Below are 144144 nucleotides of genomic sequence, written 5' to 3' on the forward strand. Positions count from 1 at the left end.
AAAGTATCCTTCTCTTGGTCTTTTGTAATCTCCTTAAGGATGGTGGAAGGAATATCTTGATCTTGCTTAGTAGAGGTGCATGACATGGGAGATGGAGGACTATGTGGCTCTTGAGATGGAGACACGAGATCTTGGAAGACTTGAAAGGGGATGAAGGAATCTTGGTCTTGATCAACACTTGTTTCTTCATCATTTAAGTGGTCCTCTTGGCATGAAACCAATTCCAAGGACAAGGGAGTATCTGAATTTGTATTCGAATCTATTTCTGGAGTCTGCATAACAGGCTCTTGAAGGGACAATGGAGGAATAGCTGGAGTGGGGATAATAGGAGCAACACATGGAGGTTTTGGATCTTTGGTTTGAATAGTATGGGAGAGGTTTGCAGCTAAGTCAAGATTAGCTTGAGTTTCCTTTAGAGGCAACCTTTGAGGGTACACATAGTCAACTGAGGGAGTAGTGAGTTCTTTTGGTGAATATGTGTTGGAAAGATTGGACAATTTAGAAGGTGAATGTACATTGGAAGAAGTAGAAGTTGTGTTTGAACCATTACTAGACATGGTTTCATGAGATTGATCCTTCTTGGGAGTAGAATCTTTAGTAGCTGAGAGCTTAGATTTTTGAATTACGCCATTATCAAAGAGATCTTGGATCTTATTTTTCAGCTCCTTACAATGTGAAGTTTTATGTAAATTATGTCTATGATAAGCACAATAGTTACTCATAAAGGAAACTCCTGCCAAAGTGACCTTAAGTAACACAATGAGTTTCTTTTGAAGAAGTTCTTCCAAAGTTGATTCATAAGATCTTCCCAATGGGGTGAAATCACGCTTTGGTTTAGGTTCCTGAGGTTTTTCTTCAAGGATATTTCTAGATTTCTTGGGTGTTTGCAGATTGTTTTGAGATGGCTTGGACTCAACATTATAGGAAGGTAAATAATCTCGCAAGGAGAATTTTTTCGATGATGTGTCATCTTCCTCCTTCAGTCTTTGAAGTTGAGCGCTCATTGATTGGATTTGTTTCTTCATGTTTGCAATAATTATCTCTTCTTCATCACTAGACATATTGGATTTAAAGCATTTTTTGTTCGCCATTGTGATGTCCTTGGTTTATGTGAAGAAAAAAAAAACACTCTCTTCCACCCTTAGTTGCAATAATCACAGGTAGAAAAATGTTGACAGGTTTATGGAAAATTTTTGTTGAGTTTGAGGTGACCTGATAGGTGAGGGGGATCATGAAGATGCCTCACTAGCCGAACTAGATACCGATTGTGTAACGAAAGGTAAGCGACCTCTGTCATGATTACGACCCCTGGCACGACCACGTCTAATTCTAAGAGGATAAAACACGTTGTCACTTCTGGTTGCGACAGTCATAGACAAGGACAAGAAGCTAGAACCTGGACAAGGACTATACTAAGATTGAGTCTCAAAAAGGACAAGATAATAGCAAGAATGTTGTACACTAAGGCACAAATGGTTTGATTTAAAGGCTAGAATAGCCAGAGATTATGACCAATGCGACACAAAGTGTGACAAGCATTAAGAAACAAAGACAAAAGGTAACTTAAGAGATGAGACCAGTCAAAGTATAAGACACAAGTCTTCAGCTAAGCGAAGTGTCGTTGTTTTAGGACTGCTTTCAGACAGAGAAACAGACAGACACAGAAAAAGACAGTGTGCAAGCTGCAGATAGCTAAAACAGACCCAAATTGGTAATGCTGACACAAGATTTTGCGCAAAAAACCTTTACAGGCCGCGTGAAGAAGTGCAGGAAATGACCAATTTTAACAAGTTTTTGGCAGTGTTTCAGCAGAGTTTCGCGCGAGAATCTACAATGGTCGTGCAAGACAGGATCTCAGATTTGGCGAGAAGTTTTGACAAGTTTTGATCGTTTCAGTAACCAGGGAGATAAACAGACACGTAGAACAGCAAGTAGGTGATTTCAAGCACATCTAAAAACATGTAACGCTCCGCTCGGGAACCCAAGAGAATTAAACCTAAGATGTTACAATGTTTACTGAACTATTTTTTTAAAAAAATTTAAACAACATCAAATAACATTAATGCGGAAGCAATAAGAACATACATATCAAATACACATTTTCAATTACAGATACAGATTCAATTCCTCAAGGATTCCTTTACGTTGAGTCACATTTAATAATTTTAAATTAATTAGTTTAAGTTTCAAGTACAATGTCTCATGATCATAAAGAAATAATAGATACATAATCGCATAAGCAAAGCATAAGTATATCTAATACAATGAAAGTACATCCACTAAATAGCATCCACTGCACATGTTGCAGGGTATGTGAGAATAGATACAATAAATCAGAATACATGATAACATATATACATCATCTGAAAAGAAGTCTCTAAGATAAGAAATAAGAATGATAAAGTTACATCTTCTGCAACGAACATCCAACAACTGTCAATGTGAAGGGGGACCCAAATGGTAAGAAGGCACTACCTCCCGACCGCGTGGTTACCTAGTCAGGCTTCCACTCCCACCGTGTAGGGAAGATAATGAACGATCCACGTACGGTAAAACAAACATAAAACATTCCTAGGCAAGGTACCCCTAATAGCCAAAACTACCTCAAAGGTAACACATGCTACTCAAGAAGATAAAATAATCCAAAAGTAAGAACACTCAATCCAATACTGACACCACATAACCAAACATCATACACGAACCAAGTATAAACCAAATACCAAGATCATAAAATAAAGTCAACGAAAGATAATCATCTCAAGTCAAAAGCCACATGTCAAAAGTACAACATCCATGAATCACCAATCATCATTAATGAAAGTAAATAACCATAATGAACACATCCGACAATAGATACACCACCATACAATAAGTATACCACCAGAGATACACAAAGTCCACAAGATCTACAGAGGAGACTTAGGCTACATACTAGGGAGTGTCATCACATGGCTGCTTGAGTTACCCTGGACTGATCTCTTAATAGACCCCGGACCCTCAAGCGTTGAGTTACCCTGGACTGGTTACTCAGAACCCCAGACCTTCAACATCACACATATGGAAACTAGAAAGCCCTCTCAAGAAGACGAGGCACTCATCTCATTCCCATCCTTAGTCTATACAAGCACTAAAGGAATGGGTAGATCAAATATTTCTAACTTATTTTTTTAGTGTGTTTTCCTCCCATAAATTTTAATTACTAGATTATCACTTATTACATAACTTGCATTAGGTTACCCTGGTACTGACCACTTTGGGTCCCGGACCCCTATGCAAGCCACTCCCAAGTCACGTACCTAGACAACCTCTCCTAAGCACATAAAAACATAGTTGTGTCCCATACCACAACACCCATAAAGATCAAACTCGGTTCCTTAACAGACAACCTGATAACAAGACGGTTCTCCCATCCAAGTACACATAATTTCTCCACAAGATAAACCTCATAAATATAATCTCCAATATAAATCACAAAACACATCATGACATCCAGCCACATAAAGGGTATTAAAGAAATCTGACAAAGCCTCTGGTGTACATCCTAGACTGGTCAAACTAGGTCAACTCCAAAATCCACAAGATAAATCCCCTTTCTTTTAAAATAACAATTACCAGTTCAGAAATTAATTAAATAATTAATAATAAAATTAATTAATTAATTAATATTTAACAAAACTATTTAGTAAAAATTATTAATAATTAATTAAAATAAACTATTTAAATTTCATTAACTATTAATTAAATTAACAATTATTAAAAAAAAACATTATTAACAATTTAAATTTAATACATATAATTTAATATAAATATTATTTATTATAATAAAACAAAATTAATAATAAAATCTAATAATAAACATTAAAAGAAACAATCTAATTTTAATGCAAATTGTTTTTAAAACAATCGCATGCCTTTGAAAAGGCTGCTGCCGACGGCAGGCCTGCTGATGCAGGGCCTGCGGCAGCTCGCCTGCGTAGTACCTGTGTCAGCAGGGACTGCCGGCGGCCGTACGCCAGGGGGGAAGTTGAGGGAGGTCGTGGCCCCCACTTCCCAATTTCATTATATATATATATTTTTTATTTTTAATAATTTTTTTTTTAATTTATTAATTTTAACAAAAGACATTTTCTCAATAATTTTATTTTAATAAATTTTATAAACATATAAAATTTATAAAACAAACTTTCTTTAATATATATATATATATATATATATATATATATATATATATATAATTTATTTTTATTTTTATTTTTTTAAAAAATTATTTTCAATGTTAATCTGATAGAGAAAATTCGAGCAACTAATCGAATTTTCTTTTTTTTTTTTAAATATCATCAGCAAATATAGTCTGGTAGAGAAGACACAACAAATCATTCGAATTTCTAATTTTAAATATTCTTTTCCTTCAAACCCTACATGATTTAATTAATTTCCTCAATGATTCTTCTGTATAAACAATGAGAAACTAATTTAAACCAATTAGATCTTGAAAATAATCGAAATGATAAACAAAATTTTAGGAGACTAATTATCAATCAGTCAGATCGGGAACACAATCAAGATGACAAACGTAATTTCAATCACCCAACAATCATGAAGCAGACAGATATTTCCAATTAAAATTGCATTCACGGGATTTCAAAACCCTACCTCGTACTAATGCTAAAACTCTAACAGCTGGATGAAAATTTCTACTGCAAGCAATATCTTTTAAGCTACGAAAAATTCCTTCTTCTCCAAACCCTCTGAATTGCTCTCCAAAACTTGTGTGTGTTCTCAAACTTGTCTCCCAAAAATCTCCCTTGAAAAATGAACCCTCAAATTGATAAGGAGTTCTCTTCCTACAATCGGGGCACTAATTGTGCGTTTACCCGAGAGGTCTCTTGATCAATCTTGTTAACTCTAAAATCAACCTTTATTTTCTTATCTTTCATATTTTCATGCATGTTAAATGGATTATTAAATCTCTTTATTTAATTTCCACTCAACTTCTATTTTAAATCAATTTATAACTTATAAATCTCATGCGCACTTAATGCGATTAAATATCTTTATTAATTTCACATGTTTAATCTTTTTAATTAATTTCTTTTATTTTCAACTCATGCATAATTCATGCGAACTATAATCTTTATGATAATTAAATATCTTTTCACTTTTAATTTCATTTTTAGAAACTTAATTGATAAAAATATTTATTAACTTAAATAACAATAATATTTAACATTTATTTAAAAATGCACTCTTAATATATTATTATTAAATTAAATAAATATAATCACGTTCTAAATTTAAACTTTAACTTTTATCTCCAATATTTAATTCTCTCTCATTTAATTCATTCATTCATGCACAATTAATTTCCTTTTTAAATTAAAATATTCTTTTATTATTCCTTCATGCACTTTAAGTGAATTGTTAAATTACTTTATTTAACTTTCCACTTTACTTTACTTTAATAAATTTATAACTTTAATCTCGTGTGCACTTAATAAAATATCTTAATCAAGTTCACATATTTTATCTTTTAAATTAATCTCTTATATTTAAAACTCATTCATGTGAACTTAAATCTTTTCCATAAATTAATATATTTTTCCTTTTTAATATATTTTGAACGTTTAATTTGATAAATATTTATTAACTTAAATAACAATAATATTTAGCATTTATTTAAAAATGAACTCTAAATATATTATTATTAAATTAAATAAATATTATCATGTTCTAAATTTAATCTTAAAACTTTTATCTTCCAATTCAATTCTTTATATTTAATTAAATATAATTAAATATTCAAAAAGTCATAATAATTCTTCATTAAATTAAATTATTAATTTAATCTATTAATTAGACTTAATTAATAGAAAATACATCAAAGACTCACAAAACAATATACACATAAAATACTCACGGGTTTAAAAAGAGTAGACAGTCTCTTACGAGTCCTCCTTGTAGGACAAGTATTATAGGCTTATGGCTAGGATTGGACCTGATCATTATCTTCCCATTCTCACCATTTGAGTATTTGTAATAGGGCACGCTCATCCTGGCAATTCAGGGAAGTTGATGCCCGGTACCTGCATCCTGCATAAAAGACGAGCATGTACATGTATATAATATATCTAAACTAAACAGACAATGGCGGGGAGTGGTTCATCGTGTAGATCCCGACTAGCAGGTGACTACGACTCCCTCCCTTAACCACATCAAACACGTTAGACAGAAAGATAAAATAACACGTGCACCATACACATGCAAGTATGGGGTAAGTATCGTAGAAATCACAAGTCTAACATCAAATGCGTACATATAACAATGCATCTCTATCAATACAACATAATCGTCATTAAAGACATCATGTTAACATTTTTATGAAAGAAACCACATTTACTAACTAGGATCATTAAAATATAATTAACAACACATGAATGAAATCAACTAAGCAATAATAACTGATACATTTGTAATCAAAATCATGAAATAATATCATAGTATTGTAAATCCAATATCTCTAAACTAATCAAAGCATGAAATCAACCTAAAAGAATTTGACAATGATAACAGAAATGCGAACTAGGGGCAGGCACTACAAAACAATGAGCAAGGGCAAAAGCAACCTTGCGCATGAACAATCAAGTGACTTAGTTTGTGCTAATCCCTAGGAGAGCTATTTGTGTATGTTTTCAAAGAGTTTTGCAATCATTGCACACATTCCTAGAAAGTGAAAAGTTTGGCCTCTCTAAGGTTTTTAGTAATATTTTGACTCTGTAACTTTTATGACTCACAGGGGTGACCTCCAATTCCGGCGCACTGAGGTTTCAACACAATCCGAGAACTTTATCTTCAAGAGCTGCTGGGGAGATCTGACAACCCACAATGAACCACACTTGTGGAGATTTCTTCCACAAGGACATTTATATAGAGGTTGTCACTACCACGTCAAAAATGGCTATTACCGCTCGAGGTTCCGTCAACGCAGTTTTCCCTGTAGAGGGATTGTCTACTACGGTTAACCCTCTCTAAAGGTGACCGACTCACAATAGTGTACCACAAGGGGACTTAGCTTCCAGATTCAAGGTCTTGACACCTTTTCACTTTTAGCCCAATCAAAGCAGACAAATTAATCTGACATGCTAAACTAAGAGTATCTCTTAAAGATCTATGATATCAACTCCCACTGATCTATCAACCTCTCCAGAGAAAGGATGCCTCAATCAACAAGTTGAAGATTCATCTATCTATGAGATGCTAAAAGTATCCTCCCCACATACAAGGAATCCGTCTTAGAGAGGAGTTTCACTAGGAACCCACTCCCTCAAGATCCACAAATAGTGTTCATGGGGGTCTAATTACTATGTGTGTACAGATGTTAATTCTCGAAAGCAAATCTATCCAAAAGCAATCAAAAAGCACAAGGTGGTACACTTAACGCTTTAACTATTATGAGGCGAGTCCAAAGATGTGGAACATTTAACCCCTCACACAAGCCAAAACGAGTCCACAACTCAGAAACTAGTGAGTTCTAGAAAACACAAAAGGGTTGCCTTGTGGAGCATTTAACGCTTATTTCCTGTAGACCCCTCCCCTTTAACTTGGTGCTAATCTTACAACCATAGGGTGGAATAAGGGGCTGACGGATTAGCGAGTCCAATAACTCAAGATAGCTAATTAGATCTATCACTAGTAACTAAGCCTACTAGATGAAACTAATAGAGATCACAACCTAGTATCAAATTATGCATGTGTTGTAAAATGAGAACATGGAAGGAAATACACACAAGCTTGACACAAGAGATGTTTGTTTTAGCTCCAAATGAATTTTTATCAGCTGAGGAAGGTTAACTAGTGATCCTCGCAATGCGCTTGGTAGATTTTACCTGATTTTTAACAATTCTTGTGCTGTTTTCGAAGCTAGCAAAAGCGAGATGCATTTTTATTTTATTTTATTTGCTTTCTTTTGTCATATTTGGATGGCCTTTCTTTCTTCCTTGCTATTTTCCAAAAAAAATCCTGCAATAAAAATTATTGATTAAAATTCCAAGATTTGCATCATGAGTTAATATTTTTTTTTTATAAAAACACATAATTTTTTATATTAAAAATAGAATTATGATCCAAAAAATCTGAAATTTTTATTGTAGTCTATAGAAAGTGTCCCAAATTGGCAATAAAAATTTCAGATCAAAATGTTGAGATTTATCTGATAAATTAATTTTTTTATGGAAAACCATAAAAGAATTAATAAAAATATATTTTAAATTTGAAAACTCTATATTTTTTAAATGATATTTGGACATCATCCTAAACTTTTAGTAAAAATTTTAGATTTTAATTCGATTATTTGTTGTGTAAATTAATTTTTCAATGAAACAACCATTAACAAATTACTAAAAATCCAATTTTGATTCAAAAAATCTGCAATTTTTATTGTACACGCCAGACATTGTTGCAAATCTACAAAAAAAAAATCAGATCAAAACGTGTTATTTTACTAGCTCGAATAATTCACATATGAAAAAATCATTAAAAAATATATATATAATAAAGCTTTAATCAGAAAAATCTGAAATTTTGCATGTGATTTTTCCCTATTTTCTAGAACCTTCAGTAAAAATTTTAGACCAAAATTCATCAAGTTGATCTACTTTTTATTATTTTTATGAAAAATCATAAAAAGGATTAAAAAAAGAATTTTGATCAATTTTTTTAATTTAAAACTTTAGAACATGAGAAGGAAGAAAAAGAAGAAGAAGAAGAGAAATAGAAGAAGATTAAGAGGAGAAGAGGAAGAGGTTTCTCAAATGCTCATTTTTTCATCATTGTTGGATGCCTTCTCGAAATGTCTTCAAACCTGCAACAAGTCAAATCTACAAAACAAGATATAATCAAAAAACTAAAATGCAAAACAAAAAGAATGAGGCCAGAAAATTGATTTCTCAGCCCCACGGTGGGCGCAAGAAATGTATGCGTGAAAATGCGGCCTCTACTAACACACACACACTTCAACACGATCATTGTATGCGGATTCATCCCGAAATGAACATTGGATTGTTCATCCGAAAATCAGTTGGCAAGATGACCTGTTGCCTTCTATCTAAAGGGAATTGCTTGTTAGATATCCTCAGCTTTGAGGTGTTTAAGCAACTAGACCCTCTACGAACGAAGGATTTAAAAGAAAATGCGACTAATCTATATGACAATGCAAATTAATCTAGAATGGAGTATGCACGTTTAATCTAAGAACATGTAAAAGAAAGCTATGCTAAAATGTATACATATTAAATCTATATGAGAATTAAACTAACAATGAAAATCTTATGAAAAGGAGCTCAAATGAATGCACAATCTAGCAGCAATTCGATGCAAATTCTCATTCAACCTCTCTCAAAATGAAGAGATGAGGGTCTCTTAAATAGACTTTCCTGAAATCCATCAATGGTTGAGGTCGATTTCAATCAACAGTCAGGATTAAAGGTGAAGTTCAGTCATAAAGGAAGATTCCCAAATTAAAGGGAGTTAACTGATTTAATTTGAGTAGAAAAAGGAGTTAACTGATTTAATTTGAGTAGAATAAGGAGTTAACTAATTTAATTTGAGTAGAATAAGGAGTTAACTAATTCAATTTGAGTAGAATAAGGAGTTAACTGATTTAATTCCTTTTTGATCAACAGTGAACTAGGAATTTCCCTTTTTGAACTGAAGAAGGATTTTGGAGAGATAATTAATTTAATAAAATTAGATATGCTCTCACAAATATATTTCCTATTTAATTAAATAATTTCATTTAATTAATTAGAGATGCTTTCTTATTTAATTAAATAACTATATTTAATTAATTAAGAATTACTCCTATTTAATTAAATAACTTTGTTTAATTAATTAAAGAATAGCCTTCCATTTAATTAAATATATATTTTTAATTAATTAGAAATACCTTTCCCATTTAATTAAATAATTACATTTAATTAATCAAGATAGGCATATTTATTAAATTAAATAAATTTAATCCCATAATACATTAGCCTTAGGAGATAATTTAATTTAATAAAGTATAAATACTTTTAAATTAAATTATAATTAAATCAAGTAGGTTTAATGCGACTAATATGAATACGTACTATAGGAATTAAATAAGAAATGTGATGAATGCAGATTAGGGTCTTCTGCATCTGACAATTAAGTCAAGTAGCAAGTTAGATCAAGAATGTGTCTAATGAAATAGGACTTTAGCAATGATCAAAATAGACCAGAATTGGTATCATGGCAATGAGCCAATTTTGGGGTATTACACATATAAGTTTTCATTTGTCGCACTACGATTCAATTTAGCAACAGATAGTAGAAATGGTTGACGAAAAAGATTATTTATAGTATAAACATGCATGCACACCCAGGAAGTATTATCAATTGCTGTAACTTCATCTAGAGACAATGCAATGAAATTTGAGTTTTTTAATAGATTCCTTCATATCTTCTATTTCAACCTGTGCAAGACATTTAGCCCATTCCCACCCGCTGTTTACTAACCAGTGACTGTTAGGATAGTTTCGAGTTTTCAAAAAATGCAATAATGCAATCATTGAAGGGTAGTCCATCATAGGGCATCCTCTACTCAATATATAAAAGATCACACTTAATTGAACTACTTTTCCCATATTTTGCACTTCTGTTGCTTTTCCAATGAAATCTTCAATGGAACCTTTTATTGCAGAACGCTTCTCTCGTATTTGCTGGTGTAACTCGTATATTTCAACATTCCTGATATGTAGACAGTTCTCCTTTGTTTTCCAAGTTAGCATAGATTTTTCGACTCCATCTATAATTTCCTTCTTGTAAACTTTACCGACATGCTTTTCTATGGTATCAATTTTAAGCTGTAGCCTCTTCTCCTTCTTTGTTATCTTTGTGCAAATCTTACATCTGTATTCTGCAGGAGCCTCACCATGATTTGGATTGGGCACTGGTTCAATGCACCAGTACTTTTCCACCCATTCTAATTGAAAATTCCTTTTGGACAAATCCCAATGAGATTGATCAACCTGATTTATGGAATCAATTTTGGTTTTCTCAATTGATTGGTCTAGGACCGACTCCAACTCTATAATCTCAGTTTGTGACTCTGTACTTAGGGGAAGTTCATCCTCGACTGAGATATTAGATTCACCAACTTGAACTTCAATACTGTCTGAGGGTTCAACTTGTGATGAATCTCCTTTTTTAGTAACCACTAGAGATCTAACTTGTGAATCTTGTAGGTTGCCAACATTTTCACCACCAAAATATGCTGCTATGGTTTTGCATCTTGGCAATGGTGGCCTCTCTTGGATTTCAGGGATCCTACCCCTCTTGTTTGACATGGTAAACCGATAAAGGCTGCAAAAAAATATCAACTTAGTTGTTGAACAAAAGACTTAACTACTTAGACTATATATAATAACAATAATATGATTCATTCTAAAAAAAAGGGTACTACTGCTACAGTACTATAGTCTACGGTACTACCCAATATAATTCGCAAACCTAATACCTATAGGCTATCTTAACATGTGAGATGTCTAATCACCAGCGGACACTGGACAATGAAACTAAAAAAATAACTAGTACCACCTACAAAATAATTTAAAAATCACTTGCCTTTTACAAAAACTAGGGTCCATGAGTTAATGGCCAATGCACTCAGCACTCTAAAAGTTCGACAACAATAAGAAATGCCAGTCTCCAGACTAGAAAATAACAAATTGTGTAGAATAATAATTTCTTAGAGTTTAATCTAGGTTGGCGAATTAGGTAGGATTAACAAGCGGGAATGTCAAATGCAGGCGAAAAGCACCTTCCTATGCAAGCCCATAGTAGGAAACAGTTGGCTATATGGGGCGCGTGATCGACACACGTCGGTAAAATGGTTGGCGACACCCAACCCAAGGGAAAATTTATATGGTTGTAGTAATGGCAAAATAACGTCGGCCAATAAGAAACAACATGCAAAGGCTGGCGATATGTTTAAAATAAATGTATCCAAACTGTATATTGCATTGGCGATTGCACTGATATTTTTGACCAATCATGTGATAACTAATGGGAGACCACCTCGGGCATTGGACCCAAATATGATAAATATCTGACGATGTGGTTGCACCCAAATATGATAAATATTCACCAAATGACAATTGATTCGTCAGACAGGATCGCCAAAAGGCAAAGATTCGCTACTAAAGTAATCCCTGACGTCTAGATCCTTCTCCTTCTCATATTTATGAGAAAAATTTGGGGCTCATTTTCGTTCTAACTTAGCTAGAGCTTGGTAACAACTGAGCTTTAGGTAGTGACCTGGTCTAGGTTTTCATAGATTCCAATATCTGCCTTTTCCATGCATTCGAAAATCGAACAAAAGCTTTTTGCAGGCCGATAAAACAAGAAAGATGGAATCGGCTCCTTCGGCCAATTGATGACATGAGCTGAGTTGCAGTTAGTTGGGCATTAAGAGAGGGGATTTTTAGTTATGAATATTCTTGGAGGACCAATAGTGACATCATAGGGCTCTGGGTAGGTTGCTTAGCTAGGGCTGGAGTGGAAAAATGGGATATCATTAGGCTAACCCATAATATTTTTGATCCCTGCTGGTTGGTAGGGACAAAAATTGCGGTTGACAATATAGATGCTAGGCTCTGAATCCCTCTCATTGAGGCTTACATGGAGTATGAAGTGAATAGTCTGGAAATTGATAGAAGTTCGAGGCGCCCATGCTTGGTAATCAAAGATAACGTCCAGTTCTTTAGAGAATGGCCGAGAATGGAGTCTTGCATCAACTTTTTGTTAAGGTGGAGGGGAATCGTTGAAGACCCAGGCAAGGATTGGCTCACCAACTATTTGAGGGCTTATGATGCTTACATTCATCCGGATGCAGATCTTTCCAACTTGGAGGATGTGGAATTATGTTTACCTAACTATGACAAAATGAGCAAGGGAAGGTCAACATATGAGTTTCCCCCAGGCTCAAAGGCCACCACTTTGCATGAAGCCACTGAAATTATTATGGTTTTTAAGAGAACCTAACTCATATATGTAATTTGGCTCATTTTGTTTGATACTTCAACCCAATATTTTGGCTTTTAACGCTTTGTTATAGACATGGGCACTTATCTGTAGATAGCATTTCACCTTAGATAGTAGCATGCAGGACACATTTTAAATTGTGTCCCTTTCAATGTTAAACAATTTGGTTTTATAATACTGTATATATCAATCCCTATATAAATGATAATCATTTTATAGCCATAATTAAGCCTCAATATCTGGTATTGGTTATAGTTTTTGGATTTCATTTCATTATGATTTTATTTGTTAAGATATAGGAACTATGATATCTTGTGATTCGTGCATCAATTTTTGAGTATTCACTTAAAACAGTGATTTTGGAACACGTATCCTTTATGGCTAACCCTACGCTCTGGTTCATTTTTCCACTTTTGCAAATAGACTTTAGTTTTTTCCCCCATCAACATCAACTTCATGTTGGTTTGCTCCCCCCTAATTCCCTTTAGTTTTTTCATTCATTGTTATGATTTTCATATTATTGACATCTATAAACTAAAAAATTATTATCTATTTTAAATATTTAAAAAAGAAAAGACTCTTAAACATTATCATTAAACATTAATTGATTATAATCATTTCACATTCCATTAGAAAACAATGTATCTGATATCTCCTGACAACAACAATAATAATAATTAAATCCATCAATACATCAATCGTCTAATTCATTAAAATTTCTTTATTATTAGATATGATATGGAATGGGCTCCCTCTGGTCACATGTTAAGGTTTTGATGGATTTTCATTATCTACTAACCCTTAACATTTTGCTGGTTGTTTGTGGTGACATGTTTCTAGAGATTTGATAACCATTCTTTTATACATCTTCGAGCTTCTCCTGGAAGATTTAGATATTGTCTTTTGACTTCATTTTGATGTAATAAACTGGGGTATGCCCCTTTTATTGATGTATAATATAGGACTTCGATCTTGGGCAAGACTGGAGGTTGTTTTTCCTCGTTCTTTCCTATTAGTGCCCGTCAGAATGATGGACTGCTTGTACTTTCAATTTTAATTAATAAAAATTAATCATGGCTACGGTCGTTTACCGATTTAAAAAAAAAAAAAAAAGTCTCATGAATTAATTAAATAAAAGAATAAAATTTAAAGATAAAGTTATAGTTCTAATTTTGACATATTTATAATTATTCAATGTAATAATAATTTATTTAGGAGTTTTATTTTAATTAATAAACTCTAAATAATATTATTAGTTAAATTAATAAATATTATATTTAAAATGTCTCATGATTAATTAAAGCGAGAAAGAAAATTAATTTAATAAAGATATTTTAATTTAAATTGCATAAAATTGTTGCATGAAAATTGTATATACAAAATTCAATATTTAATTATATCTAATTAATTAAAAATAAAATAAAATAAAATAATTAAATTTAAAAGATTAAATTAAAGTTCTAATTTTAGCATATTTATATTTATTTTATTTAATAATTATTATTTAAGAGATTTATTTTAATAATAAACTATAAATAATATTATTAGTTGAGTAATAAATATTATTTGATTAAAAAGAAAATAATAAAATATGTGAATATTTGATTAATTTAAAACTAATTAAATTAATGCTTTAAATAAAAAGTCTATATTTAGAAGTCTAAATTAAAAAAATTGGTTAAAGAAAGATTAGAATATGATGCTATTTAATTAATTAGAAATTAATTAAATATGTACTTTAGTTTAAAATATTTATTTTAAAAGTCCAATTTAAGAAGTTGTATAAAAATAAAAATAAAATATTAAAAGATTAAAGATTTAATATTATTTTATTATGATTATTTAATTAATAATTATTAAATTAGAGTTGCATTTAAATAATGAGCTTTAATTATTCTTATTAATTTAAATAATAAACTATGCTTTAAATAATGCTTACACTAATTAATAAAGTGGAGGAAAAAAAATATAAAAGAATATTTTAATTAAAAAATTCTTCAAATGCGCATGAAAGAATTAAATTTAGAAGATTTGATTAAAGTTCTAATTTAGGCATATTTATATTTATTTCATTTAATAATAATTTATTTAGGATTTCTATTTATAATAAAATCTTAATAATATTATTAGTTAAATTAATAAATATTATATTAAAAATGTCACATGATTTAATAAGGGAGAGAAAGCTTTAATTTAATAAAGTTTATTTTAATTAAATTGCATAAAGCGTGTGCATGAAAATTAAAATATAGTAAATAAAGATAAAGGTTTTTCACATGATTGCATGATCAAAGTCTTGATTTGGGGAAAAAACTCTTTATTAAAAAAATTAGAGCTCATTTCTAGATACACAGGTTTGGAGGAGCCGATTTTCGAAAAAAGGGTTTTCAAAGGAAAAAAGAAGATTCTTGCGTGTTTGTGCGTTCATTGTTTTAGCATCAGATCCAAGTAGGATCTTGTCAGTTTGTGCAGTAGTTGCTTGTTCTTCGAATTCATGTCTTCTTCGTGTCTATTGTATTTCTATTTTCAAAAGTTCTTTGGGTTGAAACTCTTGTTTGAGAAAATTGATTTCCATTATAAAATTGTCTATGATTTAATTTAAAAACCTTTAGTAAATATTGAACTTTAGGATTTTCAAAATCTAATGAATTATGAAATTCACTTTTGTATGTGCTTTATGTGACATGTGATTTATTAGTGTTGAAATTTTTGGGTTTGTCTTAGCTTTGGCCAATCAGGATGTTTACCAGAGGCTTGGGGGTTTGTTCTATGACGTCATGATGATGTTTTGATCTCAATCTTTTATACTCAACCACGGTAATGTGTCTAGTATACTCTATGAGGTGTTTTGATCTATTGATTGTTATTGCTTTTCATTATTCTTGTGTGAAACTAAGGTGAATGGTGTGACCCATCTAATATAACCTTTGAGTCTTCGATCAGTTATTTTTGGATTGCTTTTCAGTCGCTTGTATAGGACTGAGGTGTTTGTATGATTTGTTCTTTGTGATGTCATATTATGACGTGGATTGGTTTATGTATACTTGATTTTGGGATCAATCCTGTTAGGATGATCATATTGGTGGAATCTATGATTATGTTTAGTGTTTTTCAATACTTGTCAGTTGCTTGTTTAAGAATTGATGTATGGTATGTGGTCTTTTGTGATCTTTTGATTTTACTGAGCTTAGGGTAGGTTGTCTATATGTCATGTTAAGAAGTGGCTTGCATTGGAGGCCGGGGCCCAAATTGGCTGCTAGGGTAACCCATTATAGGTTATTTAATAAGTGATAACATTTAATTAAATGGGTTTAAAATGAATTAACAAGATATTGGTACCATAGAAAGTGACTTAAGGGGCTGAAGGATTAATAGACTAGCCGGGTAACCTTAGAGTTGACTTGTTAGTATGCCTTGTCAGTACGAAAGGATACTAGTGTCACATAGAGTCAGTAGGGGGCCAAAGGATTAAAAGACTAGTCGGGGTAACCCTAGAGTTGGTTTGTGCGATAACACTTGCCCACTTGCATAGTAGATTTCCTACGTGTTTGTGTTGCCTCTAGGATTAGTTGATACTTGTGTCTTGGTACCTTCGAGTTAGATTGCTTTCAAATGATTTCTTGAACCTAGATGTTGGTTTTTGACTTTTGAGTTTGTTATCTTGTTTGAGACTTGAGACTGTCTCCTCAAGCGGTGGGAGTGGGCCATTTAGGTTCTACAAGGTCAAGTGGTAGTGCTTTTTCTTATACCATTGAGATCTGATTGTTGGATGCTATTACTGGAGGTGTTTGTGCAGATGTTCCTTTCTATCTGTTCTTGTATTTCTATGATAGATGGTTGTACTATTGAATTGTACTTGATTTCATAAGATCTTAAGAGATGATGTAATTTATTTTATGATGTATATTATTTCAACCTTTCATACTTTGTGACCTATACAGTGGATGATTGTGCATTTTGTTTATTGCCAAGTGGCATCATATATAATTGTATATTATTTAAATGGATTCATACTGATATATTATTATTTGATGTGGATTTATTAAATATTATATTTATTATTAATTAAACTTAAATGTGATTCAACGTCATGGGACTCTTAAGAATTGTAATATGTTTTATTGTATGTGTTTATGTGAATGCTAATTGTTTCCGCTATGTTATAATTGTTGTTGTTAAGTTATTATCTTTAATTTAAAAAAAAAAAATGTTTAACAAACTTAGTAAAACTTTAAGTTAACTTCTTTTGGGTCACACGACAGGGCATTACATATTTTATATTTCTTATTTTAAATGTATTGATTAGTTTTACATTGATGTTTATTTTTGTCATTTGTAAAATGTTATTTCTTTAAGTTTACACTATATTTTAGTAGTCTACTATTTTACAATCTTACTCTAATTTTTTTTTTTATATCATTTCACAAATTGTAAAACTAATACTACCTCTCAAACTAATTAGATATTTTGGTAGTTTGAATTAAATAATCAATAATTTATTTTTTTAAATCAAATATTTCAACTTATAACTGAATTGGTAGAAATGACTAGTTCATTTATATAATATAATTTCTATTATTATTTATATATTTCTTAAAATAAAATAATTATTTATATTTTTAAAATTCTCTTCAACTCATTCTATCATTCTATCATTCTACCTTATAATTATCCATACAATAACATATCGAGCTCTTTCTTCATATCCCCCCTTTCTACCTATAAATCTCCATTCTCCTTTTCCACCATATTTTCAGCAACTTTGACCATTGCCTCCCTTGTTAAACAAAAAAAACAAAAATATTATACCGCCAAATAAAATTGTTCTAAGGGATTTTGCCCTGCGAGCGGAGGGAATTGTTTTTGTTCTTGATGGGACCAAAGCTCATTATGTATGGATTCACACGCTACCAGGCCTGTGGAGCATAACATCCTGTCTTTTGGTGTTGAATTCAAATTAAGTTCCCGTGCCAAGTGTACTGAATTGTCAGAAAGATTGAAGAAGGATGTTCAATACATTAGCGGGCAAGGAGAAGCAGAGGGAGAAAGGTTCAATGCCCAAGCTCATACTAATCACCGGGGTAAGCAAAGGGTTGGGGAGAGTTCTTGCAGTGGAATTGGCGTCGAGAGGGCACACACTCGTTGGCTGCGCTAGAAGTGAACAGAAATTGAGCACTCTTCGCTCACAAATATCTGCTAAACACCCTTCTTCCACCCACCTTTTCCACCCAGTAGACGTGGTCTGTTTTTGTTTTCTGAAAGATAAAAAATATTAATCGACTTTCTGGTAGAATGTTATGTTGATGAATGCTTTATCCCTTCTTGCAGTCTTCAGACAGCAGTGTGAGAGAATTCGCAAAGCTCGTGTTAGAACTAAAGGGTGTTCCTGATATCATCGGTAAGGTCTTACACTATAATTTCTTTATCTCATAATTTTTTATTTGAAATTTGGGCGGGCAGTTTAGCCTGGGGAAGTCAGAAGTCTACAACAGGAAGAAAGGCAGAACCACAATGCTTTGCTTACAAATCTAGCTTATAAAATCAACCATCATTATTTCTCAGAATTTCGTTTTACTTTAACATTTGAGACTAAGGTTGGATTATTTGCCAGCTCCTATGTTTTCTGAAATCCTTTTTGGTTCTGACTTCTGGCATTTTTCCTCCTTCCTCTACATTTTTGGTTAATGACAGGAGAGGCAAAGGCGCCATTCTTATTTGCCACCAATTGATCATCTAACTATGTTCTAAGGATTCCAGTTTAGCAGCATATTTATTGGCGATTTTCTCTTCGTCTTGTGATGTTGCCTCTTAGGTTATTGTCATCGCTTCAAACTCTTTGATTAATGAAGCACCTATGTTTTTCATACAAATCACAATGGGGATAGAAATAAGTAGTTACATGAGGGGTCTTTAACACAAGTATTTAGATTTTCTTTGTGCATGTTACTTTTCTTACAAGATTTTGAAAAATCATCATTCCCACTTTTGGTAGATTTAAGTCTTTCGATGTAGGAGCATCCTGGACTACAAGCGATCTTGCACGCCAAAATAGTGTTCGTTTCAAGTTTGGGTTGCTTATTTGGTAGGACTTTTTTGTCAAACATGCATATTCTGAAGGTTACCATTGATTAGTACATACTATTGTAGATCGGATAGAGGTCATTGAAATCATTGATTAGTACATATTATTGTAGATCGGATAGAGGTCATTGAAATTATTTACTAGTTACCTGTAGGTGTTCCCTTAGGCCACACTCCTACTTCAACTATGCTACAGATTGTCTACATGTTAATTACAAGTTGCAATAGGGTATTTTTTTCTTGCACTTAATTGGTATAAGGCCCCTTGAGGGGTGTTTCTTTCAGCCCATACAGGTTGTTGGTGCAACATTCTCCTTTGATAATTGGTATTGGAGTGATTTTATTGCTTTTGGCAAGATTTCTTGGTGTTGATACTGTGTTGAGGTCCTGGAGGTCATAAAGGTGGTTGTTTATTCCTTTTAGGCAGCCGTTTGACTTTATAATAGGACCAAACTCATATCATTTAATGAGAAGCTGACATTAGAGCATCACAAGCTTTATGTTTTTGGCAGATGTTCTCTTATTTGTTTGGGTGCATTTTTCTTGCTGGTTGTTTATTGATAGCTGTCCAACTTTGTTGAGTAGTTCGCATTTTAGGTTTTTGGGCATCAAATACTTATTTTCTGGATGTGGGCAGGTTGTTCTTTTGGTTCTTTGGCTGTTTCATGCTTGCATGGGCTGTTTGTGGGCATTATCGGTTGGAAGTCAGCATCTTGGAAGTTAGACAGTCACTCTAGGCGACATTTTAGTTGCCCTAAAGGTGGGACACATCTTAAAGTAAGACCCATTGGTTTTCAAGGCAAAGCTGTTTCTTTTAACAGGGGGCAGTTGAGGAAAAGGGGAGATCCTTTGGGTAGAGGGTAGACAGACGAGAGCCAACACCTGCTTCTTGAAGCAAAGGAGACTATAGATAGGAAAGAGAGGGGAATCCTCTATGTAGAGAGGAATTGAGGAGAGGAGCTGGTCCCCTGGGCAAATAGGATGAGGGGCTGAAAGGAGAGTTTGGAGAGTTTGATTTTAATCATTCAAGGATGAGGAACAGTCTGGTAGTTCATTCGTGAACTCTATGCTCAGTGGGTTCTCATGAGCATGCTTGTAAGGTTCATGGCAAAATTTGCAATTTATTGTACAAAGTATTGCTGTCTTGCTCCCATTGGCTGCATGCATTTTTATTAAGTGTTAGGTTGCTAATTTTAGGTGGTCCTTCATTTGGCCCCATCGTCTAGGCTGCATCACCTTTTAAGGTAGGTTCTCTCTTTGAAAATGTCCATGCTTTTGACCAAAAATCAAATTTGAAAGGCATATGCTCAGAGCAATCCTTTGAGTGGACAAAACTTTGCAATCCCATGTTAATGGACTGAGGAATCCTGTAAAAAAGATTCACTTCAACACAAATATGGGGAACTGGTTTTTTAATTTTTACGTGGAGCCCAAGTCTGATATGTCCCAATAGCATTCCCTTTGCTCTTAGCACTTCCTAATTCCATTAAATCAAAGGAAGAAAGGGAACATTACCCAAATTGATACCCAGATTTGGCATTTCTTCAGTTGGATCAAAAGTAGGCGTTCAGCTGTTAAGATATAGGTTGTAGGTGCCCATGAATCAAGGACCATTTTGAAAACTGGAATCTTTGTCCTCTTGATAGATAAGGTAAAAATGAAAGAAGCCCTTCTACTGTAATGTCCCCTTTTGGGACATTAGAAATATTGAAGTCTTATTTTATATAATATTAAAATTGACTCTGAGACATAGACTCAAAATATTAGAAGGTCAATTTAATGTTAGAAAAGACAAAAGGTCAAGGAAGAATAAGATGAATTATCAAAGAGAAGTTGAAGAGTCACAAGGGAATAGGACGAAGACCAGAGGGGAGTCAAAGAGTCTTAGTTTGTGTATTAAAAGGGGAAAGAGGCTCATTGCTGGTTATGCTTGATTTATTATTCTGATTTTCAGTTCTCTCTTGTGAGAGTCATTTAGAAAGCTTCAGCTTGTCAGCCAGTGTGAGGATGTAGCCCCTCGTGTAGGCAGGCGGTGGACGCAAATCCATTGTCTGTGGAGATATCATTTCAGATGTCTCATTTGTGCTTACAGGTTCTTCTCTTGTTTTCCAATCTAACTGTAAAATTTGTGTACAAGGTTGGATTGTGGTTAGTTGGTTATTGTATTGCTGTTGTATAATACAATAACGTTTTAGAAGTTATCTGGAAGTTGCTGGTTATTATATTGCTACTGTATAATGCAATAATGTGCTTCCAGATTGTTGAAAAGTTGCTGGTTCAGTGCTTTTGATTTGTACTGTATTTTCATATGCTTGAGTCTTTAATATCATTTTGAAAAAAGGCAGATTAATTGGAGAGAGGTTCGGGTTTTATTTGCTGTGTGTATTTTCATTTACATGTGGATGTATTTTTGAATATATTATTTAAGAACGAGTTTGAGCAAATATCTGTTTGGGTTATCATCTGTTATTCATATTGCTGGTTATTTGTTAAGTGGGTTCGTACTCTGAGATTTACATGAAAGGGAAAATAGAAAAAAATCCAATTCAGGACATTACAATGTTAGTTGGGTTTATTGTAGTGCTGGTATGAGTCATTACAATGGTATCAAAGCTGGTCCTCCTGCCTGCCTGTGGGATTATATCAAAACCGAGTTTTCTGCTAGCCTATGTGGTTATTGGAAATCGATGGTAAATCATTATCAGAATTTATCAGCAGTTAATTTTTGTAAGAAGCAAAATTAAGTATCTACTAAGCAGTTAGTCTTTTGTTAAAGAAATTATATGCGAAAATTGTTCTCAAGACATTAAAAGTGGTACCTAGTTGCAGATATACATATATAGTATTGATGTACTTGGACAATCTGAGCTAAGGAGCTTATAAATAAGATAAAGGAAGTCTTAATACTGCTTGTATCATCATCTAAAGGAGTTTCTTTGTCTATAGCTTACAAAATGCATCTCTTGTTGCTCATCAGTTTTCAATATCCATGGTTCAACGCTGTGTAGAAAAGTTGGAGGTAGCTGTTCAACAATTTTTAACTTTAGTAATGCTTGAGGGGAAGGTTGCTGGAAGTGATCTACAAGAAAATTATCATATTATTATTTTCAAAATTTATTAGTGTGCTCCTCAAATGCTATTGGCTATCTAACCGAGGAACAACTGACAGATCAGGTAGATGTTTAGTTGAAGGCAGTGCATTTGTTGGAAAAATTATTTGCATCGCATGGACGACATGTTGCACAAGGGTACCATCAACTATTTGCTGAATTCTGAAAAAGATTCTCTAATAAGATTGTGGAAGTAAGGTTGGTTGTTGTGGATTGTGCTAAAGATTTTTTTTTTTTTGGCAAATCCGTTTGAGATTCTTTCTGGGCTTCAAGGTCGTCTTCTAGACTTTGATGATAGAGTTCGAATTCAAGTTGTAAATGTGATTTGTGACATAGCAAAAACAAATCCTAGATATGTATCCTCTGAGATTACTAAGAATGTGGCAAAGCATTTACGTGACAAGAAGGTTTCTGTAAGAAAGAACAATCTTTAGAAATTTGTAGAGGTTATAACCTTAAAATTTGGTGCTGTTACATATCGGGAAATTTCATTTGAAAAAGTCAGACACACAGCGAAATATTTGGTATGCCCTCTGCAATATTTTGGAAGGTGAAGGATTATAGAAAACACCTATCAGAAAAGCCACCACCGTGAACTACAAAATGTTCGAGGCAGTCACCATGAAGATGTAGAAAAGATTCAACCATTTCCAATGTTGCTGAGAGAGCCATCAATTACATTGACCTACCAGCCGTGCATGATTTGAACCACGAAAGATGACGGGAGAATGATATCCATACTCCATTAACAACTAATAACTTTCACGACAAACATCGGGAATGTTCTAAAGGGGTAAATCTCGTTTAATGACCGCGGAAGGAAGATTAAACAAAATCGTGAAACGTTCGTAGCATTTTGTTAGGCCATGGGTTTTGATATCGTGGTGAGGAGATAAGTTTAAGTTTGGTGTTAGCTATTTTTTTGGCATACGTTACTTGGTGACGGTAAAGTAAAATCGGAATTGATCATTGTTGTTACCATAAGGGAGTTTGTACAAGTGTCGTGAATTTTAGCAAGGAGTTTTGCATTTAAAGACACGATTACAAAGAGAGCAACTTGAGAAAACAGTGCTCTTGTGGTGCCACTATTACACACGTCAGAAAATTCTTTTTAGGACAACTATCTAGAGTGCGGAGGCTTATTCGACAGGCACATGATAAAACGAATAGCATACCATTAGGCAATTCACATAGAATCGATGGGTAGAAGTAATAATGTTTACAGAGTGGGAGTGATGATATATTATTTATAGAACTTACAATCTGGTATTCATGGAATATAACCAAAATGATGATGGAAGTTTAGAAAGGAGGAACATTGATACAAGTCTATAACGAAATATAATTTGCCTCGACAAAGTCATTGAACCTGACACTTCTGATGATCAATCTCAAGAATGAAGGCCAAAGACCAAATAGCCTAGAGTTGGACTGTAAATGGACATAGTCAAATCTTGAAGAGACTAGGGGAGCACACCTTGGAATGAATTGAACTTGAATTGGCCCTACCTAGACTGCTCAGTTATTATGTGATAGAGCAACCAAAGTTTGCAATTACATTAGTACCCTTTTCCCAAAAAAAAAAATTCTTACTCCACAAGTTTGGAAAAACTTGACAAGTACTTGTCAGAAGTTCTACAAGACTTGGCTCAGAAATATAGTTAATTGGTTGATTGCTGGGCATTTTTGGTGCACTTGTTTTGTCAGTACCAGGGAAGCTTTAGAGACCCAGATGTAAAGGCGAGTGCAAATCACATACTTGAGTTGCGAAGAGAAGAGCTAAGGTTTTTTCAAACATTGGAAAGAGGAGAAAAAATTGCTTGGCCAATTGCTATCTAAAGCTTTAAAAAAAATGCAGAGGACAAAGTTAATCACAGGTCATGTTTATCCAGAAAGGATGTGTTTGTCCTCTATGACACTTATGGTTTTCCCATAGAGATTACAAGTGAAGTTGCTGTAGAGAAAGGTGTTAGTGTAGTTTGTAGGGGTTTAAAGCTGAAATGGACATTCAAAGGAGGTAGTCTCAAGATGCACACAATGTTGTTAAGCTTTCTGTTGGAAGTGCTATTTCAAAACTTACAAATAGAGTCTTTGAAACTAAGTTCTTAGGATATGATGCCCTTCAATGTATTGCACCAATTGTGGGCTTGCTTGTTCGTGGAACTGCAGTAGCATAAGCTTTAAAGGGAGATGAAGGGGAAATTATTTTGGACAAGACACCATTTTATACTGAATCAGGTGGCCAAATTAGGGAACATGGATTTCTCGCTTTGCAAGGAAGCGGGGAAAATATTAGCCAAAGTATCATTGAGATTAATAATGTGCAAAAGTCAGGAGGGAACTATTTTGTCTATAGGGGCTTGGTTAAAAGGGGGAAAATAAGTATTGGTACTGAACATAGATGGTACAGTCTGAAACACGAAGACTCAAAAAGGGATATAGAAAGAGCTGAATATTTTGGACTGTGGATACCACACCCAACAGATATAAGATTAGAAACACTCAACATTTACAAGGAGTATCAAAAACTTCCTAACTGAATTCAGAACGATTTATCATTCAACAATTACTTGGATTTTCATCTAGAGCATCAAAATAAGATGGATTTGGCAAAAAGAAAGTACTTTGAAATTGTTCAGGATCTCCTTGAAAAGGACTAGTGCAAAGCTATGTATGATGAATGTCTAGTAGACCAAGGTCATCTAATAGGGGCCTTGGAAAAGATGAGAAAAGATGAGTAGTCAACCCCCATTGATTTGTAACTTTCTGATGATCACGCAAGAGAGGTGAGACAAGGTGCAAGTTTCTATGTTGGTGATTTGGAAATTAGCTTTGACAAGCAGGTTGATGATATCGGTTGCTTACGAGTTAATAACAGGTTGGGGTCTTTGTGTGATGAACCATATATTTCCTACAAAAATTCAAAAGAGCAATCTAAGATGACACTACGAGGTGATGCGCTGTATCAACATGATAATGAAATGCATGCATTTAGAAACCAGCTGAAGGTTAATGAAGAAATGATTGTGACATCTTTGGTACATTATGACAACACTCACAAGTTGGTTGAGGATCTCTATAGGAAGGTTCAAAAGGGAGTGGAAGAAGAATGGCTTGTTTTTATTTTGCAATTGGTCAAAACAGACCTCGAAACTATGAAATCAGAATATTTGTATTTGCTTTCCGACGAGGATAACATTCTTAAGGTTGCTGAAACACATGTTGGTCAGCTAAACAAAGAAAGGAATAAGATTCATGAGCTCAATAGAGAGCTTAAAGAAATATAGGAGACATTGAACGATGCTCGGATTTCCCTTCAAGAAGCAGAAAATCAGATTAGGATCATAAATCACTCTCACGAGCAAGAGGATAAAGAGAGGCAAGAATTCTTTCTAGTGGTAATTGATGAATTGGATAGCATTTAGCAGACGTATCCTTCGGATAATTGCCCCAAGCGATCACGTGCCAAAGTTTCATATCACTTTCAGTTTTTCGATAACCTAGTGTTTGAAGTTGATGTTGACTGGATTTTCGATAATCCCTTGTTTGAGGTAAACGAGGACTCTCCTTTTGATTATCATGAAGGAGATGATTTTGATCTCAAGAGATGGAATTCTGGTACAATTCCTTGCAAGGAATATGAGTCACAAGATGGAAGTGGTGTTTTGACTATGATTATACATCATAGGGCCAATCCACATTGGGTTCCTGATTTCACATCAAACATGAGTTGGTTGGATTATTTACATCAGCTTTTGGATAGCTTTTGGTGCAGTTTCACAGAGAGTTATATGTTGATCATATGGAATGCTCTTTTAGTTTCATTCGTATTCATAGAACCTATGTACTCGGAGGTTATCTAGATTTATGATGATAGTATGGTATTTGATGTGCCCAGGGTGTTACTTTCAGTTTTTGAGCGGCTTGTGTATTTCATCATCTATATTGGTTAGGTTGTCACCATCTGCTAGATTATGCATAGTTCATTGATACATTTCTATCTTATCATAGCGACTGGTTATGACAATAGGGTTTGGGATCTAGGTGTTGATCATATGTATTTTTGGCTTGTTGAGGACCTTGTTGTGATTCTATTTAGTTTGAGGTTGGATTTAGTGGTATTAGTGATGATCAGAGTTATTCAGTTTACAGGTGTTGAGTTTTTTCAAAGAGTTATATGGGATCCAGGGATCTGGTTGAGAGATAGATGGCAGAGAGACATCTAGCTTCGCAGTGTGGCCGAAATTGTTTTCAATTTGGATTACAGGGCTGCCTACAGACTCGTGTGGGATCCTGGTACTAAAATTGCTCGTGGACAAGCAATTTTAAGGAGGGGAGATTTGTAATGTCCCCTTTTGGGACATTAGAAATATTAAAGTCTTATTTTATATAATATTAAAATTGACTCTGAGACATAGACTCAAAATATTATAAGGTCAATTTAATGTTATAAAAAAGACAAAAGGTCAAGGAGGAATAAGATGAATTATCAGAGAGAAGTTGAAGAGTCACAAGGGAATAGGATGAAGGCTAGAGGGGAGTCAAAGAGTCATAGTTTGTGTATTAAAAGGGAAAAGAGGCTAATTGCTAGTTATGCTTGATTTATTATTCTGATTTTCAATTCTCTCTTGTGAGAGTCATTCAGAAAGCTTAAGCTTTCAGCCAGTGTGAGGACGTAGCCCCTCATGCAAGCAGGTAGTAGACGCAAACCCATTGTCCGTAGAGATATCATTTCAAGTGTTTTGTTTGTGCTTACAGGTTCTTCTCTTGTTTTCCAATTTGACTATGAAATCTGTATATAAGATTGGATTGTGGTTAGCTGGTTATTGTATTGCTGTTGTATAATACATTAACGTTTTAGAAGTTATCTAGAAGTTGCTGGTTATTATATTGTTGCTATGTAATGCAATAACGTGCTTCTGGATTGTTGAAAAGTTGCTGGTTTAGTGCTTTTGATTTGTACTGCGTTTTCATATGCTTGAGTCTTTAATATCATTTTGAAAAAAGGCGGATTAATTGGAGAGAGTTTCGGATTTTATTTGCTGTGCGTATTTTCATTTGTATGTGGAGTATTTCTGAATATATTATTTGAGAATGAGTTTGAGCAAATATCTATCTGGGTTATCATCTATTATTCATATTGCTGGTTATTTGTTAAGTGGGTTCGTATTCTAAGATTTATATAAAAGGGAAAACGGAAAAAAATCCGATTCAGGATAGTACAGTGCTGATACGGGTCTTTACATCTACATAGTGGAATGTTGATATCTCCTTGAATCTTTGGTTTTCATTCTCTACTCACATAATTTTCCAGTGACTTGTAAGAGGCCAAGCACCCTTAAACTTGTCCACCAGAGCTAGCTCATGTTACGAGGTAAATAGATCAGTTAAACTTCCCCAATGCTTAGCCATTTGATAAATTTTTTCATTCTCAAGCTAAGATTTTGGTACTCTGTAGAGCTTGGGATTCAATATTGGATTCTTTTTAGTGCTCACCCTAGCAGATGCATCTCGATAGTACTGAGGACCCATGGCAGTGAAGGAAATCAACCAGAGAGAAGCCTTAGAGTGTAGACAGTTTCAACAAGGATCCTAGATCTCAATAGGAATGAGTAGCCATGAGAGCGAATGAAATCAACCAGAGATAAGCCTCATAGAGTAGATAGTTTCAATAGGGGGTCCTTGATCTCAATAGGATTGAGGAGCAATGGTTTTAAGGGAAATCAAGCAGAGACAAGCCTCAGAGAGTAGAAAGTGGGATCCTAGAATCACAAACGAGGAAAATGAAATGAAATCAAAATCATATAAAATTGCCAGTGAAATTAGACAGAAAACAAGGGCTGAATAGAGATACAAGGATTTTGTGATGTCCCTAATATTAAACTACTTTCATTCTTCATGAACAAGTAAAGTTTATGACAATGGGTGACAAACCTTGTCTGATGCAGAGTACCTAGCGAAAGCAATGGTTTTCCAATTTCCCCACACAACACAATTCATCTTATAACATCATCTAGGCTCTCGAACCCCTTACCTCTTAACTGTTTAGGAAACCCTTCAACACCCCCTAGTATCCTCCATGAGTAACTCTAATGCCAACAAAAAGCCCTTTCATGTTGATACAAGTTCTCACCTCATTTGCCCTAAATTAACCCACTATGCCTACTAGGCCTCATTTTGGCTTTAATGAGATTTGACTCAATTTTATCATACACTTGGTCTGATCAAGTATCTAGGATAGACTTGTCCCAATTAGGTCCCTTCCTCAGTTTCTGCCCCAGAACTCTAGATTCCTCCAAACAACCCTATGATTAAATCATAGTTTTGAGTAAAATATCCCAAAGTGGGTTTCTGATCCTCCAAGAGGACACTTAGAATTTGTTTGATCACATAGACCAAATGGGCCAATTAGGTCACTTTTCTAAAGAAACCCCTCCAAAATGATTTTATCGTTGCAGTCCAATCGATTGAACTTTTGTGTCTTGATATCAAACTACCAAATGCACCATTAGACTTGATCCAACCTACACTCCAACCCTTCTACAATCACAATTGCTTAACTACCCTAACCAGCTATAGAAAGATGCCTAGTCAATTAGTCTCCATATCTCCTTGTAGTACTTGATTTTTGGTCAATGGCCTCCATATTCCTAGAATACATTTAATGACTTGACTTCCCACTAAAGGCTGTGAATTTCGAGGGTGGAAAGTCAAGTTAGAGACATTAGAACACAAAACCCTAGTTTGGTGAGGGTTTTATGATCTGTTAGAGAAAAATTGACGGATGTCACTACTTAGTACACCAAATTGATTAAAATCAAAAGGATTTCAAGGTCAACTAATCAAATTGTATCAATACACAGGGAAATTGCATGGAAATGACAAGAAACCAAAGTAGCTTTATTGCCACCAGTCCTCCAAAACATCAACAATCCCTTGCCTTAAAGGTATATTTAATGTTTATAGATTCAAGCCAACTACCCCTAATCGCCTTTTGAGTCTAATCAACTCTTGGGGTTGAAAATGTGCAAAATTGTATTGTTTGTTGACAATTTGTCATGACAACATTGGTAACTTTTTGCATATTTGAACAACTTTGCTCTTCTCATGACATGAGCACATCCCGATGACCCAAAATCAATATGACATAGTAACCTTATCCTACCCTGCCCTGGGCTTTTGGTACCCATTGACTAGATTTGGTCAAGAAGGATGATAAGTGCCTTTTAGGGTCAATGATCTTACAAATGGGTCTACATGACTCGCAAAGATCCCAAAATGGTCCTTAGGACCTTGTTACAATTTATTATGATATAAAAATCCCCATGACACCCCATGAGGTTACTTGACCTCCCACCCCATGAGGTTACTTGACCTCCCATGGGTGCCCCCTACACCATACTCCCCGTGCAAAATGATCTCAAGCTCCTCTTGAGATGAGCTCTTGCAAGGTAGTACCTTGCCTTTTAATGTCCTGTTCATCCATCCATACTGCTTCCGATGCAGGCAAGCCTTTCCACCCGACCATGTATGCAACATACTAATTTCCCGAAGCTAATTTTAAGACTCATAATTTAAAGTAAAACTTGTTTCATGACAAAATGACATGGTAGTTACATCAGTTACTTCACATGAAAATGAAATCTATCAACTTATTACATTTTATGAAAATAAATAAAATAGAAAAATAGTAACGAACTATTCAAGTTCACATGAAAGGAAACTACTATATCTTCCATATCATATTTATTTCCATGTCCATTACAGTCATCAGAAATAGCATAATAATATATCATTTTAAAACATCATGATACTAAATTAAGACAATGAAATGTATAAAGAAACAAGTATCATATGTTTAGCAATAGACAATCACTGTGTTGAGCAAGCCTCGATATTTGGTGAAGAGGAGAAGCATTGGCATGGGCTTAACCTCCCAACCACGAACCTTAACTTATTCTCACATAATCTCTATGAGAAAGGGCATCCCTACCTTGGGGTTAGGCTTGGGGCACCATGGTCTTGCCACCCGAGCATTCTGCTAAGTAGCACACAAGGTTGTGGATATCCTCCATCAACCTCCCCTTTGTTAGTAGCACTTTGACCTCTAGTGATCGTTGTGACAAGCATGCCACTAACCTACCTTGGCCAAGGATTTCAATGGGCTACAATTGCTCGATCACCCACCACTTGACTTGACAACAAGAGTTACTTATTGGACAAACATGGGCTGACTCAGTTTTACTTATATAGTTTTATGATTTAATCACTTCCATTTCTGACTTTCCTTTGTTTTTATAGGGATGTTTTCTCCTCCCACCCATTTAACTTGACCCTTTCGGTTTTAGGGGTGCATCCTAGGAGATCCTGAGATTATATACAAATCAGATTTCAGATTGAGTATTCTGTATTTAATATTATAGTTATGGCATCATGAGCTGATCTCATCTCAGGTGCATATTATGAGTTAGGTTGATTAATTTGCACGAAATATTTCGGTGCCTGCTTGTACAACATTTCGTGCACGAAGATGCCAAAGGATACAACTACAAATTATTCATTTTGATCACAAAGACAACATATGATTTTTTCATGACAATACTACCAGCAAAATCTGTATGCATGGCATCGAGAATGATGTTCGGGATTGAATAATAATTCCATCAGCAAACAACCCATGGCATCGTAGTAAATCATTGTTTGCACAACAATATTAACAACGAGCAAAGTATACAAAGTGCAACATATTAAGACGATTGTTTTTAAAACTGTTTGAGTAGTGAGCAATATAGATAAATGACAATGAAACAAGAAAGCAATGATTTCATAACTTGCGATTGCGTGTTGTGCTGCCTAGAGCAGCCTTGAAAACCACGGGCTGAGACACAACAAATTGGAATGTTTGGAAATGTATCTGGTAGAGCCAAAGTATCTTCTAGGCGATGTAGAGCTATCCAAATGATTTCAATTATAAAAGCAGATCCGACTTGTTGCTGTGAGATGATATTTTGTAGAGTTAGATAAAGCTCAGACACTAAAGAAAAGAGAAAGAGATGCCCGCATGGTCTAGGTGAGATTATAAACAAGCAAATTGAAGGCACTCTCTCTCAGTTACAAGAAAGAGACCGAGGTGGCGGTAAAAGCGAGCTATTGGTTCAAGAATAATTAATTTCCAACTAAAATAAAAAGAGGAACTCTATTAATTGAATTTAAAAAGAATTTTGAGCCGATGAAGGATTACAATGCTTAAATAATAAGGGGCCAATATTCAAGATATTCATAAAGGTTATCCTTCCTCATGATTTCAAAATATATTGGCATCATGCTATTTGTGCCACCTCTATTTGTACATACATATATACATATATTTATGTGCATAAATTTAATCACGTAATTCTTTTGTACCATTATATTGGTTTATGCGTGCGCATGCTCACAGACACACATATATACATGTAGGTGAGTATAGATGTTAAGATAACATGTTGTCAATATATAGGAATATAATTTGGAGACTACACAATGATCTCAAATAGAAAAGGTAACAATTTTATGTTTTTTTAAATGCGTAATGTTTACTTGTGTTATGAATTGACTGTGTAGCTCATGGTTGTCCAAGATATACTCTTGCTTGCCTAGTCATTAAATCCTTATCCAAGATGGTTAGAATCCATACTCGATGACTTGTCGATGGACTTTCGGTGCCCCAATCCTTATCTCTCGTTTAACAATACTTCCCCCCTTTGTCCTCTCCTATATCCAAGAATAATTTTTCCACAATAATAACATATTCCTCAATTCAAATCAAGAGAACTATATTAAAAAGTTACTTCATAATCATCACAAGGCTAACCACCATTTCCACTAAACAACTATTTTTATAACTCCGTGTAAAATAATGAATATATGTTTTCAGTTTAAACTGTAACGAATAACTAACAAGTCATCTTCACATGAATCAAAACGATCAACCATAATTTCCATTTCACATGATTATAACAATCAACTATTTCAACTATCCAACATTCACATGAAATATATAACGGCTATATGATTATATTAAATGGGCAAAAATTTGGGATGTAACTGTTTGGGGGAAAAGGGAGACACTTTAATAGGAATGTAGGTCTCCGCAATTTTGGGCCCACTAAGCCATTCAAATATGTATGTGAAGAAAAGAGGGGAATTTCTAAATATGATTCCACTTATGATCCAAATTAGATTAGCTAGGACCTAAAGGAAAATGCGTGCTAACACTAAATTCAAATTATAAAGAGAAATGCAATACAAGGAAATGTACTATTTGGCGCTCGATAAGATAATGTGATTGTGAAATTGCACCAATTGTTTAATAATGTAAATCTAGATGCAATGTGTATACAATTAACCCAATTAAGATGTAAATCTAGGGTAGAGATATGAAAGAAAATAAAGTATGAAAGACTCACCTTGAAATGTGTAGAGGAAGATGTATTTTAGCTCCAAAACTCGCAAATGTGAACTGTTTTGGAACATCCGTCTGTGGATCCGGAATAAAATGACTAAAGGAGCAAAACCCAAAAATCTCCCCAAAAACGGAGACTGAAGGACTAGGTCGACTTGGAAGGACTTTTTACAACTAGGTTGACGTAGTTCGACGACTTGATATTGACTTCTCCAAAATGCTCTCGAAAAGTAGGTTCTAGATCTGTAAACCTTTCACTAATATCCTGCAAATCAACAAATAAAGGAAGGGTTTTGTGGTTGGGGTTTGATGAGGGGTTGCCTTGGTCAAGTCCTAGGTTAAGGAATAAATTGTAATTGAGAAATGTGAATGTAAATGACTGAAGACAAGATAAATGTTAGGATTCACCTTGCTTGAAACCCTTGTAAGGATTTTGTATGTAAATGTATTGTAGATCTTGAACTAGGAATGTAGGGTATCTTCACACTTTGCAACGAATCTACCATAATCCCATCACGATGCCATGTATATAAAAGGGTATCAATGAAGAAGATGATGAATGCTTCAATGTAGATCTCCTCCCTTGATGGCCAACAATAAGCTAGATCTTGAAGAGGAAATGCTCACAAAGGATCCTTCAATGCTAGATATGAATTTCCTTGCTTAAATGCTTGAAAATCTTGACTACTTGAACTCCTTGAATGAAAAAAGGTAGAAATCTTCACTTGAAAACAAGAGCTTGGATTACTTGAATGCACGAATGAATGAGATGAGATATGAAAATGACGCCTCCAAGTCTCCTTATATATGAGTTTTCGGGTGCGAAAACAATACAAGCCGATGGGAGAGCAAAAGAAAACTAATTAAACCCTTGAGGCGTTTCAAACCCCAAGCCCAGAAACCTCTGGGGACTAGGGTGACCTGGGCTAGAACAGGTCAACCTGGGTCGACCTGGTCTTGGAGATCAGGTCCGGAAAGGCACAAAAAGAAGTGGCAGATACCAGGAGGAATTGGGTGGAAAGATGAAGAAGATGAGAGAAAAGGAGATCGAGCTCATGCATATCCATGGTCCAAAGAAGACATTACGAAGAGGGAGCTAAAAGGTCTTAAAAGGCAAGTGCATCCATTTTAAGACAATACATTTAGCCCCCACTTTGGCTGGAGTATGACTTTCCTCAAACTCACAGTAAAGTAGATCAAGAGCAGAAGAGCAAATCATCAAGCCCCCAACAAACTTGAGTTTTGTCACATCCAAAATCATAATAGGAGAGGTGAGCACTACAAAAGGGGTGTAGTTGCTCAATAAGGTTTGTGTGCCTTATTATGAACCACACAAGAAAAAAAGGGGGGGAAAGGTCTCTGTAAAGAGAAGGGGATGGTGTTGAATGGTCTAGCAAGTGTGTGTGGCATGCTAGTTAGTCCATTGAGGGATTCAACTTCAAGGAAACTCCATGTCCCAAAAAGGAGAATCAAAAAGTGACCTAGGCATAAAGATGTGTGTGTCCTTAAGGGATCGAAACAAGACTGGGTTTCTCAGATTGTTAGTAGTCAAAAGAAGGATTGGGCCTTCCAAATTGTCAATAGTTTAGAGAGTGATCCAAAAAGAGACCAAGCCCCTACGAATTGACAATAGTTCCCAGAAACTAGAAAGAAAGAGTGAAGGGTAAACATGAAATAACAATGCATAGATTTGGGTATACCTTAGAAATCATACCAAGCACTAAAGGCTGAAGTACTCGAAGTGATACGCAGAATCTATATTTGTATTCCATGGTCAAAGGAATGAGCGGAGTGTATGCCCCCACATTAAAGCGATTACAAACACCTTAATGAGAGCAATGGCTTTAACAGAAGCGTACATGCATCCATGAAATAACGTTTCCACTGTGACATGTCCCCAATAAGAGAAACATATCAAGGGAAATGGGTACATAACAAAAAGAGAGAGCACAAAGGGATCTACTAACTTTGGGGTCAGTAAGATCATATGATAACATGTAATATTATATCAAGTATGAAAATATTATCATTCCCCAAAGGAGGTAGAACTACGACACAATGGAGGAAAAGACACAAGTGTTACAAAGAAGAGTCTTTTTGGGCCAATAATATGGAGACGAAAAAGAATCGGTGCTACCATATCATAAGCAACCAAGAAGACTATACAAGATCATTGTACGAACAATAGCACAAGTACAACATAACATCTAACAACATATAGAAGAAAATAGATACAAATAGAAGAATTTATACAAACCACTCTGACAAACCACACAATCTTCCACAAACCTTCTAATGTCTGTATGCATTTTGGGCCAGTAATAACACCTCCTTGTTCTAGGGTTTTATCAAGGCCAAAATGACCACCCAAACTCCCACAATGCTTTTCCTTGATGATATTTTCCCTCATTGAGCACCTTGGATTACATAACTAGCTATGCTTAAACAGTAGCCCTTCTTGGACCAAATACTTAGAACACTCAACATGTCATGAATCAAAGAACTTTGAACATACCTTACAAATGTTATGGAAGTTCTCACCCCCCTCATACATGGACTGAAGTGATTCCACCCCCACACTCTGTAATTGGATCTCTTGAGTTGTCATCACTCTTTGGTTTAGACCTTCTGCTACCTTGTTGCTTATCCCTTTCTTGTGTTTCATTGTAAAGGTATATGCCTAAATAGACTCCGCCCACTTCATGTGTCTATGGCTCTACGCTACCTAGCAATTCAAAAAACTCAAAGCCTGATTGTCAGTATACACAATGAATTCCTTATGAAGGAGATAATGTCTCCACTTCTCAAGGGCTTGAACCAAAGCATACAACTCCAAGCAAACTTACACATCTGGCCTCCTTTGATGGTATCCAACCTTGGTGCACATACTTGATTGAAATTTCTAATAAATTTCCTGTAAAAGGTAGACAATCCATGGAAATTTCTAACCTTCCCCTTGCTCCTAGGAGTTGGCCAATTCAAGATGGCATCTACCTTAGATGGATCCATCTTAAGACTTCCCTTAGAAATCACAAACCCCAAGCAGACCAACTCTTGCTTCATGAACTCACACTTTTATAAATTGATGAGTAGTTTTTCCTTGTGTAGCTTTTTCAACATCAATTCCAAATGTTTTAGGTGCTTCTCCTTGGTTTTACTGACAATAAGGATGTCATATAAGTACACCACAACAAACTTTCTTATAAATGGCTTTTGCACTTCATTTATTAGTCTCATGAAAGTGCTTGGGGGTAATGGCATTGCCATCCACCCATACAGTCCTTAATTTGTTTTGAAGGTTGTCTTCCATTAATCCCCCTCCCTAATCCTTATTTTACAGTACACACATATTAAATCTAGTTTTGAAAAGTAACAAGCGCCTCCCAAATAATCCATTAAATCCTCTATTCTAGGCATGGTAATCTGTACCCAATTATAATTTTGTTGATGGCTCTTGAATTTGTGTAAAGCCTCCATTTATCATCCTTTTTGGGTGCTAGGACTGTTGGCACTGCATATGGACTCGGACTTTTCCTAATGAGTCCCTAATCCAACAACTTCTGAATTTGCTTGGCAATCTCATTCTGAGATGGTGTCATCTTGTAGGCAGTTTTGTTTGGTAGGGTGGCTCCGGGAATGAACTCAATCTGGTGGCTTACATTCCTAATGGGTAGTAGGGAGTTAGGTATCTCCTCCTCTGCCACTCCCTCATGCTTGTTTAATAGTTCCTCCACCTTTGATGGTATATCCTTTCCCTTAGTCTTGGACTGTTCTGGTGCACCCTTGGGTTTTGCAATCAGAGCAAACCCAATGTTCTCCTCTTTTAGTACTTGCAACATCTCTTTCTGCCCTATCAACATGACATCAAAACTTTGTTGCTTTTCCTCTGCAATATCAGATAGTGGCCTCATGGTATAGTGTGCCACATTCTTAGTTATCTTATAGATGTTCCTTTTGCCATCATGTTGGTCATTTACATCATATTGCCATGGGCGACCAAGTTGCGAGTGACAAACATCCATAATTACAATATCGCATAATAGTCTATCCTTATACTCCCCTATTTGGAATTCTACCCAAGCTTGTCCATCCACAATATTCTGTTGTCCCTTTGTCAATCAAAAGGCCTTAGAAAGAAAAGGGTGAGTGATCCTTTTCAATTTCAACCTTTCAACCATCTCTATGGAAACTAGGTATTCAGTAGAACCTTAATCAACAAACACTTTACATATCCTTCCACCTGATTTGTAAGTGGTCCTGAATAGATTCTTCCTTTGTGGTGGTTCCTTTGGAGCTGTTCCCTTCAATTGTGTCATCATCTGGCTCTCCCCATGTTCTACATCTACATGTCTTGAAGATGAGTTCGCATTTTGGCAGTCCTTTCTCTTTCTCCCTCTTGGCTATGGATCTGGTTGGTCTCCGGGCACCTCTTGGCAGAATACCTCTCTTGGCCACAATTGAAACATCTTCCATAGAATATGACATTATCCCTTCCTAACTCCCCAAATCTCTCTCTGTCATTAGGTCTTCTCCCTCTAGAGTTTCCTCTGAAATTTGAGCCTCTTGATTGTCCCCCTTGACTGGATTCCCCTTGTGGTTTCTGTGGTTGGTTCCTACCACCAAAACCCCCTCTTCCTCTAGATTCTATTCTTCCTCTCCCTCTATTACCCCGATCTCCCTTTTTCCTCAACTTCTTTTCTGCTCGTAGAGCCAATTGGAAGCATTTGTCACAGTCTCGGGTGCTAAGATACTGATCTCATCTTGTATGCTCATCCTTAACCCATTTAGGTATCTGGGTACCTTCTCTGGTTCCTCCGCTTGTCTCTTGGATGTGAGACTCAGTCTATGGATTTCCTCCATGTAGGTGCTTACATCAAGTTCCTTATGTAGGTGCTTACTTCTTTTCTGCTCTTAGAGCCAATTGGAAGCATTTGTCACAGTCTCGGGTGCTAAGATACTGATCTCATCTTGTATGCTCATCCTTAACCCATTTAGGTATCTGGGTACCTTCTCTGGTTCCTCCTCGTCTCTTGGATGTGAGACTCAGTCTATGGATTTCCTCCATGTAGGTGCTTACATCAAGTTCCTCCTGTCTAAGATTTCGTAGTTTCCTATGTTAATAACTTAAATTTGAACCAGAATAAGATATATAAATAAAATGCAAGACAATTATTCTGGCAAAAACCCTCCTCAGCAAGGGAAACAACCCAGCCCACAGAAATTCAATCCTTTTATTATAACGACGAATTATACAAAGTCTCAGTTTCCTAAAACACAAAGTTTCATAATAACAAATCACTCTGATGAACTTATTACAAAAATGAATTACACTGAACACATAAGGAGAAATATGACATCAGTCACTAGAACTATCTTGATTCTGTGACAGCCGAATTTTATCATTAATAACCAGTTTTGATTTGACTCTACATTAATCGAAAACATATAGAAGATGATACCGATTAAAACTGCATAGAAGAATAACACAACTGATGTCTTCGATATCACCCGCATCACAAGAAGTAATCTGGACGAATATGATAGATACCAAAAAATAACAGCAGCAACAAATCTGCGAGAGGGTAGCTTTTATAACAATTAATTTAAGCCAAAAGGAAACACACGATAAAGATGTATATCTCCTTTGTGCCCAAAAATCAAGCTCTTTTGCTGATTTTAATCACTGCTAGTCTGACGTGGAAGAGAATATGAGAATGCCTCGACTAATGACCTGTCCTGATGTTACAAAGGTAGCAGCCATGACAATATCAATACATGCTGGAAACAATATCATAATTGCTGTTACATAGGCAGTACCCACAACAACATCAATACACACTGGAAATAATAGCAACATAAAGTGAAAACATACTACCATGATATTACTATGACAAGCTGGAAGAATTGACACCAATAGAATAAACTATAGGCATAGATGAACTGCCACGAAGCTCATACAAGGAACAAAGCTCAGCTGATAAGCACACTACTAGGAGAGACTCAGATACTCAAACTTAGAAGAACAGATGTAAAAGGAGCAGAACTGAAGTATGAGGCTGAATGAAGACAAGATCTGACTTGCAGCTACACTAGGATTCAGCACTCCCTCTTAGCAAGAGAGAGTTATTCAAATTACCATCTTATAACAAGAGCACTTAGCTGCAACCAACAATAATGTCACTACAAATTTCATCAAAGATTTAATATGATTGTTATCTCAGCATACCAATGAACAAATTGTTATCTCATCATAACAGTAATCAGATTTTATCTCATAATTCATATATTCATCATTGCTACTTCTAGAGGGTGAAAATAAAGTATAAGACAAGGATTCACAGACACGAATTCCATCATGCCTACGCACAGAGGGTCAAAAATGAGGGCTTGCACCTCAATCTTCTCTCATAGAAGACTGCTCTTCCACCATGCCTACTCGTAGAGGGTGGATGCACCATGCCTACTCACGGCAAGTGGAATGAGGACTTCAACCTCATCTTTCTCCTAGAGAAGAATGCACTTCCATCATGCCTACTCGCAGAGGACCACACAATGACTTTCTCACAGAGAAGAGCATATTATAAAATGAATCAGTGGAGTTGAGATTCTTTCTCAGCAAGAACATCATTCTCCACAATGCCAGGCTTATCTCGGATGTAGCAAAACTTCACCCTAGGAAGAGGCTTTGTGAGAATGTCAACAATCTGTTCTTCAATAGAGATGTACTTAAGCTCAATAGCCTTCCTCTGAACCATATCTCTTAGATAATGGTATTTAATTTCTACATGTTTAGATCTATCATGAAAAACAGGATTGACTGAATGCTTTACACAACTCTGATTATCACACATAATCATAGTAGGATCAACAAGTTGACCAAATAAACCAATAAGTAAATTGCAAAGCCACACAACTTTCTTTGCAGCCATACATGCTGCAACATGCTCAACTTCAGCTGTGCTTTGAGCCACACAAGTTTGCTTGCTGCTGCACCAAGATCATAGCTGAACCCAAGCTAAAGCAATAACTTGTAGTACTCTTTCTGTTAGGGACACACCCTGCCCAATCTGAATTAGAGAAGCCTTGTAAAGTTAGCTCAACACTAGATGAAAATTTCAATCCACAGCCCACTGTGCCACAAACATATCTTAGAATATTTTTGGCTGCAACAAGATGAATTTGTGTTGGCTCACACATAAATTGACTCAATGTATTTACTGCATAACAAATATCTGGCCTTGCATTGACTAGATACATTAAAGAACCAATTAGCTGTCTGTACATGGTAAGATCAACTGAACTTGAAACATTTGCATCCTCGTAATTTTTCAGATTTGCTTCCATAGGAGTGACCATGGATTTGCAATCTAGCATACCAAATCTTTTCAATATATCTAATGCATATTTACCTGGAGTTAGAGTAATAGCATTTGGATTTTGCCATAACTCAAGCCCAAGAAAATAATGCAATAATCCAAGATCGTTCATTTTAAATTCTATGGAAAGTTTGCTCTTACATTTAACTATCAGACCACCATCACCAGTTAGAAACAAATCATCAACAGAGTACAAGTATTAGCACTTTGTTACTATTTATTTGAAAGTACAAATTTGGATCAACATCATTATTTTCAAAACCCAACTTAAAAAGATAGTTATCAATTGTTTCATACCAAGCTCAAGGGGCTTGCTTGAGACCATACAAAGCCTTTCTCAGCTTGCATACGTGAGAGATTTTATCATGAACAACAAATCCTTCAGGCTGCTCAATATAATCTTTGTCTTCAATGATTCCATTTAAAAATGTTGTCTTAACATCCATCGAATGATGTTTCCAGCCCTTCAATGCTGCAATAACTATTATTGTCCAAATAGAAGAATAATGAGCTATAGGTGCAAAGGTTTCCTCATAATCTACGCCTTTTTTTGAGAAAAGCCTCTAGCAACAAATCTAGCTTTTTGTTTCTCTATACTACCATCAATAGTACATTTAATTTTAAATAACCATTTAGAAGAAACCACAAATTTACCTTTTGGTCTTGGAACAACATCCCAAACATCATTCTTAAGAATGGACTGATGCTCTTCCATCATTGCATCTTTCCATACTTGTTGATTAGGAGCTTCTTCAATACTAGAGGGTTCTGAAGCAATTATGTGACTCATTGTTGGTGAACAGATTGTCCTTTTTAACAATTATTGGATTTACTCTATGCCCAACTTACTAACAGGAACAATGACCATTCACAACAGTTGAGAAAGTGTGATTTTATTTACCTTTCTCTCTGAATTTTTATAAGGTACAGCTCCCTTGTCAGTTTTACAATGAATACAATGTTATTTTTACACTTTTTCTCGAAAGTGCCTAAGGATCTCTCAATTGCTCTTGGGCAATGAGGTAAGAAACAATACAAACTCCGAATAAATGATTGAAAATAAACTATCACACATACGAAATCCACTTCAAAGAATGAATCTTCATCACAAAATATAACATGAATTAAGAAACTAAACTAATGCACTTACAAGAAGAGAACAGTGACCAAGATTTCCGAATTGCCAAACCACATTCACAAAGTAATGATAATTTGACATTTTGAACACCAAGTTTCAAAGTTCAAACCCAAAATTCTTCATATATGTATATAACACTTCCATGCCCAAAGTCTTAGAAAGCAAAACTTCCATATACTATCTCAGATCACTGTCTTTAAAATTATCTAAGTCTATAACATCTACTGTTATCTATATCTGCTACTTCCTATTACTTGCTTAAAAAAAAAAAAAAACAGTCAAATGCCCCAGCATTTATAGTTTTTCAAACCGGAAAGAGCCTCCATCAAAACCCAACTCTTTCGGTTACAAAAGAAACTGTTATAAAATGAAAGAGCAGTTAAACAACAAAAAGAAAGAAACGCTAGAAGGTGAACCGTTCAGTTTCCAGCAACTTCGTCGGTTTTGTCTTCCTCTCCTATAGTTTGGCGCACGAGCTTCCAACTCCGAAACGTGGCCATGAATTCTTGCGTTGCAAGCGAATGAGGATTGTTCAAGCTCATCAATCGGGCCCTGCACGTATCTTTTTGCCACTTGTATTCTTTCATTTTGAGGCTTTGATGTGGCATCAAATTTTTGTTCAGGCGCAGCATGGACTCGATACTTGCTAATGTAGAGAAGTCTTCGGCGTTAGGCAGTTCACTATCTCTAATTTGTTCAACTACTTCACTGAATTTCTTTGTTAACATGTCAGCATCCATATTCCATTCATTGAACTGCAAAACGCCTGTTGGATTCACAATCTTCATATCTTTTATGAGCTCTTCATGCATTTCTGTGATCCGGTTTTCAATGCCTTGCATTTCTTTGATTGTTTCTCTATAGATGGCCTCTTTCCAGTGCATATTGTTTTTCAGGACAAATAGCATGCAAGGGTCTACATTTTTCATAGGATTTTCGTTCAGGAATTTGGGAACTCCAAAACGTTCTACTTCCGTTATTTGGAAAACTACTGCTTGGCAGCGCGCTAGCTCTGTCTCCCATCCTGGGACCAAGGTTTGAATTTCTCCTAGCAGTGGTTCACCCTCTGTGTAGACACTAGTAAATTTAGAGATAAATTTATTGCCTTCCTCAATTATACCATTTGCCCAGCTTCCCATGGCATTAGTTAGCAACTTGCCCTTTTGCACTTGCCTCATTAGCTATTGACTCTCAGCTGAACTGGGATCAAACGGTTGTGAAACCTGTATAATTGGCGAAGCTCCAAGATTGATTAGAGAGTCAATATACGTAGCCATGGTAGTTATCATCCCCTTCAATTCTTTCTTCTCCTTACTATCCTTTTCGGACTGTGTGAGCATGTGGTCAGCAGAAAACTTTTATTACCAATGCTCCTATTGAGGGTACCCAATTCAACTAAAGTGACCTTGAATCCTTCTTCATCGACATCTCCAGATTCTTTCTTTTGCTTATAAGTGGCCACTTCAGTGGTGATTTTCCCTGTCACTGGATCCTTGGTCAAATAAGCATCTGTCTTTGTTTTCTTTGCCTTTGAGCCTCTGGCTACATATTTTGTGACTATGTCCTTCATCGGCGTAGACATCGGTTTTAGACTCCTTTTCTTACTAATTGAACTTGACAACCATGGAGGAATGGTAGGACTCACAGGTATCATCTGAGCGTCCCTGATCGGAGTCAGAAACTTAGGTTGATCTGTCTTAGGAGCTTCGATAAATTGAACCTCACCATCTCCTCCATCGGGTGAATGCAGTCCATCACCCGGATCTTGTCCTTGGGATGCCATCTCTTGCTTCTGGGCTTTGAACCGTTTCAAGGCTTTTGACTTGGCTTGGAACCTTGTCCTAGGAGCCGTAGTTTGTAAATGGGGAGAAGATTTTCCCTTTGTATCCAGGATAGATGCGCTACTTGCAATAGGAGAAAATGAAATGTTAGAATGAAGTGGTTCAAGGGAAGAAGTCACCTCAATAGGAGGTTCATTGACGATTCTTTGAGCCCTTTTTTGTAGCCAATCATCTGTGTAGGTAAGTATGAACCTAGCCCTTCGATTAATGTCATCCTCTTCCTCTTTGTACCAATCAACTGCTAAGGACTCTGTTTCACATGACTCTTTCCAACCAAGTTCAACCATGTTTGAACCATCATCCTCTACTTCTCCTAAATTGAATTTCAGTTTGAAAGAATTAATCTGCTGCAAGGTCAGCCTTGAATGATCCCTTTTTAGAACCTCTTCCTCATTCTTGCAGTCTCTCTAAAGATCCTCTAAATATGGTGCGGCTGGAAGATGAACTTCAAGACCGAGAATTTGGGCTGCATACCCCTTACTGTCGAAATTTCTCCTGCTATGATAGAAACCAAGATTGAACCCAAGTAGATTGCTTCCAATGATGGAAGCGTTATCCATACTATGACAAATGAATGAACCCAATTTGACAGGGAAGGCCATTTCCCAATTCTTCTGTGGAAGGTTGTCTTTGATAACATGAAAAAGCTGTCTGCATAACTCAGCTAACACAAAGCAATCAAGGGCATATTGGGGTAACTTCATAGGTTCATCATCAAATCCATCGACCCTCAAATACATGAACCTAGAAAATTGGATAAAGAAGCTCCCATATTGTTGAACCAATTCCTGCGCCTCAGGGGAGAGTCTCGACATCTTCCCCTTTCCAAAGACAAACAAACGTTGTCCAGGAGTACATCATGCATTTTGCGAAAATCCTCTAAAACCTTATGCTTTTGCAAAGGAGGACAATATTGAAAAACAGTCATCTCTTCACTCCATATCTCATGAGGCAGGGGAGTGAGATCACATGTACAGGCAATGCAATAGGTTAAATACGAGGCCATATAGAAATCCTCGTGGGATTCTTTAGCGTGCTTAAGTTGGGATCTCAAAGAAGTTTCAATAATATCCGCCCAATCCATCCATTGATCACCTTTTAAAATGATCTCAATGTCTCTGAACATCCATTCCTCAAACAAGAACACATCTGCTGAACCTTTCACGCAGTGTAATAATACAACTAGATCATGTATGTGGGGTTTCATGTCATCTTTGGTAATGACCTTTGGGAGTCTGGACCCGCCTCCATAATTGATCTCAGTCCATTTTTTGGCCATGGTATTTCGGAACTTACTAGGGGCTGCCTTGTATTCGGCCAAAGCTTGAGTGGGCAATAATGAGGCAAAGGTATTTGCTGTTAACCGCAAAACAGAGGAAATGGTTTCTCTTGAAATGGAAAGGATAGTTGAGCCGTCTTTGCTCACAATACTCTTACTTTTGATGTCATAGTGATCTATACATAGTTGCAAGAGCTCGGGACTTACAAAGGCAGGAGGAAATGCAGCAGCTTCTATCAATCCACTAGTTAACACCTCCATGCATCCATTAGTCTCATTGGCATGTTCTAGGAATATGGCCTGTAAATTTTCTACTTTCACCCCTTGCAAATTTGTATCACAGATAATTGGTCTTTCACATTCAGGACTAGAAACATTACCAAGGAAGTGTAAAAATGACCGCATTGTTAATCAAACATGCAAAGTCTTGAGCAGATAAACTCTTGACAACAATATAGATTGCAGAACAAAACAAAGATTGTTAAGTTCTCACCTTTTTCTACTGAAAATCCAGTACTTTCCCTATTCTCCTTAATAGCTCCTTTACAAATCCAGTCCTTCGCATGATGATTTTAAAGGGAACCGGTTGGCTTTTTATAAAAATGAAGCATTTGCGTGCGAAAGTACAGGATAATAATTAGGCCTTAATGACATACCCCTTTGATCACCTTCGCACGTTCGAAAGTCATTCTGCACTAGCTTTTCATCTAATGATTTCTCTTTTGGCGGCCGCCTTGTTTATAATTTGCCCAATCATTTTTCTCAAATTGAAGATTTACCCCACTCGCCATAATGATGATTTTCACTCCTCGGAAAAAGAAATGGCCTCCAAATCATGATTTTCTGACAATATCACGTATAGATGACGAAACGCTGTACTTCCAGGCTGGAAATGCCGATTATGTTGTCTTGAACCGCTTCGAACTACTTCGAACCGAGGTTCGAAGTGGTTCGAAGTACTTCGGGAGAAAGCATTGCCGCATGAGGAACATCACCCGCCAAAGAAAGATATTAGAGCAAAACCTTATGTTGAACTACTTTGAACTACTTCGAACCAAGGTGCGAAGTGGTTCAAAGTGTTTCAATTGAAGGAGAGAACTACTGTGGATGTTCAGGACTTCGACTGATCACCTTGGTAACGATGAACTCTTGGACTGCAAGGGAAAAGACTTCAATCGACAAAAAGTAGAAGAGGAAGGGGAGTTTAAAACAAATGGCGACTCTATCTATGACTAACACTCATCAATGCAACATAACCAGTAAACTTTTGAAGTCTCTTACTTTCTCTAAAGTACCATGAGGAGCTGCATAGACTTCAACTTCTTCCATAATGTTTCTAGCCCATAAAGGCCTTTTCTTATTGGCTGGAGCAAAGCTAGGACCTGCTGACAAATCAATGGGATTAGGAGGGTAAGATGGGCCATCATGAAACTCCGAATCCGCAATCTCCCTCTGAATCTCTACAGGTGATCTTGGATCAGCCACAACAAAATCTTGATAATTTTCAACATTTTCTTCAAAATTTTCAGAATTATAGTCTTTGAATAATTTAAAAACCTTCAACTTCATCAAATATGATATCTCTGCTGATTTTTATTTTTTATTTTTTTTGTCCTGGAACATAAATATAATATGCCTTTGAAGAATCGCTATAGCCAACAAAAACTCCTTTCTTTCCCGAAGGTTCCAACTTTGACCTTTTTTCTTTAGGAATTCGAATGTAGATTGGGCAATCAAAAGTTGTGAAGTAACGAATGTCAAGTTTGATACCTGAGAAGGCTTCTTCAGGAGTTATGTAGTCAAGAATCTGATGTGAACAACAATTCTGAATGTGCACTGCTGTCTTGCAAGCTTCTGCCCATAGAAAAGTAGGAAGACCTTGATCATGAATCATAGCTTTTGCTGCATCAGCAATTGCCCTATTCCTTCTTTTAGCCACACCATTTTTTGAGGATTGTAGGGAACAGAAAACTCCCTCTTAATTCCAACTTTAACACAAAAAATATGAAAAATTCCGGACACATGCTCTCCACCATTATCTGATCTTAGAATCTTAATTCTTCTGTTCGACAAGTTTTCAACCAAAGCTTTGAATTCTTTGAAACAATACAACACTTCATCAGATTCCTTAGACTTAAGGAAATAAATCCAACACTTACGAGAAAGGCATCAATGAAAGAAATATAATACCAACAACCACTAAGAGATGCAACAGATGTTGGACCACATAAATCTGAATGTATAAGATGTAGAATTTCTTTAGCTCTAGATTTACTATTATGAAATCTCTTACCTAGAGTGCATCCCTTGCACAGTCCTTCCTGATCCTGATTTAGTTTAGGAAGACCAACAACAACTTTCTCTGTAGAGGATAAAGTTCTGAAATTTAAATGGCCAAATCTCTTGTGCCATAATTCACATGAATCAGATGAACTTAGAGCAAGTGCATGAAGAGGATGAGCTGAAAGCTGGTTGTCATGACAAACTCCAATTTCACTAGCAGATTTTAAATCAAAATTCTTTTTCCAAGCCAAAACTTTATCATCAGCAAAAGCCACGTGATAGCCTTTATCTTCTAAGGCTGATATTGAAATCAGATTGCTTTTATACCCGGAACAACACATCACTTAAATGAAGAGGAATACCGGAATCCAAAGAAAAAGAAGTAGAACCAGCACCTTTAACTAAATAACTAGCATCATCACCAATGATGACATGCAAGTGAGAGTCCTTTTCCTTCAACTTTAAGAGATGTTCTTTGAATCCAGTAATGTGACGAGACACACCACTATCAATTAACCACGTATCAGTGTTTGTAGCAATATTATTGGAAAGTGTAGAAATAAAAAGGAAACCTTCAGAATTAATGCAGGACTCCTTTTTAGGAGAAGGATATCCACATTTGCAACAACTCCATGAGAAGGTTTTGGTCTAACATTACAATCTCTTGCAAAGTGGCCAAATTTGTCACACCTAATTGAATATGAGAGAGATCTCATTTTTTTTTTTTGAATTCAGGAGCTGAATCAAAACTCTTTTCTCTGTATATTTCAAAGTTTTCTCTCTTCCACTTGCCTTTTGAAGTATGAGCTGCAAGAACATGATCAACTTTATGAAGATGTCTTTGACTGCTATGTCTTGCTTCCAACCTAAATTTTTCTTGAATGCAATCAGCTCTGAATCAATCAAACTTTGGAAGATCATCTCTCCTACTAATGCCTTGAATGGATGACTCCTAGGAGTGAGGGAGACCATTCATAGCCAACATAACAAGATCTTTGTCACCAAAAGTTTCACCAATAGTAGCAAGTTGATCTTTGAGTTCTGAATTATCATGAAATAAGAGACCATATATTCTCCTTTTGACATTTTAATATGCAACAATTGACGCCTTAGAGCAAGAACTCTATTGGCGTTATTAAATTCATATAGATCCTTTAGAGTGTTGAACATTTCTTTAGTAGATTCCAATTTTATAACTATTGGGGTCAAACGATCTTTGACAGAGTCAATCATAACCTTTTTTGGCCATTAATTTATTCTTCCACTGAGCTTTACCAGCATCATCAGATGGTTCGGCAACATCAAACTTTATATATTCTTAAAGTTCATTTTCTTCAAGAGCAATTAGAACTCTTGGCTTCCAAGAAGCAAAGTTTGAAGATCCATCTAACTTGTCCTCAACTTTCAAACCATTCACCATCTTCACACAGATAACAAAGAAAAGACAAGCAAGAAGAATGAATAAAATGAATGAGCTTCTGGTTCTAGATTGTAATGCTTCAAACCCAATTTGATAACATGTTAAATTTGAACCAGAATAATATATAGAAATAATATGCAAGACTAATGCACAATACAACCTAATTATTCTAGGAAGAACCCTCCCTAGCGAGGGAAACAACCAAACCCACAAAAATTCCATCCTTTTATTTTAAAAAGAATAATACAAAGTCTCAGTTTCTCAAGACTCGGAGTTTCATAACAAATCACTCTGATAAACTTATTACAAAAATAAATGGCACTGAACACACAAGTAGAAATATTAATTCAATCACTAGAACTATCTTGACTCTGTGACAGTCGAAATATGTCTTTAGCAATCAGTAATGACTTGACTCTACATTCATCGAAAACATATAGAATATTGTAACAAGCTATTTTTCCCATTCCTAATTAAATGATTAAATATAGATGAAATATACACATTACTTTCATATCCACATGAAAAATAGTTGTAACAACTACCTTACATATTCAAATGAAAGATATCAACGGTTATAATAGATTAATTGAATCCTAGTCCATTGAAAGAAGTAACTGATTTAACAATATTAACCATCTAAGCTTATCTTCAATAGAAAATGCATGTACGTAAAAAGTAAAGTACCCGCTAAAAAGAGATAACTTGAATGCAGATCATATCTCTACCTTGTGCAAGTCTTGGCATCTGGTGGAGAGTAGAGCATTGTCAAAAGCTTAACCTCCCAACCGTGGACCCTTAAGTATTCCCACGTAGTCTCAATTGAGAAAGGCCCTCCCTACCTAGGATTAGGCATGGGACACCCCTGTCCTACCTCTAAGCATCTTGGTGTTAGAGTGTCATTCCACAACGAGCTTGACAACAAGAATCATACCCTTAGACTACCATGAGCTGATTCGGTTTGGGTTATTTGTTTGACTCCATTTCTTGTTTGGTTTAGAACCGATTAACCATCTTTTTGTCTTGTAGGTTATATTCATAAAAACATTAGTTATCAACCCATGTCCTACATCTCGACCTTGCTGGTCATCGTTGATGAATCCTAGTGTAGTTGTCCAGGATTCTTAATTAAACATTGTTTTCTATAGTCAAGATTTCCTTACCCTACTCGAGTTCAGAACAAATTCATAAAAGAAAAGTTCACCGACAATACTTGCCCTTTTTACTTGTAGATTATTTCATAAAATTAGTTGTCATTAGTCCACACCGTTCATTTCGACCTTGCTGATCATCCTTGATGAATTATCCTAGGCCTTGGCTAACAATTATCATAACATTGACATAGCTACTTTCCATATTCATGATCATGAGAAGGTAGTTATAACAGTTATATTACATGTTTATATGAAAGAGTTCAACGGTTGAAATCAATTTAAGTAAAATATTTTGACTAACAATTGAAGGAGTATTTAATATGATGAATTAAATTGCTATTGTAATCAATTGTTACTTAATGGAAGAAGGACCTTTTCTCCTAATAAAGAACCATACCTTCCATAATCACTTGAAGACAGTTTTACATTTACTTTACATATTCAGATGAAAGAGAACCAACCGCAGTATAACCGAATAATTGTAAAAAAAGATAACCGATTAAACGATTTTAACCATCTAACATATCTTCAACTTGTAATTGCAAATTCATAAATTAAGAAGATATTTGAATGCGGATCATATCTCTGTCTTGTGCAAGTCTTGGCATCTGGTGGAGAGAAGCATTGTCACAGGCTTAACCTCCCAACCGTGGACCCTTAAATATCCTCACACAATCTTGTTGTGAGGTTTTCACACCATCGCCCCAAAATTTTTGGGGACCCCCCCCCCTTTTTTTTAAAGTTGCCTTGGCAATTTTTCGGACTGTCCAACAATTTTGATTTTTTGAGAATTTTTGAGCCTTGGCACCTTCAGGCCAATGGGAGAGACTTAGCTTATTTTCACTTGGTTTCGCTTGATTTTCCAGAGCATCCAATTTCATCCTTAAGCTGGACAAAATTTTAAAGAGCAACATTTGGCAGGATGAAATTGTAAATTTTGTACTTAGACGTTTTTTTTTGAAAATCCGGATATAATTGTGTAAATTTGAATAATTTTCAGAAGGGAAATTTTGTTAGACTTGAGTTTTGGAAAATCTTAAATTTTTTCTTTGGTGAAAATTTTAATTTTGTAGAAATGAGGCTAAATTGCAAAATCGATTTTAGACTTTAGAGGCAATTTTATTTTTGTCATAAAATTTTAAATGGCATAGCAAAATCGATTTGGAAGGAAATTGCAAAAATTGGCTTTAATAGATTAAAATTGCCTTGAAAACTTTTAGCCTTTAATGAAATTGGTAATTTAATATTGAAAAATGGTGTTTTGGTTAGCCAAAATCCAATTTTAATAACGTATTAATTACTAAATCCTCATTAAATGGAAATATTTAACATCTCCAAGGCACCATTTAATTTTTTTTTGCAATTTAGAACTAATTGGCAATTTTCTTTTTGGCAAAATTAAATTTTAGCTAAGTATTTAACTGTGGGCCATAACTTTGATTTAATTTTTGTTTTTTCTCCCCTCCAGGTCCAAGTCGGCCAACTGGGAAGACATGTGGAGTTGGGTATAAGAGGAAGTCCTTACCCCTTTCTCCCTCATTCCTCATTCATTCTTCTCCATGCTTGGACGAGTTTTTTAGTGAAGAGCAGATTTGGTGTTTGGCAAATTTGTTTCATGGCAGATTTCTCCATTGTTTGGCAAATTTTCTTCTTGGAGCAGCTTTTGGTGTTGGGCGATTTTCCTTGCAAGTGCAGAATTTTCTCCATTTTTGGCGATTTTGGTCTTGAGGACAGATTTCCCTTCCATTGGTGATTTTTCTTGAGGGCAGATTTGGCCCTTTTCTTGGGCGATTTTGGTGAGAAGGCAGATTTGTTCATGGTGTTGGCAAATTTTTTGCAAATTCTGATTTGTGCAAGGAGATGTTATTTTTGCCCTAGGTTGGGTGATTTTATTTGGAGGTGAATTACATGGTAAAATTCTGATTTGCAAGTGGATTTGAAGTTCTTGAGGTCTAGTCCTAATTCCAAAAAGTCGCTGTCCGGGTATTGGTTAAGGTGAATTTTAATCATTTAGAGTTAAAAGGGGTCCTTAAACTGACATCCTTCTTTCGTTCTAGTCCAAGGACTGCTTCCCTTGGTTCTACTTGCCTTCTAGTCTACCACTCTACGATCTTGTAATAGGGCGACGAGTATGGAGGATGTTAGTGCAAGTAAGAATCTCAAGCGAACAAACACTAAGAAAGACAAAGAGGATATGATGCCCAAAACACCCTTCTTCTCGAGAATGAAGCGAATAACCGACACCAGTATCGGTGCAATGGACATGATACAAACGAAGGACAGACTAAAGGAAGGACAATCCCCCTTGGCAAAGAGGATATACAAAAGTGGAATTGTACACACAACAACTTTTCCTCCTACATTGCTTTGTTCGGAATTGATTATGGAATGTGCATCCAGATTTGATCTAAACAGTAAATCCATCATTTTTGATGGGGGGAAGAGTGTGTTGGCCAACATCGGTAAACAAACAATCGAAGAAACATTCAACATTCCTTGGTACAAAAGCATGATGGTTGTGATGATGGATCAGGCAACCAAATCATTTCAAGATAACCAAGAGGCCTATTTCACGCATCTAAAGTAGAATTGGATTCACGAGGGAAAGAAAGGAGTTAATAGATCATCGAGGTTAACAATGGTAGATTTCAAACCAGAATATGGCGATCTCGTTGTTCTTCTCAGCCGGATCATGGGCCTAGCTCAGGGGATGCAATTTGAAAACTGGATGTACTTCTTCATTGATGTGATTGAAAAGGGGAAAAGAAGATTTGATTGGGCTAAGATCATAAGCGAGAACTTAGAATTGCAACTTAGAACCGTCCAAAACCAAAAGCAATTCTATACGGGTTCCTATCTATTCTACCTAATTGCTAGATTGTACAAGAGTTCGGGACTTAAGGCCTTAGGAGAAGTTGGTAGTGGGCCGGGGCAATATTTGGTGCATGAATGCTATCCGTAGCTCCATTTGCATAACAACAAGTATTACAAGATATTTTGTGATGCCTTCGCCATTAAGACAGTAAGGGTATTTCAAGGGACACCTGTTAAGAGACTTTCACCGGAAGCAGAAGTAAGAATTAGGAAGTATGGGAGTTGGTTCATCCAATTTCCACAGTTTACGTACGTTAGAGTGGCAGGAAGTACAATGTGTCCCAAGAGACTTCCAAGGGTTCCACTCGACAAGGTAGTTTTAATGGAATTAGCTAGGCAACTTGAGCACTATGATAGAATAATGAGAAACGAAGGAAAAACAGGAGTTACCTTCTCAATCATAATTGGCAATGATAGTTGCTCCAATCGGGCCTTCTTTGCAGCTGCGGAGAAGGAATTGGAATGGTATTATCTAGGATGGTACAGAGCAAGGCAAGGGTTTGATCCTAATGGTCTTATGAAGGCATCTCATGGAAACGAATTCAAGCATTTTCCCACCATAGAGGACTTTTGGGCCAATGCCAAAGATGACTTTCATGTGAGAAAGCTAGCTTTCTCAAGGCTATCGGTGAACATGATGAGAGCTATCAAATGGAGAGGCCTTGATATTCCGGATCAACTAGAGGATGATGTAAATGTGCTGAGAGAAGATTATGATACAGTAGAGGGAACAAAATTGAATCTAGTGGATTGGGATGACCATTAGGATCCTTCCTCGGACGCAGTCACAAGGGCAGTAGATTTACATACTAAATCGTGGTATAATGAAAGACTAAGGAAGCTACAAAGACAAAGGATTCCCCTTAACTATGAGATGATGAGGCCAAAAGAGAGACAAGTGGAATCAATCGGACGGAGGAATGAAGAAAGTAGCTGGCAACAGGAAATGGTTAGAAACGGAAAGAAGAAAGCTTTGGATGTTGAAAAAAGCAAAGAACATCAAGAACCTCCAACCAAGAGACAGCACACAACGCCATCAAGAGAAAGTATAATTGAGGCGAGAAGCCAAAAGGTCAATTCAAGTAATAAAGGGGCCGCGGTAGAGGTGAGCTCTGATTCAGAATCAAGTGGTTACAGTGAGAGTACCAAATACTCCCCTCTCTCAGAGAACCAACAAGGAGATGGTATGATAGTTACTAGTGGAGAAGAGGATGGACTGATTGATATTAAAGAAATAAGTTAGGCACTTGAGGCCGTTCGTGATGCTTTGTTAGTTGAACCGAATCTAGATTTGGGGAGGTGCACTGCACCACTATGGTTAAGGCAAATGCTTATGTCGAGAGACGAGGTAGTAAATGCCGAGAGGCGAGGTAGTAACTGCCCATTGTTGATGCGAGTTTTGTATCACTTACATAACATATTAGGATTTGAATATTCAATATGGGATATCAAACATGCAACTCCTCTCTTGAAAAGTTATTACTCATGAAGACATAAGCAATAGCTCCAATGTTCCTTACAACATTGGATACTCGCTCAATTTTATCGATGTGATTCGCTGATAATCACGTAGACGGCCTTACGTAAATTGTTGAGGATGACTTGGACTTTGATTGGATGAAGGTGATGGTGGCTCGGTTTGTGAAATGTGTGGAAGTAGAAAATGTTGATGGTCGCGATGATGGAGGGTGTGTCTGCCAATGATGATGTTGATGTGAAAGCGATGGTCGTGGAAGGTGAATGGATGCGTTCTGATACTTGATCTACTCTAACTTTCTCCTCTCTAAACTTCAACTACCCAGCTACTCACTATTCTACTCCTATTCCTACGAATGGAAGGTTAGCAAATGGACGGGGATCGAACCTAATGAGAGCTGACCAGCGGCCTCACTTCCACAGGTGCAATGATTCGAAGGAATAATAGACTAGTTTACCACACAAAGCTTCCCAACCAGCCGCTAGGATGCTAGTGGACTAGTATTGATCCCTATCAAACATTTACCAATGCTACCATACAACTATCCATCTACTTTAACTTCACTTAAACAACTTCAAATGCAACCAACTTTAACAACTTGAAAGAAAATCTAACTAAGTGGAAGTAGAAAACATGCAATAACACCCAATGTTCTTGATCAACATGCCAATTGCAACAATGAAAAAGAGAGCAATTTTGGTATTATTTTTGCAACAATTTCTCCGACACTTTACAAATGAGAGCAAATGGCCTTTTATAGGGGCCAAAAATACAACGGACGGTGGAGATCAAAACAAGATCAACGATCCAAATTGGATCCTCAAAACCCTAATTAGGGTTGCCACCCCATCGGCCAATGAGAAGACGCCACCTCATCAATGGACTAATGAAAAAAGTGCAAAAAGTGGCAACCAATGAGAAGGCACCAAAATGGTGGCCAATCAAAAATAGACACGTGTCCTATTCTAGAAGAAAGGGAAATTTGCCTCTTGGGTTTACATCAAATGATCTTCTAATATAACTCTTCCTTTTTCTTTCATCATCTTAGCTAAGGAAATGAACTTAGCTAGTCTGTCGTTAACTTCTTCCATAGGAGGACAAGGTGTGTGCTTCGCCTTGAGTTCTGCTGATTTCGCCATGTTGTTCGCTGCTTGTAGTATCTTTTCGTGATCCTTCTCATATTCCTTTGCAAATCCAATAAAAGCGTTGAGAGAGGAAAGGGTGCCCAAATGTTTTTTCTTAATACCAACCTTTCCTAACTCATCCAATCTCGATCCAAAATCTGTTTCATTGACATCCCCTTCTCTGATATCCTTAAAATCAAGTGCCACTCCAACGTCACTCATCATGGTTGAAATAGAAGTGTCGATGCTTGGACTGTGTCGTGCAATCTCATTATGTATCTCTTCAAGTGTTCTAAATCTGGTAGTCAATACAACAAACCAAGATTCAACTATACTCAATCCTCTCTCATCAACCAACCTGGCCATTTGCAAATGTGCCTCTAGTAGCCCAATGAACGCTTGTAGCCTAGGAATAGCCAAATCTCTGATGGGAAGGAAACCTTTCCACTCCTCTTCGAATAACCTGAACTTGTCTCTAATGGCCACTAATGACTGGAATGTCCAGATGAAGGCAAGAAATTTCACCCATCTTGGATTGTATCATGGATCCAATCCCTGACTTCGTGTAGTTGAGCCGATATTTCTCCTGAATTGCTCCCGCTGTCTTGAGGAAGGGCTGCCTGGTGTAGCTGTTGGATGGGCTGGCTATCTCTCCAATATTTGTTCTTGGCCTCCAACTTTACTATTCTTTCATTTGCCTTCCTTAACCTCTCTCTGATCAATGCTATACCTTCCTGGACCTCCTCACACTCCATATCATCTGTATTCCTTCCCAAGTTATGTTCTACTATCTCGTATTCTTGGGCCACAATCTCATTCACTGCCTTGTTGACTGTTGGAATAGCAATCTGAACCTTTCGGTGATCATCATTGTCGCTCCTGATTACCCTTGCCACCGTTCTTGCCATTTGTTTTTGGTTCTCGCTATCACCCTTTTCTATTAACCCTTGTATGTCCTCAGTTGTATGGGCCGTTATCACCTCGCCTCTTGGCATAACATTTATCTTAACCATAGTGGTGCAGTGCATCTCCCCAAATTTGGATTTGGTTCAACTAACAAAGCATCACCAACGGCCTCGGGTTCCTGACTTATTGCCTCGATGTCGATTGGTCCATCTTCTTCTCTACTAGTTTCTTCCATATCATTTCCTTGCTGGTTCTTCGAGAGAGGGGAGTATTTGATGCTTTCACTATAGCCACTTGATTCTGAATCAGAGCTCACCTCCACCGCGGCCCCTTTATCATTCGAATTGACCTCTTGGTTATCTTGAAATGATTTAGTTGCTTGGTCCATCATTACAATTGTCATGCCCTTGTACTGGGGAATGTTAAATGTTTCTTCAATTGCTTGTTCACCAATGCTAGCCAACACTCTCTTCCCTTCATCAAAAATGATGGAATTACTATTTAGATCAAATTTGGATGCACATTTCATAATCAATTCTGGACAAGGCAATGTGGGAGGATAAGCCGCTGCGTGTACAATTCCACTCTTGTAAATCTTTTTTGCCAAGGGGGATTGTCCTTCCTTCAGTCTGTCCCTCAACCGTATCATGTCCACTGTACAGATATTGGTGTCGGTTATTCTCTTCATTTTCGAGAAGAAGGAAGTATTGGGCATCATATCCTCTTTGTCTTTCTTAGCGTTCGCCCGCTTGGGATTCTTACTTGCACTATCATCCTCCATGCTCGTCGCCCTATTACGGGATGGTAGAGTGGTGGACCAAAAGGCAAGAAGAACCAAGCGGAGCAATCTTTAGACTAGAACGAAAGATGGATGTCAGCTTAAACACTCCTTGCAACTTTAGATGATGAAAATTCACCTTAACCGATAAACTTACAGCGACTTTTCGGAACCTAGGATATGACTTTCAAGTAGTTCAAATCGCTTTGCAAATAGAAATTTACACTCCTAAAACTATGCAACACTTGCCTTCTATGCAAAAATCAAACTTTCATATGTATCTCTTCTCCCAACAAAATTGCCAAAATCTGGTATAAATATGCAGTCCTAAGTAGGAAAAAATTAGACCTTCACCATGAATTGCTCAAAAATCAGAATCAGATCTGCCTCAATAAAATGCCAAGAATGGAAAATTTTGCCTTTGCCTCAAATTCGCCCAAGCATGAAGTCTGAAATCTGCTCAAAATGCTACCTAGGGCACAAATCGCAGCCCACAAATGGAGGAGAAAACCACCAAAATATGCAAGAATCTGCCCACAAGAAAAATTGCCAAGGTCTGAAAATGGAGAAATGCAAGCAAAAATTGCCCAAGCATGCAAAAAACTGCCTTCCACTAAATTCGCCCCCACAAAATTCGCCCACATGGAGAGGAAGAAAAGTGATTTGTGAAAATGAAATGGGGAGGAGACTCCCTTTATAGCCAATTTTCTTCTCCTCAAAGCTGGCCGACCTGGTCTAGGAGAAGACAAAAAAGAAAAATTAAATTCAAGTTAAGGCCCACAATTAAATACTTAGCTAAAAAAAAAAAAATTTTGCCAAAAGAAAATTTCACTTTTAAATTTACCAATTAGCTCCAATTGCAAAACGAAATTAAATGGCCTTGAGGGTGTTAAATATTTCCATTTAATGAGGGTTTAGTAATTAATACGTTATTAAATTTGGATTTTGGCTAACCAAAAACCATTTTTTCAATATTAAATTACTAAATTCATTAAAAACTTAAAAGTTTTCAAGGCAATTCATCCAATTAAAGCTAATTTTTTGCAATTTTCTACCAAATCGATTTTGCCAAGCTAATAATTGAAAAATTAAAATTGCATTTAGAACCAAAAATCGATTTTTTGCACTTTTCCTCAACAAAATTAAAAAATTTTCACCAAAGAAAAATTTGAGATTTTCCAAAACTTAAGTCTAATTAAAATTTTTCTTTTGAGAATTATCCAAATTTACAGAGTTAAAACCAAATTTTCAAAAGAAAACGTCTAAGTACAAAATTCACAACTTTATCTTGCCAAGTTGAAATTAACTTAGAAAATTATTCGGCCTAAGGATAAAATTGATAGCTCTGGAAAATCAAGTTGAAATTGGGTGAAAATAAGCTAAGCCTCCCAAATTTGTCCTAAAGGTGCCAAGGCGTGAAATTTTCAAAACTCACAAAAATTTTGGGCAATCCAAATTTTTTTCGAGGTGATTAAAAGAAAAAGGGGGTCTCCAAGATTTGGGGCGATGTGTGAAAACCTCAACACCCATACAGTTAAAGACATCCAAGGATTAATAGAAAAGGGTGATAGTGGGAACCAAAAACAAATGGCAAAGACGGTGGCAAAGGTAATTAGAAGCGACAATGATGGTCATCGAAAGGTTCAGATTGCTATATCAACAGTCAATAAGGCAGTGGGTGAAATTATGGCCTAGGAATATGAGATAGTAGAACACAATTTGGGAATAAATACGGATGATATGGAATGTGAGGAGGTTCAGGAAAGTATAGCATCAATTAGAGAAAGGTTGAGGAAGGCAAATGAAAGAATAGTAAAATTGGAGGCCGAGAACAAATATTGGAGAGATTGCCAGCCCATCCAACAATTGCACCAGGCAGCCCTTCCTCAAGACAATAGGAGCAATTCAGAAGAGATATCAGCTCAGCTACATGAAGTCAGGGATTGGATCCATGATACAATCCAAGATGGGCGAAATTTCTTTCCTTCCTTCGTCTCGACATTCTAGTCACTAGTGACTGTTAGAAACATGTTTAGATTATTCGAGGAGTGGAAAGGTTTCCTTCCTATCAAAGATTTGGCTATTCCTAGACTACAGGCATTCATTGGGCTACCAGAAGCATATTTGGAGAGGGTCAAGTTGGTAGATGAGAGAGGATTGAGTACAGTTGAATCTTGGTTTGTTGCATTGACTACCAGATTTAGAACACTTGAAGAAATATATAATGAGATTGCACGGCACAACCCAAGCGTCGACACTTCCATTTCAACCATGATGAGCAACATTGGGATGGCACTTGATTTTGAGGACATCAGAGAAGAGAATATCAATGAGACAGATCTTGGATCGAGATTGGATGAGCTAGGAAAGGTTGCTATCAAAAGGAAGCATCTAAGCACCCTTTCCTCTCTCAATGCTTTTATTGGATTTGCGAAAGAATATGAGAAGGACCATGAAAAGATTCTACAAGTAGCAAGCAGTGTGGTGAAGTTAGCGGAACTCAGGGCGAAGCACACACCTTGTCCTCCTATGGAAGAAGTTAACGAAAGGCTAGCTAAGTTCATTGCCTTCGCTAAGAAAATGAAAGAGAAGGGAAGATTTATATTAGAAGATCATTTTATGTAAGCCCAAGTGGCAATTTCTCTTTCTTTTAGAATATGACAAGTGTCTATTTCTAATTGGCCACTATTTTGGTGCCTTCTCATTGGTTGCCACTTTTTGCACTTTTTTCATTGGTCCATTGACGAGGTGGTAGCTTCTCATTGGCCAATGAGGTGGCAACCCTAATTAGGGTTTTGAGGATCCAATTTGGATCGTTGCTCTTGTTTTGATCTCCACTGTCTGTTGTATTTTTGGCTCCTATAAAAGGCCATTTGCTCTCATTTGTAAAGTGTTGGAGAAATTGTTGCTAAGATAATGCCAAAATTCGCTATTTCTTTCTCATTGTTGTGACTTGCATGGTGATTAAGAGCCTTTGGCGTTATTGCATGTTTTCTACTTCCAAAAAGTAGTAGATTTCTTTTCAAATTGATAAAGTTGGTTGTATTTCAAGTTGTTTAAGCAAGAGTAAAGTAGATGGATAGTTGTATGGTAGCATTAGTAGATGTTTGATAGGGATCAATACTAGAGCACTAGCATCCTAGCGGCTGGTTGGGAAGCCTTGTGTGGTAAACTAGTTCCTTTTCCCTTGAATCATTCATCTATGGAGGTGGGGCCGCTAGTTAGCCTTCATTAGATTCTATCCCCATCCATTTACTAACCTTCCATTCATAGAAGGAGTAGAATAGTGAGTAGCTGGGTAGTCGAAGTTTAGAGAAGTAAGTCAAGTATTAGAACACACCCACTCACCCTCCACCACCATCACTCTCCCATCAACATCATCATTGGCAGACACATCCCCCGTCATCAACACCATCAACATTATCTGCCATCCGCATATTTCACAAACCCACCACCATCCCCATCATTCCACCAAAGTCCAAGTCATCCTCAATAATTTGCATAAGGCCGCCTACGTGATTACCAGCAAATCACATCGATAAAATTGAGTGAATATCCACAAGAGTAAGGAACATTGGAGTTATTCTCATATCCCATGAGCAATAACTTTTCAAGAGAGGAATTGTATGTTTGATATTCCGTATCAGATATTCAACTACTAATATGTTATGTAAGTGATACAAAACTCGCATCAACAAATCTCTACTGAGAGAGGCCCTCCCTACCTTGGGATTAGGCTTGGGGCACCATTGTGCAATCATTGAGCATTGTGGTGTTAGAGTAGCAACCCATCGCTCGAATAGACAACAGGACCTAAACTCTGGACTATCATGAGATGACTTAGTTATTTAGATATGATTATTGTTATTGATTTATATTTACTTTTTCATGCAGTGGTATCTATTGTTCTATAATTCTCTTCCTCACACCCTTCATGTCGACCATGCTAGTCTTCCTGGATGATTCATCGGGTGTATGTATAAATGATTGTAATCACAACCAATAAATCTGCCTAATTGGGTTTGGCTTAATTAAGAAAATTCTGGTTTAAAAACATAATATGCATGGCCAGTTCTTCTGCCTTTCTAGCGTTGGCATTTCAAAGATATCTGAGAAATGTTTAAGCATTCATATAACGACCAATATATCTTCCATTTTGGAGCTGCCAACATAAAAATAGTTTCCTTTAATAATCTAAGTAATCTATGTTGGTTATATTCATTGAGAACTTTCCTTAAGAGAGTGACATTATAGTTTGACACAATCATGCTGTACATAAGGAACGAATATTGTTTCATTCATAATCAATAAAATAGCATTGGGGATCTTTAATTGGCTTCTACCACATCTTATGATCTATTGCAAAAATGTATTTATACATAAATAGAGGTGACAACATGACTTGGTTATTGGTCGACTTGCATAGTATGAGCAACACTTGCTAATGCACAGAATGCCCAACTCCAAGAGGCTTTAACTGCAAATGATCGACTATGCACTGAAGTATGAAAATGTTGAACACAAATGCCTATAGAGAGGTGTATCACGTTGTAGAAAAATATTGAGAGCAAAAGCAAAGATAAAAAATGACGTAGTGACTCGTTTTGCTGAGAAGAAAAGATATAATATTCGATCAAGAGCTATCAGATGCAAGGATGGCAAGAGTTACAAGATTCTTGGCCATCGGTTCAATGTGGCAATAAGAATATTAATAATACAGCCACCCACAATAAAATAATAAAAAGGCTGATGAGAACATTATAGAAATGTGGCCGCTTAAGGTGAAAGATAAACTATTGCCAAGAAATATTAACTTTAACCCATAGCTAAGGTGGGGAAATAAATTAATAATAAAAGATACAATAGTAATTAAACATAGGATAATATTAAAACATAAAATAATATTCACTTAAGGTAACTATCGATCTCAATTTGATTTAAGATTGAGTAATTATTTAATTATATAAGTTGTACCAGTTAGCTCATGGTTGTCCCTTAGTATGCCCTTGCTTGCTTAGCCATTTTTCCTTGGTCGTGGTGGTTTAGGACTCCTTCCTACCTATTTACTCAATGGTAGGTGGTGCCCTCGTGCTCAAGTCCTTTTTGACAATGCTTCCTCCCTTCGACGTGCTTCTGCAACGAAAGAAATTTTCCCCAATAATATCATTTTCCTCAATATAATCACAATTGCTATAACAACTTATTATTCATAAACCATCATAATGGCTAACCACCATTTCGCTTCCCATGAATTTATGATGAATAACCAACTTTCAAAGATTTCGAGATAACAATATAATAGCATCATAATGATTAACTAACATGTTCATGTTCATATGAAATTATAATGATTAACCACCTTACCCTTTTCACATGATCATAACTAATTTTACCTGTCAACTGACTTCACATGAAACTTCAATGGCTATATGAACACTTTTAAATTGAACCAAAAATTGGGATGTAACACCTAGTTTGGGCTTATAACAAACAATTATAAAAAGAGGTTCCGTTTCTTGACTCGTTGAGTGTACCTTCTCTTATCTCAAGGCATATAGATGATTCCTTTGTATAAGCATGCACAAACTTGGAATCCTTCCAATTTATTTCAAGTTCCAAGAGGGTAATCATAATAGTAAAAGAAACAGATAAATTCAGACCCTTCTTGCACGCATTTAATTAGTTAGGCTTCTGAAAACAAGACATTCACTTTGGATCTAGTCCATTTGGCTTTATCTTACATTAACAACATTCCTTCATATTATCGAGCTAGAATTCAGAGCTTTTAAATATAACAAAAGAGAAAAAAGAATGCAAAAAGGAGTGCACGACCTGGTTGGAAAAAACAAAGGTATTCGCACCCTCATAGTAGGTGGAAATCTGGAATGCTTGGTACAGCTCCTTGTCAATAAAATACCAGACCTCTTGCGATCATAGGCAAGCAATGAATAATCACCAATAAGTGGCAATCACAAGTGAGCAACGACCTCAGTCTAGATGCAACTTGCAGGTGAAATCAACGACACTTGAAATAAATCTCGGCATGGATCACGACATTATGAGTGCAAGTCGCAGGTAAGAATAATGATTGATAGAGGTGCAACCTCAGTTATAAACCACGACATTATGAACTGCAGCTCATGGATGGCAATGGCAGTTGCAGAAAAGGAGAGTGAGATCGCTGGTATTAAGCAATTGCAAGTGTGAAATATTCACCAATATGGAAATCAACTTGCAAATAGGAAAACAACTCGATATAGATGCAAACATATGTAGGAAGCAATTGCAGTGTGGATGCCAATCACAGATAGGAATGATCACAATAATGGATGCAATCGTATATGGGAAGCAATCCAAAATGAATGCAACAACACATGCATGAAAGTGTTTTCTGATATGTAAGCAAAAGCCAAAACAACAAAATATTGTTGTTAGAAAGTTCAAGTTATCATATGCGGATAGATCGTACATCATTGCTATTGTTTTGGGTCATGAAGAGTCAAGTAATATTACAATTCAGAATCTGTTTCACTAGCTGATAATCTTCAGGAAATTCAAGGATTTGACATTTATATGGTACCCAAGAAAAAAAACAGATATCAAGACGAAAGGTGGGAGTAAAAAATGGTGAAGTGCACGCGAAGCCAGTTCTAGACGGAAATAATGATACAGTCAGGGTACTGCAGATGCGCTCTTGGCTTTGTCATCCAACTTGCTAATAGAGCCAAGGGTTCACAGTGACCTTGATATGTTAAAAAATGGTATACAATATGAAAATGAAAATAAATGTCATCACACGGATTAGTGGAAACCACACAAATACCAATGGCAATGTTTGAATATTTTAAGAAATTTGCTGAAGTCAATTTATCATCACCACAAAAGTACCTACGATTAATCGCGATGGTCATATATATGTTGATATCTCCAAATGTTTGAACTAGTGCGCTTGAATGAAACCATCGGGACTCAGGTTACATACCGTTGGGAAATATGGTGAAGGCAAATTTACAAACAGGAGACCAAGAAATCAACAATTTTCTTAGAACCTGTCAGAGATAACAAAAATATGAAAAGTGCTAGGTGCAGAACGGAAATAAAGTCTCATCTCCAAACTCAGAATTAATGATGACTGACTTGCCTCTGTTCACGAGAGGACTCTCTGACGACTCCTTTACATTTGGAAAACTTAGATTTAAGATGACAAACAAGGGGCGACATCAGGCCTCATGCATGCTTGGTTACAAGTTATATTTCTCCATAAAGGAGTTACGAGCAAGATAAATGAAAGGTGGCGAAACATAAGTTACATTTTTGATTGCATAATCAAAAGCCACAAATAAGGGCCAGTAAAACCGAAAGGCCAATGGAAAATAATATTGAAAACATTGCCAAAAGTTGGAAATAATAATAAAACATTGACATAGGATTGAAATAATATTTTTACCCTTCTGCTTTATTATAATGATACTTTACTATATTTACATATATTATAATTGTTCTTCGTTCGTTTCATGCTCAAGTAATTACTTTTATATTTTATTAAATGTGTTGACCTAGTTAGCTCATGGTGATCACTTAGTATACCCTTGCTTGCCTAATCCGTTTTCCTTGGCCATGGTGGTTTAGAACCCATATTTATTAACTTAATGGCAGGTGGTGCCCCCATGCCTAAATTCTTTTCTGGCAATGCTTCCCCCCCTTCATCACATACTTGCAAGATAAATTTATCATGGCAATAACACATTTCTCATCATTTTATGAGATCAAAATTATCATAGCATATATTCATGCTAGCCAACCATCTCCAATTCATATATGAAAGATCCCTGATAAATGCCCTTGCTGATTTGCTGTAGTTTTTAAATTAATAAACTATATTTTCCTGTGATTTCTTTGATGGTCTTTGAGAATAGACAGAAGTTGCAGAAGGTTTTGTTTTTGTTTTGTGTTTTTTGATAGTTTTCACAATAGTAATGAATAATGAACAATAAACATGAAAGGAGACTGAAAATAAATAAGAACATAGAGCCAAATCAGAATTGCTATAAATCGTACCAGGCAGATTTCTGATTTATAAAGCCAAATAATAAATCCAATGCAGTTCCAAGGAGCTTACATCCAACAATGATACCAAACTGCTGCAAATGGCAGCCGTAAGACTGCAAGGAATCACGTCCTAGCTGAAAGAATCAATCTGTAACGCTGAAATCATAAATTTGCAACCTGAATCCACAATAAAGAATGGCGTACTCTATCCCTGATAGCAACACACATTGTTTGAAGAATCTAATGCCAATAACTGCTGAGGGCTACTTCCCAACCAATCCAGAACCTGGGGTTTGCGTCCCAGATGAAGAATTGCTCTCTCAGAGCCAATTCACAAAAACAAGTTTTTCAATATGCAAAAGATGATCTTAGAATGAAGCTTCCATCTCCTTATAACCCCCTCTCAATTGCAAATCGAACCCTAAGTGTCTCCAAGTGGTGTTGTGTAGTGAAAATGTTATAATTTCTTATTTTAAAGTAGTCATGTTAATAGAAAATGACCTTTTTCCTCATAAATAGAATTCCATTCACTGAAATGCCCTGAGACCAAAGAGAAAGATTTGGAGAATTTTGAGACCTTTCCAACGAGCTATCACACCATAGGATGCGCATCCAGATGAGGCCAAAAAACCCCTTATTAATCACCAACTTAAGAAATATTTAAATATATTAAAATATTTCCCAAATGGTCCGAAAAGGCCCAAAATGACTAATCAAACATGAATCTGACCTTGTCACTAGTCTATGACTGATGCCGGACAAGATGTGTCAACTGGTAGTCCATCTCTCAAATCTAGGGATGCTCCTAAAAAGTAGGAGACAACCCCAATCAACCAAAATTGAGTCCCAATGACTCCCCTGCTGTGTGCACCTCTGAGAGAACTGTCACTGAACTGGGAGTTCCTCCTAAAAAATAGGAATGCCTCCTAAAATATAGGAGATGCACTCTAAGTCTCCAAAACGTTCGCCGAGGTCTCCAAATGCCTCCTAGACAACTCCTAGTCAATCCCTACAAATTAGGAATCTCTCCTAAATTGTAGGAAACTGTTGTCTACTGCTCCAAACTACTTGGGAAGCTCATGCATGACTCTCAAAGTTCCTGGGTTGGTTCCCTCTACACTCTGCTGGCCTATGGGAACCAGATAATAGACCAACCCTGCTAGAAATGTTGTCACTAAGGAAGGGTAGAAATTGGGGACTGACAATATATCATCATAACGATTAACCAATTATTCCAGTTTACCATGAAATCCTAACAAGGAACCAATACTTCAGTTTCACATGAACCATAATGAATAACTAATTTAACCAATCACTCAACTTCGCATGAAAACTAAATGGCTATAAAGGAACATTTAATAATTAAGCGAAAATGGGATGCATCAAATATGATACCAATTAAAACTGCATAGAAGAAACCCAACTGATGTCTTTGATATCACCCACATCACAAGAAGTAATCTAGATGAATATGATAGATACCAAAAAATTCCAGTAGCAACAAATTTGCGAGAGGGTAGCTTATATAACAATTAATTGAAGCCAAAAAGAAACACACGATAAAGATGTATATCTTTGTTGCACCCAAAAATAAAGTTCTTTTGCTGATTTTAATCACCACTAGTCTGACGTGGAAGGGAATATGAGAATGGCTCGACTAATGACCTCACACTACATAGGTGGTAGCCACGGTAATATCAATACACACTGGAAACAATATTATAATTGCCGTTTCAAAGGTGCTAGCCACGTCGACATCAATACATGCTGGAAATAATAGCAACATAAAATGAAAGCATACTAACATGATATTACTATGACAAGTTGGAAGAATTGACATTGACAAAATAAACTATAGGCATAGATGAACTGCTATGAAGCTCATACAAGGAACAAAACTCAGCTGATAAGCATACAACTAGGAGAGACTTGGATATTCAGAACTTAGAAGAGATCTAAGAGGAGCATAACTGAAGTATGGAGCTGAATGAAGACAAGAGCTATCTCGCAGCTACACTAGGATTCAACATCCTTTACAGTTGGGCTTCATAATTTACTGGCATAAACTGTACCTTAATCCCGACATTCATCCTCTCCCATGATGTTATCATTTTCCTCCCATCTTTGACCCTTTCTCCTTGTATATAGTTCCACCAAGTAGGTGCAAAACTTTTCAACCTTGCTTTAGCCAACTTGACCCTCTTATCCTCAAGTACTTCCTTGTACTCAAAACAATTGTTTAAAGCCTCAACCCAAAATATCACCTCTTCAGCATCCATACTCCTACTGAACATTGGTAAGCCATCTGTGGCATCCTTACTTACACACTTCAAGTCATCTACAAATGCTTTCTAATCTGCAGGCAACTCCATTACCTGCCTAGGGGTTTCCTCTTCCCTTTGCTCCCCTTCCTCATCAGTTTCACACTTGCACTCCCTTTCCTTGCCTTTTGTCTTTTCAACTCTCCAAACTACTTGGCTTCAAACATCTCCTCGAACATCTTCTTGACTGCATCTTGTGACATACTTATAGGGGTCATTGTGTTATAGTCTCTTCCTCCACCCCTTCCACTGACATGCGCCAAGATCACACTACCCAAGTAATCTGCAACTTGGTTCTAATACCACTATGATGCAGAGTACCCAAAGAAAGCAATGGTTTTTCACGCACAACAAAATTCCTCTTATAACATCATCCACACTCCCCTAATCCCTTACCTTTAAATGTTTAGGAATCCTCAACAGCCTTTAGTATTCTCCATGAGCAACTTTGATACCAACAAAAAGTCCTTTCATGTTGATACAACTTCTCACAACATTTGCCCTAAATTAACCCACTATGTTGCCTCTTAGGCTTTTTTCTGGCTATAATAGGATTTGACAACTACTTCCCCAAGAAAATGGGTTAGGTCCTTCCTAATAACCTATCTTGTCAATTGAACAAGGTTTTGACTTAATTATATCATCCACTTAGTCTGATCAAGTATCTAGGATACACTTCTTCTAATTAGGCCTAATTCCAAATTAGGTCTCCTTCCTTGATTTCTGCCGCATAACTTTAGATTCCTCCAAACAACCCTATGATTAAGTCACAGTTTTGACTACTCTTTTGGACACTTGACAACATATTCCAAAGTGGGTTTCTAATCCCTCCAAGTGGACACTTAGATACTGACTGATCACAGAGACCAAATGGGCCATTTAGATCACTTTTCCAAAGCAACCACTCCCAAATGGTTTCACATTTGTAGTCAAATCGATTGGACATCTTTGTCTTGATTCCAAACTACCTAATCCACTATTAAACTTGATCCAACCCACTCTCATCCCTTCTACAATCAAATTGCTTAACTACCCTAACCAGTCACATAGAGATGATTGGTCAATTAATGTCCATATCTCCTTGTGGCACTTAATTTCCAGTCAGTGACCTCCATATTCCTATAATACATTGTATGAAATGACTTCCCACTGAAGCCCGTGAATTTCCAAGGATGGAAAGTCAACTCTGAGACATTAGAACACAAAACCCAAGGTAGTTACGAAAAAAGTGACGGATCTTGCCACTCAGTACACCAAATTGATTCAAATCAAAAGCAAATGAAAGTAAAGACTCTCTTCTTAACATCTACAATCATTTCAAGGATCAACTAATCAAACTGAATCAGTACATAGAGAAATTGCACAGAAATGACATGAAACCAAAGTATTCCTACCAGTCTTCCAAAACATCAACCATCCCTTGCCTTTGATTAGGGAAGGCATATATAGTGTTTATACATCCAAACCGGCCCTAACCGCCTTTTGAATCTAATTGTTCGTTGGGGCCAAAAATGCAAAAGTTGCATTATTTGTTGTCAATGTTGTCATGAGAGCATTGACAACTTTTTGCATATTTGAGCAATTGTGTTCTTCTCATGGCATGAGCACATCTTGGTTATCGAGAATGGTTCAATATGACACACCGACCTTATCCTGCCCTTCCCTAGGCTTTTAGTCACTTGTTGACCAGATTTGACCAAGAAAGTGGTAGGATTAAAGAGACAAAAATAACAAATACAACAAATATAACCAATATCAAAAAATAATAAACCACACAAAAGAGAACACAAGACAAAAAGATTTAACGCGGTTCACCCAATCCTTGGGCTACGTCCACCAACAATGAGTCCAATATTCTAATTATCCAATGATTACAACCAAGGTATTTTTTAGTGGCTAATATTCACAAATTGGCTAATTTTAAAAATTTTGGGCTTGTAATTTGACTAATAATTTAAGATTTGATACAACCTAAATCGCCATAGTTTTATAAAATTTAGTTCTAGAATATTTAAAATCGCTCAATAATTTATTTTATTGAAAAATTTAAAGTCAAATATTTGCCACAATATTCGATACGTCATTAGATTTGAGTCACCTAAATATTATATATTATTGTAGAAATTTAATTGAATTGACCAATAATTATCATAATTATTACTTACTTTAAGGATATATCACCAATATTTAGGTTTCACTATTGATTTAAAGTATATGTAACGATCCTCATAATATCCCACGAGGTAAAAAAATGTTCAATTATGATTTGTAATATTCCGTGGTGATTAATGAACTTCCTATTATTATTTAGATTCTTCAATATTTTATACAGAAAAATTATGATTAAAAAATAATTGCCAATACTAATCATATTTAGAATAAAAAATTGAGAGAGTTGCCAATAGAAATAATTTTGTTTTTTCAAAATAATGAAAGATTCGCCAATATTTTATATCTTTTATTGGAGGTGACTTTCTTAAAGTTTACCCTAATTACAACTTGATTACAATTTGTAATCCCATAAAACTCAATACGATCGCAAGAAGCTACAATATCATCATACCTATTAAGATCCTTAATCGTAAGCCATTTTATACAAGCTTTTTGCCCTTACAAATTAGAGCTAGAATAAGCTGGTTGATAGAAAAATATAACTCCTGATGCTTTCTACAATAGTAAATTCATTTGTTGAGGCATTGTCCCTTGACCTCGCCTAGGGCGCTGCCCCAGGACCTCACAAGGGGCATTGCTCCTTGACCCCTAGAGCATGGGGGTGTTGCCTCCAAACCCTTGTAGTAAAATCTGGGTAGAAACCGCGTCAAATGAAGAGGGGAAAAATTAACCTCCAAGTTTGATTAGGCTCCACATCACAACAAAAGGCCCATAAGTGCCTTTCAGCCCAATGGCCTACAAATGGGTCTACATGGCTACTAAAGATCCTAAAGTGGTCCTTAGGACCTTTTTATAATTTATTATGATATAAGAATCCTAATGACAGCCCATGAGGTTCCTTGACCTCCCATGGGTGTCCTTGAACCATTGTCTCTTGTACACGAGTTATTTAATATACTTAGAAATAAGTGAACCATACCAAGGCTCTTGATTCTATACTGATTGATGCACTTTGTCCATCATCAGGACATTGCCAGTATTGTTTTGATACTTATCTAAAAAGACTGAAGTGATCAATCATTTAACCACTTTCAAATGGTACCACAATCATGCTGACTTCTAAGAATTGGTGATATGGCCCACCCATAATCATGTAACCAGCATTCATGATTGCATAGGAAGTCATAAATTGAATTCCATCATCATTGCACAATCATATTCAAATTTACATCATTTATTCTCGGCCACGATAATTCCCAGGAAACTGTGAAGTCTTTTAAATAAAAAGGTTTCCTCGAGATAACCAGTGATACCACTGCTTGGTATTGATTTCTATACTTCACATGCATATCGTATATGTATTTCGTACTTATATCCATATTTGCATTTTCATCCTTGGGTGATCAGCTATAGAATTTATTAAATCAGATAAGTCAATAACTTGAATATCTAATTGACTAAGTCGATGGCTTGGATATCTTTAATCGAGTAAGTTAAGTTGGTTGGTACAATAAACTAGTCAGTGACTTGAAGAGATACCCTTTGTAAACAAACCATTTTGTTTATTGCTTGAGGTATGATTTGGAAGAGATACGTCTCTTCAATAATCAAGAGGTGCAATCCATTCAATATTGCAAGATATAAGACGGAGTTCAAACTCACTCCACAAATCATGATCTAATATTTTATATTATATTTTTATCCTTCATGGATTTGCTCTTCTTAGAGCATTGCCTTACGGTGTCTCCAGTGCAAGTTCATAAAACGTTATTCAGAGACAGCATCTAGACAGTGCACATGTATTTGATTATATCAGACACAGCCATCATTATTGTTACAAAGACAGTTATAGATCAGAGACGGCAACCATATTGCTGTAGCAATATCACTTTCATACTTCACACAGATTAAGTGCCTTAATCAGAAACAACAAACCTATATAATGATTGTCTGCACCTTGGTCTATCACTTGAATGGATAAGAGATGGTTGTCATTGTATGTACCACAACTGTATATGAGACATTAAAATTGTCATCAACTTCACAAATTCTATATCAGATACTGCAGATATATGATTTGTCATTTTGCATCAAATATATTTTAAAATTGCATTAATATTTCATTGACTTCCATTATCTGTGTCAATTTATATGCTGTCAACATATCAAGAAAAGAAGACGACTGTCCCTGCAGATCCAAAAAAGGGACATTACCGATTCATAGCTGAGCTGGGGGGTTGCTTGGCTACAGCTATAATTCTAATCTTTCTATGCTTCTGCAAAACATCATGTCTTGGGATCATTGACATTTTCAATCCACTGTTATACGTTACAGCTAAACAAGGTTTCCATTTTTAATTGCTAGGCAGATTCTACCGTAGTTTCTTTCTACAATTTTGCGTACCTACCTTTGTGGTTCCAACTGAGGGTCTCACTTTCACCAATGCAGCATGTAACTGCTGCACCGTTGTAATGTCCCCTTTTTTTATGACATTATAATTCTGTGTTGCTGGCTCACTTCGCCTAGGTTTCGGGGGTGAAAAAGTTCTTTAGGGGGTTCAGTTCGAGATTTGGCCTAGACATTTCTAGTTTCAAGCCCCATTAGAGCAGTTTTGGTAGGTTGTTCGGATGCTTACTATTTTTAGAAAGTAAACAGAGATCAGAATTCTTGGTATCTCAGTGTTGGTTTGGAAGCGTCTCATCGAGAGCTTTCCAACAAGCTATTGCATGTGCTGATTCGAGTTCATTTGGTCAGTTATTTTGATGCCTGATGATTATATGGTTTACTATTAAGTGACTTTAATGGTTCATTTAACTTGTCACTTTATTTTAAAAAGGTATTATGTTCACTTAAGTGACTAAAGGACAAATAAGGTGTTTTATCCCCAATTGCCTAAAAGGGTGTGCATCACATTGGGAAAAGGGATAAAGGTACAAGAGGTTCTGCATGGGGAGTTATGAAGATGATAATATTTAAAATAAATATTAATCTGGGCGTTGGAAACAGTGACTGGTTGTCTCAAACCCTTGAAGAAGCTTTTGGAGGTTGGACGTAAACTTAGCCTTCTTACAGGTTTTATCTACATTTGCTAATTTGACTGTTATTGCTGTTTATAAGATTGGATTGTTTTGGATTGTTGCATGTTATTGTATTGCTGTTATATAATACAGTAACGTATTTGGCGGCTATTTGTGTTAACTGCTAGTTTATATATGTGCTTTTGAATATTGGAGGAATCAAACAAATTTTTCTGAGTTTTCTTGTATGCATATCTGCTGGTTGTAAATCGATTAAAGTTCTGGAATTTATATCAAGTATTGGTTTTCTGTTCGGTTTTAAATTTGCACATTTATATCAAGGGTTTTTATTAAATATCCGGAAAGGGATATTACAGTGGTATCAGAGCCGGCTTTTCTGCCAGCCTGTGAGGTCTTACAAAATATAAAGGGGGGAAACTACTTTGGTTAGAGACAGCTATTGGGTTATTCGGTTTGCTTGTCGTAATACATATACTGTCAGTAAATTTTCGAATTCCTTTCTAGCACCTTCGGTAGTCTGAATTTTTTTTTTTCATCTTGTGGATATTTCATACTCTTGTCCGGGAATGACAACAGTTTAAAGCGAAGTATCGGGGTTGTTATATTTTATGGGTTGTTACAGGAGCCGACTCAAATAATCTGATCATCCACAGCTTTAAAAGAAATAATAATAAAATTTGGGTTTAAAATTTCCATTCGCGTGGGTTAAGGTTCTAGTATGAGGAGGAAATATAGTTTTCTTGTTGGTCGAGATTTCCCATTTGCAGACTTATTGACGAGTACAACTCTCTAGAGAAATGCCTATGTTCCCCCGAGTTTCCGATATAGGGATGGTGGGACGGGTTTTCGGGACGACAAATCTTTTGGCGATTTTGGGGACAGCAAACAAGGACGGCTATATATATAGGGAAATTTTAAAATATACATTGAAATTTGCAAATATACATGTCATTCATACGAAACTAAGCACAAAGCATGTCATTTAAACATTATAGAACCATAACATTCAACATTTGAATGCCATCTAGGAAATAATATATGATTTTAGTACCCAATTGTCAAAATGCATATTAGTATCAGTGAACACTGAACAATGAACATTAGCAATTGTCAATATCATAATGTCATAATGATAAATATGATAAATCTGAAAATCAAAATCAAAATATGCCCAAAGCTATATGCCCAAAGGGTAGAGGGCTGCCATAAAGTAATAATCATGTTCAACATAAAAAACAAAACATAGAAAAATGAAGCAGACTGTTGCTCCTATTCTGCCGCTACTACCATGGCATCAAAATCAGAGTCCTCCTGACTATCATCCTCCATAGGAAGCACAGTCTCATCTAATGGAACCCTAACCAATCTTGGTGCTGTGTCATCCTCATCTATCTGAGCCTTATCCTTAGGCTCAACATCTCATCACAAAGCTGGTGTCTGCCTATTCTCTGGAGTCTGATGATCGGCAAGTCGAAGAGCATGATGCACTGTCACTAGTCTATTCCTCTCGATAGAGTGGATATATGAATATGTGGACCAATTACTAGCAACCTATGCATGGAGGCAACTGGCAAGTATTTTTAACTCAGGTGTATCTCTCCCGTGCTAGGTCCGCCATCCAATAGGATCTCTCTGTGCCAAAACAACTCTATCCAACTTTGCTTGTGGCTTATCCAAGTTTGGGCCATGAAGGTTGGTGAAGTCAAGGAACTGTGTACGAAGAGTAGAGGCATCTTGAGCTGAATACATCTTATCAATTGCTCTTGTGAAGCCATCCAAAACCTTAGGATCATCACATGGGAGGCCCCTTCCACCCAACTGTGCATACCATTTGAGATTTAAAACAAAGGCTGCCATATGAAGTGGGGTATTCATCATGTTCCATCTGCGTGTCACAATAGGCCTAATATGCTCCTCATAAAACCCCAATGTAGGATCCTTTGCTGCAACAATTCTCTTCATCTTCCCCAACATGTTGTCAATAGTCTCATAGATCTCTTCCAAACTAGGAGCATCAGTATCATCATATCTAATGACATCTACAATGGGTGCTATGACAGAGCAAATATATCTGCAAGATGCAAACAAAAATTAAAATCAGAATTAGAATTTTAAGAATTGTAAGACTATTAGTAGGAAAATCAGCAAGCAAAAGACTAATAATAAATTTAAAAATAGCAACTTACTTCATTGTCGACCACCAACTCTCATCAAGGATCCTTTGCCTCACCGTTTTTCCTTTAGAGGACTTAGAATTAGACCATCGTCCCCACTCTGGATTCACCACCATCAATTGCAAGGCCTCATACACCTCAATCATCCTCTCCATCAAGATGAAATATGTGCAATACCTATACTGACAATTATAAATTAAAATATTAATAAATTAAAACTTAAACATCAATGATTATAATTTAAAACTAAAAGCATCCCATGTAAGTAAACTTATAAATGATTTTTTTAAATAACTTAAAGTTAAAACAAACTAAAAATAAACTATAATTAAAATTGACATACCTTGTCTTGGCTGGTTTGAGGAACTCCTTCTTAAAGAAGGGCCTGAATAGAGCAAGTGAAGTGTGGTGGTTGCAAATAAATATTTACACTTCTCTAGTTTCTAGCACCGCCTGTGTCATCCATTCAATCTTCCCTATGTCCTTCAATGCATTGTTCGAGGAATGAACACAAGGGGTCCAAAAGATGTGCCTATAAGCACCCTCTATCATCAAACCAGCTGATTTGCACACAGGTGCAGAATCTGTGATAACCTATACAACACTAGACAACCCAATCTCCTTTATGGCATCTCTCAAAATGGTGAACTGGAATTCTGCATCCTCCTTTCCTGAGCAATCTACGGCTTTCAAAAAATAAGAGCCAACAGGGGATGTGACAATGATATTGATGAGTGGTCGATGTCTAATATCGGTCCACCCATCCATCACAATAGAGTAGCCCGTCCTAACCCAAGTGCGTTTCATATCCTCAAATAGCAAAGCAACCTTTGAGTACTCTTCATCTTGGATGGTGGTTCGTAGCTTATGCTTACCAGGGGGTACAAATGAGGAATTCATGCTCAAAATATCTTTCACCATTTGTTTATAATAAGTGGAACGGGCTGCATTATATGAGATACCATTAGTGACAAAGAATCTACCAATGGATGCCTCACACTTTTCGTTTGCTTGTGCATTAAACATACTTTCCACTGAGCCCTTCTCACCACTACTCATCTTTCTCTTCCCTCTAGACTCAGTGGGGCTGCCACTAGTACCAATGGCGAATGACATATGCCTAGATGATTGTGAGGGAATAGATAGTGATGTCACTGTCAAATTTTGCCTCTCCATTTCAGCCTCTAAGTGCAATCTTTGGCAATCTAATTTTTGTTCACTAGTCAAGTTAGGACAAGCTTTGACTCCTTGGCATGGAAGACCTAAAACGTGTGACTTCACTTTTGTATAGCTGCCCCTAAAATCATCAAAACAAACATGGCAATCCCACACCCTAGTCCCTCTCAAATTCTTTTTATCTTTTGCCCGAGGTGTGACATATTGGAGAAGAGGTTTTTTCCTATTGAAAGGACCCTTTGCAAAATTCTTCATAATGGTGGAAGGGCATTTAAACAAATCAGATTTAGGATTGGGTTTTTTCCTAGTCTCACTCCTAGCAACATCAACTGCAACTACATTTTCTTCTTCAATACTAGTACTCGTACTCCCACTGTTGCTCGTTGTGCTTTGTTTTGACTCTTGAGGTTTAAATATGCAATATGAATAGATATATGAGCTGAAACAATGAAAAATAATAAAAAAATCAGACTTTGCAAGCTGTAAGTCTATTTAAAAAATGATAGATGGAAGCATAAAGAGTTTCATACTTACTTCATGCACAAAATAGAAGATCAAACCCTTGGTCAAGCTCTTGAAAGCAAAAATATCACCTCCTCTTCTTGCAAAATGAAAACTCCAGCCAGCTGCAACACAAAATGAAAACCAAACAAATGAGAAAACAACTAAAATGTGTTGAGTTTAAACCTTTTAGGGCATTTGGAGGGTGGGGCCCACCTAGCCGACCAACTTGGAGGCTTTAAAGTATTTTTTTATGTTAACTTTCATTAATTTTATGCAAACAAAAAAGGGGGACGGCCGACCGTACTTGGTACGGTCTGGGGACGTCTAGACGTCCCCTTTCCATACCAGGCACGATGGGCCATCCTCCTTTTTTCCCTTTGGCATCCCCACATTTCCGAAAGGTCCCCTGCATTTTTTGAGTTTTTGGGGATGGCTGGGGGATATCCCATACCCGTCCCCCCGTCCCCGGGACGTTCTAGTCCCCGTCCTTGAAACGTCAGGTTTTAGGCTGGGTATGCGTCCTTGAGGAACATAGAGAAACGTAGGAGACAAAGAAGTTTTAGAAGACAGTAAGGTTGCGGATACATCTCCCACAACAGGCAAGCACGTTGGGAATCAAGGCATAACCACAGTAACACCGACCTTCAGCAAACGCAGGTGAGAAGGAAGTCCGAGCTCATTCGCAAGGGCCACCACAGTCCACCACACGACATACACAGAGTAGAAGGGAGCCCATTTTCGTGTCAAGAAAATGTAACAGCTGAGAGCAGACTAGGTTGAGTTTGGAAGCAACATCGTATGTTCATTCCATTCCCAGATTTTGACCATCATTTGCACACATATAAATACATGGTTTTCGAGGAATAGTAATTTTTTTGAATGCAAACATAGTTTCACTTAAAGACTAGTTCGTATAGCAACTGTATGACGAAATGTTTGTAACTATGGTCCGATCATTCTGAGCCAAAATCCAGAAGAGTTCATTACAAGCTGCAAGGTGTGCAAAAATCCTGGAATTACAGTTAGCATAAATAAAGTTGAGGCCCTATATGAATTATTTAAGAAGCTGAGTAGCTTTGTAATTGATGACGGTTTAATTCATAAGGAAGAATTCCATCTGGCATTGTTCAGAAGCACAAGTAGCGAGAATCTATTTGCAGATAGAGTTTTTGATCTATTTGATGTAAAACGTAATGGAGTCATTGAATTTGTGGAGTTTGTGCACTCTCTTAATGTCTTCCATCCATATGCACCCCAAGCAGAGAAGACTGATTTTGCTTTCAGAATTTATGATATGAGGCTGACAAACTATATTGAATGTGAAGAACTAAAGCAAATGGTAACAACCCTTTTGAATGAATCCGACATAGAAGTCACCAATGAAATTCTTGAATCTATATTGGATAAGACATTTACAGATGCAGATTTTCATCATGATGGTGAATTTGATAGGGAAGAATGGAGAGAGTTTGTTGTCTGCAACCCTTCTATTTTGAAGTACATGACTCTTCCCTATTTGAAGAATATCACTATGGCATTTCCAAGCTTTATCTTCAACACTGAAGTGAATGATCCCAGTAAGTCTAATGACTTGTGAAGAATTTGTCTACAACTAAAGAGCTTCTGGGCACAACCATCATTGATTAGTTCATTTAAAGATTTCCTTGTCGAGGGAGTCAAAGTGCTTGGCATGCTGGAAAGATATATCTGCAATGATGAGAGAAGTGAAGAGCAAAGGGCAAATCAAAGATCCTTATGAATGTAAAACTGGGTATCCAGAAGTTCCTTTCCTAGAAGAAAACAATGAGATATTTGAGAAACAACTGGTCTTGAAATCAGTTATACTAATCAAAACAGGTGCAGTTTTCTAAAGTAAGCCTACAGATAGAACATATGAAACATCATTGGGTCCGTCTCAGGCACATGAAAAGCTACATGGTAGAGGAAGTGGGACGAGAGTTTATTATACTAATGAATATGATGAGAAACATAATATCAGGAGGGAAACTGATAATGGTGATAGGAGATCTGTGACCAGGAAGTCTTACAGGGTGGCTAATGTTTCTCAACCAGTAGATAATGAAGACCAGCTAGCCCGAGACTTCCAACTCGATATTAAAACTGAAGTAAGGAGACTACACGATGATTATAATGAATTCTTGTCAAAGCTTCAAAAAGAATTTCCTTTCATTGATTATGTAGACTTTCAGCTAGAGCTGCAAACAAGACGGATATGATAAGAAACAAATGCTATGATTTGGATCGAGATCTCCTTGCAGAGGACAGTAACAAAAATTTGCATAGGGAAGATATCAAGCAACTTGATAGTAGTACTAAAAAGGAAGAGCAACCTTCGCATGATAATATGCAAAATACTAATAATGGCAAGAGTATATTAAGAGGTAATTGGGAGACAAAAGTATCTTATGGAGCTATTTACACTAGCCTTTCTGATGAGCATGTTGATGGCCCATGTAGAAGAGTTGACCAAACTGCCAATGTTGGCAACTCCCCATCTTATTTAGACATGGAAAACACCAACATCTTATTTGGTGACGTGGAAATTGGATAAATTTTATGGTGAGACTTGGAATCCTGACATTCAGTTATTTGGCACATTGATCCCAATTGTACTGTTTCACCATTCCGAGTTTGGGAAGATGCATGCTGGGCTACATCGGCTGAGGAGTAGAACCTCTTTCTCGAGGCAAGTATGAGATCCTGGCATTGGGTTTCTGTAGGTATGAGCGGATTGCTTAAGGCAAGCAATCTTTGAGAAGGGAGGCTTTGTAATGTCCCCTTTTTCTGGGACATTATAATTTTGTGTTGCCGGCTCACTTCGCCTAGGTTTTGGGGGCAAAAAAGTTCTTTACGGGGTTTAGTTTGAGATTTGGCCTAGACATTTCTACTTTCAAGCCCCATCAGAGTAGTTTTGTCAGGTTGTCCGAATGCTTACTATTTTTAGTAAGTAAACAAAGCTCAAAATTCTTGGTATCTCAGTGTTGGTTTCGAAGCGTCTCACCGAGAGCCTTTCCAACAAGCTATTGCACGTGCTTATTCGAGTTTATTTGGTCAGTTGTTTTGATGCCTGATGATTATATGGTTTACTAAGTGACTTTAAAGGTTCATTTAACCTGCCACTTTATTTTAAAAAGGTATTATGTTCACTTAAGTGACTAAAGGACAAAAAAGATGTTTTATCCCACATTGCCTAAAAGGGCATGCATCACATTGGGAAAAGGGATAAAGGTACAACAGGCTCCATATGGGGAGTTATGAAGATGATAATATTTAAAAATAAATATTAATTTGGGAGCTAGAAACAGTGACTAGTTATCTCTTTGAAGACGCAAAATCTTGAAGAAGCTTTTGGAGGTTGGACGCAAACCTAGCCTTTTTACAGGTTTTATCTACATTTGCTAATCTGACTGTTATTGCTGTTTATAAGATTGGATTATTTTGGATTGCTGTGTGTTATTGTATTGCTGTTGTCTAATACAGTAACGTATTTGGTGGCTATTTGTGTTAATTGCTGGTTTATAAATGTGCTTCTGAATATTGGAGGAATCAAACAAACTTTTTTGAGTTTTCTTGTATGCATATCTGCTGGTTGTAAATCTGGAATTTATATCAAATATTGATTTTCTGTTCGGTTTTAAATCTGTACGTTTATATCAAGGGTTTTTAGTAAATATCTGAAAAGGGATATTACAACTGTAGGCCTGATGAATGTTGATCACTTATGTTAATCTCAATCGAGTATGAAACAAACATAGAAAAGCTTGGCCTCCTAGTTATGCTATAAGTGTATCTCTATCTAGGGGAGGAGATGCTGAATAGGATCGACACAATCATAATGGAGCCAAAACATTCAAGTATCACCTCTCAACAAAAAGTAATAAACCCAGTTTTAAATCAGCTGGCACTAGGATTGGGATTACATATCACCCTGCATTGTTGGATTGTTATTGCATCTATATAAATTTTCAAAATGTGCTTGTTATACCTTACATTTTTTAATGACACGCTCTGTTAATTGGATTAGTAGGGTGTGGCATAGTATGCATTGTTGTAACAAGTTAAAAAATGAGGCTGAGAGCAAATCTGCTGATTTGCTCAGTCTTAAAGTTTGCACCTTGAGGTTTCATAAAGGTTGTTCTCTGATATATGGGTTGCTCCTTATTAACTTTTAGCTTTTAGCCATAAGTTTTGGAAGGCCGTATGAGAATTGTATTGCTCTATGCCTCAAAAAAACATGGCTCCAATGTCTTTCCAAGATCTCTGATAATTAACAGATATTACTTGACATTCGATATTTAGCCATAAGTTTTGGAAGGCCGTATGAGAATTGTATTGCTCTATGCCTCAAAAAAACATGGCTCCAATGTCTTTCCAAGATCTCTGATAATTAACAGATATTACTTGACATTCGATACCTTTTTTCGATTCCCCTTACCTATCTGTCTGATAACACCTTTCAAGTGCTTCCCTTTTTACATGAATAAAAGAGGCAGCTGCATGATGGTTATGAATCCCAGGCTGCTGCCTTTATTCATGCAGATCTAGTCATTTTAGGAGAAAGATGCACAATTGGGCCATCGTGGAATATGTATGGAGTGAAATTTTTTGCCACTATAAGTAGCAACAATATGTGATGACCCCTTCTGGTAAAAAACATCCTCAAGTGACAAAAGTTGCGTGAAATACTTTTTAGAAGGGAAGGCATGTTATGCCCCTGATCTTTTACTCGTCACTATGTATGAGTTATGGAGTAGCTGACTTTGTGCATGCATTTGACTAGTTCTTATAAGAGTTGTTGATTTTTTTATTTCTAGGAAGTTGACTTGGTTATGGGGTTGCTGCAATCTACTTATATATAGAGATAGGAAAATAGAATTCTTCAGGAGATTGTCAGCTTTATAATTCTTAATTGCCAGAGTACTCTTGGAAGGTTCTGCGCTTGAAGTGGCTTTTTTATTTTTATTTTCAGCACTTCATTTTTTCATTATTCTTCTTTGATTGATTTCTTTATATGTGAGTGTTTATTCTGTCTTTCATTGTCATTGTGTGAAGTGTTACTTCTATCTTGCTGGAATTTGAAATTTGTTTTTGTTGAATAGATTAATATCATTTGAAGATTTGTTGAAGGCCAAAGTGAAAATCACTCAGTTGCTAAAATTGAGTTGAAGTCTCCTTGGGAGTGGAAGGTAAGAGATCGTCGTTGTGGTTCTAGAGCATTATGATGAAGCTAAATGGAGTACTGGAAGGAGGCCTATGTTCTACAAACTGTGACAGGAGGCCATCTTCATTTCTTGACAATATGGAAAAGCAGAAAGTATTTTTGTATATAGAGGAGCACCTAGAATATTATGGGGCAGTTGAAGAGAGGAAGATGATGTTGCAAAATATGCAGTGCAGGAGTGTGGGGAGCATTGTGAAAATCAAGAAGAGGACTCAGAACTGGAAGATGACCCTCTCAACTTTTCAACATACAAGGGGAGCAAGAATAGGAATTATGTAATGGATGTCCACATTTTTTCTTAGGAGGAGAAGAAGAGAAATCATATGATCAACTCTCTTTTTAGTTTGGAGAACAAGAATCACAGAATAGAAACCTTGTGATAAGCTTTCATTTTTTTGACTTAGAATAAGAAGTGACAAAGTAGAGTAAGTGTAAAATGTAGAGGCACAAGGATGGACAGCAGAAGGAAAGAGAACAGAATTATATAATTCTGGGCCCTCAAGCTGCATCTATTAGGATCAAGGTGGATGCTTTCCAACTTTTATGTTATGCTCCTTCATTTGTTAGCACAAGCAATAGAGTAGGTTGATGCTAGAGATTTGCTCTGAAATTCCTACTGGCAAAAGGATGGAAACAGTATCGCTAGACAAAGGGGAAGTAAAATTTGAAAGAGAAAAAGTAAGAAAAAGAAAAAGAAAAGGAAGGGATTTATTCCTAGTAAATGCCATGGCCTTCCAGGGAGGGTTAATATCTTTCTTGCAAGCACCATGGTAAGTCACCTCTTAGCTAAGAGTAAAATTTTTCTCCAGTTTACTTTTAGAAATAGAAGTTATAATGTCATAGTGGTACAACCGTTAGCCCTCTAGTGAATAATATTTGAGATTTAAACGTGACTGAGGATTGTGTTTTCATAACTATTTTTGTTGGTTTATCAAAATTCAGCATTTCTTCACACTTTGTTTTGCAAGAATTGTCACCCTGCAGGCATTTATCTCTCAAATCACAAGGTTTATGCAACCTGATGCATTTTCAGATTGAAGACACATGTCAACATTTTTTGAGATATTATGCCACATATTTTTGTTGTGGAATGTGGAATTCACAAGTATTTTATTTGACTATTGCCATCATTTTCTAATATCTTTATGTTGATGTTTGGAGGATGCTGCAAATGTAATGAAATTGCCTATTTGGTACATGCTTTTCAAATGCATCAATGTCATCTTATATGTATTACAAATGACGCTTGGAGAGACAGAGAGATATGTCTCCTCATGAGACATGTCTATCCATTATAATTAATAAAATAATAAATATATATAATATCTCATATATTAAATAAATAAATAAATAAATATATATATATTTATATTGGTCTCATAAGTTTAACCAACTAAAGCTACCAAAACATTAACACTCCCTCATAGCTAGGGAGGATAAAAATATGAGCATCTACTACCTCAATGTAATCTATAGATATTGGGAGTAATGGCCACCGGAATATCGACTTGTTTGACATTCACCATGTACTCTTTGAGCAATGGACTCCTGAATGTCAAGTAGCAAGATGTTCATCAAGTACTATGAGTAATGGCCTCAAGAATGTCAACTCATTTGATATTCACCAAGTACTCTGTGTAATGGCCTCCTGAACATCAGTTTGCATAACATTCACCATATACTCAAAATGTTCATTAGATACGTGTACATGCATTCTCATAATGCTTACCATATGAACATCCACATGCAAAATATAATCTATAATGATCTAGATAGACATCGTAAGATATCCATCATAACAGATTAAGTTATTGAAAGATCGTCACCTTTCAATAACTTCAGCAAATACAAGTGATGATCATTTGGAAGTCGTCACTTCCTCATGATATACACAGTTAGGCCCATATAGTTTAGAGGAATATTTAGGAATCACAATCCTCTTGATTTCTACAATTTATTGATTACTAGAGAATCCATCTTCAACATTGTCTACGCCCTATTAATCAATATGTCTGAGATCACCAAAGGTTGATCGAATCATATCCTCTATCTTCTCCCTCTCTTTCAAGATTCTCTCTAATGAAATGTCACTCCCTCTTTTTCCTGCACGAACATTCTCGAAGGAAAAGATCAAGGCAAGTAGTTCTTATAGTAATAAAATAAGAAAAGAGATCTACTATATGATACATGAAAAATTTACTCAAAAGTGAATTTATCTTATGTAGTCAAAAGATAATCTCCTTCACATGACTTCTTTATTCATTACTAATTTTATTTTATTCAATAAAAATATTACTCAATTATATTGTTTAATAATATAAGGAAACTTTGAATATATGTTACCTTGATATACTGAAGTCATGTGGAGGGGTGCAATATCACTTCACCTTGGATGTTTTTATTACTTATTACGAATGCAACCTATTTGGACCCTTGCTCGTCTTTGTTTTAAATCTTTAGCTTTGGGCCCACCAGTTACATAACACTATTCCCTTCTAAAAATTAAAAAATAAATGAATCAATTGTGACTAGGTTCGAGCCCCACAAACAATACCAAGGGGCATATGGATTCGTCTACTGCACATGTAATTGAAGAAATGTCCAGGATCTTTATGAAATATGTTTTGTTCTTATCGCTTCCATCTTGGAGCATATGATTATAACTTTGGGTCAGGTTAAAGGGCCCACCAAGGGGTAGTGTATCTGCCATCTTTCTGTCGGTACTCATGTTTTATGACTCTTCTCAGTTGTCGCTGAACCAGGTAAGGATACAAGAATGAATGATCTTAACCAAAAAAATCATATTTTAATGTGTGTGGCTCATTATTTCAATCGCTTATGATTGAATGTTGGTGAAACAAGATTCCTCAACATCCACTACGATGGGAGAATGAGTTACACGGATGAATATGACTAGGGTTGTAAATGTCGGTTAAACAATAAATGTTTATGTACCAAATACACCTTTTCACACGTAATCCATGCGTCTTTTCTCAAATATCTAAATAAGTCCTTTTATTGATTGCCTATGAATCCGAATGTCAACTATGTTATAAACTTTTAAGGCTTCTTATTCAGAACGTTCTAACAACAAACTCTGCACAAGATATGGTGTGGACAAGACCAACTCAGCCATTGGATGGATAGAGACAACATCCACATAATCATACAGGGGTATTGAGATGAACGTAACGAAATGATGTCCGTCCTAAATCATCTTTGTAATCCACCAAGCTAGTGCCTCTTCCCACTTTCAACCTGGCTCTGATACCATGTTGATGTTTGGAGGATGCTGCAAATGTAATGACATTGCCTATTTGGTATATGCTTTTCAAATGCATCAATCTCCTCTTATATGTATTACAAATGACACATGGAGAGACATGTCTCCACATGAGACATGTCTATCCATTATAATTAATAAAATAATAAATATGTATAATATCTCATATATATATATATATATATATATATATATATATATATATATATATATACATATATACATATACATATATATGTATATTATATATCGCGTGCGCACACACACACACACACACACATGTATATTTATATTGGTCTCATAAGTTTAACCGACTGAAGCTACCAAAACATTAACACTTTATGATGTTGCCCTAACTTTGGCGATGAAGCTTCCCAAGGGCTGTGTGTGTTGTGGGCACATATCTTTTTTAGTATTCATAGTGACGAGTTTTTTCCCTTAGCTGATTTATGATAATAATTTATAATGTTACGTTGATGTTACACATTTCTTTTTATATATATATTAATGAGCTTTTGCCATAAGTTTATTGTTATGGTAAAATATAATGTTAAGGTGATGTCCTAGGCAGGTCATAAACTACAGAGCGCTTTTTTAATCTTTTGCAGGGATATGCCAACAGGGTCATAATTATTAGGGGTGCATTACCATGATGGTTGGGTGTTAAGTCGCAGATTAATTAAACTGATCATATAATCATAATATAATATAAAAAGAGAATAAATCAAAGTAATTCAGTGGCACAAGTTAGTTTACATGCTCCAATGTTTTTAGAAAATTGTCTGGGCAGAAAATGATTGAGCACCTTTTTAAGGGTCCATCTTCTGGAAGATAATAGGAAATATAATAAACCGGTTTGTGAAAAGTTTACCTTTTGTTGTGGCTATCACATGCTCTTTTTCCAAGTTTCTACCAGCATCAAATACATGCATGGTGTATCTGACTCAATCATCACTTGGAACTTTTTAATAGCTAAACAATTCAGTCATTTTTTGGAATTTGTTTTTCTGTATGGGGCACAGTTTACCATAATTTTGAAATTGCAATCTCTGGCATCAATGTAAATGATAAATGCTATTTCAGTTTACCTATTTTTTAATTTTTAACTATTCAACTTATAGTCTCCATAATCATTGAACATTGGTGCTTGATTTTCTATCTGTGTAGTATGAACAAATTTTTAGTTTATAAGGTATTAGGGGAGATTGTAAGCAAATAATGTTCTTGGTCTTTCAGTGAATAATGCAGGCATCATTAACATGAATGGTAAACTTTGGGAGATCCCTGTAGAAGAATTTGATTCGGTCATAGACATAAATTTGAAGGGAACAGCGAACATACTTCGTCATTTTCTACCTCATATGATAGCAAAGAAAAGAGGGATTGCGGTGAATTTGTCGTCAGGATGGGGTCGATCTGCTGCTGGAGAGGTTTGTTATATTTATCTCTTTTTGAAATTGTTTCATAATTTATGTTTTGGTACTAAAATGGAATGCCAATTTCTGCAAACATGTCACTGGAGCTATTTCTTGAACAGGTTTCTCCTTACTGTGCATCAAAATGGGCAATTGAGGGTTTGACAAAGTCAGTTGCAAAAGAAATACCTCCAGGAATGGCCATTATTGCATTGAGTCCAGGGGTGATTAACACTGACTTGCTGGCATCTTGTTTTGGTGCATCTGCTGCCTTATACCAGAGTCCCGAAGCTTGGTATCAGTTAAACCCCTAGATTCTTGTTTAATATAAGCATCATTCTCAAAAAAAATCATTGCTTGAAAATATCAAACTAAGAGTTTTCTTGCTTGTTTATTTTTTTTTTCTTCTTAGTCATCTAAATAAGTAAACAAAGAAGCTATGCACCTTGGGGATGTCTCACAGCCGTTGATTTCTGTACTACTTTCCCATTCAAATATCATGTGAAGGATTCTGGAGGTACTTCTAGGCATCCCCATTTTGTCTTTCCATGTTTCCTTTAGCTCTCTAAAAGAGTACCTGTTGAAACATGGGAAACCATTTTAGTGGTAGAGACCGGAGCTATTCTAGCATATTCGTTGTGACGTATTTTCTGGCATTTGCTTAATAAATTGGAATGTCAAACTGATTTTTAAACTTTTGTAGAAAATATTTTGTCTATTACAGACTTTTTCTATAAGTTAATAGTGTTTTTTTTGTCTCAGTGACTTTTTTTGTCTTTAGGACTCCAAGTTAGAATTAGGAATCTTTTCCATCATCATCAGAAACTGAGAATAAGGGCCACTATACTGATTCCAGGGATGAAAGAGCTGCTTAAGATTGAGATGAAAAGCAAAAGCATTACATTCTTTAACAACTTGCCATAGAAAAAGAATTTGGTGACTTAGTCAAAAAGGATATTTCATACTGAGATCTTTGCTTAATAATTCTTCAGTATCTTCTCTTTTAACTCTAACCATCCACTTCCTCAAAAAAGTAGTTTTTTATTCAGTGAGTTAAGGAGGAAATTGGTTTGAGAAAGCGCAAAGAAAAGTTTCCATGAGATTAAACACAGAAATTTCTACTCATGTTTGAGGGTACCTGTTCCATTGCATCCTCATTCTTACCATCTTCATGAAGGTCAATTTTGAGGGCAGGCCCAACTTGCTTCAGAAAGTAATTTTGCTCCAGAAAGTAATTTTTAAGACCAAAGAAAATTGGTCTTCCTAAGAGGCCTCTGTAGTCCTTAAGTTGAACATTAGCAAGCTCTCTAAGGCTATTGAATTTATCATCACATTCTAGACCTAAGTTGAAGCATATTGATTCTCCAGGCCCTTGTGGATCCCCTGTAGAGCTTCAATGAGGTATCTTTTATTGTATTTCGCCACCTAGAACAACCAAGCTAGGTGTCCTCTTATTAAAGGTTTTTATTTCTATTTTTATCCTCGTGATGTTTTTCATTTTGGCCAATCCATCTCCTTGGGTTTTAACCTTTTAATAAGGGCTTGAGTGAGTCTATATGCATAGGGGTTTCACTTTCTCATTTGTAATCATTCACTCACTTTGCTGATGAGGACCTAATGTCTAAAATGCATTTAGAGTTTATTATTAGAAGTATTTTCTTTTGCCAATTATTGGGCATCCTCTTTTTTATTTGTGCATTATTTTTTTATGTCTTATTATCCTTTGTACTGCTGCACTTTTGCACTTGCAATAAATATCTGTATCTGTCTCTTGAAATGCATGCTGCATTATCTAATTTCTCTGACATGGTATTCATCCAGAATATTGATTCACACAAACAAAGGGCTATTGTCGATTCGAATGGGAATACATGCACATTTAATTGTTGATTCTACTTCTCGAGGTCCTCCTCTACCTCAATCTATTGTAAACATGTACCCTGGATGAGGCTGAGACTCAGACCCGTTTCATTTTTCATTATTCCGTTTGATACGAGATCAGAGGGAGATCTTGTTGTTTATTCAGAGAGTGCAGATCTCTTACAACTTTTTTTGGTTACACAGAATAGAGGTGCCTTTCACATTATCTCTTGGAGACTATGCAGTTCCACAACCACGCTCTACAGCCCTTATTCCCTCAGAGACTTGGCTCCGGATGGCTCATCACCGCCTTCTTCTCTCCCTTGTCTCTAGTGCGGGGGATGAAGTGGCCGTCTAGTACCTCCACCACCTGTCACTTTAGATCTGTGAGATGCCATAGCAGATTTACTCGTCAACGACATCCCTCCAACAACTATCAGAGGCGGTTCGAGGTCCTTACTCACCCAGTACTGTATCCTTCAGTGCTGGATTTCTTTCAGCCGAGGAAGGATCCCCAGTCCTCGCCTTGTTGTTGGCTTCTTTGTTTCTTTTGTTTGTTTCTTTCTCGGACACTGTTTGGTGTTCTTGTAGTCCTTTGTTTCTTTGGTTGTACGCTCTCAATCCCTTAGATCCTTTTGGTGGTCTTGTGTAGGACATTAATAAACTTATCTAATCTCATCTTATCTAGGGAAGAATCTTCATGGTTGATTTATTTGTCTTAGAAATATTGCTCATACTTAGGAGTGCAAAGTGAATGGTGGGAAAACTCCTTGTAGTGAATGTGTTATCTCTCGTAAGCTCTTTGTATAATACCAAAATGAAATCAATAAGGATTGGATTTCCGAGCCAAGCTTTAGGAAAATGCTGAATTGGTGCAAATCCAATATGCTTTTGCTTACTTAAAACTGTTAAATTTGTATAGTGACAAGACTAGTTTTTCAGATGTTTCTGACAGTTGGAAGAGTATGGCAAAAAATATTTTTTAAAACTAGATCTCCAACTCTTGGACTGACTTCTCTCTTGAATTCACTTATGATAGAGGCTTAATCAACGATGAAACTAGTTGTCTCTAAAGAACTTTTGAAAGATGCCAACATGAAGGATGCTGATGTTGAGCAGAATATTGATAAATTAGTTGAAAAGAGCTTTTTAAACATACAACAATACTCAAAAATCTTATTCATCAAGTGCTTAGACAAGCCTCCATAGATAACACTCTAAACTTCTAACTAACCAGTTTGGTCTAGGTCATTGAAATTTGCAATTCGACAAACCCCCCCCCCCCTCCCCAAAAAAAAAGGAAAATAAAAACCATAAAATATGACCTAAATTCGTACGGCACAGAAAAGGTTGTCATTTTGCAAAAACACTATTTTATCGCCGGTTGTTTTAGGGTTTTCGGCCAAACAAATGTTATAAATAAAGGCACCACGAGTTTCAGAGTGTCGAAGCTAGCTGAAGCAATTGTTTTGAGCGGGATCGTGTTGGCTTTGAATAAAGAGGTTGGAGCGGTCGTGTTGGCTTTAAACTGGAATGGTCGTGTTGGTTGGACGTTGGACGAGGCCCTTTTCTTTTGGCCTCTGCCCAGTTTTGGAGCACGATGACCAATGTGTTGAGTGTTGAGGACAATGAAGTTGGTTTCCTAAGGCTGTTGTAGCCTGCAACTCCTGCTCAGACTCTGGCTTGAACTTATATCAGGTAGGCATTACATAATTTTTGGTCATAATTTTTAGGTTACTTTTTTTAATAATATAATATATGTTTAATTTGTTAAATGTTTGTAACTTTGTCATATAAAATTAAATAAATAAATAGAAGTTTGAACTATTTTGTTTTTATATGAAATATTTTATCATTTTGTAAATTATAAGTGGAATTTAAAACATTGCAAATTTTTATATAGAATAATAAGATATTAAATAGTAAACTAATAATAAAAAATAAATATTTATAATAAAAGAACAATAAATATTAACAAGTATGATTTTATTTTATGTTGAATTATTAAGTAAATATTTATATTAAAATAATTAGATTTATTTTTGTGAGCATTTAATATTTCATTTTTTGTAATTATTTAGATTTGTATGTATTATTTATTTTTAAAGTAAACTTCAAAATAGTTAGACTTAATATCTTCATTTATTATTATTATTATCATTTTATTTATTATAATTAATATTTTTAATTTGTATATAAAATAAGAACTAATGTATATAAAAAGGATAGAATTTTTCTTTTATATTTTAAAACATATAGAGTAGTCACTTTAGTGGTTTTGTTTTGTTAGATTTAGTGATTTTATTAAAGTTTAATATATTTCAATTTAATAATATTTTTTTATTTTTTATGAGTTTAAAAGGGTTATTTTTAAAAAATGGAATTTGATGTTTATTTATGTTTCACTATAGAGTTTGAAATAATTATTTCTTATATTTCCTTTTAACGTCTCCAAGAAAATGTTGAATGCTTTAAAATATTAATTTTCTTTTGCATCATGCAGGCTGTAATTGAATGGCTCCCAAAAAATCAAAGTCTGAAGTATGGAAATATGTGACAAAAGATGGTGCTAAGCTCTATTGTACTAATTGTACGAAGGATTTTACAGGAAGTCTAACAAGGGCAAGAGACCACTTGGTATCGGTGGGGGTACAGGAGGAGGTGTTAAAGCATGTCCAAATGTGACTGATGCAATGGTAGCTGATATAGAGAGAGAACTAACCCTTTTCAGTGAAGCTAACCGCAAAAAGATGCAGAAAAAACAAAGAATTCAAGAGGATGTGTCTAGGTTCACATCTGTGTCGTCCTCTAGTTTGCTCAAGTCTATAGCGATAGGTGCAATAAAACAAAGTGGAACATTAAATAGCTTTTGGAAACCAATAGAGAGACAAGAGTTGGATGATGCATGGGTTGATTATTTTTTTACAAGTGCTATTCCATTCAATTCGGCAAGGAATCCCCATTTTCGTAATGTAGTTGTGAAAACAATAGAGTTTAGTAAAGGCTACACACCTCCATCTTTAAAAGCTTTTAGAACAATTCTTTTAGAGAGGTCCAAAGGCAGAGTGATAGGAAAGTTAAATGTGATCAAAGCCTCTTGGAAGGCAATAGGTTGCACTATATTGAGTGATGGGTGGTCAGATATATGTCAGAGGCCTTTGATTAATGTTTTAGTGGCTTCCCTTGAAGGAGTTTTGTTCTTGAAGGTGATTGACATGATCAATCAAAAGAAAACTTCAGCGTATATTTTCCAGATATTAGAAGAAGCTATTATTGAAGTGGGGGTAGAAAATGTGGTTCAGGTGGTTACTGATAGTGCGGCGAATTGTGGGGGAGCTGGGAAGCTGATTGTAGAGAAGTACCCACAGATTTATTAGAGCCCATGTGCAACCCATTGTTTGGATTCGTTGCTTCATGACTTGGCCAAGTTCCCATGGATACATGAAGCAATTTATAGAGGGAGATCAGTTGCAAATTTCATTAGAAACCATTGTCTCACCTTGAGTCTTTACATAAAACATGCATCGAGAGAGTTGTTGAGGCCTTGTGACACAAGGTTTGCTTCATTCTATATCACATTGAGGAGAGTAATTGAAGAAAAAGTAGCTTTGAGATTTTTGATTTGTTCTAATGAGTGAGAAAGTTCAGCACTTTCTAAAAGTGCTAAGCGGAAGAACATAGAGCAAATCATTTTAAACAACAATTTTTGGGAAAGTGGATCAAAAGTCTTGAACATATGTGGTCCAATTGTTGATGTTCTTCGTATGGTGGATGGTGACGCTCCTTACCATGGCATGCTTTGTGAAAGCATGGACCGTTGTAAAGAATTCATTCAGAGAGCATTGAAGAATGTGGAAGCAGAGTACATGGAGATATGGGAGGCAGTTGATTTCAGGTGGAAAATGATGCACACACCTCTACATGCAGCAGCTTGCTATTTAGAGCCCAAGTTATTTTGTATTGATAGACAAAGTGATAGTGAAATTATGGTAGGGCTTTATGATGCCATTAGCAAGTATGAGTGAGATCAAGACACTGCAGCTCTGATCAGGGACCAATGTTGGAGACACAAGAAAGTAGAAGGGATGTTTGGAATGGAAGCATTGCAAATATGACATGGCATGAGCTGAGGTAATTGGGTATAGATGGTGGATGAGCTATGGGGCACAAACTCCTGAACTACAATGCTTTGCGATTAGATTATTGAGTCAGGGAGCAAGTTCATCAACATGTGAGAGGAACTGGAGTTGTTTTGAGTCTTTGACCACATTGATTCTAAAAAGAGGAACAAGCTGTTGTCCGGAAAGTTGGGAGATCTTGTCTATGTTCACAACAATTTGAAATTGCTCATGAACAAATCAGCAAAGGACTTCACATCTTCTTCACAAAAGGGAATTTCAGAAGACATGGCAACTGGACCTCTAGAGGAACCAGACTTCTTTGATGCTGAGCTTAGTAATGACATTGATGATGATTCTATAGAAGATCAGCCAAGTGCTCTAGATGACTTGGAGCTTTTTTCAAGTTTTATAGTATTGACTTTTGACTATAATATTTTGACAAAAACTATCTTCATACTTTTGATAATTTTGAGCTATTTGAAGTTCTAAAATTTAAAGTATAAAACACCAATCTATCTTTTGGATAGTAAAAGAACTTTGTAATCATGATTTCACATGTTTCTTATGGTTTATATCTTATAAATGTGATATCTTTTGTTGTAATGATTTCAAATCTATTTTATCTCAAACTATTCTGATTATATATTGGATATATTGTTGGACATGAAGAGATGTTCTCTATTGTAGTTTTGAATTGAAAAGTTCCTTGCATGAAACTCAAACATATAATAATAATTATAAATAACATATTTTTTTGAGAATTATATGAGGCAAATTTAATGTTGAATTTTGTTTCGAGTTTTTTGACTTGTCGAACTTCATCCTATCTTGAACTTGAACTCGAACTCGAACTCAAACCTTGTGACTTAGCAGCTAAGCAAGGAAAAAAGAGAAATAAGTGTAATAGCAATAACATTTTAAGTAACCCTGATAATTCTTTTATTCTTTCGTTATTAGAATGTTCTAATAACTTCTATGTAAACTAATATGAGATTATTTAATATTTTACGAAATCATTTGTCTAATATGGTATCAGAGTGAAATTAATATTTTCTCTTCAAAAAATTTATTATTTCTTTCTGAAATTATGAGGCCTTAATTTTTTCAATATTTTTTTTGCAAATTTGTGAGGTTAAGAGCTCTCATCCCATGGCTCAGTTTTGGGGTTTCTGAAACTTGTTTTGCATACCACATGATTCACAACTCGCACATATCTGTTCAACTGACCAGAATCTGGATCTACAACCATTTTCATGGTCATTTATGCCATCTAAACAGTCCTTACCTGAGTGTACAGCGCACAACTCTCTACAAAAACAGCTATTTTTTGAGTTTTCTCTGCTTTTCCATGGGATTTTCTTTCTTTTGGCTTTTCCTGTACTCAGCTCAGTCCTTTTTTCGTAAAAAGTGTGACATCCCTTCTTCCTGCAACTTCTGGCTTGCACGACCCTATCTAAGGTCGCTTTTTTGGTTACAGACCAGATCCTTGCAGCACCACCATTGTTTCTGGCACTTCTACTCACATTTTTTGACGTCGTTTTTTCTGTTCAGCAGGCATCTTGTTGCTGGTTCATTGGTCGAACATTTTCTTGGCTCATGTCTGCTCTTTTACAGGGCTTGTGCTCTTTGTTTTCTGCAATTTCAGTGATCCTTCCCCTGCCATTTTCAGACCTTTTATTACAGTCAACTAGGGTTTTGATTGAATCCATAATTTTTTTCTCCAATCCAAATTTTGACATCAGATTCTTTCTGGGTTTTTCAGGCTCTCTTCTAGGTGGCTTGCGTAATTTTCAGGGCTTTTGTCAAATCTGCCTTGAATTCTCTGCCTGCTGGAATTTTATTTTGTTTATATTGATTCTTGATGGTTTTTTCGACACCTCAATTGGGTTGTCTTCAGATTTATCTGGGTGTCTCAGTTTTTGTGCCTCAATTTCTTTTTCCAGCAGATTCACATTGAAATTATGCCTGTACCTGCCTATGTTAACAACACATCAACCTGTGGATTTGTGCCTCAGAAAATGCACAATGGCATCTTTGACCAACATTCTATTGAAAGGTAGTTTAATATTAAATGGCAAGAACTACAATACCTAGAATGTGTATGATGACAATTTTTGAGTACAGGGTTCTTGACAAAATTGTGTTGGGCATGACTAAATGTCTAGGGGATGTAGGCAAAGAGCAAGATAAATCTGATGAGCAGAATTGAGAAGCTGTCATGCTCATCATACTTTTTGTCATTTATGATCAACTCCTACGGGATTTATCCGGTCAAATAACTGTAAAAATTTGGAGTCATCTAAAAAGTTTGCATGAAACCTCAAACAAAAGTTATGCATTATGTCTGAATAACTCACTCTTCTCGATCACAATTGATGATCAGTTTTTCCTACAGGAGTATCTCAATAAAATCAAGGATACTTGTGATCAATGGGAAGCCATTGGATACAAAATGGAAAAAAGAAGACATTGTCGTAGTCACTCTGCAAAGTCTCCCATCTTCCTATGAGCACTTGTTGAAACTCTCAACAATGCTTCCACTCATTTTGATATTTCATTTTCTAATTTTTGTCTAATGCTTCTACAATAAGACTGTTGGAAACAACAATTTGGCAGTGGTACCAACTCTATTACAATAATAGATAAGCTTCTATTATTAGTTAATGGTTATCTATTTGTAATCTATTGTAAATATTAGCATGTTTCTAATATTAGTTAGTCTGTAGTTATTTGTTAGCTTTCTTTAGCTTTCTTTTAGCTAGAATAGAATGTTTCTGTTCTTTATGATCGTTTTCTAAGGAAACATCGCTTTATTCTTTTGTATGTATAGACCTCTCGGTCTTAGCCAGTATTTAACAATTACATCATAATATGGTATCAGAGCCAATACTCTAATTTGCTTAGAAAATAATTATAATTTGTTGGTTGAAATTATCTACCTTTAATTTTATGAAATAATATTCATGCATATTTGCTTCCAAAACCTCTGGTTCGACTAGGGTTTTCTGCCAAAAAATCACGCCATTTTTTTTGACTCACTATTTTTTCCAGCCTGCAAACTTGTGTCCTTCGATCTGCAACTAGCGGGACTGAATCCTCTGAAAATCGAGGGTTATTCTCTGTTGCTCACGTGGAGGTTTGTTTAGTGCCATTTCTCTATAACTCATGCCTAGATTTTTCTGCCACTTGTGTCCAAATTTCTTGGAAAATCACGCGTTTGTTTTGTGGCCCGTTTTTTCCATTTAAAAAAAAAGGTCATTTTTTGCCTATTTGGAGGCATCTAGGTTTTTTACAAACCTCTGCTGGTTATTTGTGCCCAAATTTTGCAATTTTCTTTGCAAATCCGCCATTTTTCTAAGCTTTTTTTTTACAACCAGGGCCATTGTTCTTCGAAACCCTAAATTTCTGTATTGGATCAATTTCTTTTTTTAATAGATTCTTGGTGGGTTTTCAAGAGCCGAACTAGGTTGTCGTCTGTTTTTTCTGGGTGCCTCAATTTTTGAGCTAGCGGATCTACAAATTGACAACATATTCTTGTTGGGTTTTACGAGCTCTCCTTTGGTAACTCTTCATATTTTTTGGGTCTTTTTTTTTTTGCCTTGAAGTACGTGCCTTCACACTTTTTTATGCTTTTTCACTGAAAAACATGTTATGGCATCTCTGACTAATATGTTGCTTGAGGAAAATCATAAGTTCAACGGTCGCCATTATGGCACGTGGAAACAGCGGATGCTAGCCATCTTCGAATATTGCGACAAGAATAAGTTGGTTCTAGTTCACAACAGTCTTCTCAGCAGAGGTCCCCCTACTCTAGCTTCAGAAGGCTCCAGGAAAAAGAACATTTAATGCAACTATTGCCACAAGTATAGGCACCTGAAGGTTGAATGTTGGAAGCGCTTAGCTGCCCTATCTAAGCAATCTGGTTCACAGCCCACAACAAATAGTGCGGAGCACTTTGAGCAGTCAAAATCTACCTTTTATGCTTTTTGACAACTTTGTGCTCTGGATAGATTAACCATTAAGGGAGGTTATTACAATAATAGATTAGCTTCTATTTTTAGTTAATGGTTATCTATTTGTACTCTATTAGAACGTTTCTAATATTAGTTAGTCTATAGTTATTTGTTAGCTTTCTTTAGCGTTCTTTTAGCTAGAATAGAATGTTTCTATTCTTTACGATCGTTGCCTAAGGAAACATCGCTATATTCTTTTGTATATATAGACCTCTCGGCCTTTTTCAATAACAAGCAAGCATTTTACCAATTACTTCGTAATAAGCTCATCCTCTGATAGTCAAGCCTTCTTAGCTAAATCTACAGGCCACTAGTTATCTGTTCTTAGTCTTCTCAGCAAAATCCTTCTGCTCAATCATCAGAGGCCTAAAGTAAAAAAATGTCCAGTGCAACTACTATGATAAGTTTGATCATATCAAGTTGGAGTGCTAGAAACACTTAGCTACTCAAGCCAGACAATCTAGTTTGCAGCCTCAAGTGTGAAGCACACTAAGCCAGGTGAAACTGACCTTTTGCCCCTTTATGTCTAAAAGACTTGCAAATCATGTAAAATCCTTTCCTCGGTATATTGATTCAGGTGTCTCTTGCCACTTCACTCATCTATAGGATCAATTTACTAACTTCCATCTATTGTCAAATTCAATTATTTTGGGGAGTACACCATTGCCGAAAAAGGCAATATACGGATTTAATCTAGAGGAAGGAAACTTATTTTCCTTGATGTGTACTATGTTCTAGGCATGGAACTCAATCTTTTCTTTGCCAGTCAAATTCTAAGACATTCTCCTCGGCTTGATGTGACTTTTAGTTCACATCAATGTAGTATCATTGACCGAAAACTCAGTGCACAACTATCGTTGTTGTTGAAAATCATGGTCTTTTTAGAGTTGTTGATTGTAGGGATTCTCAAGAGCTTTTCCTATTGCTCCTCTATTAGTTCTCTTTGGCATCAACAGTATGGGCATTTGGATGTACACTATCTTTTTTAGCTTGTTTGGGAAGATCTTGTCATTGGACTGTCAACAATTCAGACAAAGTCTTGGAGTTTGTTGAGCATGTCAAATCGGGAAGTAACATCACTCTCCTTTTTCTAATAGCAACTCTTGGAAGGCTTCTAAGGTATTACAACTGGTCTATGCTAATGCTTGTGGACATATGGCTACTCCTTCTATTACATGGTCCAAGTACTTTTTACTTTTTGTTGATGATTTTAGTTGTAGAATGTGGATATATTTCCTTTATAAAAAATGAAAGGTGTTTGTTATATTTCAGAAGTTCAAATCACTTGTAGAGAAAGAGTTTGGTTAACATATTATTACTCTTAGAACTAAGAATGCGATTGACTTTTGTTCCTCTGCCTTCTTGCATTTTTGTGATCAACATGGCATAAAGCACCAATTAACATCCTACATTACCGTTTGAAAATGGAAGCACTTCATTTTGAGACCTTTTTGCCCTCGTTAGTGTGGTTTTGGTCTCTGTCTCTCTCTCTTTCTCACACACACTCTCTCTCTCTCTCTCTCTCTCTCTCTCTGTCTCTGCTCCCAATCTTTCTCACATCTCTAGGTCATGTCTCTTGTTTTGGCATGGGCCTGTAGGAGCTATTTTATCACCGTTTTGGTCACGTCTTTCGACAGTCTATCATCTCCCAATTTTTTATGCACCTTCTTTGAGACCTCTTGGGGCTTTGTTTTTGTACTAAGAATGTGGCTGAGTTTGTTCCTTTGCCTTCTTGCATTTTTGTGATCAACATGGCATAAAGCACCAATTAACAACATCCTACTTTACCGTCTTAAAATGGAAGCACTTCATTTTGAGACCTTTTAGCCCTCCTTAGTGTGGTTTTGATCTCTCTCTTCTCCAATCTTGCTCACATCTCTAGGTCATCTCTCTTGTTCTGACATGGGCCTTTAGGTGCTATTTATCACTTTTTTTTTGTCATATCTTCCAACAGTCTATCATCTTCCAATTCTTTCTGCACCTTCTTCAAGACCTCCTGGGCCTCTGTTTTTGTACTTCCTCGGGAATAGGTCGGCCTCTTCTCCAAGGGTTTTGGATCTTAGGGCTCGAAGTGTTTCAAGTCTCTCAATTGTTTAATTTGCTCCTAGGTCAGCCTACTTTGTTTTCAATTCTGAAAACTATTATATAAGGAGGCTTGGGCACGTCATTTTCATATGTAAGCTATCCTTGATCATTCTACAAGCAATCAAGAGCAAGCATACACATGTTCATGAGACTTCAAGCAAGTATTTTCAAGCATTCATGAAGATCAAACATTTCCTTCTTACATCAAGCTTCTTCCTTCAAGGTGGTAGTGGAGTTTGGCTTTGAAGCAATAGATCTATCATCCAAATCATTTAAGTTCTTCCATTCTTCATCAAGGCATGTCACATGCATTCCCATTCATGAGGTTTTGACTTCTATGGTTTCCTTTTGGTCTCTTTGAGTCGAGGCTATTACACTTGCAAACGTAATCACATATCAAATTCAGTTGCATGTACAAAGGTAATCGTATTTCTTATTGATATATTCAGTCCTACTACATGCTATTATTTCCTTTATCAATACTTTACATCTTGATTTCAAGGTTGATTCCTCAATCTAGGGCTTGACCAATGCAAACCCTCATCAAACCAAAATAAAAACCAATTTTTACTGTGTAGGAGCAGGATATCTAAATTGTGGTTATAGATCCGAAAATTACTCATTAAGACCTCTCTGAAAAAGTTGGGTCGACTTTGCTATAGTGTCTTAGGAATGCGTCAATCTCACCATAAAGTGTCTAGACAGTGTACCACCAAGTTGATCTGTTCCTAGAGGTTTGAGAAAAACAACATTTTTTGGGTTTTTTGTTGTGATTGCAGAGCAACAGTTGGAATTTCAACCGTAGGTTCAGATCCACGATTATCAAAGTGAAAAGGTAGATTCCGTTGCACATTTAAAGGTATGTGTTTCATCATTTATTTCATCTTTTACCATTGACCTATTAGGCTATTTCCATATTTTGATTGAGCTGCTTGCAAATATTTAGAACCTAGATTTATCTTACATTTTTCATTAATCAGTTAGTTCAATTCTACACTCATGTTAAATATTTTAAATCAATTTACATTGCATGAAAGAGGACTTGCTTGCGTACTTCCTTGATATAATTTGGGTTGAGTATTGACATCCCTTTATACCTTTGGATTTTGCTAATTCAACTTTGGTTATATTGAGAGTTATTTTTGGAAGCCCCTCTTTCTCTTGTGTTGAATGTTAGTGTGAAGTGGAAGTTTTACCTTATTCATTGCTTTCATTTTACCACTGAACACCTACACCCCTCAACTGAACAGTGTTGTTGAGCGTCTATACAATACGATCATTGAAATGGCATGATCTATGCTTGAACACAAGTAGGTACCAAATAAGTTTTGGGCTGAAGCTATCCACACTGCCATCTATCTTTTCAACCGCTCACCTACTGTGGTATCAAAAAATAGACTACGAAAGAGGCCTGGTCAGGCCATAAACCCAGAATCAGTCATCTCAAACTTTTTGGCTCCATTACATTTTTCGGGATTCTTGTTGCTAAACGCACCAAGTTAGATGCCAAGAGCCTTAAACTTATGCTAATTGTTTATAATGATAATCACAAAGCCTACCACCTGGTTGACATGGAGACTAATCATCTCATCAATTGTAATGTAGTTTCTGATGAAGAACGGTGACCATTACAACTCTCTCCTCCAGTTATGAATTTAGCATATCAGTCTCTCCAAGCTCAAGACTTGGATATCTGTCTTCCATTAGGTCCACCTACTAGGTGGACTTTAGCTAAGAAGGCTCTTGTTGTTCCTATTCCCTCCTCTCCAGTAGTCCATTATCTTGTTGGCTCACGTAGACATGCAACCACACCACTTGCTTTTGGTCAATATTTATCTGATCTATTGTTTGATGATGATCCTATTGCACATCCTGCTTTTGATGTTGGCACTTCTACCCTCCAACCTAAATGGCGGGCTAAAATGACTAGCAATCTTCATGGTGACGAGCTCGTCGAGGGTAGGATTGCTTGGAATAAGAGCAAACCTTCTGATTCTGTGAACTTTGCTCTCATTGCCAATATTCATGGTGCGTATGAGCCTCAAACATGCATAGAAGTTTAGATAAGTACAAGGTTCGTCTTATTGCTGAAGGCTTCTTTTAGCGTGAAGGATTTAAGTATGAGGAGACCTTTGTTCCGACAACAAAGATGAGTACCATCAGTTTAGCCCTAGCCATGACAACTCAATGTGGTTGGAAGGTCCATCAAATAGACATCAAGAATGTCTTCTTGAATGGTGACTTACAAAAATTGTTTACATGACGCAACCTCTCGGATTCAATGTTGCTGGTAGAAAAACACTAATTACTAGTGAAAACACTCTATGGCGTCAAGCAGGCTCCTCGAGCATGGTACATGAAAATTGATAAGTACCTCACTGATGAGAGTTTCCATTGGATTCCATCTGATTCAAATCTGTATGTCAAGACTGCTAGTAGTGACATCATCTTTCTGGTTATTTATGTTGATGATCTAATCATCACTAGTAGTTTGGCATCTTTGATTCAAGAAGTCAAATAGAATTTATGCTGGTCTTTCGACACAATTGACCTTGGGTATTTGCACCACTGCCTAGGAGTCGAGGTCTAGCAGCTATCAGATGACATCTTCATTTCTCATTCTAAGTATGCACGGGCTCTGCTTGCCAAATTTAGAATGCAGGACTGCAAACCTCCATCTACACCTATGGAGTTTGGTCTAAAGTTGTCAGCATATGGTTCTGCTGTTGAGAATGAATCTGTGTACAGGCAGTTAATTGGTAGTTTGATCCATCTCATCCCTAGAAGACTTGATCTCATCTTTGTAGCAAGTTACATATCTCTCTTCATGACAACTACTACTTCAGATCATTGTTCTGCAGCGAAGCACATCCTGCCCAATGTCAAGGGTACTCCAAACTTTGGTATCCTTTATGGACACACCGAAGATCCCTGCCTCATTGGTTACACAGATTTGGATTGGGGAGGCATTGTTAATGACAAAAAGTCCACTTCCGAGTATGTTTTCAATGTGGCACAGGTGCTATCACTTGGACCAGTAAGAAGCAGCAAGCCGTATCTCTTTCCTCGATGGAAGTTGAATATTGGGGAATAGTTAAAGCAGGTTGTGAGGCAATTTGGCTTTGTAGGATCCTTTTTGACATCCATATGCCTCAAGCAGGCCCTTTACACTTTTTCTGTGATAACTAAGGGGTCATCAGACTTGCCAAAAATCCAATCTTCCATGTGTGAACCAAGCATATTGACATCCATCGTCACTTCATCCTTTAGCTGGTTGAAGATTGATTCGTAGATTTGCAGCATGTTCCTATAGCGGATCAGACTGCCGATATTCTCACCAAGTCCCTCCTTCCAGAGAAGTTTGTTAAGTTCAGGGGGCTTCTTGGTGTCGGAGATGGATTGACCATTAAGGGAGGGTATTAGAATAATATCACTTTAATACCCTTTTTATAATTATTTTAATGTTCATTATTGTAAATCCTGTGAATACTAGAATGTTTTTTATATTCTTTTATTCTTTCATTATTAGAATGTTTCTAATAACGACATCTTTGTAGACTATATATGCATCTTGCTAATTCTTTGGAAATGTTTCCACCCCAGAGATTCAAGGGAAATGTCCTGGGTATCCTTGGGAACTAAGATGGAGCACTATCAATAAATGGGTGTATGGCTAATGGCTGGCTACCTTGGCAACACTCACCAGGGAAAATCTTTTACTAATAGCTTAGTGGCTACGGAAAGGGACAGGGCCTTATTCCACCAAATCAGATTGATTGCCAGTGTGAAGTCATTCATTACTTGTAGCAAAGTCATGCTTGTCTCCTCAAACCCACTGAAACAAGCTGATTGATCATTGATCAAATACATGATGAGATCTGTTCACACACCTGCTAGTTGGTCATGGGTAGAAGATATGAAAACCATAATAATATGCAACACATTCATAATGATTATCTGACTTTGAATTTTTGCAATTCTCATTTTATCATACTGCTTTACAATTTGTCAGAAGAACTCATACATGGCACACATTCAATTCATTATCTTGGATGAAAGTATAGCCAGTTTATGCCAGCTGCAACCTTTTATAGAACTTAGATGAAATCTCAATTTCAAATTGTTATATGTTCAGTTTATCTTGCTGTTTATAAGTTATCAGACACTACGTATGCATGACACAAATTTAAATTGTGCTCGCAAATGAACACAATTTCATACCGAGTATAATGATTTTTTGCCTTATTCCATCAAATCAGATTGATAGCCAGTGTGAAGGGCTCATGTCATTCATTACTTGGAGTAAAGCCGTGGTTCTCTCCTCAAAACCACTGAAACAAACTGGTTGATCAAATACATGATGAGATCTGATCACCCACCTGCCAGCTGGTCATGGGCAGAACATATGAAAAGCATATAAATATGCGATAAATTTATAATGATAGTCTCACTTTTGTGTTTTTATGATTCTCATTTTATCATACTGTTTTACAATTTGTTAGAAAAACACATACTTGACATGTCATGCCCAAAAATTAGGGCAAAAACAAACCAATTTTCTTTTTTGAAACACTAATGTTTACTAGTTTAACTGATGCAATACATCCAAACTATGTTATCTAACAGTTTTCAAAACGAACATGTCTCTTAAAAGTCTATTTGCGAGGGGCATCATGACTAAACATCAGTTGTATGGTTGTCCCACCACCGCGACTGAGTTAGTCAACCTCCCTCTAGGGTTTGACCTAACCCATAAAGATTAATTTGCTAAGTCTCAAAGTGTAAACTTCAAACCCTAATATCTGATTTACTTAATACCCTAAAAGCGTTGATCATTTAATAATCCTTTATCTATCCTTGGCTTTTAATCATATGAACTATGTTGATAGGGTACACCTAGGTTTACTAAAGCATTTAAGTTTAATTATGACACACATTCAATTCATTTTCTTACATGAAAGTATAGCCAGTTTATACCAGCTGCAACCTTTTATAGAACTTAGATGTAATCTACATTTCAAATTATTATATGTTAAGTTTATCTTACTGTTTACAATTTATCAGACGGTATGTGTGCATGGCACAAATGCAAATTGTGCTCTCAAATTGAAGCAACTTCATACCGAGTATGATAGTTTTTGGCCTTATAACATCAAATCAGATTGATAGCCAGTGTGAAGGGCTCGTCTCATTCATTACTTGGAGCAAACTGATGCTTCTCTCCTCAAACCCACTGAAACAAAGTGATTGATCAAACACATGATGAGATCTGTTCATCCTCCTGTCAGTGGGTCATGGGTAGAAGTTATGCAAAGCATATAAATATGAACACATTCATAATTGTTATCTCACTTCTGAATTTTTGCAATTCTCATTTTATCATACTTTTTAACAATTTGTCAGAAAAGCTCATACACGGCACACATAAAATTCATTATCTTAGATGAAAGTATAGCCAGTTTATACCAGCTGCAACCTTTTATAGTCAGTGTGAAGGGCTCATCTCATTCATTACTTAGTGTGAAGGGCTCATCTCATTCATTACTTGGAGCAAAGCCATGCTTCTCTCCTTTATCCCACTGAAACAAACTGATTGATCAAACACATAATGAGATCACTTCACCCACCTGCCACCTGGTCATGGGGAGAAGGTATGAAAAGCATATAAATATGCAACAGATTCATAGTGATTATCCCACTTTTGAATTTTTCATAATGTTTTACAATTTGTCAGAAAAACTCTTACACGGCACACATTCAATTCTTTATCTCAGATGAATATATAGCTAGTTTATGCCAGCTGCAACCTTTTATAGAACTTAGATGAAATCTCAATTTCAGATTATTATATGTTCAGTTTATCTTTCTGTTTACAACTTATCAGACAGTATGTATGGGACAATTTCAAATTTTGTTCTTAATGAAAGCAACTTCATACTGGGTATATTGGTTTGGGATATTTTTGAAAACAAACCAATTTTCTTTTTTGAAAACACTAATGTTTACTAGTTTAACTGATGCAATACATCCAAACTATGTTGTCTAACAGTTTTCAAAATGAACATGTCTCTTAAAAGTCCATTTGTGAGGGGCATCATGACTAAACATCAGTCGTATGATTGTTCCACCATTGCGACTGAGTTAGTCAACCTCCCTGTAGGGTTTGACCTAACCCATAAAGTTTAAATTGCTAAGTCTCAAAGTTTAAACTTCAAACTCTAATATTCGATTTACTTAATACCCTAAAAGCATTGATCATTTGATAATCCTTTATCTTTCCTCGGCTTTTAATCATACGTATCATGAACTATGTTGATAGGGTACACCTAGGTTTACTAAAGCATTTATGTTTAATTATGACACACATTCAATTCATTTTCTTAGATGAAAGTATAGCCAGTTTATACCAGCTGCAACCTTTTATAGAACTTAGATGTAATCTCAATTTCAAATTATTGTATATTATCTTACTGTTTACAACCTATCAGACGGTATGTGTGCATGGCACAAATGCAAATTGTGCTCTCAAATGGAATAAACTTCATACCAAGTATGATAGTTTTTGGCCTTATCCCATCAAATCAGATTGATAGCCAGTGTGAAGGGCTTCTCATTCATTACTTGGAGCAAACCCATGCTTCTATCCTTAAATCCACTGAAACAAAGTGATTGATCAAACACATGATGGGATCTGTTCATCCGCCTGTCTGTGGGTCATGGGTAGAAGTTATGCAAAGCATATAAATATAAACACATTCATAATTGTTATCTCACTTTTGAATTTTGCAATTCTCATTTTATCATACTTCTTAACAAATTGTCAGAAAAACTCATACACGGCACACATAAAATTCATTATCTTAGATGACAGTATAACCAGTTTATACCAGCTGCAACCTTATATAGTCAGTGCAAAGGACTCATCTCATTTATTACTTGGAGGCTGGAGCAAAGCCGTGCTTCTCTCCTTTGACCCACTGAAACAAACTGATTGATCAAACACAGTCAGTGCGAAGGGCTCATCTCATTTATTACTTGGAGCAAAGCCGTGCTTCTCTCCTCTAACCCACTGAAACAAACTGATTGATCAAACACATGATGAGATCAGTTCACCCACCTGCCAGCTGGTCATGGGGAGAAGATATGAAAAGCATATAAATATGCAACAGATTCATAGTGATTATCCCACTCTTGAATTTTTCATAGTTTTTTACAATTTGTCAGAAAAACTCGTACACGGGACACGTTCAATTCATTATCTCAGATGAATATATAGCTAGTTTATACCAGCTGCAACCTTTTTAAGAACTTAGATGAAATCTCAATTTCAGATTATCATGTGTTCAGTTTATCTTTCTGTTTACAACTTATCAAACAGTACATATGGGACAATTTCAAATTGTGCTCTTAATGATAGCAACTTCATGCTGGGTATATTGGTTTGGGATAGTTTTGGTATACTTCTCCATGAAAGTTTTCAATACTAAATATTTATTTTGCCGAGTCATACAATACAAGCCTTGCCATCAAACAAATTGGAATGTCGCATCAATTATATGATTGATATAGTTGTTTTTTAGTTTTCCATTTTTTATTGTTGTGATATAGTTTAACAATGCACAAAAAGGTTAAAGAGCACAGTTTTTTCTGTGGCAATTTTTATCTGTCTCAAGTAGTTCTACTTTTAGAAGCTGCATAACTTCAGTTTCAGTTTCTTCTGCTTAATTTGTAGCTTTTAAGCTGTATTTGTATAATTTAATTATAATACGGTATTTCTGTTTATCAGGGCTCCCCATGCTGCCACAACAATTCTTGGCTTGACAGCAGCAGACAATGGCGCATCATTGAATGTTTGATTATAAACAAGATTTTTCTAGTGTGATTTGGAGGTTAAAATACCATATGTGAATCCCAAATTGGAGGTTGCCTACAGAAAATTTTGAGGTTCCTATTCAAATGTTCCCCCATTACCAAATTATTTTTCATCAAATGCTGCTCATAGGCCTGGATGGGAATGAAAACATGCCGAACTTGAATCATGGAGTGATGGCTCATCCATATTCCATTATTACAAGTGAGAAAAGGGTTTATTTTCACGAAGAGGAGTTTCTATATGATTTCTTGCGAACCTTTTTTGGTCACGTTCTGGTGAAATCTAATAAAGCTTCATATTTTTATGGAGTTGATTCACATGCATCAGGTTTTGATGATGTAGAGGGTTATGCAAAAACAATAACTGCATCTCCAAGCTATTATCTAATAGGTTTCTTATATTCTACAAGAGTATTAATCTGGGTTGATTTTAGTGAGGTGCACTTGAGTCTGGTATTTGTTAAAAAACACAGGATTTGTTGGGATCACCCCAATGAATGAATTTTAAAGAGAACATGAATAATGTATAGTGATACATCAAGCAAAGTCTAAATAAATGAATAATGTAAAGGTAAGCCATTAAGTCTGTATGCTCAATATTGGAGGAATGGATTTTTTTGAAAATCTTGTATGCATTGCTTTTATTTGTACACGTCTCAATAAATTACTCAAGGGTGGTGGTCTGTGAAGGTGAAAATGCCAATATAATGACGAGTTACACATGTAGGACCATTACCATATTCACACCACAATGTGTAGTGGTACTCAACAATTGTTAAGGGGAGTTTTCAAATTGAGTTATCCACTTAAAAACATTTCTATAATCTAATTCAAACCAATGATTGTTTGTTAGTAGACTTTGCCTATATAGCACTATTAGGTTATTTTTTAACTGATGTAGCAGGACAAATTACACAATCCAGTGATACAAGGATATTTGGTTTTGATCAACAATTTTGTAGCTCTACAAATGTTCATTGTTTGTGCTGAATGCTTTCAATATGTGCATCAACCCCTTCCTCCTTTATGTTATCACTAACTATGGATGCTTGTTATGAGTTTTGGTTGAGATGTCTTTTGAATGGCTAAGGTTTACAAAAGGATTTCCTTGGTCTTGGCCACTTTCTAATGAAAATAATAAGATAAATGTGTTGGCCTTGACACGGTGGTTGATGAGGATGATTAGTTTGTTATTTTCTATGCTTAATGATACAAAAAACAATCTTATTTTGCCTCCCATGGTGTCTGTCAGCTTTGTCTTTTGAAACTAGATTCCTTTTCAAAGGATTATTTTGTTATGTTTAAATGAATATAGTGGGGAATGTTAACTAGTTTTGTGTTTAATGATCCATGTAGTAGCTTGAGATGGAATTCTTAAAAAGTATGCTAACACTAGATCAGTATGTTTTATTGTTAACTTCTCTTACTAACAATAGACACAAAATTCAAACCATATGTATATTTTAGATTGTGGATGTTGAAATTTATTCTAGACTCGAGAACTTAAGACTTCTACTATGGATACCCATATGCTATTTTTTCTTGGGAGGATTTTATTTGCAAGAAGGATATACAACCATTACAAACTTATATGCTTTTTCCACTAAATATTTTTGCAATTGCCTTTGTGAATACTATGTGAAGAAAGAAGTACATTGACATCAATGAAAATATATATATATTAGTCCAACAATATCCACCTTTGGTATTGATGGAACCATATGATGATAAAACCAAATTAATGTAAACAATCAAATTAGGACCACATTATTTCTTACCATTCACAATTGTCACTACTAGAGGTTGAATGTCTTCCCTTTTATCACATACTCAATGCATACTCTTCTCTCCATCAGACAACATACTCCCCTTTAGATGCATGCTTTCATATTCATCTTTTTCTTAACATACATATTTGGTTTTCACATGGTCATCTTTGTAATGACCCGTACCAATAGGCCACTAAACAAACCCTAAATTTAATACACTACTAAAATATATTACTGAAATAAAAGAAATAGCAGTGCTAATGTATTCATTCAATTAAAACCAAATGTTTTTACAAATGATATGGCAAATTTCAGCACCAAAACATTATGACATAGCACATTACAAAGAAACCCTAACTGGCTGCATACAATTGAGAACTTGTTACAACTACAGATTGAAATAAAGAACCTAGATTGATCAAATGGTGGAGACTGAATGCTGTAGATGATATGGTGAAAGTGCAACTCCATTGGAAACTCCAAATCAGCAACTAAGCACAAATGAAAGGACTAAAATATCCTTCCCACAGCTGCAATAATTCAGGTAATCTCTCACACCCTCAAAATTGCGTACCAATTGAGAGTTTTCATTCTCAATGACCAATTGTGACTATTTGCAGAAACCCTAGGCTCCACAATGCACATAAGCAAAAATCAATAATAAGTCTCGATGATAGACAATGAGCCCTCAATGCCTATTTATTCTTTTTTTCCTTGATAGGTCGGCCTCCCTTTTTAATTTTTCTTTGCTTCTTCCAGCAACCTCTAGAAGCTTTTTTTTATTTAATTTATAAAGTTACCTTATAATATATATTTTTTAATTGATAACTTTATAATTAATTCCTCCCAAAAAAAAAAGGCACATTACAGGTCCGCCCCTCCTAAAATTGCTCGGCCTCAAGCAATCTTAATGCTGGATGTTGCAAAATCACTTCTCCCTCCCAAGTAGCATCTTCAATAGGCAAATCTTTCCACTTAACTAGATACTCTTTGATTACTCTCCTGTGAAGTTGCTTCTCTCTACTATCCAGAATGAATTCTAGCACTAAGATCAATTTCCCTTCATCATCCAAGGGAGGTAATATTGCAGAAGGCATCACATTCTGACCCAACGCCTTTTTGAGGCGTGATACATGAAACACATTGTGCACTCGACTATTTGTGGGAAGCTCCAACTCATAAGCCACTCACCAACTCGTTTGATGATCTTGAATGGTCAATAATAGCGTGGCTTGAGTTTCTCTGTACTACTCTTCTTGAGAGTGGACTACTTATATGGCTGCAACATGAGGTAAACCATATCATTTACCTCAAAACCACGCTCAGTCCTATTCTTGTCTGCATACTATTTTTGCTGATTCTGAGCTCTAGCAATGTTGTTTTTGAAAGTAGCAACTATATCCTTACTTTCCTGTAATAGTTCACCTACACGGGGTACTCGACTATCTCCCAACAAAAAATTTAAGAAACTAGGTGCCTCATAACCGTAAAGTGTCATGAAGGGTGTCATTTGTATAGTCATATGATATGTAGTATTGTAACAATACTCACAGAGATATATCCATCTGACCTAAGCTCGCTGTTGATCTGCCACATAATTTCTCAAATACCCTTCCACCCATTTGTTTACAATCTCTGTTTGACCATCAGTCTGTGGGTGATAACTGGTACTAGGTGTAAGCTCAGTGCCAGATAACCAAAATATCTCCTACCAAAAGTGACTCATGAAGCGGCTGTCCCTGTCACTCACAATGCTCCGAGGTAACCCGTGTAATCTAAAAATCTCCCTGAAGAAGACCTCTGCCACCTGAGTTGCTGAGTATGTAGTAGCGATAGGGAAGAAGTGAGCATATTTTGTCAGCCTATCCACCATCACATAGATACAATCACGCCCCTGGGCCCTAGGCAAGCCCGTAATAAAATCCATAGAGATGCACTCCCACTTCCGGTCAGGAATAGGAAGTGGTTGTAGGAGCCCTGGTGGATAAGTGTGATCTTGTTTGTTCTACTGGCAAACATGACACTCATGCACATACTGCAAAACATCAGCCTTAAGTCCCTTCCAAGTGAATCGTTCCCGTACTAACCTGTAAGTCTTGAAATACCCAGGATGGCCTGCTGTAGGTGAATTATGGAATGCTCTCAAAATCAACTGCTTCACTTTCAATCCTGGGACTAAGTAAATCCTGTTCTTGTAAATGATCAAATCATCTATGAGAGTGTATCTGGTGTCGATTGTTGTCCCCTCCACTATAGAAGAGGCCCACGTGTCTTTGGCATATTTTGCTACAATCAAGTGTCGCCAATCCTCTGATATCTGAATCATAGAAGTGAGGTGTGGCCTACGGGATAAAGCATTTGCAACAATATTCTGTGTCCCCTTAACATATGTGATATCAAAATCATATGCTTGTAACTTAGTCACCCACTTCTGCTGACGATCATTCAGGTCCCGCTGTCCCAAAAAGTGCTTCAAACTATTATGATCAATTTTAATAGAAAATTTGCTGCCCACAAGATATTGTCTGAATTTGGCCAAGGCATGCATGATGGCCAACATCTCCTTATCATATATACTGAATGATCTCTCAACCCCTTTGAGTTTCCTACTCTAATAGGCTATAGGATGCTTGTCTTGCATGAGTACAACACCAACTCCCTCTCCAGAAGCATCACATTGAAGCTCAAATGGCTTCGTGAAATCAAGCAATGCTAATACTGGGCATGTAGTCATTATTTCCTTGAACCACATAAAACACTCATGTGCCTCCCGAGTCCACACAAATGCCTCTTTCTTCAGCAAATCTGTGATGGGCGTTGCATGTCGTGAGTAGCCCACTAACAAACCTGCGATATAATCCACATAGACCAAGGAACCCTCTTAACTGTGTAAGGTTCTCTGGTGGTGGCCAATCAACAATAGCACAGATCTTTTCAGGATCCATTCTCACTCCTTTTGCACTAATGATGTGTCCAAGATACAACAATTTTGTGATCCCCAAATCACATTTGGACTCCTTGGCATACAAGGACTCGCTCTGTAAAATGCTTAATATTGTCTTCAAGTGCTCTAAATGTTCCTGCCATGTCTTGCTATAGATCAAAATATCATCAAAGAACACTAGCACAAATTTTCTCAACTGATGGTGGAATACCTTGTTCATTGTGGACTAAAAAGTGGCAGGTGCATTAGTCAAACCAAAAGGCATGACTAGAAACTCAAAATGCCCATAATGACATCTGAAAGCAGTTTTTTCAATATCCTTCTCTCGAACTCTGATCTGGTGATAGCCTGATCTCAAATCAATTTTTGTGAAATAAAAAGCTCCATGCAATTCATCTATTAGCTCATCGATGCATGGGATGGGATTCTTGTTCTTTATAGTTCTCTTATTCAACACCCTATAATCAATACACATTCGTAGAGTACCATCCTTCTTTTTTACCAAAACAATAGAAGATGCAAAAGGTGACTTACTTGGTCTGATGTGTCCCATTGCTAGCAACTCGTTGATGGTCCTCTCGATCTCATCTTTGAGTCATTTTGGGTGCCGGTATGGTGTGATCATGACAGGCTTAGCACCTTCCTCCAACTCGATAATGTGCTCAATACCTTTGTCTAGTGGCCTACCTGGTGGAATCTCACTGAATACCTTCCCATACTTGATTCTCAATTTTTGAATATTTGGATGATATTTAGTCTTATGTTGCTCCCCCTGGGTAGGCATCAAGGCACATATTGTTGCCCACTCTATATTATTATGCCTGGCTAATCTCTCCAACCGCCTAAATGAGATAGTCCTAACATCACCATTACGGATAACCTTCAGCACATGAGTCCTACCATCCACCATGAATCGTATCTCCATATCCTCCAATCTTAGGGCAACCTACTTCAAAGAATGTAGCCATTGCATCCCAAGTACTATGTCCATGTCACCCATGTTGACCACATGATAGTCTGCCTTAAACTCATAGTTGTTTAGGTGCAAAGGTAGATCTCACATCATCCTATCACAATGAAGAGTATATCCATTAGCTACCTTAACTCTTAGTCCCTCAAACTCCTCAGTAATGAGTCCATGTCTCTCCACAAATCATGCATCAATGAAATTATGTGTGGCATCTGTATCCAACAGAGTAATAATCTTTTGTCCTGCCAAGACTCCTCGAAATCTGAAAGATCCCTCTCTTTGAATACTAGATAGACGTGCCTCCTGTAAATGTATCTCTAGAGCCTCTTTTTCTTAGCATTGTCTACCTCTTGTTCACCCTCTACCTCATTAGGATCCTCATCATGGTGCTCTGAGATGTCTGAATCTGAACCTTCATAATAAGCCCACATCACCCGGTTAGCCTTCCCCTTAGGCTTCATAGGACAATCATGACCAAACTCATAGGGACCTTTGCAAAAGAAGCATAGCTTCTTCCTACGCAAGTTATTAAGTGTTTCCTTATCCCAAGGTGCAGCTAGCTTGTCTTTTGAGTCACTAACCTTCTCTTTACCCTTGCTAAATTCCCCTTTGTTATCTCTAAACGATGAAGAACCCTTTGAACTAAACCGGTTTGCTGGAGCTGCAAGTTCCATACTACGGGCTTTCTTCATGGCTTCCTGTAATGTAGGAGGATCAAAGGCCTTTACCCACCCCTTGATTGGTTCAATTAATCCCTCTGTGAATAAAATGACTAGCCTCCTTTCTAAAATGACAGGCACCATCATTGCAAGCTTCTGGAAGTCATTGATAAATTGTTCTAAGCCTCCTAACTGTCTCAACTGGGCTAACTCCCGAAAATAAACTTCAGGATTTTTTTTACCAAACATTTCTATCAATCTATCCACAAACTCTTAATAAGTGGTTACCTGATTGTGTTACAATGTGATTATGCCATGTGTCCACCAATCATGTGCTGCCCCATCTAAGTGTAAAGTGGCATACTTGAGTGCTTCAATTTCTGTCATAATCTTTAGAGATAGGAAAGTATCCACCTTATGAATCCAAGCACGAGCAGTCATTTTTCCATTGCCATCAAATGTGGGTAATACCAACTTGTTGGTGACCTGTTGCAACTCACTGTGTTTGTCTACTTGCTTCTGCCTGGCAGCTCTATAGTTCAGGTACTTGTCAAATGTCCATCCATCCTGTACATATTTTGGTAATGAATGTGACTCATTCCTCGCTTGTCGGAGTTCATCTACAATATCTGTTACCATAGCATCAGGTGTGTGTGCTGGAGTTTCTTCTCTAAATGTAGGACGTGTGGGTCTATCAATTGTTCCAGACCGTGTCGTATGTTGTGATCCTGCTATGCTTCTGTCATCCTGATCATGATTATTTCTCCTATTTTCCCCAATTAAATGTTGCATCATAACCATCATTGCCTGTGTACTTGCCTCTATTGAATGTAGAAGCCTCTCCTATTGCTGTAAAGTCTCATCATCTCGCACACTTCTGGATGGGCTTGGAGAATGTCTCTCAGCCATATTCTTAGTTATGTTGGTTCCTTTGTAAACTAAATTAAAGGGTGGCTGGGTAACCCTATCAGGCTGGCAGGAAACCGCTCTGATACCACTGTAATGACCCGTACCAATAGGCCACTAAAAAAACCTTAAATTTAATACACTACTAAAATATATTTCTGAAATAAAAGAAATAGAAGTACCAATGTATTCATTCAATGAAAACCAAATGTTTTTACAAATTGAGAACTTGTTGCAACTACAGATTGAAATAAAGAACCTGGATTGATCAAATGGTGGAGATTGAATGCTGTAGATGATATGGTGAAAGTGCAACTCCACTGGAAACTCCAAATCAGTAATTAAGCACCAATGAAAGGACTGAAATATCCTTCCCACAGTTGTAATAATTCAAGTGATCTCTCACACCCTCAAAATTGCGTACCAATTGAGAGTTTTCATTCTCAATGGCCAATTGTGACTATTTGCAGAAACCCTAGGCTCCACAACGCACATGAGCAAAAATCAATAATAAGTCTCGATGATAGACAATGAACCCTCAATGCCTATTTATTCTTTTTTTCCTTGATAGGTCGGCCTCCCTTTTTAATTTTTCTCCGCTTCTTCCAACAACCTCTAGAAGCTTTTTTTTATTTAATTTATAAAGTTACCTTATAATATATATTTTTGAATTGATAACTTTATAATTAATTCCTCCCAAAAATAAAAAATAAAAAAATGGGACATTACAATCTTTCCCCCTTTTATATCAATGTCAAAGGCATATATAGACAATGCAATATCCCAACGATGTAGCTCAAAAGACAATCTCATACTTATTCATACCAAATGTTTGTTTGGCATCTACATGATCTATCACCAACACTTTCCAAACTCAATATTTCTACTCACTACCCCCACAACAAGGAGCAACCTCATCTCATCAATCTAAGAAGTCATATATTTCCATTAGGTTCCTTGAAGGGATGCATTTCCATGCATCGCATGCCAGATAAAGAGGGGTCATATCCCCTAGCATGTCCATTAGATAAATTTTTTTAGACCATGGTTTAGTGAAAATATTTGCAACCTACTCCTTTATATGCATATTTACCAACTTGAATTCCTTCTAATTAACCTTATCCCTTAAGAAATGATACTTGATAGATATGTCCTTTATCTTTGAATGTAATTCTAGATTCTTTGTGATATTAATAGAACTTGAGTTATCACAATAGAAAATAATTTGTTCATCAACATTTACTCTAATATCTTGCAACAATCACTTCATCCACACCACTCATGAGCAATTTACAATAACAACATATTCTGCCTCAGTAGTGGATTGAGATAATCTAGTTTCTTAATTAACCATGTGACCAATATTTTACCCAAGATTTCACCACTACTTGTACCTTTTCTGTCATCCATATTTCCTGCCCAATTAGTACTTATCGCTTTCAAATATCTAAATATCCTCTTTACAACAACTTCATGAGTTCCTCCAGTTTTGCTTGAAATCTCGCTACCATACATATTGCACTCATGCTATCTGATATTCTTTATGTTAAGTACAATAAACTACCAATTATATATTTTTATTTGTTCTAAATTACCTTTGGTGTTTCGTCAACTTTTGTCATCTTTCAACTAGTTACTATAGAAGTTCCAACTAGGTTGAAATCTCACTACCATACATATAGAAGTTCCTCCAGTTTTGCTTGAAATCTCGCTACCATACATATTGCACTCATGCTATCTGATATTCTTTATGTTAAGTACAATAAACTACCAATTATATATTTTTATTTGTTCTAAATTACCTTTGGTGTTTCGTCAACTTTTGTCATCTTGAAATCTTCTACACAAGATTTCTTCACTAACTCGTTTACATATTTTGACTCTGATACATCAATAATTCCTTTAGTTGATTGCGTAATTCAAAACCAAGAAAGAACTACAATTTACCTATCATGGACATCTCAAACTCTCCTTGTATCTCATCAACAAATTCTTAACTTGTCATTTCAACCAAATATGATGTCATCAACAAATACTTCAACAATCAACATGTTATTTTGATCAATCTTGAAGTATAAATTGTAGTCCACATTTCCTTTACTAAAACTGATTTTCAAAAGATACTTATCCAACCATGCATACCATGCTCTAGGAGCTTGTTTCAAATCATACAAAGCCTTCTTTAATTTGCATACCATGTTACCTTCATTTTGTCAAACTAAAATCATAAGATTGTTTTCTCTTCTAATTTTCCATTCAAGGATGCAAATTTGACATCAATGTGATTGTGATACACTTTGAAGTCGTTGTAAGTCATAAGAGAGAAATAATATTGATTTTGACAATAGGAGAAAAAGGTACTTCAAAATCAATACCTTCTAGTTGTGAATAGCCTTTACAAACAAGTCTAGTATTATTCGTTACCACTTCATTTACTTTGTTTATTATCCTTTGATATAGGACCTAGGATCCATGTGTTATTCTTATGAATACGATCTTATTACTTCTTCAATAGCCTTTACCTGATTCTCGTCTTTGCATTCTTCATATACATTCTTAGGTTAAATCTTAGAAATAAAACAAAATTCCTCTCTAACCTTTGCTAATCTTCTTCTAGTATGAATATCTTGGTTTTTATCACCTACAATCTCATTTTTATACTGATTAAGCCTTACATACCTTGGAATCTTTGGATTCTGACAAGAATTTGATTCTTGAGTGTCTTTTTCAACATAAACTTCTTTAGCTAGATCATCATAGACTATTGGAAGAATTCAAAGTTGATTTTGTGATTTTGTTTGTGTTCTTTGATTTGCATTAGTGTTTTCATCTTTAGAATCATAGAATTTGGACTATCTTTGATTTCATTCTTCAAACCCTACATTTATACTTTCAAAAATCTTCCTTAATCTCTTATTGTAACATTTGTGTCTTGTTCTTAGTAGTATAACCAAGAAATATTCAATCATCACTTCTTGGATTAAAATTTCTTAAATCTTCATATCTTTTGATATAAGATATGCTTCCAAAAAAATTGAAATACTTCATAGTAGGTTTTCTTCCATACAAAAGTTCATATGATGTCTTACTATTTCCACCTTTTATTTGCACTTAGCTTATTGTATACACTATTTTCACAACTAATTCTCTCCAATATATATGTGAAACATTTCCTCCAATCATCATTTCTCTAAATGTGTCTAGGATTTATCTATTTATCCTTTCTTATATCCCATTCTTTTGAAGGATCCTTAGGGAAGAATTTTTCCTTTTTATCACACACACTTCATAAAAAGTATAGAAATCACTAGATGTGAACTCACCACCTTTATTTGATCTCAAACATTTGATTCTCTTATATGTCTCGATCTCAACCATATCTCTTAAGATATTGAAGCTACAAAAAGTTTTTGATTTTTTCTTTACAAAAGTAACCCACATAATTCTTGAAAAATTATCCGCAAATAGTAAGAAGTATCTATCACCATGATAACTCCTAGTTCTAGATGGACCACATAGATTGGTATGCACATAATCTATCACTCCTTTTGTAAAATTAATCATCCTCTTAAAAGTAGATATAGTTTTCTTACCCATCAAACATTCCTTGCACAAAGTGTTAATAGGCTTTAATAACTTAGGTATATCTCTTACCATCATAATAGTTATTAGCTTCACAATGTTGCATTATGCCACCACTTATGGTCACTAATACGAGAAATCAAACATCTTCTTTTAGGTTTGTTCAAATGAAAGATGTTAGCTTTTGATTTTGTTCCTGATGCAATCTCATCACTAGAGCTTCCCACTATTTTTGTTTTTACATGCTTGAATTGTAGATTAGATCCCTTGTCAACTAGTTGTCGAACACTCAAATGATTATGGTTTAGACCTTCAACATACAAAACATCATGAATATTATTTTTACCATCAAGAGTGTGTTGAGATAATCGGTGTTGCACACATTGCATAATATTATTATATTGTATTATTTTATTTTGTTATGTAATGTTGCACCTAGATGGACATGCAACATTGAAAGATTCCCATGGGATATACTTGATGAGTTGTATTGTAACATTGTGATAATATTTCATGTAATTATTTAATATTGGGGAAAAGAATTAAATTTTCAATATTAAATGTGGGGTCAATGGGTTAGGTAGCACATGGTTTATGTAAAACCACTTGGAGGTTTTGTGGGACTTGCTACTATATAAGCAACCACAAGGGCAGCTGTAGAGATAGTGAGAAGACAAAAGGGAAAAAGAGAAAGAGTCGAGTGGGACAAGGCTTGACAAGTTAGCCAAGGGAGCATTTGTGAAGGTAGAAGCATGGCATGGGATGTGTTGATTCATGCTTGTTCACATGGATTGCTTGGTTGTGGCTATGGATTTGAAGGATTCTATGGTTTTATTGCAATAGTATTTTTGTTGAATAATACATGGTGATGGATGCTTTTGGAGGCCAAGTTTTTCCTTCAATGAGGGTTTCTCAAGGTATTTGTGGGTATGTTGTCTATTCTCTTGCATGTGGATTTTAATTGCATATTTTTCATATTTATTATAGGTTATGTGGAAACGGTTATATAATTTCTTGAAAGTTTCCTTATAGGTGGTGTCAGAGATATGGTTGTGTTATTGTAGCCCTAGAATGAATCCATGGGAATGCATGAGAGGATAAAATAAATGATGAGATATATGAGTTGTTTATTGCAGATCTGAGAGTTTTGGGTCTGCTGTTATGATGGGATGTTGAAATATTTTGGGCATGTCAAATTATTGGACAAAGGGGTTTTTTGGATGTTTCATTTAAATGAGAGTTTTATGGGGAGCTTACAAAAATGACATCCTAGGCAAAAATAGACTTTACCATTGTATCTGGATCGATGTTTCCATAAATTTTGATATATAATATACCCTAGTTTGGCCATGTTCAGAGGAAATGAAAAAGTTTTTTAGTTTCAGCCCATGACGGCCATCAAATTTAATCTCATCAAAAATTTTGTCACCAAAAAAAATATCACAGTGAAAATGGTAAATAAGACCGTCTTAGTAAAACGGCCATAACTCTATTAGGATATCAAATTTTAGACTTCTTATAGGCATTGGAAAGCTGATTCGGAGCACTACAACTTGGTGTAGGTTTGGTTCTATGATTTTGACATTTTGTCAGGTTTTAAGAGCCCAAAAGTTAGATGTTATTTATTTTGAGCACAAATTAGGGCATACCTTGGGCGTACAAAGTCAAATTTTGGACTTCAAGTAGTCAACAAAAAGCTCTTAGAGAGCTCTACACATTGGTTCAAATTTTTGTAGATTTGACATGATTTATTTTGTGATATATTAATCTAAATTATTTATGTTATATATTGACTATGGTAGCATTGTGAATTTATGGCATTGTATATTTTGGAGATTTAAGATTTGATGTCATTGTATCCTCAGTTCATATTTTAGATTGGTCTCATGATAATATGGTTACCAATATTTGGTTTGGATATGTATGATCACTTGTTGGGTCTACAAGTTGTGTGGTGTTGTAAGCAGTCTATACTTGTAGGTTGCATTTATAGCATGGTTATGGGTCGTCTTTGCCCACTGATCTTTCATTATTGATGCATATTTAGGTTGGTGGCTTGCATTTGGGTTGCCTATGCCCTAAGTCACATGATTTTTTTATTTCTTCTTCATGTAGAAGGGATGAGATGTTGTTACTAGGTACAATCATGGTGGAGGATTGTGGTTGACTATTTTATGCTAACAGGTTGCACATATTGAGAGTCAGATGCTCAATTAATGGATGTGATCATGGTGCCATGGATTTTGGTATGACATGATTAGATATACAAGTACATCCTTGATGTTTATTGGTTTGGATTCCTAATTTGGTTATGGTGGTATATCTTCTTGGTTGAGGATCATGGTTATTTGTTTTCTTTTGAGGAGCTCATGATGTGCACTATTTTTTGATGATTCAATGTCTTGGTTGATTTTCATGGTCGAAGGATGGTTTTTCATCATGATGTCATGGATAGCATGGATACATGGTTTATTGGGAGCTTGTGACAGTGATGAGGTGACAATGTAGGATTAGTTCCTTGTTTGGTTTGGTTCGTATCTTCTTGGTTTGCAGATCTTGGTTTCACTTGGTATTGACACTTTAGTGTGAGTGTAGACCTGGAAGATCTTCATGTAGGAGATGGGTTTTATGATGCCTTCGTACCATGGTTGAGTGGGAGTTGTTGGCATTGATATATTTATTGAGTGTTTGTAGATGTTGAAGATTTATCTTAGATCTTGTTGCTACAGAAGCATATTTGACATTTGCATGGTGTGTGGAGATGGTTGTATCTGGAGGACTAATGTGGTTCTTCGTAAAAGTGTGGTTTATGCTTTCATTTGACATGTTATCCTTGGTGTTAGGATGATTTCATTATTATGTCATGGTATACTTTTGATACACATTTAGAGTTTTGACATGTTATAGTAGGTTCATATGGAGCATGTTATCTCTTTGGTTGAGATGGTTAGATCATGTTGTCATGTTTATGTTCCTAAGGCCATGATTGGAACTTTGACATTGATCTTGATTTAGTTTCTTTGTATTGAGTACATTGATCATAAGTTGGATACTTCATGATATTTCTATGTTGCATTTGGAGTTGGTATGGATTGATTATTTACAAGTTCTTATGGATACTTAGAGACAATGGTGTTGTTGATTTCTCTTGGATTAGAGAAGTATTTGATGGGAAAACTGATGGTTTCAGCAAGAAGTCTGAGGGGCATTCACCTGATATGGACTTGAGAGGAGATTGTTCTCAAATGAGTCTTGGTTGGTGACTTGAATATCTTGATGAGCATTCTCATTCCCCACTCTTGGTCTACTTAGTGGTTTCGCTATTTGAGAGGTATAGCCCATTGCTTCTCCCAAGTGCTTTATGTTTCTGCTTGTCTTTCATAGATATGGATCTTGAAATATGGTACATGAGTTAGTTCTAGAGGGTGCATTTTAAAGGTGGTTTAGCATTGGTTATCTCTGTTTGCATATGTTCTTAAGTTGATTGAGTTTGGGAGATGGTTTCATATTTGGCATATTCCTCGGATGAAGAATTTTTATTCCTTGAGTTAGGAATGGTTTATGAGTTTGATCTTCTTGTGAGAGGCTTACATCCATGATTAGTTATATGGGATGGTTTGGGTGTTATTGAGGCTTCTTGGTTTGGGGTTTTATGGTGGATATCTTACTTGCACAATTTCCATCTAGAGGTGTGTAGAAGGACATGATACATGCTATGATTTGTATGGTTTCTCTTTGGTCTTGGTTATCTTCCTGGATGTTCATTTTTTCTTACATTGAATTTGAGATTGGTTAGAGATTGTGATCACTGGTTTGTGCTCATATATGTCATGTGAGAGATGACATGGTTATTCCTTTATCTATTTCATCTATTGGTTTTGGAGAGCTTAGGAGACTATTGGAGATTTGTTATGAGATTTGTTCTTACAGGTTATTGGATTATGTATTGTGGATGTCCTTGAGACTACGCGGATTCACTTCATTGAGATGTTGTGAGTGGATTGGTTATAGATTTGACACTATCTTTTGCAATAGGAGCTTCTTGGTATATATGTGGCAGGTATTTCTTTTGAGGCTTATGATTATAGGTTATAGATTGGATATGTTGATGACATGAGATTCACTTGGCATGTACCTTTGGAGGTATGAATAGTTGGATGGGTTGGCACTTGTTGTGGGTGTTATTTCAGCTATGGATATTTTGACAACTATAGATACATGTGATTACCTTTGGATCAAGTTTTTTATGTTGGCATTTCAATTAGCACATGATTTTATGATCTTCTAATGTGACGAGTTGGGTGGCTTTCTCTTTGGATGGCTTCTATGTATTAGTGGCGGAAATGGCATAATAGGAGGTGATATCATTCATGTTTTAGATGTTGGATACTTTGATTTTGTTGTGGGTACTAGGATGGAGCACTTCGTGTACTTTGATCCATGATGGTGGATGTGCTAGGAGGGATTGTTCCCTTGTTCACTTATGTGGCTACAGATTGACCCTATGCAATGTATACAAGTAGTGGGGGATTGTTGAGATAATGGTTGTTGCACACATTGCATAATATTGTTGTATTGTATTATTTTATTTTATTATGTAATGTTGCACCTAGATGGAGATGCTACATTGAAAGATTCCCATGGGATATACTTGATGAGTTGTATTGTAACATTGCGATAATATTTCATGTAATTATTTAATATTGGAGAAAAGAATTAAATTTCCAATATTAAATGTGGGGTCAATGGGTTAGGTAGCACATGGTTTATGTAATACTACTTGGTGGTTTTGTGAGACTTGCTACTATATAAGCAACCATAAGGGTAGTTGTAGAGATAGTAAGAAGACAAAAGAGAAAAAGGGGAAGATTCAAGTAGGACAAGGCTTGACAGGTTAGCCAAGGGAGCATTTGTGAAGGTTAAAAGCATGGCATGGGATGTGTGGATTCATGCTTCTTCACATGGATTGCTTGGTTTTGGCTATGGTTTTGAAGGCTTCCATGGTTGTATTGCAATAATGTTTTTGTTGAATAATACATGGTGATGGATGCTTTTGGAGGTTGGGTTTTTCCTTCAATGAGGGTTTTCCAGGGTATATCTTGTGTCACAATTTTTGTAGGTATGTTGTCTATTCTCTTGCATGTGGATTTTAATTGCATATTTGTTTTAAATTTATTATGGGTTATGTGAAAATGGTTATATTATTTCTTGCAAGTTTCCTTACAGAGTGACGCATCCTTTGCCAAGGATCATACAAGGAGTATCATCATCAAATATAATTACACCACCATCATAATTTTCTAATTGCAAAAAATTACTTTTTTGCCTTTTCATATTATGCAAACATCCACTATCAAAAACCCAATCACTTCTTTCCTCAACATGTTTCACAAGATCTTTTTCAATATTCATGGTATGACTTGGATCCTCTTACTTGATAGCTATAAAACCCCATTCTCCATCAATTTTTCCTTCCTTTTCAGATTCATCACTTGTCACAATTTTACTAACATACTAATAGTCTTTCTTATATCTAGGTTGATATCTCCTAGGTATTCTTTCAATACATCTTGATGAAAAATTGAAAATATTTCTACAGAAAAAAATCTCAAAGAAAATTTTGCTTCATACTTACCATTTATTTTTGGTATTAATTATGGAAATTAGGGCTTCAAGTTCTTGAAGCTTCCTCTCCTTTTTTTGAACTCTTTAATCTCCTTGGAATATATGGACTCATATGTAGATGAACTCCTTCTAGAGTCTTTTTATTATTATTGTGACTTGTAGCTTTGAATCTAGTTTCAACCTTAGGAAGGTTATATCCATATTCACTTGTCTCAAATGCAAATAACTTTCCAAGAAATATATATCATTTATAATTGTAGATATTGTTCTTATTTCTTGAATTGCTTCCACCTTGTGCTTGTAGGTATGAGGTAAGGATCATAATATTTCCTCCACAATCTCATCTTCACTTATCATACCACCAACATTCCTCATGCTTAAAAAAATGTCTTTTACCATCTACATATACAAAGTGAGCTTTTTTCATCTTCCCTCATCTTAGGGATTTCAAAATTTCATCTTATCATCTACAACTTTTCCATCTTGACTTGAGTGTTTCCTTCATGGAGTGTTCTAACCTATCCCAAACCCAATATGTTATTTCCATTTGCATGACATTGGATTATTTTGAATATGAAAGTGAACAAGGATTTTTTTGGCTCTAATATTGACATCAAATTTCTTCTCATCAATAGTTGCACTTGTAAGACATGTTGGGAGTGAATAGTCTTTCTCTACAATAACTCAATATTCATGTCCAATACATATAAGATGAGTCTCCATGTAACCTTTCCAAAAGAAATAATTTGTACCATCAAGCCTTAGACTATCCTTCTTGAATTCTTCATTGTGGTTTAATAGCGGAAGCTTGATCTAGTACCAATTCTTAGAAGTAGGAGTTCCACACAAAAGAGAGGAAGGGGGGTGAATTAGTTGTGACCTAACCCCAATAACTTTAACCAACTTGAAAAATTAAACCATTTATCATAATGTTAAGCATGTAAACATAGATTCACAATACCTCACCAACACTTAACACCAAGATTTTTGCATGGAAACTCTATTAGGGGATAAAATATAGTGAGGATCGAGCTCACAATAAAATATAACAACCTATTAAAAGTATACCTTATTACAATAGGGAACACACTTGTATTCATGCAAATCTACAGATCACTATTGAAAAGAAGGCTAATTGCTTTACAAATACAACTAGACAAAAATCCAATGGTGGACAAAAACCCATAACTTTAGAACTGGCTAGTATTGTCTCCAACATCCTTGATTAATTTTGATGAAATATATTAGATTACATTCATACCTCTTCACATGATCACCAATACGTAGGTTGCATCCTATTTAGGAGAAACACATAAACACTTTGATAGGATTCAGGCCTCCACTTTTCACACTCAAGAATTAAAATATTTGTCTATTAGGATACATGGAATTTTCAAGTATGGTCCCTTTTTAGATCCCAAGAAGATTAGCAAGACCCAAATGAAGGAATGGATGCCAATACTCAATTTGAATTATAGAAATAAATGCAATACAAGAAATAAAAGTTGTCTTGTGTGTAATAACATGAATGCAAAATTGAACTAATTGACTAAATAAGGTAGATCTAGATATAAATTGTATATAATTAGCCCAGTTAAGATACAAAACTATGCTAAAAGTATGAAATGAAATGAAAGATAAAGGACTCACCTTGAAATGCATAGAGGAAGATTACTTTTTTCTCCAAAAAGTGCAGATTTAGATTGAGTTCTAAAATTATGATTGTGAATCCCTATACACAAAAAAAAACCTAGAAATGGATTTTATGGCCAAGGAGAAGTGAATAGGTCAACTTGGTTGTAACTATTCTAGAAAAATTCCTACGAGGTCATCGTGTTCCCTAGACATTGTAATGAAGTTGACCCAGGTTCTCTAGAAAGATCCCAAAAAGTTTTTTTGGGTCTGTAATCACATTTTTGTTATCTTGCTCCTATGCACATACAACTTGCTTTGGTCATGCCCTAGATTGAGGAATCAACCATGAAATTGAAATGTAAATATATGTAAAGGAAACAAGATAAATTTAAGTACTCATCTTGCTTATAAAAATCTTTGTCAATAAGGATTTTTACTTCACTAGTACATTTACCCTTAATTTTTGACGTTAGTCACTTTTGATGTGGTTTTCAATTTTTTTGTTTGTTTATAACCTAATTTCATTGAAAATTGGACATCATGTATGTTTATTGTCAAAATTTCAACGAAATCAATGTTACAAACCAAACAAAAAAGTAAAAACGTATTCATTTTGTTACAAACAAACACTTGATTTAGCAGGTTCATTGGTGGGGAATCCTTCAGATACTAGGAGGAAAAGGTCACAACACAAATGATTTCCACATGCTTATATTGCCATTGCTTCTGATCCATAGTCATTTAAGGAAGCATTAGGGATTCCTGAATGGGACAAGGCCACGGAGGAAGAATATAACTCTTTAATGAAAAACAACACTTGGGACTTAGTTCCTCTTCCTAAGGGAAGAAAGTTGGTTTGGTGTAAGTGGATCTATCAGACCAAGTTTGCAGTGGATGGAAGTGTGGATAAGCATAAGGCTAGACTATTTGCCAAAGGTTTCTCACAAGTTCTAGGTATTGACTATACTAAGACCTTTGCATCGGTAGCTAAGATGAACTCCATTCATTTGATACTAGCTATTGTTGCAGCTCATGGTTGGGTTGTTCATTAGATGGATGTGAAGAGTGCATTCTTGAATGGTGATCTTCTTGAGGAGATTCATATGGAGCAACCATAGGGTTTCATTCAGGATACTACTTTGGTTTGCAAGTTGAAAAAGTCTATCTATGGTCTTAAGCAGGCTCCTCAGGCTTGGTATGCCAAGATGGATTCCTTCCTACTCTTAGTAGGATTCACTAGGTGCCATTTAGATTTGAATGTCTACATTCTTCAGAGGGATGACTCAGACTTGATACTTGTGCTTCATGTAGATGACTTGATCATTACAGGAAGTACTTAATCCATCACTACTAGTGTCAAGACTTCTTTGCAAGACAAATTTGCTATGATAGATTTAGGTCTACTTAATTATTTCCTTGGTATTGAGATTACACAGTCTTCATCTAGGATTTGTAATCACCTAAAAGTGGTCATTTAGACTATTAGCCCCCTTCTCAACATTTTGGCTAAATTTAATTTATCATTTACCTAGACCAAATTGTTAATAATCAATTAATTTGATTATAATCTATAATTTGACTATGCTATCCTAAGTTCATTATTTAAATAAAAGAACATGTCCCCTTTTAAATAAATAAAAGACCCCATTCTTCTAACCTACTTAAAGTGCACACATAAATTCCTTTTCTAATTTTCAAATTAAAAGAAAAAGGCTTTGTGACTTTTGTCTTATATGACAAGTCAACTTCTATTCTATTGGTTGACTTGTGTGTGCACATGGATCACTCCTCTTTTCAAATTTCATCGTTGATCATCCACCATCTTCATCTTGATCTCTACCATTTGTATGACTTTAAAAGGGAGAGAGTTTTCCCCCTCAAAGGATCCACACTCTTGAGTGTTGTTATGCTGTAGGTTTACTATTCAAATTCTTGAGAGCTCTTTATGGAGAACTTCTATTTCTTGTCTACATTCTCTCATCCATGGAATTTTTAGCTTATAGCATCCTAGCACAGTTGCATCTTAATTTAGTTTCCTTACAATAGCTTAGCTCACATAGTAATTAGTTGGACTTGTAACACTTTCATATTTGTTTAGCATAGTTGCATCTTGCATTATCATTTAGCTTAGCTTCATCTTGCATTGCATCATTGAGGAACTCCTTGTGGATATTTTCACCCTTGCATCTTGTCTTTAGAACCTCCCATTACATGTTTTACTAGCAAGAAGTATATTCCTAAGGCTCAACTGAGAGCTATTTTACTTGAAACACACACTCTTGCACTTCGTGGATAGGGAGCTCCAAGTCGGCATCCAAGCATTCTAAATTCAATGGAATACCTTGGATAGAAGGGTTTGGAGAGGGACACTTTTGAGTGTACATTTTTGGCACCCACTGTGGAGCTAAACATCAGGTTTTACCCCCTGCTCTACTGTTTTCATCTGCATTTTTACTTACTGCTTGCACTTTTTTTTCTTTCTTTTTTTAGTTGCAATTTTTGAGCAACATTTTTCCAATGTCGCACAACAATTTTCATAACTATTGGGTGATACTTTTGTGGAAATAGTGTCATGTGACTATACTGCACTTTGTCACCTGATATAGAAAATTCTATCGTCTAGCTTAGGAAAATATGTTGCACAGGAAGATTTTGTCATACATTCATATTGAGAAGTATCATATGACAGTCTTCTAATAGAAACTAGCGCCAGACTCAAATTTCTTTATTGTTTAAGGTGATTTTGTCACTTTTTCAGTGGTTCCTTGCTGCTTACTGTTTCTTACAGGTTCTTAGTTGTTTTATAGAAGTTTGTATTTGTAGATTAAGTATTGTTTTTGAAACTAAATTGTGGGGCTAATAGTTATGGTTGCAAGGTGTTGTTTTGAAGCATTAACATTACCTAATTTGCCTAAAAGAATGCATGTCAAAGCTTCAAATGCACAAGGGCTACTAACAATTCTTTGCAGGGCTGCCCAATGCATAAAAACCCAACTTGTTTTCTTTTCTTTTTTATTTCATGTGTGACATCTACTAGTTGTTCATTTTTTAGGCACATTAAACTTGTGATTGAGGTTCTATGTTGATAGGAGAGTATGCTCTTCACCCTTGTGGTGAATCAAAAATCTTGACCCACCTTTGGATTTTGAAAGCAACTGGATAATTGAATCTTCTTGGCATGTTTGGGGAAGCAATCTATGTAGGAGAGTATGCTTTTCACCCTTGAGGTGAATAAAAAATCTTGACCCTTGAGATTGGATCCATTTTGTGGTAGTTAGGATCCTTTAGAGGGCCTTCTCTTGAACAACGTGAGAGGAACAACCCAAGTGGGGACAAGAAAATTACTTGGCTCTTCCAACCCACTATAAACTCAAGGCTATCAAGGACACAAAACCTTGGTAAACATAGTGTTTGTCTTCATTTAGTGTGATCGCTTATGGGATTTCAACCATAGGGAGATCATTAGGCAAGAACGCTTTAGGTGCTCTTGTGGCCATGAGGTATATTACCCATCGCAAGGTGGGGTGTCCCTTAATGGGTGCAAGAGGAACATTACAAATGGAAGCCCTTTCTAAAAACCCTAGGTTAGTATCTACCCTATTTTGCCACTCAACTTCTTGGTGCAAGGATCGATTCTAGCGAACTACCCAAATCACCCCAAGATTTACACTCACCATATGTGTTCCCTTGGTTGTGCTTATGACACTTCCATGAGAAAGCCAATATCTCTTGTGGAAAACCACTTGGTGTGAGGCGAAGGACCATCAAGTGTGGGCCAAGTTGTTAAGTAATGAATCACGATTTTAAGGTAGATTGCTTGGCTACTATTTTTCAATGTGTTGACCAGTGTTAACATTCTTACACATCAAACATCTCAGTAATATTGTTAGAAAGGTTATTGTGATATCACAAGTGTGTGTTTTCAAGGTTGTTTTTACCCTTGTTCAACTATTTGAGACATGCAAACACCCCTACTATTTGCAAACCTTGTTGATAATTGACACTAACTAAAATCTGATACTGTTTGATCCAAAAATTACCTGATTGTCAAACTAAAACACAAACTTTTGGAGTCAAAACTAGTCCTTTTTTCACAAAAATTGGCACTTTATTGCCTATTCTCTAGAGAAATATTGCATTATAGTCCATTTTCAAAATTGTGTCATCCTCTTGCTATAAGGTCTATCACCCTGTTATACTGAGTTATATCATCTCACCTTGTGCGAACTATCACCCAGAAGAAAAGTATTGCACGTGTGTTCTGAATTGTGTCATACAACATCTTATGTTGTCTCACTATCGCCTAGTCTCTAAGAAAATATCGCCTAGGATTATTTATTATTTAAATAGGGTCTGTGTTTTGATTTTTCTAATTTAGGGTGTTGTCATCCTAGTCCTTCCTATTTTTGGTTGCTCATCTGCTTGTTAGGTATTTTTTGAGGTTGAAAAGATGGGTTTAGTCTATTAGATGTAAGTCTTGAAACATCATTGAGGAATCACTTGTCAAAATCCAGTTACTATTCTATATTTGTTACTTTCTATTAAGCTTCTTGCTCGCTTGCTTGGCTTGAGTAACCGGTGCTATAAATTCTTGAGTACTATTTAACAAGCCATCTATTATACTTTGACAAGTGACTAATCTTGATTGTAAGAGCTTCAAATATAACTTACTTTTCTTGTCCTATTAAACAAAGACGAGTCCTTACATGCCAATTAAAACTAGATTTCAAGTTCAAGTTAGGAGTGGTAGTCATACCCCTTTTGTCTTCAAACAATTGGAAACCCCACCTAGACGTCCTCACCTTGTGTGGAGGATCCCAAACCTATTCAAACACAAATAACCAATGTTAGAAATAATTTCCTTTACAGTTTTGAAAACCCATTTGGTACACCCTGTGAGACACCTAAGGGTGAGAATAGTTTGGTCACCATGGTGCACCTTGATGAAGTCCAATCCCGCTTAGAGGAGCAAGCACATGAAAATCAAAGAATCCTAGAAGCCATGTATGCTAGGGAGAATGAACATCAACAAGTTGAAAACAATAACCATACCCACCATGAAGGGAATAAGGGAACTTGCTCTAGAAACCCTTTTGATGGCAATGATGGCAACAACACACCTCCAAGAACTCCTAGAGTCACTGTGAGTGCATGCACTTCCCATCATGAAAGTGATGAAGAAGTAACTAGTGAGGATGTTATAAAATTTCAACAAGACGACTTTGCTCAAAAAATGATGCTTAGAGCTTTGGAGAAAAATAGAGACCAATACTTCTGATACATGGCAGCAAGAGGATGGAAACTCCCTTACGATTTTGATGTAGAACGCATAATTAAAAAATGAGAACCCATTGAAGCTAAAATCTTAAGGGAATAAATACAAGAACTGATGAAACAATTTGCACAATTGAAAACTTCAAAAAAACCAACCAAAACTTCATTTGTCGAATAAATGTGTGCTCTTCCATTTGATAGGAGTCTATACATGCTACCATTTACTAAGGATATAGAGGTTCCTAAGTATGAAAAATACGATGGAAATGGTGATCCTCACAATCATGTGTGGCATTTTTATGCTCTTAGCATGGATTTTATGCATGAAGATACCTTTCTTATGTGTCTATTTCCTAGGAGTCTAAGAGCGAAAGCTATGGAATGGTTCACAAAATTGAGTCCTCCTCTTAAAACATTTGATTAACTTGCACAATGCTTTATCCATCAATACACCTACAACATTCAACATCCTATAATGGTGTTGGACTTATGCAACATCAAACAAAAATTGAGAGAACCCTTTGCAACATATCTTCAACGATGGAGATCCTTATACTCTCGCTATCCTCGACAAGTTCCTGAGGCTGAGAAAATTGACATTTTTGTCAATACCCTTGTACCGAAGCTATACTTTGATCTAATAAAATAGTTATTCACATCCTTCAATGCCATGGTTGAGAGTGTGTATCATATTGAAGATGTTGCTATCAAAAAGGGTGGCATTGTTATAAACAGAGACAAAAACAACAATGGAAATGGTAAAGACAAAGGTAAACCTTGGAATAAAAACAAGTATGTTGTTAATGATGGAGTAGTGGACACTCCTAAGACTAAGGAACCTGCATTTAACCTTTCTACTACCATCTATTCTACAAAACAATAAGAAAGTGAAAAACCACAAATATTTGACAAGAGCTCCAAGTTTACCAAGAAACAATGTGTTTATACACCAATGGTTGATCCTTACAAAGTGGTCTTAAAAACTTTAATTGAAAATAAGTTGGTTACCTTTCCAGATAATTCTTGACACTATGACCCACCCGTCAAACCCCCATGGTGGAGAGAGGATCATATCTACAGTCACCACCGAAGTAAGGGTCACAATACTGAAAACTATTTCAAGCTCACAGATGTAATTCAAGATCTTATTGAGGAATGCAAAGTTTTCATAGATGGCCTCATCAAAAATTTTGATCACAAAGCTTTTAAACAAACCTTACCAGAATAAAAGAAAGGTGAAACCTCCAAAACTACTAAAAAGAATCATGATGCCAAGATTAGCTATGCTTATGCTAACACAGACAATGTTATAGGCATGCTTGAGCCCGTTGAGTATTTATGCATGACAAGTTCTAGTGATGACAACCAACATGTCAATGGATGACCCAAAGTTGTCTTAAAAATGTGCAATGTTCCTCAACACCATGATGACTCTAGACCCAAACTGGTGCTTTGAGTGATCGACTCTTTCTCATCACAAAGTTAGTCATCTTCTAAACAACCAACTATTTCCAAGATCTCCAACTATGACCTTGTTAGTCAACTACAACATACCTTGGCTCAAATTTCAATTTTTTAGTTGTTAGAATTGTCCCCTTTGCAAAGGATATCCTTGAAAAAGCTTTATGTTCTACCAATGTTCCCACAGATAATGATGTGAAATGATTCCAAGCTATGGTGTACCATATCTCTTCACCCCATTATCTCACCTTTTTTGAAGAAGATGACCGAGCTCTCAGTCATCCCCACAACCTTTCTCTTTATGTCGAAGTCCAAATATTCTGCACTCGCATTTGTCGAGTCTTGATAGGCAATGGTGCAGAGTTAAACATAATTTCATTCAACGTGATTTGATAGTTGGGCATGTTTGAATTTTCCATTGACCCTAGGTGCAAGATCACTATAAAAGCCTATGGTGAGGTTGAATGACCTTCCAAAGGTTTAATTCTACTTCCTATCAGAGTTGGTCCAGTTGAGAAGGATGTCATTTTCCAAGTCCTAGAAATATTACTTGCATACAATTTGTTGTTGGGATGACCATGGATTCATGACATGAAAGCAGTACTTTCTACGTATCATCAGTGTATCAAATTCCCTTTTAATTTCACTGATATAGTTGTCCCTGGTGACAACTCCATGTCTATCAACACGTTATCTACTACTAAAACATTGGTTCCACATAATCAGTCCTCTCATGAGCTAACATTGTCCTTTACAGAGTGTGAACAAAAATTTGAAAATGATGAGCCTTGGCATGGGAAAATACACTCTAGACTCCATTGTTGCTTACCTATTTCCCCTTGATCTTATGGGAAACCATCTGCTAAAAACAAGCCCTATGCTTTCGCCATGACCCTTTTCGCACTTTTTTGTAGTCCTCAATTCTCCTAGACACAGAGAAAGGAGAACAAGCAATTAAAGATTGGATATATAGGGGAGAGGAAGATGAGGAGGATGTCACAGTCACCACTACCATTTCTCCTAAATGATACGGAAAAGGATATAAGATGCTTGCAAATATGGGCTATGAGGGCCACAAGTCCTTAAGTGGTAATAAAAAAGCTCTAGTTGAACCTTTAAGTCATACTCAAGGTCGTGATGCTCGAGATACTGCTGGCCTAGGATTTGGGTTAGAGGATAATATACCAACATTTGCTCAAAGTGCGCCCATACCTAGTGAATCAAAGGATGATGATCCTCCCTTCGTTGCTACCACTTTGCAAGATGAGGACTTTATGACAATAACTTCTCTCCTTTGGGGAGAAGAAACATTTACCACCAATAATGATTCTAAGGCTTCCACCTTTAGACAGCTAGAACAAGATGAATTTGACCCTAAAGACTTGAATAGAGGACATATTAGACAAAATATTTCTCATTTAATTACTAGAGATCATAATACAGACTCTCAAGAGTATGAATGAGAAAACTCATTAGACGCCTTGTGAACTTGGGGTAGATGTCATTCACGCTTATGCAACCCAACCAAATGTGGCAGATGACTTTAGTATAGGGTCTGATGAGTTTGGCTCACAAAATGCTTTAGTGGACCATGCTTGTCCCTCTAGCTCTATTCCTAATCTGGACTCCTTTGCAACATTTATTATAGGTTCAACCTTGCATGTCACCAGAGATGACTCTTTTTGCATCAACAACCTTGAAGCTTCTACCTCACTCTCATTAATTCATCCCAATCTCATAGATTGGTCCATTCAACATCAAAGACCAAAAATATAGTCTTTCCAAAATGACTATGAGATCGCCTATTACCTTAACACCATTGAACCCATCACTTCTTCCACAAATGAACCTATGATTCATATGACAAAATTAGATATCAAGTACCTTAGTCATAAAATCAAAATAAAAAATAACAGGTCAGATGGCAAAAACTACATTGTGGTGGTATCTGAGCCTAAAAATAGTAAAAAAAGACATATCTAAGGTGAAAACCTCTTTGAGGCACCTCTGGATAAGGTACTTAGTAGTTTTCCAAGCTATTTTCAGGATAGATTGTCAATTCTCATTGAACCCACACAACCTCTCAACTTGGGGACAGAGGAATCTCCTAAAATCATTCATGTAGCTCAATCATTGTCAGCTCAAGAAAAGGAACAATTTACCCAATTCTTTCAAGACAAAAAGATCAATTTCACATGGACATACTCAGATATGCCTAGGCTCAATACAAATCTTATCATGCATCATTTGTCTATTTCTCTTGATATCTAGCTTGTTAAACAAAAGTTGAAAAAGATGCATCCACATGTAGCCTTATTGGTGAAAGCAGAATCGAAAAACTCTTGAGTGAAAATTATATCAGAGCTATTGACTATGTAGAATGGATTTCAAGCATTGTACCTGTATCCAAACATGATAAAACTATTTGAGTTTGTATTGATTTCAGAGACCTTAACAAAGCATGCCCCAAGGATGACTTTCTGCTACAAAACATCGATATGATAGTGGACATGACTGCGGGCTATGAAATGTACTCCCTTATGGATGTGTTTTCTAGGTATAATCAAATTAAGATAGTTCCAGTTAATTAAGAGAAGACAACCTTTACATGTGCATGGGATACTTTCTGCTAGAATGTCATGCCTTTTGGGCTCAAGAATGCTGGTGCTACCTATCAAAGAGCAATGACCACCATATTCCATGATATGATGCATAAAAATATGGAAGACTATGTTGATGACACACTGGAAAAATCTAGAAAACAAGATACACATCTTGAAGACCTTAGTCTAATATTGCATTGTATGGAACAATTTCAACTTAGGCTGAACCCAAAAAAGTATGCCTTTGGTGTCACTTATGGAAAATTGCTAGGCTACATTATCTCAGCAAAAGGTATTGAGGTTAATCCTGAAAAGGTCTAGACTATCATGGAGATGCCTCCTCCAAGAAATATTAGCCTACTTAGAAGTCTACAAGGACATCTACAATCCATAAGAAGGTTTATTTCTCAATTGGTTGATAAAGCTCAACCTTTTAATAAGAATTTGTATAAAGGCTTTACTCATATCTAGAATGACAAGTGTCAACAAAGTCTAGACCAAATCAAAGGGTACTTGGCAAAACCTCTAGTTCTGATGCCACCTATTCTAGGCTAACCTTTGATCTTGTATATCTCAGCTACAACTTCTCTAGGAGTGCTATTAGCCCAAAGTGATGAGACTGGTAAAGAACGGGCTATATATTATATCAGTCAAACTTTGGTTTCTTATGAAATGAACTACACCAGCACCGAGAAATCTTGTCTTGCAGTGGTCTTTGCTTCTCAAAAACTTTGACATTACATGTTGGCACATATAGTTCACCTAGTTGCTAAAATTGATCCTTTGAAATATTTGTTGAGAAAAGTTGTGCTTATTGGTCATCTAGCTAAATGGATGATGATTCTTTCAGAATTTAAGTATGTTGAACATAAAGCCATCAAAGGACAAGCTATAGCTAACCAATTGGTTGATTTTCCACTAGAGGATATTGTTGTGGTTACACAAGGCACACCCCATTTCTCACTATAAATTAGGACCCCCTACTTTACTTTTGGTTTTTGGACTCCTAAATTTAGAATCTGAGTTATTTTGATGTCCCCCATGAACCCCTAGTTTCACGTCCTAGGTCTTGACAGAGAAATCCAGTTTCTAAAAAATCAAAACATCAGTGGAAATAAGTCTAACTTGCAAAAAAATTAAAAGGCGCACCAATGCACCTAACCAGGTGTGTTAGTGCACCAAATCAAGTTGAAAGAGGCATTTTGTGATGCATAGATGCATAGTAGTGCACTTGTGCACCAGAAAGGGGTCTTCGAATCCAGTGGTCTATTTAAGTTCCCCCCTTCTTCCATTCTCACCTTGCTTTCATTTGTTATCGCCAAAGTCTCATGTGTCGCAGCTCCCACATACATGAGGTCTACCAAGACTCCTATTTGCACAAACACCACACCCTTAAGGTGCACCTTCTACTCCTCCTTCCTCACTTTGCAAAGACCTACACAAACATAAGATAGAGCAAAGCACTTGGTAAAGAGGTGCACAGTAGCACACCTCTCCTTTTGCAAAACATCAAAAAAACCTTTAAAAACAAACAATGAAAAAACCTTAAAAACTTAGAAAACAAGGGCTAGGTGCACACTAGCACACCTAACTTAGTACACTAGTGTGCACCCATATGGAAAGTTCAAAACAAAGAAGGCACAAAACCATGATAAGGATGGTGCGCATCAGTGTACCTCCTCGGGTGCGTTGATGTGCACCAATCCCCCAAATACATATAAAACTTTAAAAAACTAAAAAAAGAAGGGTCTTGAAACATTGATTTGGCGTCCTAGTGTGCACCTTAGAATTAGAGTTTTTTTATGGCAATATGTGCATCTGACACACCTATTAGGTGTGCCAGGTGTGACATTTTCCTTTTAAAGGATAATGGGGGTTGTTTTCGTACTTTCCAAACATCTGAGTTCTAGGATTTTGTTCAAGATGGGACTAAGTGTTATTGTAATATTTTTCATTCTTGAATTCAAACTAATAAGTGTCCTTTTTTCAGATATAATGGCATCTTCATCAGCTTCCATGGGCGAGAAAATATCACCGAAACCAGTGATCTTCAAATTCCAAGGCATTCCAACAAAGTCTGGGTTTCAATATGACTATTTAAAGATCAAAGATACAGACTTGGGGCATACTGATTTGGGGGAATTCCTTAAGATTTGCAAAAAACCTATTGAGAGGTTTTCTATGGTCTCCACATTGATCCGATTAGGGTTGGTGAATGCAGCTTCGCACCTGATGTCGATACAATCTTCAGAGCTCATAATGACACTTTTGGAACACTTTGTCCCCGAGGAGAGGGTTGTGAAGAGTATAAATGGGGAAATTGTACTTCATCTCCAACTAGACAACATTGATAATTTATTTCATCTCCCATTTGCAAATCAATTTATCAAGCTTACCTATGAACAAGCAAAAAGGTGGTACCAAGAGCATATTGAGGAAGCCTAGGAGATCATTCAACCATCTTACCTTGTAGAGAAGACTCCTATGCAAAAAAAGGTTGGTAAAGTTGATATGACTAGGGTATATATGAAAGAAGACATTGGATACTCAATTGTACTTTTGAGTAGGGTTATGGGTTTGCTAGTAGCAGGACATTTGAACATCTCTATGGTACATTTTATCGAGACCATCAAGACTGCAAAGATGCCACTTGATTGGGCCTCTATTTTGAGTGAAAATTTATGCGAATAGCTAGAGATGGTAAAGAACAAAAGAAAGTTCTATATGAAATCGTATTTGGTGTACTCGTTAGCTGCAAGTGACAGACTATCGAGGGTTGTACAAGAGGGGTAGCATGCAAGATCCTAATGCATGGCAATCTTGCACGACCATACATCATCTACCCTCAATTGGTAAAGAATAAGCTCTTGGATTAGAGCAAGGAGTATAGAATTGTTAATGATACCTTCATACTCATTGTAATTTGATTCATAAAAGGAGATTGTGCGAAGAGATTATCAGATGATGCAGTGGCACAAATAACAGTACTCGAAGCTATTGAGTTTTTCTTGGAGGATGTAAATGTTCTAACATTGTTTGTAATATCTGTGTGTTCCAAATTACATTCTCAAGGCATATGTACATGATATTTAAGAGGCATGTCTCCATAGAGACATATCTCTTCAACTCTCACTAGTTATCGATAACATAGGTTTACTTTGATTAAGAATGTGATAATAACTCTTATATATATTCAATAAGTTTTATCCAAAAGAAGCTACAAAACATTAACACCCCCTCTTAGCTATAGAGGATAAAAGAAAGATATGTATTACACCATTGGTAATATTAGGTATGGCAAAGATATATATTTGATCTATTGATATCTATCATTTTGATATAATAGTTGATATTACGAGTATTGGCCTCCCAGAATATCAATGATATTCACCAAGTACTCAAAAGTTTTTGATATCACATCTGATATCAAGCGTATTGGCCTCCTAGAATATCAACATCCGATATTCACCAAGTACTCAAAAAATTTTGATATCACATCTGATATAAAGAGTATCGGCCTCCCAAAATATCGACATCTAATATTCACCAATTACTCAAAATAAGGTTTGATATCACATTTGATATCAAGAGTATTGGCCTCTTAGAATATCAAAGATATTCACCAAGTACTCTTTGAGTAATGGGCTCTGAACATGTTGAGATGCAAGGCATTCGTCATATACTCAATTTGATCTCATAATATAAGTTATTGTAAGATCGTCACCTCACAATAACTTCTGCAAATATAAGTAACATCATTTGGACGTTGTCACTTCCACATGATATACAAAGGAGGTAGGCCCATTAAAATCACATAGTCAAGAGGCATATTCATGAATTGTTGTCCTCTTGTCTACTACAATTTATTGATCATGAAGAATCATCACAATATGATTTACTCCCTCTTAATCAATATGACTGAGATTGCCAAAGGTTGACAAAATCACATTCTCTATCTTCTCCCTCTCTTTCAAGGTTGCCTCTAAAATTTTAGGCTCCCTTTAAACATTCATCTTGAGAGCTCTTTTACCTTTGAAGAAGTGTTAGACTCCCTTTGAATCTGATATTAATTCTACTTTTCTTGCAAGAAAATTCTCAGAAAAGATCAAGGCACATAATTCTTATAACAATAAAAATACCTTTAATAATTAATCTCAAAAATTATAAGAATGTTAAAAAAAATTCAATTGATTTCACAAGATATCAATTATTGTTCACTGAACCTTCATATTTGAAAAATACTTTCTTAGAAAATATTACTCATAAAATATGAATAATTTCTCTAATAAATATTTATACATTTACAATAATATATTCACAATATTATATACAAATGTATAATATTAAACATAGAAATGAATATTCATAAAAATGAACAAGAAATATTTAAATACATAGTATACCTTCCATGAACCTTTATTCACGAGGCTTGATGCTTGATGTCGTGTCACCCTAATTTTCCAACCTGACATGCTCCATTCTACAATTTCATGTTTCAATCAAATTAATTTTGTGCTATGTGCATGTCACACTCCTTTTATTAATCCTTTTACCAATCAACTCTTGAATTTCTAGGAAAATAAGAAAAGAATATAAAAGGGAAACACCATAGGGATTTGACCCAAGTATGATAACTATGATAGGACCATCACACACACTGTTGACACTATACACACGCATAAATACCACAAATGAGAGGGAGAAACACTTTAGGTTTTCCATCTTATGTGCCATGGGAGAAAAGATGGTTCTATTGGCTACTAAAGAGATTCTTATGACAAATGTTGATGATCTTTTAGAGCATATAATTCATTGATTTTTGCACTTTATGCAAAGTTGAAAGAAACCTAATATATGTCTAGCCATCAAGAATGCATTCACACCATTTCACAAGGTTTTCTATCAAGTCAATAGAACCTCTTTTATTCTCCATTAACTCAAGAATCATCTACTTGATCTAGTTATTACGTAAATGTATGTCTACAAAATATACACAATAAAAATTATTCTTAATGTTGTTTATATCACGACTTTCATAAATTGTAATTTTCTTACATGCTTCACGTTTTCCCACCAAAAATGATGATTGTGTGCTCCATCCTTTGTCATTGTCTTGATAATCAGTCCTTTAGACATAGAGATTCAACTACAATGATTGAGGAATGCTCCTGTAGAAGAATGGGCAAAAATGTGCACTTGAGGCACCCACTATGTTACCAAAAATCTCTTGTTGCATGCATGAGTCTTCTAAGTCCAATGCCAAGACACCAAGCTCTTGTCTGGAGACAATACATTCACTATCAAAGTATACCACCACCATCGAACAAAGCTTCTACACATCCAACTAGGTTATGAAATGATTATTTGATAGTGGCATATATATTTGGATGGTTCTTTCTGGAACTTCTAATTTTGTGCATGAATTAATGATGACTACCAACCCCCACTAGTATTAAAACAACATGCTCCACTGCTCAGCCAGATCCTAGAGGTGTTTGTCCTGCTCTGATACCATGTTGAGATTTTCTTGGAGGATGTAAATGTACTAACACTATTTGTAATATATGTGCATTGCAAATTACATTCTCAAGGCATATGTATATGATATTTAAGAGGCATGTCTCCATAGCGACATGTCTTTTCAACTCTCACTAGTTATCGATAACATATATTTACTTTGATTAAGAACTTGATAATAACTCTTTTATATATATATATATATATATATAATAAGTTTAATCTTAATGAAGCTACAAAACATTAACAGGAGCATATTGCATTCAATTCAAAACATTTACATACCCTTGTGATAGACTCTTCCTCTTGGAGATTGCTCGAAAAATTGTGTCTACATATGACAGAGTTAGAAAACAACAGAAGCATTGTTGGACATGGCCTTTGACCATTAGACCTTTTCACATACTTCAAAAACAAGATATTTCATCTTTTGAGTGCGAATGGGATTAGTATCCCCTAGAAGAGTACAATTCTCCAAGTCCATGTTGTGATAATATCGAAAGAGTACAGTATCTAGCTGGGAAGACATTTCAGCATGAAGAAGCCATTGAGGATCATTAGATGAATGCTACAAATGACTATGATGTCTGAATAAGGGATTATTGTAGGATGACTTTGTACTTGGAAAAGAAGGCCCTGAAGATAAAGATTCCATTGAAGATATTGCAACAAGACTTAGGGGAGCTGCTTGATCTTTTGTTCAACATAGATAAATTTGGAGAAAGACCTATAGTGAATGTTAAGGTTGACAGAGAAGAGAATTCTGACGTTAACCATATGGCAAGGCATGATTTTAAAATGGTGCAGGATTGGATCAAGAAACCATTTAAACTTGATCCAATACCTGAGACAATAATTTTCCATGCACAAGCTCGCCCAGCCAAAGGTAGAGGGAAGAAAGTCACCATCCCTACCTTTGCAACTCAGTCACCAATAAGACCTGAAACAGTATACCAACTTGACAGACCGATTGGATACTATCACCCTCAAGAGAGAAAAGGAAAGGAAAAAAGAAAGAGGAATTCTCCCCAGAAGAGGGTGAAATTTTGGCACCTCCACAACTAGGAGAAGTAAATGTACGAGGGTCAGAGGATACTAGGGCATCACAAGTTCAGGATGATTCACAAATGCCACCAGCTACTACAATTAGCCAAATGGAGATAGAAGTTGAGATTCAAGAGGTCTCTCCACCTTGACAGATAGAACAAGCATCCCCTTCCGCACCTAAGAAAGGAAGAAAGATCAAAACTCCTATCAAGAAAAGGCAAAGTGTGATTAGGAGGGTAGTTCCTTTCCCATTCATTTCGAAATCTATTCCTGAAGAAGAGGAAGAAGAAGATGATGAGGACAATTTACCTTTGAACAGGAGAACCTGACTAGCAAGAGCCATAGAATAGGAAAGGAGAAGAAGTTCTACTACTACACTGCCACCAATCCTAGAAGAACCTCTACAGATGACCACATTAGAGGATGAAATGGAGCAATGGATTGATGAGCAAGATGTAGAGGGCACTAATATCTTTAAGATGTCAGATTTTGATTTCATGCCCATAGGTACTGAATTGGTGGGAGATAAGATTAGGGATACACCAATGAATGAGCCCCAATAGGAAGATTGGCTTCAAATGCTCCCAGAGTCATAGGGTCCTAAGATAACCCTTTCATCCCCATTGCAAATCACAGTTGTGGATAAAGGATCTGCTACTCCTGTGCTACCAAGTACAGCAGATGAACAAGTACAAAAGGAACAGGAGGAAGAGCCACAACAAGTATCAACTGATGAAGTGTTTGGAGAAGGGAAAATGGTTCACTACCCTTGGCAATCTTCCCAAGACACTGAGGTAAGAACTGTGGGCTCCACTAAAATAGAGACTGTTGAGGGAGAACCTTCATAGAGGGAGAAAACCCTAGAAAGGAGCAATAAGGGAAAGGGGATAGTAGAGCATACTCCATCCTCGAGAGGCAGACCTTCAACAAAATGGATCCCAAGATGGTTGTGGAGAGAAATGATAAGAAACAAGAAGCAACAATTTAATGTTGATGAGGAAGACATGATAGAACTAATTGAGGTTCTAACAAAACCTAAGTCCCCGTCAAAAGAGGCAAGGGCATTAACTTTCATCAATAATGACTAAAATCAAGATTTATTTGCACAAGTGGCTATCCCACCTCTTGATTCAGAAATAGAAGATTTGGATTCACAAGATTACCAAATCAAAGAGGTTATGCTTGGAAAGACCACATTGGATAGAGCCCAATTGATAGTCACAATGGGGATGAAGGAGGTATTCAGGAGTTTGGAACATGAAGGGGCAGAATTAATAACACTTTAAAGGAAAAATGAAATCCTAAAGGGATATTTAGCCAAATTTGTTGGTCCCTTAGATCTTGCACACCCCGAGGAGACTCTGAATGCTACGCTCAAAAGAAGAGATAAGGGGGTTGTACTATTAGATCCATCTTTGAATGCTTATCAGAAATGGTGGGAAAGTTTTGAGGAGAGAGGCATTCTAATCATCCAAGGAAATCTAAAGCTAGTTCATGCTATGTAGGAAAATGTGGATAAAATGGTAGCAATTTTGAAATGAGATTTTAGTATTATGGATGAGGTACATGGGGAAAAGATTTACAATTGCTATAGGAAATCAAGGGCCAGAGATATAATACACTTATGGACGTATATACTATGGAAGAGCTTAATTTGATTGATGATTGGATAGAAAAGATAGCAGATGGTAATAAAGTAATGGAGTCATTACACGCGGAGCTCCACCAACTCAAGGACCAAGCTCGAGAGTAGATTTTGGAAGCAAAGAAACATTACAATGATGCATGTCTTGAAAATTTTGAAGATGATGCATGGGAAAAATTGATACAGGTTGAGATAGTAGTGCAAAAATTTAGAAATATTTTTGATGAGGTTTCTAATGATGATGACATCTAGTAGGCCTTCAGGACAGAAGAAGCCTTATTAGAGTTGGATACTAAACTCAAGGATTTTGCTGAGACCTGTATAGAGGTAGATAATTACCAACAAAAGGTTAAGGATAAATATAATGGCTTGGACTTACCAGATGTAGCAAAGATAACTAAGATTATTGAGAAATTCAAGAGCATGCATCCAAACATAGCTCTAGTATGAAGGGGGACAAAACCCAGAAGCCAAAATTTCATTTTTGACACTCAGTAAAATTTTGCAATTTTGAACCTTTGAGGTGCACTGCTACATTGGTGTGCTACTATGCCAGGTGCATTGGTGCGCTTTTGTCACAAAGTGTTGGAAGAATTTTGAAAAATTCAAAGGTGTGCAGGTGCATTGATGTGCTTTTTTTGAGGTGCACTTTTTCAGAGGTGTGCTGACAGTTAACTACTAGTTCTAAAATTAGAGCTTTCCATGTACGAAAAATGCATTCTGACAGTAGTTTAACTCTGATAGACACCAAGTGAAGGATTAGCTTCTATTTTTGACTCTTCTTCTTATTTTCTCATAATTTATTTGTTTATGACATGTAAAGGCTCATGCATCCAATTGATGAATATTAAAATGGATGGAGTCCTACTAAGCACCAGTTAGATGGTTAATTTGTATATAATTAGTTTGTTTTATTGAATTAAAAAAACATATGATTGCATGAAGATATATCTCACTCTCAACACAAATTGAGGAGATGATTTCTTATAAATACGAGAATGTAATATATAATCAAAGCTGTCGTTATTTTGCAATAATATTATGCTTTTGGTGCTTGCATTTGGAGTGTAGTAATTCTTGCCTAAATGTGTCATATTTTTTGTGAATGTATGTTCATAGAATTGTGATTGAGCCAAAAGTTTATTGCATTATTTCTAGTTGTGCAATCTTTTAGTTATAGAGTTTGTTATAGTTTTACGAATTCTACTGACATATTTGGCTCAAGAAGAAATTACCAAATTGTGCCTGCATAACTTTTTGTCTCACATGAGTGCACTTTTTGTGGCCTTTTGATTTGATGAAGAGTGAAACATCATATGGTTACTACATTTTCCATCGATGATTGCATCAGTAGAATCAAGAAAGTGTTGCTCCTACTTTCATTGGTTACCTATCGATTTCTTCGAAAGCTTAACTTGTAGACGTGTTGTTTCCATAGCTTATGTCCGTTAGGATTTTACTTTCATGTTATTTTCTTTAAAGTTCTTGCTATTTTCTTTAATAACCCCTTGTTAAAATAGGAATTCATACTAGCTACATTTTTAGATTACATTCATATAAAACAAAAAAATACAAAACCATAGTTCTTGTTTGTGTATTTATTTTGAAGCAGTGAGCAGATTCTATATCTTATCTGAGATCATTCGAACTAGCAAAGGCCTCCTTGTGAACAAAAACATTTATCTTCAACTAAAAGGATTCTAGTAGATCACAAGATCACCTAGAACCTTAGATTTGATCCACAAGATTGACTTTTCAAGAGAGGAGTTTGAAAGAATTCTTGTCTTTTAGCATCATGCATAACGATGGCTCAATAGATATGACACCCATATAAGTTGAATTTCTAGATGCCTCAATTATGTACATTACTGAGAGAACTTGGAAAATGTTCTTTGACAATTCTCATACACAAAATGGAGCTAGAGTAGGTATCTTGTTTGTTCCCCTCATGGATATACGATCCCCAAATCTTAAAAACTCTTATTCCCCTATACAAACAACATTGCAGAATATGATGCAATAACAAATGGGATCAAAATGTCTCTTGAATGGAGAGTAACTAAATTGCATATTTATGGAGATTCCCAACTTGTTATCAACCAAGTGAACAATGACTATCAAACGAAGGATGATAAGTTGATACCTTACAAAAGGTTGATAAACACTCTAAGGAAATACTTCACTTTTGTGACATTCCAACAAATTCCTAGAGCAAAAAAAAAGGTTGTTAATACTATGGCCACTCTAGCATCTATCCTCCAACTACAAGACCATGAATTCTGATTTGAGTTCCTGGTGGAAGAACTACATCATCTCGCCTACGATTCCTCAGTAAACCAAGTGATCTGCACTATTGTAGGTCACAATTCCTCCCCGTCTTCTCTTACTTGTGTGATCAAATTGTCCCTAAGAATTTCATGCATAACCAAAAATTCCAATTCCTCTATGATGCCTCACATTACACTTTGGTCTCTGGTGACTTGTATAGGAAAGGTCTGGACAGAACATTGCTTAGTTGTTTAGAACTAGAAGAGTCCAAAAAGGCCATTGCCAAAGTCTGTGCTGGCATTTTTGGGGCACGTTCTAATGGCCTTGCACTTGCTTGAAAGCTACTTAAGGTTGTTTATTATTGGCCAACTATGCAAGTTGATGCTATTCGTTATGCCAAGTCCTATCAAAAAAGTCAACTTAATGGTAACTTAGTTCTTGCTCCTGGATGTGAGTTGATTTCTTCTGTAACATATTGGCCATTTCAACAATGGGCCTTTAACTTGGTAAGAAAAATTCACCCAAGTTCATCTAGTGGTTACAAGTTCATCATTACAACAATTGAGTATTTCACCAAATGGGTTGAAGTTGTGCCACTATCTACTACTGCAAGAAAACATGTTGCCCTG

The 144144-nt window shown here is 36.0% G+C and overlaps 2 protein-coding genes across 2 annotated transcripts; both read left to right on the top strand.

Moving 5' to 3' along the window:
* The first annotated feature begins 17761 nt into the window (after positions 1–17761).
* LOC149552155 (NAD(P)-binding Rossmann-fold superfamily protein) lies at positions 17762–106234 on the top strand. The gene is made up of 5 exons (XM_089787631.1): positions 17762–18299; positions 18388–18457; positions 85481–85674; positions 85782–85954; positions 105525–106234. Exons 1-5 carry the CDS (start codon positions 18066–18068, stop codon positions 105592–105594), a joined length of 741 nt encoding a protein of 246 aa, XP_089643757.1. The 5' UTR covers positions 17762–18065; the 3' UTR covers positions 105595–106234.
* On the top strand, positions 62388–77316 carry LOC149552156 (calcineurin B-like protein 7). Its single transcript, XM_089789533.1, has 5 exons — positions 62388–62419; positions 62482–62545; positions 62941–63021; positions 76255–76376; positions 76683–77316. The coding sequence occupies exons 1-5, from the start codon at positions 62388–62390 to the stop codon at positions 77314–77316; spliced, it is 933 nt and encodes a 310-aa protein (XP_089645659.1).
* Positions 106235–144144: the final 37910 nt, after the last annotated feature.

This window comes from Cupressus sempervirens, chromosome 6 (genome assembly GCF_028749045.1).
Source record: "Cupressus sempervirens isolate cs-2001-9-10 chromosome 6, ASM2874904v1, whole genome shotgun sequence".
Classification (NCBI taxonomy): domain Eukaryota; kingdom Viridiplantae; phylum Streptophyta; class Pinopsida; order Cupressales; family Cupressaceae; genus Cupressus; species Cupressus sempervirens.

Coding starts and splice junctions, on each gene's coding strand:
- LOC149552155 (XM_089787631.1), top strand. CDS start 18,066: ATGTTCAATACATTAGCGGGCAAGGAGAAGCAGAGGGAGAAAGGTTCA. Junction 18,458..85,480: donor GGGTGTTCCTGATATCATCG/GTAAGGTCTTAC, acceptor TTGGTCTTTCAG/TGAATAATGCAGGCATCATT. Junction 85,955..105,524: donor TACCAGAGTCCCGAAGCTTG/GTATCAGTTAAA, acceptor TCTGTTTATCAG/GGCTCCCCATGCTGCCACAA.
- LOC149552156 (XM_089789533.1), top strand. CDS start 62,388: ATGGATCACGACATTATGAGTGCAAGTCGCAG. Junction 63,022..76,254: donor GAAATAATGATACAGTCAGG/GTACTGCAGATG, acceptor TGAGGAACATAG/AGAAACGTAGGAGACAAAGA. Junction 76,377..76,682: donor CCGACCTTCAGCAAACGCAG/GTGAGAAGGAAG, acceptor GATCATTCTGAG/CCAAAATCCAGAAGAGTTCA.